Below are 124,238 nucleotides of genomic sequence, written 5' to 3'. Positions count from 1 at the left end.
GTATAGATGTAATTCTATCTATTAAAATGACATCCATATTTTAAGACAATATCATTTAGTATGTCAACTGTTAACATCTATGGTCTACTCCCTCCGTCCCAAAAACAAACCCACTTCTTCTATATTCAAACCCAGAAATGGGTGTCCACATCCAAACTCAAAAGTTGGTCTTATAATGAATATGGTGAGATAGGGCTTCTTTTAGTATTCTTTTTATAAACAGTAAATAAATTGCCCGCACATGTGTGCGGGCTTTCTTCCTAATTATATATATAAATGGTATAACAAGCTTATTAAGAAGCTTCTAAATAGTTCATCAATAATGAGTTGTTTAAATTGTTTAGAGGAGTACAATACCTAGCACCGTTACACGGGCTAAAACTTTTATACTACCTCTGTCCCAAGATAACTATAATTATATGTTGTTTAGCATATATTAAGGTTTGAGAAGAAAGACTATGGTGCCCCTCATTAAATAGTGTTTATGTGAGAGTGGAAAGATGGTTGAGGGTATAATAGAGATAAATTTAAATGAGATGATTGATGGGGCAATTAGTACTCTAGAATTACAATTATTTTGGGACAAAGTTTGAATCATAGAAATACAATTATTTTGGGACGGAGGTAGTACAAAATACTTACTACCATAATGCTTAACCATTCAATTTACTCATAAATATTGTTTGGAATTTCTCTGCGTATATTTTTTTCTTTTTAGAGATTGTTTGTTTTATTTTCATAATTAATAGACCGTTACAATTTTTATAATTTGCATTAACATTACTATAAAAAAATCGATGAAAGATTAGACTCGAAGGAAAACGAAGAGTAGGAGAAACCTCTTCGTTAAGAAAAGAAAACCACCGACGAGTCCATTCGTTTTCATCTTCTTCTTGTTCTTGTACTAACTACTCCTAACTCCCACCACCTCCGCCTCCGCGTCGCCCCGCCGCGCGCCTCCTCCCCGCCTCGCCGCCGGCGCGCACCTCCTCGCGGATCGCGATGCACAAGACGGCGCAGGCCTGGTTCACCGGCGGCCCCGCCGCCCCCGCCGCCTCCGCCGGCGAGTCGCAGCCGTCCCTCCTCGCCGACTGGAACTCCTACGCCGCCTCCCGCCCCGACGCCTCCTCCTCCTCCCCTCTCCCTTTCGACATCGAGGCCGCCGTCCGCTCCGCCAACGACACCGTCTCCGGCACCTTCAGCGTGTAACCCCACCCACCCCTCTCCTTTCCTCTCCTCCTCCTCGCGCCGCCAGATCTGATCGAGATCTCAAGCGATCGCCCCTCTCCGATGCAGGGTGACCAAGGGCGTGCGGGAGCTGCCGGGGAGCTTCCAGAGCGCGACGAGCAGCTTCCCGTCGGGGAAGGCGCTCATGTACTTCGGACTCTTCCTCGCCACCGGCATCTTCTTCGTCTTCATCGCGTTCGCGCTCTTCCTCCCCGTCATGGTGATCATGCCGCAGAAGTTCGCCATCTGCTTCACGCTCGGCTGCGGGCTCATCATCGCATCCATCTTCGCGCTCAAAGGACCCGCCAGCCAGTTCGCCCACATGACCTCCATGGAGGTACAGCTGCTATTATTATTATTCTTCTCGCTGTAAATTGTTTTGGTGATTGTTAAATTGTTCTGTAGTGCTATATCTCAATTTTGGGAGTAGAGACAATCCAACACCCAATTTGACACCGCAAATTTGGTCGAATTGGCTTAGGGCCTCTTTGTTTAGGCTTAGGCTTTTAACTCAGCTTTTTAACTTATATGATTTATAAGCCAATGGATAGAAAGTCGTAAGTTTAATGTTGGAGTCATACCTCTACCTCACAAAAGCCAAAAAAAGCTTCTCAACTCAGCTTTTGGCTTAATAGTGTAGAGTGGCTTATGGTTTTCAAAAAGCCAAATGAAAAACTGCCTATTTGTTTATGCTTAGACTTTTTTGGCTCATAAGCTGGCTTATAAGCCTAAACAAAGAGGGCCTTAACGTTTTGGAGCTGCAATATTTGCTCACAAATTTTGCTGTTAACTCTCAAGCACAATGAGTGTTCTGTGTATATAGCCAAAGGTTGTCATTCGCATTATTATCAAACAACATTGGAGGTAAATACTAAACAGTAATATAAATATTCTTGCCACCAGCCATAGAAAAAGAGAAGAAAAACCCCACCACCACCCGCACCTCAGCCCAGCTGTAGATCATCTATCTTCCATGCATCTAAAGAGTTCTTTTAGCACAAACAACTACTCTGTGCATAACTTACTACCTGTATGGTGTTTTAAATTTTCTCTGCTAGATTAGAGAAACACTGTAGGTTTGTTTGGATGGGGTTGTCCGTAATTAATTCCATGTATACGATGAAGTGTAGGAACTAAAGCAATGTTTAGACAGAACAGTATGGATTCTAACGGCCAAATGTACTTACGAGTTAAAACAGTGCAACTTGAAAAAAAAAGAGACAGAAGGCAAAACCTGGATGAATTGACTAGAAAAAGACAATACTGCTGCTCTTTTTTCTTAGTTCCTCTTGGATGGTTGTAATCCAGATTCCATATATGAATTGATTTGTCTATGATCCTTTCCAAAATAGGACCTTGTAAACTTATGAAAGGAAAAAATATATTGTGCATACTAGCTTTTCTTTATGGAACAAGAGGCACCTACGAAACGTCCCTTTCATGAGGTTCTTTTTAATCCCTCGGTAATCATCAGACCATCATTTACTCCTCAGAATAGGACCCCAAAAACGAAGCTATTTTTTCCTTATCATCAAGGGACCTACATGCTTTAAGTCTGTATTCCTTCCATCATGGGGTGCACTTCTTTTGGATTTTGTACTTGGATGGAATTTTCGTGTGGAGGTAGCGGTTATAAATTCCCTTTTTATTCTCCTGTTCTCCATATGGGTTGCATGAGTACTCTAGCCTATGAATGCAGAAAAAAATCACAGATTAGAAAGCATAGAAATGGACCTTTAGCTCTTCTTCTGGTTCTTGGTTCACCTCTTGAATGTTTACTCATTGACCTCAACAACGTTTCTAACTCATTGACCTTTTGGCACCTGCACCTCCAGATGTTTTATTCTTTTGTCTCCTGAACTATACTCAGCAAGCAACACAGAAATTTTCTTTAGAAGCCATTTAAAAATACTCCAATATCCATGTAGCATCAAGCATTCAAGCCTAGATTTTCTAACTATCACAAGTCTTTAATGCAAGAATCCGAGTACCCTAAGACCCAAAAGAAGGAAAAAAGGGAAGAAAACATCTAGCAAAATGAAGAATCTGTATGGTGTACGCTACTAATTTGAGCACGTCCAAAAGAAATGTGAACAGTATTAGTTGAGAACATTGTCATGGCAGAGAGTGATCCTTGATCTTTCGAGTGAGTGCTCACTGCCTCATTGGCACTTGAGCTGAACAACATGCAAGAATATGATGTTAACTTGGCTGCTTCTGCTTAGCCTCTTCTGTTCGTTTGGCTTTTCCAATCAGGTGCAACTGAAGAAGACATGTTGTCATCCTTTTTACTTCATATGAATGAGACAATATATTGGCTCAATCTAAAAGGAAAACTTGATATGGAACCTGTGAAGGAATATATTTTGGCTCAAATTTAAAATGATTTCTAAACTTCCATGCATCTTAATAAGCTGGATAGAACTAGAAGTCTTTTTCCCTAAAAGGTTTCTGATTTCAATGAGTTAAATGTAAGGTTTTTGCTTATACCAGTTCTACTAAAACGTTAGCCACTTAGCCAGAATACAGTGGATGGAAGTGCTAGAGGCAGCACCTTATTCTGCATCCCCAACAAAACGGGAAAAACTTTTATGAATAATTCAACAGTTCTTTTTCCTGTCCATGGCCAGTTAGTATTGCTGTGGTTGCTACATTTTTTTGACATAGTCAGGTTCTTCCTCCACTCCACCATGAATTTGCAGCTACCTCATGACTAATGCGCCCTTTGTCAGTCCACTCACTTTTCCCCCTCTCCCTTTAGTCGGAGGCCTTGGCTCATAGCCTCATAGTCACAGGGTGCTACTTCTGCTGCCTCTTGCATAAGCTGTGTGGATCAGGTGCTCAGGTTAGGGGTGGTAGCGGCAGCAATGTTAATCAGGATATTGTGCTCTGCAGTTTGTTATCAAATATAACTGGTTTCTCACCATCTTTTGGCTTGCAAACAATTGAGACAGATGCGTACAGTTTGACTTAAGTGCAATTCCCTGATTAGATTGTTTAGCACATTCACACAACTGCAAAGCCCATAAGAACATTTCTTTTTCTTGATAGATGCTTCGAACATGCCATATATGCAATGAAGTATATAATTCTTATATCTCCAAGTCATCAAGGAGAGTTGTTGTAGGTATTGTTTTTTTTTACCTGTACTACAAATTTACATATCCTCATCTAGATGAAAAACTCCAAATCTCGCATGTAGGCCTGTAAACATTATGCAAGGGTCATCAATGCAAAATTGTGGATAAAATAGAAATCTTATGACGATTCAAGAACTATTTATCTTATTGTTTTAATATTTTTGAATGGCTGCTTCTCCTGGCTCAAACTTGTTAAATAGTTTGCAGGGTGATATCTTTGTGCTCCTGTGTTTTTAAAATTAATCGTATAGTTGATTTAATAAAATAATCTGCCTGTTCTCTTCAGAGGCTACCATTTACAGGGGCACTTATTGGATGCATGGTTGGTACCATTTATGTGTCAATGTTTCTTCACAGCTATTTCCTCTCAGTGATATTCTCTGTCCTTCAGGTGCGTCCTTCCTCTGAATAAATCTTTTTGACTTGTCTTTATCTTTAAATTTTATAGTTATTCTAGTCTAGGGGATAGTAAGCATACTTCTGTGTCTCTAAGAACAGGCTACTAGTGGAAATCATGCTTTAAATGGATAATATTTTCTCCATTTCTTCAATACTTTAAATGTTTGAGTTGGATGGGGTGATCTATAGTTCTTTGATAGTATGATGCCCATCCCTCCTACCTCATCCCTTCACATAAACAATGCCATGAAGCATATAGGCCATATCTTCGTGAGTAACCTTCATCTCCTTCTGTTACAGGTTCTATCTCTTGCTTACTACACCATATCCTACTTTCCTGGGGGTTCCAGTGGATTGAAATTTATCTCCTCGAGTCTCTTGTCATCAGTAACGAGCTGTTTTGGCCGGTAACCTGAGTAGGATGACAACTACTTGATCATATATCCTTCATTTTTCTTGCAATATTTTTGTATGTAGCACTGATCAACGATAGAGAGATTGTGACACCCCTCCTACTCATGCTTGTTGCTGTTTAGACTAAGATCAATACGGGGTGAAAAGGTTTGTCGTACTTATGTATCTGAAGGTCATATTGTGGAAATAAAGCTGTCCTTTCCTTGTGTATGATGTTTTTTTTCTTAATACGTTGGTGAAAATGAAACCGCTCTTCTGCTAGCACCTTAGTGTAAACTCTCCAACTACTACCTCCATTTTAATAATTATGTCGTCTACCTTTAGATAAACGTTAATCATTCATCTTATTAAAAAACTTTGCAAGTATTAAAGGTGTTTTGAGCATGACTTACATTTTTACATATTTACACTAAACAGAGGGAGTAGTATCTTTAGCACTTCAGACCTCTTCTTTTTTCTACTAATTTTCGTCTCTTTAGTGGGGTATGTGTATTAAGAGAGCATGAAGCACACCCGCAGGTTTGCTGGTGTGTAGTGGTGTCCGTTTGTGTGTCTTCTATATACAGAGTAATGAAAAACATAAGCTTGTCTTAAGTTTTGCTCATCCCTTCCCTTCTCTATATGTGTAAAAAAATTACTTACCTTCAGCGATTCTTTAAGTGACGAGGGAATGTAACTTGAAGCGTTTTTTTTTTTATCAAGGTGCATATTCGGTCATGCATTAGCACGACTTTTCATTTTGGACTATGTTTTCTTACGCTTTGGACTAAATTGGTTATCCTAGTGGCATGTGCATTATGGAAGCACCGTAATGATTTCAACAGTGCCTCCCCAAGCATTTCTGCTATTTTGCATGCTGTGGCTAGAAAGGGTTCTGTTTGGTGTATTGCTAGAGCTTAAGTCACTCCGTGTCATGTTGTGTGATGTTCTTTTGTTTTGGTGATTCTAGAGGGGCCCTTTGATGACTCAGCTGTACATTGTCTCTTCTTCTTAATGAAATGAAGCGTAACTGTATTGTGTTTTCGAGAAAAAAAATCCCATCACTTTAGACAGATTGCTAGTTTTGGTAACAAATCCTACATAAAAGTGAAAAATATAAGTGTTGGTCCAATATACTGCTAGGGCAATAAAATCTGGTCTAAATTGCAATTCATTTTTGAAAGAAGTCCTACGTCACAAATAATAAACCTTCCAAAATTATCTTTATCGTGAATCATTAAAGTTTAAGTATGAACCCACCCCCTATGCTTCACTCCTTGAATCTCAAATCTCCTCTCATCTCTCGAGAAACGGGGGCGTCTAGTCTAGTACGCGGACGTTCGCGGGCCACTTTTTCTACTGCCATCAAATTTAGAAAATCCAGAAAAAAAATAAAAACAAAGAAATACAAATAACACGGGTCACTTTTTAAAAATATGTGTATATTTTTGGCCCTTATACTTTGCTTGAAGTCCATTTTTCACCATGAAGCAAAAAAAAAAAGGGGTCATTTTTCATCTGGAACTTTTTAGGACCGGACATATGCAAGATCCTGTAACTCATTTCATGGTGATTTTGATTGCTATGCCAATGTATTTCACCAACATGAACTTCAAAAACATATGGTTTATGGTTATGGACCTAATTAATGTGACATCTGCATCAACAGAAAACACACAATAAGAGTATCAACCAGGAAAACACCTCTGTTTTAAACAAAACAATTACCGATGTTTTGCTTTGGACCACCTTTTATTACCGATGTTTCGCTTTGGACCACCTTAGGACTAATGTTTTCACTTTGGACTGGGTATTTTTTCCTTTATTTCACTTTGGACCACCCTTGCTCTTTTATCCATCTACATCCAACTTGTAATATGTCGAAGAAATAGTCTTACATATAGCTGTGGCAGTTCATTGACGAGTAGGAGACGATGTAATCGAGATCGTTCATATGCTTGAGAAGAGAGTCGGGTGGTCCAAAGTAAAACAAAGGCAGGTTTACCCAGTCCAAAGTGAAAATATTGCTTAAAGGGTGGTCCAAAATGTAACATCGGTAATAAAAGGTGGCCCGAAGTGAAATTTACTATTAAAAATATGTCGTAGGTTGTTTCTGTTTGGTTTTGAAAGCTTAAGGTGAAAAATAACAACTTTCTAATCATAGAGTGAAAAACAGACTCCGAGTAAAGTTCATGGGCTAAAAATGGATTTTCGGCCTTTTGAACTTCAATAAAAAAATTAAAGTTGAGAAAGATTGGATTTTTTTCCTAGAAAAAATAATCTTGCCAAAAATTTAATATTTTTTAAATGAAATTGATCCATTGTTGTTGGTATTTTTGTTAATAATATATATATATATATATATATATATATATATATATATATATATATATATATATATATATATATATATATATATATATATATATATATATATATATATATATATATATATATATATATATATATATATATATATATATATATATATATATATATATATATATATATATATATATATATATATATATATTTCTTGATTTTTCTGTGAAAAATGGAGCATGTTTGTATAGTACAAGGTTAATACCTTGAGTGATCTTTTGTAAGAAAAAAAAGAAAACTTTTCCATTTTCTTTAGCTATGATATTTTTTTTGAGATTGTTCTTGATACATAAATTTATTAAAGCGTTTTACAAATTGTGCAAGCACAAAACCCTTCCGGTTGTGTTCGATAGTAGTGGATTAAGAGAAAGTCTCTTTTTTCACGCGCACATCACCGAACTACTAAACGGTATTTTTTTTAAAAAAAATATGTATGAAAGTTGCTTTAAAAAATTATATTAATCTTTTTAAGTATTAAAATAATTAATACTCAATTAATCATTAATTAATGGCTAATATCATTTTCCTTATATTTTCCATACTCTCATACACACCATAAATTCCAATCTAAATGAGAACTTTAGCATATGAAACATACGGTCATATATAGCATCATGCCACATCTAGATTTGAAAGGACAACAAGAACTAAATGGAAAGTGTTAAGCTCTCAAAGAGGTATGCGCCTTCATTCATTACAAGTTTTGTGTGGTGATAGATGATACTACAATCTACGTTATTCAGTTCCTTTTGATTTACTACAATATTTAGCATCAAATATATCACAAACCTACATATATAAATAAGCTATAATATTGCAAAACTACATGTTTAGTCGCAAATTTATCTTTAAAACAACATATTTTAGAGATGAAAAACAAAGCATATATCTTCAATGTTGTGGATTCAGTGAAAACCTGTAGTTTTGGTGTATTGGCACTCAAATCTATGCTTATGTGACAATTCTTTGAAAATACGGTAGTTCTGTCAAATTTAATTAAAAGAGTTTTTTTTCAGAAAAATAGATGTTATGGTTGAAGCTACAGAAACACCAGATATTTTGACTTGACATATAACCCCTGATGTTGAGGTCCCAACTTTTTTCTCTAAAATATCTTATATGTATTAATTTAAATTCCAAACAATACGGCATGCTGGTAGATATTTACTTAATCTTTCATGTCAATAAAGTGTATATGGAATTTTGAAGTAGATATTTACTTAAGGAACGGATTTATTAAAAAAATGTGAACGCCTGGTGTTGAAGCATCAACAACAGATATACAGTGACATCTGCTGCAACTGTCACTCACTCCCATATACTGTACAATTGGTTGGTTGTTAAAACTTAGACAGTTGCTGATGCACTAACAATGCATGATTATCACAACTCATAAGCGCATCATTGTACACATATACAGATGGAAGTTTTGGCTTGACTGCACTCGCAGAAAACAACTACGATTAATAAGCTAAATAAAGGAAACAATTAAGAGCGAGCTGGTTAATTGCTCTCCAACATTATGGCCATGCCGATATGGCTCATCCTGCTGGCCTCCCTCGGCGCCGTCCATGTCGCCGCCGACGTCCTCCGACTCGTCGCCACCCTCACGTTCGGCCTGCGCGCCCGTCCCAGGGGGGACCTCCGCCGCCGGTACGGCTCGTGGGCCGTCGTCACCGGGCCGACGTCAGGCATCGGCCGTGCCATGGCGCTGGAGCTCGCGGGGCGCGGCCTCAACGTCGTCCTCGTCGGCCGTGACCCCGCCAAGCTCCGCGACGTCGCCGGCGCCATCGCCCGGTCCCACTCCCACCACGGCGTGCGCACCAAGACCGTGGTCTTCGACTTCTCCCTCGTCTCCACCGTGCAAGGTTGATGGGTTACACACTTGTTTTTTTCCAGCAAAATTTCAGAAATCTCTGTAATTTTTTTGTCCAAAATTATTTGAAAATTTAACAAATTTTTAATGAATTTAAATAAAATTTGACCAAATTTACAATAATTTGAAAAACACCGAAAATTTCGGATATGTACTTGCCAGTAGGGGGCGAAATTTTGAAAAATTTGTTTCGAAGTAGGGGCAGATATAGCTAGGTAGGAGAGGTGGGGGGCCAGGTTGCTCAGTAACCCGGTCAAGAAATTTTTTTTAGCTATAGTTCATCTATTTTTATCATATGTGTACCCTCAATCCAAACTCAGACACTCGTATCAGTCAAAATTTGGTCTAAAGTAGAGTAAAGCAAGCGAGTGGCACCTCTCTCCATTTCGTTTTAGCTCCACCCTTGTTTCAAAGTATAACATAAGTTAATATTTGTGGTTGCGTTCATGGTGTGTCATAGACTCATGGTTCATGAGATCCATCGTCTTCTCCATATCCGGTGCGCAGGTGAGAAGGCGATGGCGGCGCTAAGGGAGACGGTGGAGGGGCTGGACGTTGGGGTGGTGGTGAACAATGCCGGCGTGGCAAAGCCCGGCGCGATGTTCCTGCATGAGGTGGAGGTGGAGCCATTAATGAGGATGATACGGGTGAACATGCTAGCCCTAACGAAGGTGACGGCGGCGGTGCTGCCGGGGATGGTGATGAGGGGCAGGGGTGCTGTCGTCAACATCGGCTCGGCGTCAGCGGAGGCTCTCCCCTCCTTCCCGCTCTACTCCGTCTACGCCGGCACCAAAGCGTACGTACCCACACATGCATATTCGCGTTCTTTTCTTGTTAATTGATACTAAAGGATTGTTTGGTTCAATTCTTGTTGAATCAGATATGTTGGTGAGTTCTCAAGAGGCCTCTCCGTGGAGTACAAGAGAAAGGGAATCGATGTGCAATGCCAGGTTAGCATTAGGACATGGATTTTCATTTCTCGAGTGAATATTTTTTTCTCGCATGTCACATATCAATAGTCATCCTAGATCTTGTTTAATTTTACGCAATCTAACCAGCTGTGGCTACCTGAAAAAAAGTGCCTATATAAAGTGATACAACCTAAAGATCAATGAAACTAAATTAACTAAGCTAGACCCAATGAACAATACTATTATGACTTTTCTTCCCCTATCTCCTGCAGGTGCCATGCCTGGTGGAGACGAACATGATATCGAGAGCCATGAAGGATATCTTTCTGTCGCAGTTCGTGGTGACCCCGGAGGAGTACGCCCGTGCGGCGGTGCGGTCGATCGGCCACGGGCGGATGTGCGTGCCCAACATGGCGCACCGAGTGCAGCTCCTGGGGATGAGATCCACCCCGGATTTCGTGTTGAACTGGTACCGCCTGCGGCTCCACTTGCAGCAGCGAGCCATCTTTCGAAGCCGCAGGTGTCATCGGATCGCGCTCCTCTGACGTAAAGTCAGAGGGACGTGGGTCACTGACGTGTGGGCCCAACCTTTGTGGGTCCCACACGTCAGTGACAAAGTCCCTCTGACTTTACGTCAGAGGAGACTCATCCGGTGTCATCCGTACCCACTACAAGAAGGCTGACAATCCACCATCGTGGGATAGAGCTTAATTAACCAGCAGTCAGTTGCTGAACAACATCCTAAAATACGTGTAGTTAAATAATACTCGCTCCGACCTAAAATATAAGTATTTCTACATATGAATCTGGATATCGTAACTAAAAATTATTATATTTTGGGGCGGATGTAGTATATATTTTGCTTTTTTAAGAGGAAAATGTTAATTTTGATCACAGTTGTCACGGTCACATCAATCCGTCACTGTGCGGAGAGAAGTAAAGGGTAGAGCGGAAAGTGTTAGTCACGGGAGTTAAGAAATATTGTCTTACTACCTCTGTCTCAAAATATAAAAGAGATGTTTACTATGCATTTGTATCACTGAAATCCCTTATATTTTAGAACAGAGATAATAGATAATGTTCATTGCCATATGACATTTGTACATAATGTGAGATAGTCACTATATCGATTGCATGTTTATGTTTACATGGCCTCAATGAAAATGAGTGGAACATATAAAGGGCCCTGTCAAGATGCCAGTTCGATAGGGTTGATTGTTGGGCCTGTCGAGCAACCACAATTCGACAGGTCTTGCACACTACCAGATGTGGACCTTGTCAAACTGCTGCTGATTGACAGGGCCTGTCGAAAGCTTCCTCCCATCCCTCCTCCGCTGTTCAATAGGATCATGTCGAACTGCTATTCGGCAGGGTTCTATTTTGGCGAAAAAATTCCGGCCAGCCATCATTTCTGTGATTTTCATTAAAATAATATTATTTTAAAAAATAGGTACATGAGCCTTTCTTTTGCCTCTACATCCTTCCCAAGGCAGGTTCAGTGCACGCACGAACAAATGTGAATTGTGTGCAGTCTATAGCGATGGGCTCATGGGCACATGCCAATACACATGTTAGAAATTAGAAGTCGATCTTATATAATAATTTCATATAACGAAAACTTAAGCAAAAAGCATAGAGCCAATTATTGGCAAAACTAACTAATTCTATAGCATAAATAAATTCACAATTTTGACAATTATCAATTGCTTGTTTTATGAATATTTAAGATAATGAAAATGGTTTACATTCCTATTGTCTGCGCCGCTTGCCAGTGGCGGACAAGAAATTCCATATTGAGTGTGCCTACGAGAATTTGCAGGCTGATTCTAGCAGCCTACATCCACATAAATACATAGCAGGTCTAAATTTCTAAAGAATACTCTAAATAATTCGAGTGAAATAGATAGCAAGAATATCTCATGAGATATTTTCATAGCATAAAAACATGCGATTACATTATTGTTGCTCATTTTTCAACAAAATGGCTTGCTCGGTAAATATGACCAACCAATTATTGAATAATTGTTTGGACATTGATTAAAACTTTTGAATTTATTTGTTTTATATTTTGGTTATCAATTAGCAAACATGACTTCAATCTCATTGATTTCACATTCCAGTTCAAACAAAATCTCAGTGGTCCATGGAAAGCGGATAACAGATTTAAAGAAAATATAATGTAGAGGAGATGAAAGACTACCTGGTGAGTGAGCTGCTTGGTTTGTGAGCTGTGTGGAGTGGGAGGGAGTGGCTGATTGGGCTTATGGGCTTTGCTTTTTTTAATTGTGGATCTAGAAAGCAATGAAAATAGAGTATTTAGGCTAATGATTCCCTGAAAAATAGTGTTTTAGGCCAACTGATTACCGCAGCAGCGTACGTCCTAATTTTTTCGCGTATGTTTTGCAACTAATAATATTTTTAACTAAATGAAAAACATAGGGTGAAGTAACAAATCCATAGTGACCGGCGAAGAACCATGGAGATGGCGAGGTGCAGCCGTTGTGCTCCACGCAACCCGTGTTTGACCCTGGATATGCTCACCTTTTTCTTAATAATTTCGACATAGAGTCTTTCCAATTGTCTAACGTTTTATTTAAAACGCAAAATCGTAAAATTTTCAATAGGATCCAATGTTCCTCCAGAAATTCTTTATTTCAAAGGGGCTATGAGGTATGATAGTTATTGCCTTTTTATTTTTGAAAAAAAGTACGAATTACCCCCTGAACTATCGCGGTCGACCGAATTACCCCCTTAACCCAAAAACCATACATTGCTCACCCTTAACTTTTAATACCGGACGAATTACCCCCCCGATCTAATCTAGAGCGGTTTTATTCTACGTGAAATACGCGTGGCAATCCAGTCAGCATTTTATTTATTAAAAAAATTTAGGATACACTGGTCACACTACTCTTCCCCTCTTCCTCTCTCTCTTGCGTGCAGCGGCGGCACGGGGGCAGACGGTCGGCGCAGACGCTAGCGCTCATGGTGGCACGCACAGCGTGGTGGAGTGCATGGGATGGGGCTGTGGCAGGCCAGGCGGGGAGTGGCAGAAGGGGCGGTCGTGTGCACGTCGGCGGCCGTGGCGGAGGCGCGGGGAGGAGGCGGACCGAGTGGTCAGCAGCGGAGGCGGCGATCGCTTGCACGCACACCTGCCGCCCACCCTTCCCTGCCGCAACCTTCTCTTTCCGGACCACTGTTGACATCGCCGCCTTCTCCGCCTGGGCCGCCACCGCCTTCTCCACCCGGACAACCACCACCGACGCACTGCAGGAAATGGGAGGGAGTCGAAAGAGAAGGAGAGGGGCAAGGGAGGAGCAGCGGTGACGACCCTCCTCGTTGTCGTCCGCCTCCTGCGCAGCTCCATCTCGCGTGTCGCCGCCACGGATGCCGTCACCGACACCCGTGCTTCACGTTCGCAGTCGCCGCCCGCCTTCCCCGCGCGCCCGCCATGCTCCTCTATGGCAGAGAGAGAAAAGAGAGAGAGAGGGGGGGGGGTGAGGTAGGAGTACATGACAAGTGGGCCCATAGTTTTTTATTATTTTTTATGATTGGATTGCCACCTTGGTGCCACGTGTATGCCATGTAGGAGCAAAACCACTCCGGATTGAGTCAAGGGGGTAATTTGTCCAGTTTCAATAGTTTAGGGTATCAAATGTCTGTTTTTGTGGTTCGAGGGTAATTTGTACTGTCGTAATTATTCAGGGAGGTGGGGGATGATTCATACTTTTTTCTTTAATTTTTTTTACCCCACGAATCTAGCTGAAATTATTTAAGGTTCTGTTAGTCACAAATTTAGATCCAAGATTACTTGAAACTGGATATTTGTAGCTTCTTGGATCTATGAATTTGGATCCTCGATTATATTAATAACATTTGGAGAACCATTTTGACCCTATTTTGGATGAGATAAAAAAAATTAAACCAATATAATCTAACAAACAAACTTTGAATCCAGCGTGGATATGAGGCGTGGAGATGTGTTATTTGCTCGGTGTTAAAAAAATTAGGCTGTGTTATTTGCTTAGTGTTCCAACCCCTCTCCCTCATGTTCCGCGCGCACACTTTTCAAACTGCTAAACAGTGCGCTTTTTAAAAAAATTTCTATACGAAAGTTGCTTAAAAAAATCGTATTTTCCTATTTTTTTTAAAAAATAACTAATACTTAATTAATCACGCACTAACGGACCGCTCCGTTTTTCGTGCGGAAGATTACTTATTAGCAAGAGAGGGATAAGAGGCAAACATAAATCCACATAGTTGCAGTTGGATATATACATATTTTTTTAAAAAAATAGAGTTTGATGCCGAAACAGCTAAAAAAACCAAAATTTTCCTTTTCTCTTTGTTTTTTTAATAAAGAGGACACTATCTTTGTCTTGTACTATGTATTAATAGAGCATGATCATTTTTATCTTACAAACTTAGGCCTTGTTTAGTTGGGGAAAAGTTTTGAGTTTGATTGTCACATCGGATATACAGACATACATTTGAAGTATTAAACGTAGTGTAATAATAAAACAAATTACGGATTCCGTCAGGAAACTGCGAGACGAATTTATTAAGGCTAATTAATCTGTCATTAGCAAATATTTACTGTTACACCACATTATAAAATCATGACGCAATTAGGCTTAAAAGATTCGACTCACGATTTACACGCAAACTATATAATTGTTTTTTCCACATTAGTACTCTATACATATGTCAAACATTTAATGTGACGGGTGAAAAGTTTTTCTTTTGGGAACTAAAGAGGGCCTTAAACAAACTCAGCCGTCACCATTCGCTAACCCAATTATTGGAAAGGGATCCGGCTCCTCTAACTTTGCAAGCGAACGGCAGGGAATTACAGTAAAGCCCTTGTTTAGTTCCAAACTTTTTTTCAAACTTCCAACTTTTCCATCACATTAAAATTTTTCTACACACAAACTTTCAATTTTTTTTTGTCACATTGTTCCAATTTCAATCAAATTTTCAATTTTAACGCGAACTAGACACACCCAAAATGAGTCTGGTGCTACAGTGAAGAACAGTGTTTTTGCAGTTTTTCATTGTAGCCGCAGTATAGAAACAGTAAAAACCACCGTGCTAATTCACTATTCACTGGATAATGTAGCGTACTGTACTGATTAATCTCGCTCGTTCGCTCCAGCATATCCAGCTTTGCCTTTATATTGCCGTTGCTAACTACTCCAGCTTAGGCAGATCCAGCATCCAGGCGGCTACTCGATTCAATCCGCGGCGAGAGTGAGGATGGGTGGCAGCGCCGCCGCCGCCGCCGCCGACGCCGTCCTCCGGCAGCAGCAGCCGCCGTGGCCCTTCGTCGCGTTGGTCATCGTCGGCGCCATCCACGTCGCGGCACTCGCCTTCCGCCTCGCCTCCCACCTCTGCCTCTGCCTGCGCCGCCCGCGCGACCTCCGCCGCCGCTACGGCGCCTGGGCCGTCATCACGGGGCCAACGTCCGGCATCGGGCGCTCCGTGGCGCTGGAGCTCGCCCGCCGGGGCCTCAACCTCGTCCTCGTCGGCCGCGACCCGGCCAAGCTCCGCGACGTCTCGGAGGCCATCTCCAAGCTGGGCGACGGAGGCGTGGAGACCAGGAGCGTGGTGTTCGACCTGGCCCTGGCGTCCACCGCGGAGGGGGACGAGGCGGTGCGGCGGCTGCGGGAGGCGGTGGCGGGGCTGGACGTCGGGGTGGTGGTGAACAACGCGGGCGTGGCGCGGCCGTGCGCGGTGTACCTGCACGAGGCGGAGGCGGAGGCGTGGGTGAGGATGATACGGGTGAACCTGTGGGCGGTGACGGAGGTGACGGCGGCGGTGCTGCCGGGGATGGTGGCGCGGGGGAGGGGCGCCGTCGTCAACATCGGCTCCGGCTCCACGGAGGCCATCCCTTCCTTCCCACTCTACTCCGTCTACGCCGCCACTAAACGGTATACTAATTAATGCTAATTATCTTTGTTTGTGTCTTACTAATATTCCCCACAAAAATTACTTTTGTGCATTCTAATAGTATATATAAAAGCATATTAATCTCGGCAATTTTGAATAATAGCTAGCAGTTTGGGCAAATATATTTGTTTTGCCATCAGACTAATTGAACGGTGTTCTTGTGTTCTTCAGTATCTGAAGATGGTTAATGACTTCAGTATCTGCCCAATGCCATCAGACTAATTAATGTTGGATTTAAATCATTTGACGAGCAATGCATCATATCCTGATATATGGAGTACACTCGCTTAATAATGATGTATTAAATATAGTACTAGCTAGTACTACTCGATATAATTGGAGTGTCCAGTATACTGCTCTAATTGGATTCAATGTTCTGTATCCACAATTCCATATGCTAGCTGGTTTTAATTTTTTTTTTCTTCTTGTACTTTCACTTACGCTGCAGGTACGTTGCTGAGTTCTCGAGGAGCCTTTACGTGGAATACAAGAGCAAAGGAATCGACGTGCAATGTCAGGTATATATTGTACTCTTGTTTAAGTTTTTAGAAAACAATTTTTTCATGTATTGCTGGTGGTTTGACGAACGCTTTCATCTGTTCGCTTCTCAAAATGGGGATGACTAGAAATAACCGGTCGATCAAATTTAGGGCTACTTTAAAACGTATGATTTAAAAGCACACGAGAAAAATCATACGAATAGGATATCATGTCAATAAATCCTACATGAAATATATTTAATAGGATTTTGAATAATTATTGTTTGATAATACTCCTTTCGTTTTACAATGTAAGTCATTTTAGCATTTTCCATATTCATATTAATGTTAATAAATCTAGATATATATATCTATCTAGATTCATTAAGTGGGAAATGATAGAATGACTTACAATTTGAAATGGAGGAAGTACTAGAGGTGGGTACAATTACTTCTCGAAAACCGAGCACCGATCCAACCCGAACAGTCGGGTTTTCTCGGTCTTTCGTTTTCCTTTTTCCAAACTTGGCTGTGTTTAGTTTCTGAAATTGGAGAGAAATTTGAGGAAAGTTGGTAGTTTGGAAAAAAGTTAGGAGTTTATGTGTGTAGGAAAGTTTTGAATGTGATGAAAAATTGGGAGTTGGGGAAAAGTTTGGTGTGAACTAAACACACCCTTGTCGGTTTGATGTTGCTAGAAACCGATAAGCCCATAAAAACTGAACGCATCTGTATCTTCATGTAGGATTAATCAATTCAATCCCCAATTTAGGAATAATTACCTATTAGACACTCTTATAAATGGTAATTAAAGATTTATCACTGGAATCATATGTCATTAACACATGAGGACCCACATGTTATAGACAGCAAGTGGCAAATGCCTAATTGCCACATTTAAAAGTGGAAAAAATTTAAATGCCCCTTGGGTAAACCGAAAAGGCCAAACCGAAGTAGTTCGATTTGTTTTGCTCGGTTTTAGTTCCTTTTTTTTCTTAGCAAATTCGGTTCGTATTTCTTGAAAACCGAACTTTCAGCAAACTTAAGAAACCGAACCGAGAAAACCATATAAACTAAGTGCTAAGTGCCCAGCCCTAGATAATACCATAAGAAAAGTAAAGGAACTTTGAGTCATAAGGATGAGAAAACATGTGGTCAAGCCTTATGTTAGTTTTTTTTTCTAAAATTCCTTCAAAGTGAGCAATTTCATAGGAATTTCAAAGAATTTTAGAGAAGCAATTCCTATATTCCCTAAAAAAATTTGGATTTTGGAGAAGCAATTCCTATATTCCCTAAAAACCATGTAGGGAAATTTTTCAATGGATCCAAATCCTTTAGAATTCCTCTACTTTTCCTTAAGGGCATGTTTAGCTCCAAAAACATCACATCGAATCTTTAAACGTACGTATGGAGCATTAAATATTAGATAAAAAGAAAAACTAATTGCCAGTTTGCATGTAAATCGCGAGATGAATCTTTTGAGCATAATTAGTCCATGATTAGCCATAAGTGCTACAGTAACCCACATGTGCTAATGACGGATTAATTAGGTTCAAAAGATTCGTCTCTCGGTTTTCAGGCGAGTTATGAAATTAGTTTTTTCATTCGTGTCAAAAACCCCTTCTAATATCCGGTCAAATATCCGATGTGATTCCCAAAATTTTTTATTTTACCAACTAGCCTTAAGTTCCAACAATTAATTTGATGCACACCGTACCGTCAAATCCTTGCCAGCCCAACTGTCATTAATTAGTAGGGTCCATCCTCTGATCCACGCATGTGAAACTGCAGTATATTCACGTGGTGAGTGACAGTGTAACAGCGAAAGTAAACAAACAACCATGTGTTGATTTGGAAGTTGGAACTTGATTCAAGTCAAAAGGCGCCGATCCTATATATTTATATGAGTAAATTTTATAAAATCACGTATACTTTTATTAATTTATTGTAAAACTATCTATAAATCAGACGCTAATAGTTTTCTTATTTCACGTGTTCATACTTAATTTTTATCTTCAGTGAACTCAAACATGAGCTTAGTTTTGAAGTTATAAAGAACGACAGATTTAAGCCATACCTGATACTCCGAGATAAGCCATATCATCATAGTATAACTTTTTGTCACTTGATGATCGTTCAAGGTGCAGAATATGTATATAAAACATAATCTATTAATGAACAGTTTTGTTATACATATGTTGACAAATTTTATTTTAAAAATTTGACAGTTACAAATATAGAATAATTATATTGTAAGTTGTATATAAATACAATACAACTTGTATATTAAAATCTTGCAGTAATATGCTATTTTCACGAAGCGAGGTTATGGGACCAAATCTCTTTATGTGCACGTTGTGATTTTTTTCTTCTCCACTTACACAAATTTAAAGTAAATCTAACAGTTTTAAATTTATATAAAAAGTTATATATCATTTATATTGTAGTTATATGTAAGTTATAATATGAGTATATTATAATTGTACTAAATTTACGTTTGATAACCTTTTAGAAGAAAATTTATCGATAAATTTTTCAACTTTCTAAGTCGTGAGGAGGGTTGAAGTACCTGTGTCCATAAACCCTCTTTTATGTCATAACTGTGATAGTCCTATTAACTAATGGTACACACGAACGCGATGTACGCGCATGCTTGCAGGCTCCGCTGTTCGTGGCGACCAACATGACCTCCGGCGTCGCGAAGGCCGGCGGCGGCGGCGACGACGCCGCCGCCAAGGGGAGCAAGCGGCGGCAGCGGCGGTGGCTCTCGCCGCTGTTCGTGCCGACCGCGGACGCCTACGCGGCGGCGGCGGCGCGGTGGATCGGGCACGGCGCGGTGTGCATGCCCAACCTCTGCCACCGGCTGCAGTGGTGCGTGTCCCGCGCCGTGCCGGACGCCGTCCACGACCGTGTCCGCCTCCGGGAGAACCTCCGCCAGAGGGCCCTCTTCCAGCGGCTGCGTCGCCGGCCGCCACCTCCTGATGATCAACCAAAGGCAAAGATCGATGGTTGATTGGTCATTGGTTTAGTTAGCTCGTTAGCTAGCCTCGCGCGCTGCATATGTAGCTATAGCTATATAGCTAGCTCGTTGGGTGTTTCTGCCTGAGCTCTCTGATGAGTGATGACTGATTGAGCAGAGGTGTAAAACTAGCGTAATTATAAAAAAAATAAATAAGCCGAACATTAAAATTGGGCATGGAAACTCATGATTGAAACCGAAGTAGTAGGTTCTAATCTGTGAGTATTAATTAATTAGCCAAAATCATGTGTTCCGTTGCATGCATATATGCGAGTGGCCTCACGTCATTCATTCAAGCAACAATCATGTGCACGTGCTTTCAAATACAAGTGGGGTGTTTAGATAAAGGGGTGTAAAGTTTTGTCGTGCCATATTGGATATTATATAGGATGCCGCATGGGGTGTTTGGGTAACGGTCAAGCAACGGTCATGTGCACGTGCTTTCAAATACAAGTCTTTTTAGGGGGTGTTAAAGGGGTGTAACGTTTTGGCGTATTATATTGGATATTATATAGGATGTCACATGGGGTGTTTGGACACTAATAAAAAACTAATTACAGAATCCGTCAATAAACCACGAGACGAATTTATTAAGCCTAATTAATCCATCATTAGCAAATGTTTAATGTGGTGCTCAAATCATGGAGCTATTAGGCTCAAAAGATTCGTTTCGCAAAATAGTTGCAATCTGTGCAATTAGTTATTTTTTTAGACTATATTTAATACTTTATACATGTATTCAAACGTTTAATGTGAGAGGATGTAAAATTTTTGCGTGGAATCTAAACAGGGCCTTACTCTCCCATCTCTGTTCTAATCTGATATCTATGGAAGCAGCTCATATGACGTAAATTCAGAGGGACATGTGTCCCTTATGGGTGGGGCCCACCATCATGGCCCCACATGTCAGTGGCCCATGTCCTTCTAACGTACATAACATAAGAGAGCCTCATTCGATATATATATATAGAGCTATTTTTTATGTTTTGAGATCTTTATTGTAGTTGGGGCATCTCTTAAAAATAAGCAAGGTTATTAATTAGTATTGGGATCTGTATTTCAGTATTTTACGATAGTGCAATGACGAAACAAAATCGGTCCTATTTAGTATCAATTTTCATAGTATATCGATATTACTATTCATTTTCACATGATTCTATAAAATTTTAGTTATTATCCCGATTTTACGATCACTGCGATCCTGCTTAATAACATAAAATGGATTGAAAAATATTGTGATTAAATATGCTCAAGTTTTCATAAAAACCAATTAAATTTATCAACATTAATATTATATGGTTTAATTTATCTAATATAATATATATTTGATATAAAATATGTACATTCTAAAATCTTATAGTATACCGATTCCATGATACTACAAATAGAAAACGATTCTATATAGTATCTCGATAGTGGTTACCTTGTAAATAAGTGATCCATTTCTCCAACTCAATATAAATATAGGGCAATTAAGTCATGTTTGAGATTAGTTTATAGTTTGTACGCCCAAGTATAGTTTATAGAACGACGACTTACAGGTGCTCCACAGAGAGTATTTACAAGGCCCGTTCGGAAGTGATTTTGGCTATGTTAATTTTCTCATTTTCCATTAGCATGTTTCTTAGAACTGCTAAGCTCGTTAGGCTCGTTAATGCATTTATATCATTCTTATAATTTCAACTTTACCATTTTATCATATACAAATATAATAATAATCATTGACTAATAAATAACCTACTAAATATAAATAATTTGGATGTAATTAAATGACTAAACACTAAATAGGAAGCACAGCATACATATGAAGTGATCTCTTATACTTAATACTAATGAGCTAAACGAGTAGCTTGTAAGTTGGCTCATTAAGCTCGCAAGCTAAAGGCCTAGCTTGCTCCAAGCTGATCTGAGACATGAGCTTTTTTTTCTACCCCTTATAGAAGTTTCTTTAAGAAAATTAAATAAATCCATGTTTTATGTTTGTAGTAATTAGTACTCAATTAGTCATATGCTAATGAGTTATCTTGTTTTACATACTGCTAATATGCCAAGCTTTACAGCCTAGTCAAACAGAGCCTTCACAGGAGTTTCCAACCATCATATTAGTAGACATCTTTCTATTAGCCATTAGATAAGTGCTCTCTCGGATTTTTATTTTAAATTTTATCTATTAAAATATTTTAAAAATAACTTTTATTTTCAAAGTAGTACATATTTAAACCACCAACGCTCCTAAGAACAATTTTTTATGACTTTGACATATAATAGCGTATACTAACCGCCGCACAGAGTAAAACTAACCATTTAGTGAACACTCCTTACAACCATCCCAGAGGAGGACAAGGAGTAACCTGTAAAATGTCACCTATACCATTTGCAGGTGACCCCCTTGCAAAATAGTCAACCCTTCTTCATACAAACGTTAGCATTGATTAATAATTATATCCCGCATCATAAAAAACACTTCTCATAGTATAGTTCTTTTATAAAAAGTGCCCTCCCAAAAAATATTAGAGAAAGATTCTGTAATAATTTAAAAATAAAAAAAATTAAAATATTTTAATGAATAAAATAAAAATATCATATGCTTCAACCGCCCCCATGTCCGTTCCACTTCGGTTCCATTCGATTCACCTCGCTTGCCTACATTGATACCGTCGCCCGAGAAGTCTCCACGCTTCAAGAAACCGCCGGGGCATCTGAGTCGGCAGCGATGCATACTACCGTACGTACATGCTCATTAACATAATTAATCTGTATATATACTAGTAATATACATACAACTGTGCCTAATATTTCTGCAGGCCGCGCCTCACTTTGCCACCAGCTTTAATTTGGAGGGGTCGGTGCTAATAATGTCAAGATCAAGGCTGGTCCTGGGGCTGGCTATGTAACACCCTGAAAATTTCGGTTTTGATTTGTGAAATTAAAAATTCAGGATAATCAAAAATCTTTTTCAAAATCCGTCATGTTGGATTTTATCTCCCATTTTTCGGTTGCGCTTGGACCACGAGGACGGAAATCTAGGAACAAAATATATTTTGGATTCAAATCTTATTTATTAAAAGAACCATGATTATGAAATATATTAATTAAGAAAATATTTGCGAATACCATTTGTCTTTTTGAAAACCCTTTTCTATGAATTAGAAACCTATTTGAGATATTTGTTTTATAAATAAAAACAAATACTAAATATTTCGAAAACATACTTTGAGAGATATTTTCCCGAGAAAACTATTTTTACAAATAAGGGCTAATATTAGTTAACTTCTGAAAACCCTATTTTGAAATTATAAGTGTTTGGGAATTATTTACAAATAAAGACTAGAAGGAATTTACTAGCAAAACTCTATTTATAAACTAAAATCTTAAAAGAGTTTATTTCTAAAGAACTCACAGAAAAGTCTAGTTTTCCTCATTGAAAGGCCTAGCCGACCTGCATAATGGAATTTATGTTAATTGTGTGCATTTGTATTTTCATGCCAAGATCTCGATTTAATCCATCCCTGTGAATCCACCCTCTTGCCGTAATTCCTCAGGATTCGAATTTTGTAGTTCGATTCTCCCTCTCAATCGAACCCCTCTCGAAACAATTGTTCTAGTGTCTGGTATTATTCGAACTCTTAGTAGTTCTTGCAGAATTGCCTCTCAAGGTAAAATCCCTTCTCTATCCTCTCAACCCTCCTATACAATTACAATTCCCCGTCCCTCCCTTGAATCGTTGGATTACCTCAATTAAATCGTTCGGCCTAAAGGACATCCTCCGATCGACGTCTTCCCTTTTCGCTAAATGCTTCGATGCTAAGCGAATCGAAATCCCAAGATCCTTTCCTTTTTTCGCAATGTCGTTTCTTTCCCCGAACCCTTGGAACCTTGCGATCGGATCAAAACCTGCTTCGGCTATTCGACTCGGCTCTCCACGGATTCTTTCCCCCCTATCACTTTGACTCGAAATTACAGAGTAAGGCCTTTCGCTTGAAACTCTAAAATCATTCGACGGATTTAATTGCCGTACGTTGATTCATACATTATCGATTATACTTCTATCCTTGAAACCCTACCGCATCCAACGGATTTGTATGCCAAGCGTCACTTCTAGAACCCTCGGCATTGTTGTCTTTTCATTCGCTCGAGTGATCACAAAAAACCCCTAAGTTGAGCACTTAGGCGACTAAGCGGCCGAATTGAATCTGACCATTCCACCCAAACGATCCGAGTGCGGGCTAAACCAAAAGTCCATATTTGCAGTTCCAAACCCCAGTTCCAAATTTCGACCCAGAGCCAAATCAAAAGTCCAAATATACATCATTTACAGTTGTGCAATCCCCTTTACAAATTCCCTTTACAATTTCCATCTATAGTTATATACAAAACACATCTATTACAGTTACCCCAGCCGTGTGCCGCGCTGGTCGCAGGCACACCGCCGTGCACCGAAGCCATGCCCTGGCATCCCCTGTATAAGGACGTTCGTCTCTCTTCACCTCGAACTCCTTGAATTCCTGTGTGCACTAAATGCATTCTATAGTGGTGGCTTGCTGAGTACGGTTGGTACTCACCTTACTTAACTAAATCTTTTAGAAAGGAGTTGGAGTTAACTATATGAGAACTATGCTAATGAAGAGATGTCTAAGACGGTGGAGTCGGGACCTAGGTTCACCCGTCGATTCCTGTGGAGTACGTTGGACCACCGCTGCTTCACTTCCGCTATCTAATCTACTTCTTTTGGTATTTTGCAATGTACATGACCATGCTCGGTCTATTTGAGTCCCATTTGGGCTACCCTTGTATTGTTAATGTATAGTTCAACCTACATAACGATGTCAACACATTGGGTTTCTGGTGTATGTAAGGGTTAATGTATAGGTATGTTTGCACATGTGCACTTCTAAACATATAGCAATTTGTCATTTAGTCTATATGTATGTAAGGGTTATAATATATCTCTGTCCACAGTATGTCAAGAAAATAAAATACACATTTATATTAAAAGTACTAAACTAACTTATTTTTTCTTTTATTTTTTCCCAGGATTATTTATGGGCTAGAAAAAAAAACATTATGGAATGTGGACCAATACTTACACTTCTGGGCCTTTCTCTAGAGTTCATAATCGGGCCCGCTACCTATCATCTCGAAATTGGGGAAAAAATATGAACATGACGAATAGATCTGGAGTATCTATATATATCTATTTAGAACCGAGAATACTATTAGCGACAAAAAAATGAACATGACGAATGGATCCCGAGAATATAGATTTAGATACCATATCATCTCGAAATTGGTGAAAAAAAAATGTACAGAACAAACAGATCCCGAGAATATGTAATCTATCTAGATGGTATTGTATTAAATATACTCACTATATATAGAATTGATAGTATATATATAGTGAAGACTGATATCTCATCCTAATCTCCAAACTAAGCATCTAATTTTTTTAATGCTTTCTTTTCTAGTACACAGGTTGATAATGTTCTGTGCGGTAAAATGAGTGCACAATGTCATTCCAGATGCACTTTATGCCATAACTAAAGATTTCATGAACAAACTATTTGATGAGTATAATATAGATTACATTATCCATAGTGATGATCCTTGTCTGCTTCTATATGAGATACATATGCCCATGTTAACTAGTCATATTTCCTCCAAAATTATATATAGTCCGACCATTAATGGTAAAGACATTATAATGCACAAACCACCCTTTAAAAATAACAACGAAAAAAGATAATAGTTTTAAGACATATTATTGATTTGGTCATATATAATTAACTCTTATAATTAAGTCTACTAGGAATTGGCTGTTAAGAGATGGTTTTGTGGATATGGTTAAGTAAATTTGGTTAACTGTTGTTGATGGTAATACTCATTTAAAGCATTGGCAGGATAAGATTCGTAGACTAAGATAATTTTTAGGAGGATGGGCCAAATAGACTAGTGGTTTCTATAGAAAAAAGAAGAAGGTCTCGTTATCTTATTTTCTTGATAAAAAAACATAATCAACTTTGTTAACTCAAGAGGAGCTTGATTCAAGACTTTATTTGAGGAATAAGTTATCTTGTGTGCTAATAGAAGAGTAAATTAAGTGGTATCTGCGAGCTAATACTAAAGATATTTTGGAAAGGGACTCAAATACTAAATATTTTCATTTGGTAGCAAATGGTAAGCATAGGAAAACAAGGATTTATAAGCTACAGGATTGTGATTGGGTAATTTATGGTGATGCGAATTTAAAGGCGCATATCACCACTTATTATAAAGGTCTTTTTGGCTGTCTTGAAGTTTCTTCTTTAACGTTAGATGAAAGCCAAATAACTGATATTCCACAAGTTTCTCAATTAGAAAATAATGCTTTAGTACAAGATTTATTTTTTGAGAAGGAAATTAAAGATACGATTTTTCAAATGGAACATAATAAAGCTCTGAGTCCGGATGAATTCCTAGCTGAGTTTTATCAGGTTTTTTGGAATTTTATTAAGTCCGATTTGGTTGATTTATTTAATGATTTTCATAGTGGTAGTTTACCTCTTTAGTCTCTTAACTTTGGTTACTGCCCAAGTGCAAAGAGGCCTTGAAAATTCAAACATATAGGCCTATTTGTTTACTTAATGTCTTAATGTTAGTTTGAAAATTTTTACTACAGTTGCTACAAATAGAATTTCTGGAGTGGCTCAGAAGGTTATTAGTCCCACACAGACAGCTTTTATACAAGGGAGGAATATTAGGGAGGTGATTGTTATTCTTCATGAAACGATACATGAATTGCATCAGAAAAAAAAGAGTGGTGTACTTTTAAAAACTGATTTTGAGAAAGCTTATGATAAAGTAAAATGGTCTTTTGTTCAACAAACTTTGAAAATGAAGGGTTTCTCTCAAAAATGGTGTGATTGTATTGCTTTTTTTTATCCAAGGTGGACATGTTGGCATTAAAGTGAATGATCAAGTGGAACCAAAATTTCAAACCTATAAGGGATTTAGGCAACGGGACCCGTTATCTCCAATTCCTTTTAATATAGTTGTTGATATGTTAGCTATATTAATAGAGCAAAAGATGATGGTTAAATTTCTAGAGTGGTCCCACATCTGGTTGATGATGGTTTGTCTATCTTATAATATGCTGATGATACTATCATTTTTTTAGAGCATGATTTACAGAAAGCTAAAAATATGAAATTGATTTTAATTGCTTTTGAAAAATTATCTGGCCTGAAGACAAATTTTCACAAGAGTGAATTATCTTGCTTTGGCCGAGCAAAGAAATGTCATGAGCAATATTCAAATATTTCTGGATGCAAACTAGGAGGTTTTCTTGTTAGGTATCTTGTCATTCCTATGCATTTTAGAAAGCTTAATAATAAAGATTGGCTAACAATTGAACAAAGAATTGAGAGAAAACTTAGTAGTTGGAAGGGTAAACATATGTTTGTAGGTGGGAGATTGGTTTTGATTAACTTTGAGTTATCAAGTTTAGTTATGTTTATGATTTTGTTTTTTAAGATTCCTAAAGGGGTTCTTTAAAAAATTGATTATTATAGACCTCATTTCTTTTGGTAAGATGATGAACATAAAAATAAATATAGATTGACAAGATGGGATATTATTTGTCAGCCTAAAGATCAAGGGGGCCTTGGTGTTCATAATTTAGAGATCCAAAACCAGTGTTTATTAAGTAAGTGGTAGTTTAAATTAATAAATGAGCAATGTGTGTGGCAAAATCTTTTGAAAAGGAAATATCTTGGTATTAAATCTATAACTCAAGTTGACAGGAAACAAGGGGATTTCCATTTTTTGTCAGGTTTGATGAAGGTTAAAAGTTCTTTTCTAAATATGGGTTACTGGATTATTAATAATGGTGAACAAGTTAGATTCTGGGAGGATAAGTGGTTAGGTAATTCATCTTTAAAGGACAAATACCAATCGTTATCTTCTATACCAATCGTTATCTTCCACTTAATGTCCCTTTTAGGAGAGCATTAGTTGGTTTGAACTTAATTAGATCGCACAATTTGTGTGGTTCAAATGTGAATGCTAACTTAATAATGGAGCATGATATATTTAGATGGAATCTTCATCAAAGTGGTCAATTTTCAGTTTGATCTGGCTCCAATTAATTATGGGTATTGTTGATGGTCGTTATAGACCAATTTCGACCGTCAATATAACTAAAATAAAGGAGAATTAGCTATGCTTGCAATGCATATTTATTTGACAATAATGTAGTTCCACTTGTACCTGGAGTATTATTATTTTGCAGCGATTAATACATAAATGGACACTTCACTCCGAAGCAAGCTTAAGGGTAAGACGGGCCCACATGTCAGGTGTAACCGTCCCGGAAACCGCCATAACTGCCATAACCGCCCTAAGAATCCACCTGTCACCGACCCTGGAAAGTGCGGAGGCCTGTTGAGCCGGCCCAGGTTCGGCTGAGCCAAGGGTTCGGCCAAACCCTGGAAAGCTCCTCTCATCCCGGCCTTCCACGTGGATGCTCTTGATTGCTCCTCAATGATGGTTGCAGGGCAATTTGGACAATTCACATAGTGTAACCGTCATTACCTGCCTATAAAAGAAGGAGGCTTCATTCACTTCAACACACACTCAAGTAGGGATGAAAACGGTCGGAAACAATCAGAAAACAGCTTCAACCATTTCCATAACCATATTTTTCTCGGAAACAAAATCGAAAACGGTAAAGTCGGAAACGAAAACAATATCGGAAATATCGGAAAACCATAAACGGAATAATATGGACGGAAACATATCGGTACAGATCGGAAACCGGTAACAAATATGTAAATAATAAACTATAAAAACATATATTTAACTTTACATAAGTATGTTATATGTATAAATAAATTCAAGCTCATACTATATAAATTATAAGTTAATTTCATTTTAGCCATTCACTCAAATTAGGGATTTGATTGAAGAGTCGATCAATGTCTAAACTGTGGGTCAAGTAGAGATATGCCTTATAAATATCAACATATTTAGAAATACGGTAATTACCATATGATAAGAAACGGTAATTTCCACAAAAATATGGTAAATACGGAGACGATCGGTATAACAACAAAACCATTTACGTTTCCATTTCCATATTTTTTACCATTTCCATATTTTTTCAGTCTATTACCATTTCCATATGGTTCGGCCGGTACAAAGTTAGAAACGAACGCCGGTCGGCCGGTAATTACCATTACCGTTTTCACCCCTACAGTCAAGCAAGCTCAACATTTCTCTTTATACTTTAGTTTAGTATTCTATTGCTAAGTGGAGTAGAATAGAACAGCTCTCGGAGTCTTCGAAGGAATTCGGGTATGGCTCTAGTAGCTCTTCTTTATTCTTTTGGAAGACTTTCGGAATTAATGGAATATTATTCTTTATATACTCTCGGTACTTTAGTTTATCTGAGTATCGGCTTTACTTTATATCTGTATCGTTATAGTTGTGTAGCTAGCCTACCAGAGAGGTGCAATGTGTGGGTTTAATGTCCGATTATTCGGTTGCTCTATGTCATTCATAGGGATATAGAGTAGTATTTAATAATGTAGACGTGGTGTCTAGATTATTAAGTATCATTATCTGGGAATATATGCTGCGGGATAGTAGAGGTGGGTCACTGATGGTGACAGCTCAGTACGGGTATTCCTCCACGTTAGTAATTATTCCTAAGACAAATTCCTGGGGAGGGTACTCCTCCGTTAGTGGTACATAGAAGTCATGGGTGACTGTTGGTTCGATGCTTCGGGTGAAACCAATTCCCAGGGTGTGATGGGCGGTGTGTACAAGGCCCGGTACATATTCACCACGGCATGTTGATCCGCGATTACTAGCAATTTCAACTTCATGTTCCCGAGTTGCATAGAATAATTCGAACTGAGGCAATCTTTCCGGATTTGCTCTGCCTTACAGTCTTGCTTCCCATTGTCATTGCCATATGTCGCACGTGTGTGGCCCAGCCCATAAGTGCCATGCGGACTTGACGTCATCCCCGCCTTCCTCCAGTATCTCACTGGCAATCCCACATGAGTGCGGCGACAATATCCAGAAGTGCTCGTGCTGATGCCGCATCGAACCACACTACATCATGACAATATTACCAATAGACATCTTTCAATAAAAATAAACAATTACTGATAGACTCTCTGTTAGTAAAAGTTATTGGCAAACTATATGTCGGCAATACTAGGTAACAAGACATGCTATATGTTGGCAATTTTAGATATATTTTTAGTCAAAATATATGTCAGCGATATTAAGAGCAGAAACTAATTATATGTTAGCAAAACTTAGTCATCAATCATCTGTCAGCAATGTTTCGTACATCAACTCTTGATCCGACGGTTAGGACATGGGATGGCAAAACCTCAGGTGGCAAATGAAAAAGAAAAATATCAAAAAAATACTAGGGGTGAAAACGGTACGTAAATTTCCGAGATTTCCGGCTGCCGTTTTCAGTTTGTACCGACCGTTTCAGTCGGTATATGTAGCCGACGTTGGTGGAAATGGAAATGGTAATATCTTTCGGAAATGGTAGTGGACATGGGATGGAGGTTTTTCCGTCCGTTTTGTCGGTAACCGTATTTGTACGGTAATTTCTGTCAAAATTCCAAAAGTTCCCAGCGGCTCAGCCAGCCCAACACATTGGAAGCTCGTGAAGGAAGGAAGCATGGTAGACTTGCAGCCCACAAAAAATGGGAAGTGACCAGGGAAAATGTTGTTAATCCTATGACGTGGCATGTGGATTTTCCTGAACTTTGGTCTCCTCAACTAATCGATGTTGTAGTATTGTTGAACTTTGTTTATATTGTTCATTAAACTTATTATCATATAATTAATCATCATATAATAGTGTTATGTAGAGTGTGATGATGCAAAAATAAAGTTAAAAAAGTCATCTTCGTGCATAATTAAATGTGTGCTATGCCACACTCCACTTATTTCGACATGACTTTTCGACTTCCTACCAATATCGGTATATTCCGTTCCGACGTCCCGTTTCTGATGTACCGATATTACCGATATCGTTACCATTTTCAAGTCTACAATTCCGATTCTGTTTTCGAGAAGAAAAAAATATGAAAATGAAAATGGTAGGGTTTTTCTGACCGTTTTCATTCATAATTAAAATACCCGCGCAGAAAATACCCATGGCTCATTTTTGCAAATAAGTTTTTGCATGGCCTATTTTCTGAAATAAGTTTTCTAAAGGGGTCAATTTGTCAAATTTACGGTTCAGGTGACCGTCTGCTGCGTGATGTAGCAATGCAGCACCACACCTGCCCTGAACTTTGCTTATTAGCCATGGTATCATTCCATGTAACTTAAGTAGGTCATTTAATTTGCACATAACTGAGTGAATCCAACAGGCTCCAGGTAACCCCATTTCTTCCTCGAAATATATCAATTGATTTGGATTTGGATTTTTTTTTTTAGTTTTGAAGTAGAGGAACTTGAGTTGAATTGCACTTCCCCCTCCAAAAGGAATGAACAGTACTCTATTTATTATCTCTCACATTACATTAGGTGCTCTTATGCAGAGAATCTGCCGTTGTTGTCCTTTCTTCCCTTCAAAGAAAAACAATCTAAAAAAACTGTTTTATCCCCTTCTCAGAGTAACCGTCTCAAAAAATACCGTAAAACCTAACCCATTTAAGATCATGTTGCAACGTGTAACGACCCTAAAATTTTAAATTGCTTCACCACGCTGTTGGCAACCTAGTTATTGTAAACTCATTGTGTTGAGTTGAATGACTAGTCATGTCAAGCGTTTGGTTCGGATTTTTGTGTTAAATGATGTAACGTACCCGAATTATAGGGGTTTAAAATTTCTTGACAAAGTAGTTGGAAGATAACTTTTCCATTTTTGAGAGCTTAAAATTTTCATTTTAAACCTAGCTGAGGTCAATCTAAGTTTTGAATGTAAGGAATTTGAGGGCAAATTATATAAACTTTTTCCTCTCCAACCCAAAATGAAATTTTACAAACTTAGTGCGAGCAAGCATATGCATATCATGGCTAGGTTTGAGTCCTTGTGTACATGTTGGGTATGAAACTAAGCTTAAATAACACCATCTCAGAGCAAGAAGTGTTCAATTATAAATTTTATAAAATTGCTCAGATGCATTTCTATAAATGAAAACACATATAAAGGAATGACTAGATGAAATTCTAAAAATCTTTAGAACAAAATTCACATAAATACTATCCAGTGTGTATTCGCTGTAATTTTGGTCAAATATTATCACTTAAGTTAATAAGTCAAACCAGTAAAATACTAGATTAATTATAAACCCTAAGGGACCATTTGAATCACAGGATTGAAAAAACATATGAATAGAAAAAACGCAGGATTTTGATATGAATACAAGGGTAAAAATAGAGGATTGCAAAATACAGGAAAAACACATAAATGACTATTTGATTGGACCGCAGGAAAAATACAGGAATTACAGGAGAGATGAAGACCCATAGGAAAGTTTCCATGAGGTAGAACCTCATGCTAGATTTCTTCCGAAACTTGCATGGCATTAGGCATTCCATAGAAAATTTATAGGATTTCATAGGATTCATTCCTTTAATTGAAAGAGCTATATAGGAAATATTCATATAGGAATGAAATCCTTTAAAATTCCTATGAATTTCCTTTGAATCAAAGGGGGCCTAAATGTTTAAAATCTTACCTCACCAAAATGTGAATTAAAATGCATAAATAAGTATAAGGAAAATAATTTATTCAAATACTAGGTTAATTATCATAAATAAATATAATTTTTGCAGAATTTATTTCTTTAGTTTGATCCTCCTAAAAATTTAAACTAGATTCTACCGAGCCCTTTTCTTTATTTTTCTGAGAGCAAACTACACATAATTTTTGTGTGAAACCAAAGAAAATGGAATCTAGGTACCATCATCTATCTAAAAAACTCTAATTTATCCCACCCACAAATTAGGAGAATGACAGGGATCGGTCGACCGGGCGGGGGGAGCAAAAATCGGGTGCTGCCCCCGCCCCCCACCTCAAGTGCGCGTGCATGCCACCTGGGCCTCACCACAGTCCCTGCCCCCACCTGCCACGTGTCTCCAGCATATACTCCATTGCAACAAATCATCCATATATTTTGGAAACCCTCTATTTAAGGGAATTTGGTTTATTTTTTGTTACACCAAAAAAGTTTCATTTAGTGCACTCGCAATGTTTCACTATGTATAGATCTAATGTTGCAGTGAACTGAAATACTCCATTGCAACAAATCACCCAAATATTTTGGAAACCCTTTATTAAGGGAATTTGGTTTATTTTTTGTTCCACCAAAAGTGTTTCACCTAGTGTACTTATAATGTTTCACTATGTATGGATCAAATGTTGCAGTGAACTGAAACATTATTTCACTATTTGCTGAAACATTGTTTTTATATAAGGTGAAACAACGCCCGATTTAAATGATTGAAATATTTTCGATCTACTTAGTGAAACAATTCCGATATACCTGGTGGAACATCGTGCAACATTTAAAAAAATTCAGTAATAATCTAATTTTTTTTCGTCGGAATATATCCATGTGTGGTCTTGTTTTGAAGATTTAATTGCAACGAATTTAATGGTGTAATCGGATCATGATTTGGATAAATAATTTAAGAGAAAAATTAGTTTAAAGTGGTTTTTGCATATACCTGTTGTCATGCTAATATCAGCGCCCGATTTTTGGAGATTTGGATCGGGCGACCGATCCCTAGGCACCTCCCACAAATTAAACTATTGAATTTACAAAGTAAAGGGGAGAATTAATCATGACAATAACTGAAAATCGATTTTCACTCAATCCCCCACCCCATACCCCTTACTCTATCCTAGCCTATCATGCGCTGGACCCACCTAGCAGCCACGTAGACTTGCCCCTTCTCTGTGCATCATACTCCACTTTCCTCCATCACTGCTCAACATAGGGGACACGCGCGAGAGAGAAAAGCCGGGAGAACAAGGTGCTCGACGTGTGTCCGAGGATGTGGCCGTGGCTGATCTCGCCTCCAACTTCCCCCTACTCGGTTGCTTCTGCTCACACTTCATTCCAGAGCCGACCAAACTGAGGGAGGAGGCCCTCAGTCTCTCCGTCGCCCTCATCTCCATCGTCGGCCACCGAGAAGACGAAGGTTGCCAACACCATGGAGCCGCGGTCATTTCCTCTTCTTTTGCGTTCCTCTATCTACTCTCGATGCCGTGTCCGTTCCATCTAATTTTGTGCTATTCCATGCAGCGGTTAAACAGGAATGCAACCGCGCACTCGGACGCTCTGGAGCGCACTCCACCGCATCCCCATCACCGTTTCTGGCGGCCGTGGACAGTTGCAGGCCAAACCACCGCGCCATCTTCATCACCTCGACCTCCTTTCCGTTACCCCTCAATAGCCCCATCGGGAGATGCAAAGAATGGGGAGATCGTTCTCTTTCTTGTTGGAAATTTGGTTATAATTCGATATATTTTAATCTAAAATATTAAGACGATAAACATGACATACACAATGAGAAGCGATCTAGTGATAAGGCTAAACATAAACATGAGCATGTTTAAGGTAAAATAAGCATAGACATCGTTGACATTCACATAGGATTGAAATCCTATGGATAACATTGTGAACATGTAAATAACGAGAAGAAAATCGAATAAAATTAGAATCTTATATCCAGAGAATGGTGCAGAAGATGTTGAGGCATTCGTATTGCCTTCATTGATGTTGTCTCCTCCGTTCTCTCCAATAGAAGCCATGGTGAAGCAGAAGCAGAGGAAGATGCAACGTTGTCATCGAAGAACGAAGAACAGGAGCAGTCGCGCTTGAAGCACTACCCGTGCAAGTTTCTGCTCCCGTGCAAGCGCAGGCGCTACCCGTGCAAGTTCCTGCTCCCGTGCAAGCGCTACCTGTGCAAGTTCTCAAGCAGGAACTCGAAGTGCAAGAGTCGGAAGAACATCTCAATTCTCCGTGTTTATTACCGTCCGTTACAAAACGAGAGAGAGAACAGCAGTAGCAGCTTGCCTCGCCTCTCCCCGCCCTACCTGGCTGTCAGCGTACCATCTCAACTAATCAACATAGACTCTCCACTAGCTCCGTATTTAAGTTGAGATCTCTTCACTTAGATTTTCAAGGTGGGCCAATGGAATTTATTAGGATTTAATTGGGCCTAGCCCATTAATCTAACATTTCTTTCTCAACTTCGGCCACCGTCGCTGTTGTCGTTATCTTCTTCTCCGGTGAGCCACGATTCAACATTCGCATGTGTAGCTTCATAGGGACCTCTCTAATGTTGTGGACATGCATGCATGCCAGCCCTTCGGGGAGATTTTGCTGTGTCCATCTTTCCGAGCAGGAGCGCCGCCGCCGTCCAGACCCAGGCACCGCCACCGCCACCAAGCTATCTCGGATGAACCGGATAATTTTTGGTCAAAAGCCAGTGAATCAGAGGCTTCTGAACAGGTGGTCCCAACGAGCAGATGGTCCCGGCTAGAAAGAGACGCTGCCCACTAGGCCCCAAGTCATGCATGCGTCGAACCATGGTTGCCCACTAGGCCCCACTAGCTCACCAGTCACCACCTATGGGCTAAGGGTGTGTTTGGTTACCTACACTAGGGTTGGCTCACATCCACACGTGCAGTGGATGGGTGTTTGCAAAGCCACCACGGCTGACTCTATGCGTGCAAAATCGCTTCTCTAGCCAGGCCCGAGGGGAACGCTCGAATTGAGATTCACTTCTCGTCTAGGCCGAGGCCATGTTGGCGTAGGGACGAGCATGTATAGAGCGGGATGCGCGCGTGCAGTAGGCAAGAGGGGTCGCATATCCCCTTACCTCCCTCACCCCATTTGCATGCTTGACTCCTCCCAAGTCATCGACGCCTCCATCGTTGTTTTCTTCAGCAGGTGCTACGGGTGCCACCTCAGATCTGGCTGCTTCGTGAGTGGTGGGGGTGGAGTCTTGGAGGAGCAGCAATCGAAGGGAACAAGGAGGTAGGGCTGTGGTCATCACCGCTTGGGCCTACACCATCTTTCTCTACCTCAGATTCCTCTCTTCCTCACCTTTCTTCTTCCTCACTCCTACCACCCTCTCCTCCTTGGAAGCCAAAGGCACCAAATTGGATGGCCTGGAGGCTGGAGCAGGAGGCCACAGGATCCAATTACTACCGTGACGGCGGTGAGCGTAGGAGGCCCTGTCGGAGATGCCAGGTCAGAGGAGAGAGACCGGATGCGAGGCGAGTTGACGGCAATGACAACGAGGCACCACGTTCGATCCCATAGATGGTCGTAAGGCCCGCTCGGCCCAGCCCGGCCCGAGATGATCATGCCAGCACGGCACAGCCGGCACTTCGAGCCATGTCGTGCCGGCCCACAGGCTGCACCTCAGGCCCAGGCACAGCCCACCAGTAGTCTGGCCGTGCCATGCCGGCCCAAAGGCACGGGCGGCCTATCGTGCATTGTTTAAAATAAGTCTATTTCCTGTCCCTCATCTTTGGGCTTTGACATATATATAGCTAAAATAAGTCTATTGTACGTCCCTACTCTTTGGGCCATGCCATATAATATATCTATTTCTCCACTATATTCTTTGTACCGTGCCTTACATATGGTTGAAAATAAGTTTGTTTCACATCCCTAAACTTCATGCCGGGCCATGCTGGCCCAGCGTGCCGAGATAGCAGTCCAGGCACGGTACGGCACGGCTGTTAGGCCGGACCGGCACGGGCATGACCCGAGTCTTGCGGTGCCTGGGCCAGGCCAAATCACCGGGCCTTGGGCGTGCCCTCGGGCCATATGGCCATCTATAGACGATCCCCTTTATTTCTACCTCCCATCTTTTTCTTTTTTTTCTTTTTTATTTGTTTTTCTCAGGTAATAAATTACAGATTAGTTGACCGGTTCGTCTTATAAACTTGTTTTTGAAGAAGTCTATTTTTTACTACCAATTTCACTATGAAAATTGAAAAAAAAATCAATTATATGGAGAATCACTATTGCTATATAGTAGAGGTAATATAAACTTGTCATATGATATTGTAGAGGTAAGCTCACCCAACTAAATGAAGAGGTCTATGCTCAATGCCATACGACCAACAAAACAAAATCTCTTCCCAACAGTATCTATCATGCAAGTAATCAAACAAAATCTCATCCCAGCCAAACTAAACAGATGGAAACAACCAAACAGTATCTCCTCATCAAGGTTAAACTCTGATTCCATGAGAGAGATGGGCCAGGCTAAAGGAATGCAAGCAAACAAACTCACCCTAAGCCAATTAGGGACCACCCATGCACCTAATTAGTGAACAATATTCACACCAAATGAAGGCTCGGTTCTGTAGTCGAACTGCATGACCAGACGGTCAAACCAAGGGCTCGACCAATTCGATGGCCGGTCCGACTTTTTGCACTTTGTTCGGCTGTCAAGTAGGGAGAAACCAGAACTTGACATCTAATCTTCATTCATTATTCATTTTAAATTCAGTTTCAGATTTCAGATTTGAGAAATTAAAAAAATTAGAACTTAACAATTTCAGAACTTGACAACATTATATGACATGACAATTTTAGAACTTTACAACTTCTGATTTCAGTACTAGAGTATTTTGGTGACAATTCAACACTTCATGTTCACAAGTTCATATGACATAACTTGACAATTTTAGAAGTTATCAATTCTAGAACTTGACAACTTCAGATTTTAGATGTATAGCACATTTCAGTGACAATTCAGCACTCCATGCTTACAACATTAGATTGCATAACCTAACAATATCGGAACTTGTTGATTTCAGACCTTGGAAACATTAGATTTCTACGAGAGAGTATTTCAGTGGCAATTCAGTACTTCATCCAATCGATGAATTGCACAGCTTGATTGTATAGGTCTATAGGACACAACAAGCTTATGGGAAGATTACAGTGCATTTTCAATGTATTCTTCTTGATGTGCATGATGTTATAGCGTTACCCTCCATTATGCTTCATGATCTCCATCACGCAACCCTGCTGGGTTGGGAAAATCTGGTTGGCCCTTTCCAAAGGGTACTTGCGATATGCTTGATCAACCTTTGTTACAATTTGATCAATATTGTTAGGAGGGCTGTTCTAAAACAATGCCTAGATTGTTGTAAAAAAAGATATAGTGCATTAAGATCAGGTGAGTTCGGAGGTTGGCATGTTAGTCATATGTTCCACCCATCTATTTGAGGAATTTCTACAATTTTGGATCGTTTTACGTCAATGTGCGTCTTTTGTTGTCTTGTTGGAGTAATTTGGACATTCCTCTTCCTTTGGCTTTCCACTTTACCTGGATTGCAGGCAAAACCTTGTTGTCAAGGAATTATCGGCTAGTTTCCTTAGTAACGGACATCATCGTCTTTGTTATTAATAAGCTACCTCTGGTAGCAAAAATAATTTTAGCATAACTTGATCAATTAAGATCACAAATTTAAAATATACACGAATGTCATACTTTTAGGCCTATTGTCACGCCCGGAAATTCACTAATAATTTCCGAACTAATTTGTGCATAAAATCCTCGTCCAGGAATCAGCCGAGGTACATAAACTGACAATTTAATATACAAATCCATCATAATAATAACGTTACATACTTACAAAACAAAAGAAAAACAGCAGCGGAATTAACGGTCTAGCGATGGCTTCAGCTCCACTCCCACAGGCAACTCAACTGGGGTATAAGCCAAACGTCTTCTCCTTCTGGATCCTTTTTCTTCAACTGAGGTTGATTGATTATTGCAAGAATGAGCATATGACATACTCAACAAGCCACACAGCAAATATGCAAGTGCACAAGGATACCAAAGGATGGCATAATATAGGCTCATTTGCAAAAGCAGCATTTAGCAAACATTTAAGAGTAATAAAACAGTAGAGTAATTTAATCATTAATTTCAATCAACACTGAACAACACGCCCATGCTGCTCAGGCCCAACCATTCTGAACAACCATACCCGGCTGTACAGATCTAACTCTAAACCAGGAGCTAAACAAATTATTACCAGTTATAGCATCAATAATTATTGTGAGAGGCATGAGACTAATCACGAAAAACATTGCTCAACTCGCCCATAACCGCGGACACGGCTATTCGAATAGTTTTACTCTGGCCAGAGGTGTACCACTGTACCCACAAGACACAGCCTCAACATCATGTCTACCATGTGTCGCGATACTAGAAGGTACCCGAATAGAGGCTGTGACAATACCCTCTGTACAACACAACTCACCACAGTGCACCATTCCTGGATCATAATCACCCCCTTATAAAACAAGGCATGGACTCCCCAGCGACCCCCATGGGCTTATCTCCGCCACTTCTCAGTCTGGTGCTCCGCAATGAACCATGCTATACAAAAGGTAAAGCCGTTGCCCACGCTGGCTTGTGGTTGGCACGATTAATGTTTCACAACAACAGTAGCTCGTGAACCGGTCCTTAATTGCCATGAACACGACCTTCAAAACCATGTGCTCACAACCCACCATTAATCATATTTTAATTACCAATTAATTATCATAACACGATTAACCATCGTGAGCTACCATTAAATATATCCATAAATAATAATGTAGTATATATGATTCATCCTATTAGTGAGCTAATGTTTCTAAGCATGGCTAAGCAATTATATCTAACATCTAGTTGAACCAATATATATAAAGCTCAACTAGTCAAATTATAATATCCCAAGGTATCAAGGAATAGAGTAATCAATGCAAACAGGCCATAACAAAGGAATAGATTCACACCACCCAGTGACATTCGAAAATAAATACACACTTGAAATAAATAGGGAATTTAAATATAGGATCAACATGCTCAAAGGATTGTATTTAGGATCTGTGTGACTTGCCTTGCAATAATCGGTCTTCAATTAATCTTCTGAACACTCCCGACGCACTCACGAACCTTCGCAACGACGGAAACGACAAGCTAACACGCAAAACGAAGAAAAAGACTAATAAAAACCAAATAAACAGTACAAAAACAAGCATAAACAGTACATATAAAGTAAACAAACATGTAGATCATGATTTTAGATGAATTTAGCAACTTGAACCACTCAAAACCGAGTTACGATGATTTAGTTATGAATTTCCGAATATTTAATCTATTAGAAAAACAGGAAAAAGAAAAACGATGATGACGTCATGATGACCTCATCAATGGCCAAACCAAGATGGCGACCTCGCCGGAGATTGGATGGTCGGCTGCGACTTTGGAGGACATGTACACGTAGAAGACGACGAGACGAACCCAACGGTACTCACCCTCGAACCAAACGACGAACGACGACGGCCGGCGACGAGGTGGACGGCGGGGGCGGCTTCGGTCGGCGGTGGCGCCGGAGCTGCGGTGACCGGCGACAGCGGGGAGGGAGCGGCCGAGCTTGCCCACACCTCGGCGCACCTTACGGCGGTGACGGCGACCGGCGGCAACGGCGGAGGCGGCGGCGCGACACGGATGGAGCTCGGCCGGCGACGATGGCGGGGTGGAGCACGTGGCGGCGGCGCTACGAGGCACGGGAGATCACGGGAGAGGGGCAAACGAAAGAGGAGGACTAGGGGGTCCTATTTATAGCCTTGGATTGAAGAGATCGGACTCCTCCCGCAAGAAATCGATCCGGGAAATCAAAAACTCGGTTTTGGAGATAAACTCGAAAACGAGTTCGATTCGGATAAGATACTCAACGATTAGCTCCGATTTTTGGGGTAAAGATAGAGGAGGATAAGAGGAATATTTCCCCTCAACTAAATTGGAAAAAGGAGCAACGGGGAGGCGAGATTTGGAAGGAGGAGGCGGCGGCACTGTGCACGGCACGGCTGGCTCGGGCTCTGCCTGAGCTGGAAGATGAACAGTATATCAGGGAGGAAAAGTAGACTTCTTGCCGGGCTTTTCTTTTCTCAGCCTGATTAGAAGAGGGAGCTAAACCAGACTTTGGCTGAGAGAAGAAGAGAGGATGCAGGCTCGGGTTGGACCGGCGGAAGAGAGAGGAAGGAAAGGAATGGGCCGATTCAGCCTAAGGACAAGGGAGGAGAATTTTATTACTTTTCCAATTAAAATAATCACTTAAATGATCTTTGAATTGTTAAAAATACTTCCAATGCTCAAATAATTTCAAGAAAAATCCTGAAAATACTTGGACACTCAAAGTACTTAAAAAAAATTATAATTAGACCATTTAATAATTAATTTAATATGTGGGTAATTACTGAAATGCTCTTTGTAAGATTAAAATTAGGAATTGAGCTCCGAAAAAAATCCAAGAAAATTCCAGAGAGTATAATTAACCATGAAGAATTTAATAAAAATTAAATCCATCCATGCTTTATATTTAGGAAATTTTATTTCCCACATTTAGCTTCACTTGTAAATTAATGAACATTTAATATAAATTATAATAATAATTTATTAAATAATTTATAAATCCTGAAACAAAAATCAGGATGTGACACCTGTTTATGCTTGATCTGTTAGCTGGTTCTACATAAACGGAGAGCAACATACCAATTTTCCCATCAAATACATATTTACCTTGTTGTTAACACCAAAAATTGGTAAGATTCTTTAGCGGATTCGGCTAAGAAAAGAGCACATTTAGCCGATTGAAACTTCCCTAGAAGAGACCGAGTTTAAGAAAGAATCGTGAAGACTATGGCATGGCGGCATAATTCTATCTATTAATTAGGTAGGATTTAGTAGTTTCCTTTTATTTTTAGGAAAGTTTCTTTCTTGTCCAATAAGTATCTACCCATGGGTATAAATATGTACACATGGAGTCATTGTAAACTATCTTACATATCAATACAACTACTTTCGCCGCATCGCCACCCTCTTTTCCGAGGATTTTACTTATCATCCAGTGGAAGATGGCACCTGACGCGGGGCTGCATTAGCTTTTGATCTCCGGCGAAGGGGTAAGTCCTATGTTCCATCGGCCCAGACAATTGTATCGGCTACATTGGTGTGCTTCAAGGCTGCATCGCTTCGATCTCTTGGATCGCTTCGGTTCGGTTGATATATTTCCCTACATATTTATCATATATCTTAGCTAATCTAGTTTAGAATCTTAATTTGATCATATCAGCTGAGATTCATTTTAGGGTCTATGTTAGTATTGGCTAAATTATCTAGCTAGATTAAATTAACTAAGATATTCACCACCCTAAAAATTAGTCAAATGCTTGATTGTTTAGACTTTATGCTTCTTTGCATACTCCGCGATGCATCATTCCTAGCTGTGCTTAGAATCATAAAGGCTAACCTGTTTTTAATTATAGTAACGGTTTCATCGGGGTTTCAGCCGATAAGTTATATGGACGTTGCATCGGCTTACAAGGATTACATATAAGTCGGTTTGAGCCAATCGCAACAAAGGTTTTAATGTTTATCTAATCTTGTGGATTTTATGACATCAGACCTCCAGCCGATGTATGCTTTAACCTTTGGATCAGGTCGCTTATTCTATCATATCACTATTAGCTGATTGGTTTCTACCGGATTATATTGTTATTTTGTTACATTACCATCAGCCGATTGTCTTTATATCGTATCTACATTGGACATATAAATGATTGCTCAAAACCCTATTGGCATCGGCTAGTATCAGCATTGACTGGAACTACTCCGTCGGCTTGTCAGCCAATCAGCTATTTGATCTGTTGTTTACATATCTTGTCAGTTGTAGGATCAAACTGGCTGGCACACCCGTATCTTATCAATTTTTGGACCTACACTGGAGCAAAGCAGATCTCCTAGGCCGTTGCTGTTGTCGACTTAGTTCGTGCTAACACAGTTCCGGCACCATCGACCGAGCACGGATTTTTCGTCAATACTTGCTCGTCAAATTTGGGTCGAGTAACCACAACAATGAACATCAAGTATTTGCTCTTAACCTCTCTTTCCGTTCTTGGTTCGACATTATTGGTGAATAGTATTTCTAGTTCTGTCTTGTCCTGTAGAACTATTTTTTTTTATCTGTGTACACATTGCCGTGCATTGGATTGAATTTAAGTTAATTTCTAAAATCAATCCTATATTGTTAAAGGCAATGTTCAATACATGTTCAGATTTGAGAACAAGATGTGTAATACTCCATGTTACAGAACTAATCAAATCACAACAGTTTCGTCCTTAACAATATATGATTGATTTCTGAACTTAATTTAAATTCAAGCTAGTGCGTAACATTGTGTACATTGATGAGAAATAGTTCTATAGGACAATGCAGGACTAGAAATACTATTTCATCAACATTGAACCAAGACCGGAAAGAGGGGTTAAAAGCATATACTTCATAGAGAAGGTGATGTTTCTTGTTGCGGTTACTCGGCCCCGATTTGACAAGCATGGTAGTTGTGTATTTGATGGTGAAATTAGTACCTTTTCCATTGTCTTTTTAGAGCTAGCTAAGAGATCGAGTACAAATAAGGCCCAACGGTATGACATGTACGTGTAGTTTAAAGTTGCCATCTTAATTGATCAAGTTATGCTAAAATTGTTTTTATACTACCATAGGTACCTTGGCAAACCACCAAATGTTCAAAAATCATCCAGGAAAATAATAAGTGTCATCAAGCTTCACGGTTACAACAAGTTTAACACAGATTTTGTTACTCTAGCTCACATCATTAAACTAATAGCAGCAAACAAACAAGTCATCTTCTTCTCTGCAGTAGCAAGCTCGCTACCACTGTTGACTAGGGATGAAAACGGAGTGGATACGGATGGATAATGCTCATACCATATTTGTTTTCATTTTTTTTACCGGATACGAAAATGAATACGGATAGCTTGAATACGGAAACAAATACGGATTATCTTGAATGCAAATAAGAATCGAATATGATCGGACACGAATACGGAAATATTTTTTTCTCAGGACACAAATGCCAACTCAACTTCTAATAGAAACAAATATCAACATATATAATTAGCTCATTTTATATAAAAATGAAGTATAGTTTATAAATATTTTTTAAAATTGAAATAATACTAAAAGTATGGACTAGTGTTAAGAGATAAACTACTATTAAAATCTATAAAGGTATATTAAAGGTTATAGAGTTAGAAAGAAATAGGGTATGACTCATGGCTTCTGCGGATATCCGAATAGTACTGTTCACCGGATATCCGAATTATTATCCGTATCCGACAGAAACCCCAATAACATATCAGTATTCGTATCTGGGAGACAATATCCATATTTGTATAGCTATCCATATCCGAACTATCCGATCCGAAAGGTATCCGTATCAGTTTTTATCCGGAGCAGATGGAAATTATTCACTCCGTTTTCATCCCTACTGTTGATCCTCTTGCACTGGTAACACTTCCCTATCGGTAAATCTAATTGGAGAGGCCTCTCCAGTTAGTCTTAACTAGAGACACCCACGTGCTAGTATTTTAGGAGTTTTGATTGCTATTAATCCATTAAGCAAGTAGGGGAAATATTCATATCATCTATGCTTCAAATAAAATTTTCTCTTAAATTACTCATCCGATTTACAATCCGATTATACCGTTGTGTTCGTAATAATTAAATCTTTACAACAAGATCTCACATTATTATATTTTGATAAAAAATCACAAATTACTTTTATGATACGTCTAACTTACTTTTAGATTTCACTAAGTTACTTCTTAGACATATAAAAGTAAATTAAGTAAAGCCTAAAATTAATTTACATATATTATAGAAGTAACTTATAACAAAACAAAAGTAACTTTAATTAATGCCTTTTTTATTGAACAAATTATCATATATATATATATATATATATATATATATATATATATATATATATATATACGTATATATATATACGTATATATATATACGTATATATATATACGTATATATATATACGTATATATATATACGTATATATATATACGTATATATATATATATACGTATATATATATATATATACGTATATATATATATATACGTATATATATATATACACGTATATATATATATACACGTATATATATATATACACGTATATATATATATACACGTATATATATATATATATATACGTATATATATATATATATACGTATATACGTATATATATATACGTATATACGTATATATATATACGTATATACGTATATATATATATATATATATATATACGTATATATATATACGTATATATACGTATACGTATATATATATATACGTATATATACGTATATACGTATATATATACGTATATATATATATACGTGTATATATATATATAAGTTATTTTTAGATTTGATTAAAATACTTCCTATACATTCATAATGCTCTAAGGTGATTACTTTTATTATTTTTTTAGTTAATTCCATAATTTATGCTGATTAATTTAATTTCTAGATAGAGCCATGTTTTTATCTCTACAACGGATTTACTTCAAATGACATGCTAAAGTTACTTTCGTTTTGTTCTAAGTTACTTCTATAATATATGTAAATTACTTTTAGCGTGTGTTTGGTTCTGGGACTAGGTGGGATGGGATGAAACCATCCCTGATTTTAGGATTGGGATGATTCCATTCGGGTGTTTGGTTTGTAGAATAGGACGATTCCAGTTTTTTATTTGGTTGAAGGAGCAAGGGAGGGATGGGATGAGCGCCGTTTGCAACCACCGACAACGCCGTTTGCAACAACCATGGTCGACGCCGCCTCTGCTCACCTCCGGACGTGGTCGCCGCCGGCCTCCATGATGGCGTTGATGAGCTTGGTCTGGTCGGGGACATGGGTCGCGCGCACCGCGGAGATGATGGTGTCGGCATCGCAGATGAGCGGGCGGAGGAGCGCGACGACGACGGACGGGATGACCCAACCGAGCGCTGGCTGCGATGGTGTTGGCCTTCGCGCAGAGCAGCTGCGGCTCCGCGACGACGACGGCGACGAGGTCCGCGCGGGAGAGGGAGAGGGAGAGGCCGGTGGAGAGGAGGGCGAGCATGGCCACCATCGCGGTCAGGCGGGCGGAAAAGCGCGACGACGCACGGTCAGCCCGTCGCCGAGTTCCCCGCCGGATCCGTCGCCGCAACCCTCCTCATCGCCGGATCCGCCGCCGCCGCCTTCCCCACCACTGGATCCGCCGCCACCGAGCCCCCCGCCACCACCGTCGCCGAGCACCGCCGACGTCGCCCTAGCCCACCGCCGCCGCTGTCGCCCGAGCCGTCTACCGCCGCTGTCGCTGAGCCTCCCCGCCACCGCCATCGCCGAGCCCACCGCCTCCGGATCCATCACCGCAACCCTCCTCATCGCCGGATCCGCCGCCGCCGCCTTCCCCACCACTGGATCCGCCGCCACCGAGCCCCACGCCACCGCTGTCGCTGAGCCCACCGCCGCCGACGTCGCCCGAGCCCACTGCCGCCGCTGTCGCCCAAGCCGTCTACCGCCGCTGTCGCCGAGCCCACCACCGCCGCCATCGCTGGATCCACCGCCGTCTCTCGAGGATGAGCGCGCGAGCAGGGTAGCGAGCGTGCTAGCTCGTTCACGCCGTTCGCTCGTCCTACCTGGGACGAGTTCGTCCGCCAGTTTTGGCCAGATCGGTTGGTCCCGGATCTGAGAGGAATATTCCTCTCTAGGGACCAACCCATCCCACTCACCCCTAAACCAAACACCTCTAAAAATAGGTTCATCTCATCCCATTCCAGCAACCAAACACTACCTTAGGTTTTACTGAATTTGCTTTTATGAGAGCACGAGCTTTGTGTACGATACCACAATGAGAGCACGAGCGCAACACTCGTCACCGTGGACTTAACCACAACAATCGCACTCATGTGAGACGTCATCCGCTTTGTACTTGAGAATCCGGCACCTGAGTTTTGCTGGCCAGGAACTCCACCATAGCCAACATTGTCGAAATCTTCCACGACCACATTGACCCCATAACATTCGCTCCTAGTTCACATCACGAAGTAGACCATTGGCCATCCCACACAGGCGATGGTAGTAAATGAAGTTGAGTTGTAGAGAAGAAGGGAGAAGCCTTACATGTGTAAAAAAGGGGAGATGAGCATCCGTGATTTATTTATTCAGCCTCCTGACATGCGAACTGAATAACATCGACACTTTCCACATCAATGCATTAACCATGTATGCTGAACCGAGGTTCTACATACAAATCTGCATGCAAATCCCTCCTTGTTTTAGGGCACCTTATAATGATCTTTTAGATGAGCCACCATTAGCCATAAGGACTGGCTACGAGGAATAAAAAATAAAAAACCATTCTTCATCTCTCTCCATCGCAGATCCCTCTCCTACGAGTGCTATGCTGCTGCGGCCTCCTCCTCCTGTGAGCCCCGCTGCTTGCTCAGCCGCCCCCGCCGATGTAGCCTCCTCCCACGAGCTACCACACAGCCGTAGAGTTCCTCCCAAGGGCGCCATGGTCACTGCTTCCACCACCTCTTCCTTCCACGAGGCAACGTAACTATTGCTGGATATGAGCTCTTCCTGGTTGGGATGGTGGGGAAGAAAATACTCTCTCCATCCCAAAATATACGGCACAACCACGTTTCTCTTATGTCTCATAATATAAGGCGTGCATGCATGCATACATTAACTAGCACCTCTTGGTCTAATAAAATTGATCTGTTTTAAATCCTATACCATCAAACCTCCTAATCACATTGCTTACATGCATAAAGGTGATCCAGCCAAGAAGATGATTAAATTAATGTTTTCTTGATCTTTGTGTTATGAGTGGTTGAGCAAATGGAGTAAAGAGGACTAGAGGAGTCATTGGTTGGATGGTAAAAGGTGGGGCACAGCTAACTTAACACTCCCTTACTACTATATACATTGTAAAATACTCTAGATGGTATATAATAGTGGGGTCCACCTAGAACCCACGGTAAGATCCACTTGCACATTGCGCATGCTTGAATTTTTCATTTTGGGTTTTATGCTGACCATATCATATACTCCCTCAATCTCAAAATATAAGCATTTTGACCCTGACACGATCTCCGAGATGCTACTTTGACCATCAATATCTATAAAATTAAGATGTTTTCAATAAAAAGAGTTGCATATTATAATAGTTTGTTTAATGATAAATCTAGTAACATTAATTTTACATGGTTAATCTTTTTTTATTTTTTTGCTATTAATTATTAAAGTTAAAAATGTTTGACTTGACACTATGTTAAAAATGCTTATATTTTGGGACAGGGGAGTAGAAATTTCAATCTACAAAATCCCACTGCATTACCTGGTTTATTAACCGGTTAATGTAAAGAGAGGTTTTACAGTGTTTGCGAGGTACTTAGAGGTATTGAGAGGTGGAGTAATATGGACCGTTGATCAAGAGAGGGGCAAGGTATGGAATAAAATTATCATAACCAATGGCAATGAAGTAATTAACTAGTGAAATATTGCCATTATTGCCGAATTGAATACCTTACTTCGTTGATCGTTACGGTAAGATAGAGAAAATATAAATCTACCTAGGCATTGATTAGATCAACACAGAAAAAAATTAGGTTATGTTTTATTTCTCTTCTCCCACATCGTTTCGTTCTTACTAGGGTTTGAATTGGTTCACTAGAAAAAAAAGGAGGGAGAACTGTCAATATGGTTGAGGATTGAAGCGAGACAAGGTTAGCCGGTCAATGGCAAAGCGAAGCGCATCCGCAAGATTTCATTTACGCAGTTGATTTGTGATTTACATAGCTCACAATTTCATTCATATATAAGAGATTGGAATGAGTTCTCCTCCCCTGTTATTCTTCCAGATTTTGAATTGGTGCACTCGCAAGGAGACACAGTCGTCATGGTTGAGCATCTATGCAATCTACAACGAATATATATCAATGGATATTTGGCATGTGGTGTAGACGTTGTGGCATTGCAGGCCTTCTAAAGTGGCATGCAATCCATGGATGGCATGTATGCACATATATGTCCAATAAATGGACATGCAGGAGGTAGTTTCCATTTTATCAGATGTGAAGTAAATCAAGGAGATGGTTATTTTTAGGTAATATTAAAATCTAAGTGTGTGAATGGTATTATAAAATAAGTTATTTAATTCCATAAGATATATAATTTTTTTAATTAGTGAATTCTACAAAACATATAAATAACGTAACGTATGATTACCGTACGAATCTGTTATTAAGAAAAAAAACGTAAATCTCAAAAAGAACACGCAAACAACATCCTGAAGATAATGACTATACCGATGTGGTACCTATGTACTTATAATTATACCATTCTCTATCTCTTAGAAAATTATCTTTTTACCCTTACTATCTAAGTACATGTGCTAATATTTAAATACCTTTTAAGTGGCACTTTTTATTATGGAGTGTTGGATCATTATCTTTTTTAAATGTAAACACCGTAAAACCTCTCTAATGTAAATCATAGCGAAGCCAAATGGGCTACGGAGAGCAAAGCTACTACAGCGGTACAGATAACGTTTCACTGTGCCAGCGCCCAGCTTGGCACGAGGAGTACCATGCCGTGCCTGACCAAGTTACTTTTTTTTTTCCGGGTTTCTCTGTCTGTTTTTTCCTCAGTTTTTTTTTTTGGTTTTTCTGTTTTTCAGTTCAGTTTTTATACCTACATATACAAAGTTTTTATACATGTATATTTTTTATACATACATATACAAACTTTGTATTCGTGTTCTTTTTTGTTTTTTTATGTTTTGAATATGTACGCATACACATATAAAGTTTGTATACGTGTATATATACTTTTATACACCAAAAGTATAAAAAAATATAATATATATTGTATATATCGATATGCATACATATAAATATTATACTAGAGGAGGTGGGGTCCAAGAAACCCACAGCGCGGTGGGCACGCGACCACCCGCGTAATAGCGTCCTCCCTATTATGTGCACTAAGACCTGTTTAGTTCCAAAGTTTTTGTCCAAATTAACTTCCAATTTTCAACCACAACTTTTCTATCACATCGTATCAATTTCAACCAAACTTCAGCGTGACCTAAACACAACCTCAGATTTAAACTCGCCTTTTTTTTAAGTTCAACTGCGCTGCATGCAGCATGACCTGTATTATTGACTGCATTCATTTCGAGCAGGTACGTTGCTCAATTCTCCCGGGGCCTACATGTCGAGTATGCAGGTAAAGGAATCCATGTGCAATGCCAGGTAATTGACGACCGACCAATCTATAACCTTCTCCTCATTACTGACAGGATCGGATCCGATGAAATTTGCAGCCAAACACACACACACAAACTTGAATAACAATAACAAATTTACGCCAATTATCTTTTATACATGCGCAGGCGCCGTTCTTCGTGGCGACGAGGATGGTGGAAAACCTGGTGGAGGCGAGGCGCCTCTCGCCGTTCACGGCGACCCCGGGCGCCTACGCGCGCGCGGCGGTGGGGTGGATCGGCCGCGGCGGACCGCTCTGCACGCCGAGCGTCCGGCACCAGCTGCTGTGGTGCGCCGCCGCCGCCGCCGCGCCGGACTTCGTTCTCGACTGGATCCTCCTGCGCAGCCACCTGGAGCAGAGGACGTTGCTTTCGGCGGATCAGAGCATCGAGGGCGCCATCTCCGTCTTCGCAGCACAGAGTTGATTCCAGTGCAAAAGGGCACGTAGCCTGATGGGTTACAGTGACCCGAGTAATACTTCAAGATCCAAAATTCAAATTAAGTTCCCAATTAAAAAAACTATATTTATCCTGTTGGATATAAATGTTGAGTAAAATTAAAAAAACAAATTGAGATGAGTGACGACCATCTTACGCTGTACTACATTAAGGTGTGTTTGAGGAGGAGGGGATTGAGGAGATTGGGGAGATTGGAAAGATACGTAAAACGGAGATTGGGGAGATTGGAAAGATACGCAAAACGAGGTGAGCTATTAGCTTATGATTAGTTGAGTATTAACTATTTTAAATTTTAAAAATGGATTAATATGATTTTTTTAAAACAACTTTCCTATAGAGTTTTTTTTGCAAAAAACGTACCGTTTAATAGTTTAGGAAGCGTGCACGCGGAAAACGAGATGTTTTCTCTCTCAATCTCCTGTATCACCCGGGAACGAACGAAGCCTAAGTCTATAAAAGCGAGTCAGCACTCAGCAGTTGCATTGTACTATATATATACACAGTACTAAGCGTACATATCACCTATATTTATATTTACTGTACTTCCTTAATATCAAAATATAATGATTTTTAAGAGTTTTACATGATGATAAAAAAATAGGTGAAATTAAATGAGGAATGTTTGTGATCGGTTAAGATTAGCTACGAGGTGGAAAAATAAACACGGAAGATGATTATGTATTTGTGATTGGCTATAACAAGAGAGTAAGGTGGTGTTTAGATCAGAGACTTAACTTTAGTCCCTGTCTTTAGACACTAATTTAGAGTATTAAATATAGACTACTTACAAAACTAATTACATAAATAAAAGCTAATTCACGAGACAAATTTTTTAAGCCTAATTAATCTATAATTAGAGAATGTTTACTGTAGCATCACATAGGCTAATCATGGATTAATTAGGCTCATTAGATTCGTCTCGCAAATTAGTTCAAGATTATGGATGGGTTTTATTAATAGTCTACGTTTAATATTTATAATTAATTTTCAAACATCCGATGTGATAGGGACTTAAAAGTTTTAGTCCCATCTAAACAGGGCCTAAGTAAAGAGGGGGATAGTTTTACCGTCCTTCTGAAGTACGGCAATTATTTACTACCTCCAGCAAGTACTAGGTAAGTTGAGGTACCAAAATATTTAATGTTTGGTATACTTTCTCCAGTAAAGAAATTGATATTTTGGGATAAATTTTTAACACTAGAAGTTGCTACTCGCTAGCATTTATTTTTTCATGGGGTAATTGCATCCATGCTCCTACTTTCAAAGCCAATTGTTGTTTTATCCCTATTTTTTAGGGTTTACACTTTTACCCTCATTTTTTAATCTGAAGCAGCCATGTACCCCCTCTAACAGTCACAACTAACAAACGACATATATATATACCCTTGGTGGTTATTGCAGTTTTGCCCCCATTTTTTCAGTCTTTTTGTGATTTTGCCCCATTTTTTTTCAGCTTGTGTGAGTGTTATAATGTGAGGCTTTGACCGGCCAAAGCTCGTGCATTCACTCTGAACCCCTAAACTACAGGTCAACGCCTGTCAGTTAATCGAGACTACGATGTTAGTATGCACAATTGATACCACATTTAGTAGTACATAGATAATACAACAGGGTTGTTCTTATTAAAAAAATACAACACGGTTGTGAATTGTTCCAAAATAAAAAAGGTAGTAGCCTCAACCACGCCGGCTGGCCCTCGACGCGACCGCGCGGCCGCCGCCGCCTCGACCACGCCTGCGGCCGCCATTGCCTCGCGCACAGTAGCTGGCACGCGCCCGCCCACGGCCGGCGCCGCTGCCTCGTGCCCGCCGCCTCCGGCTCGCGCGCGCCCAGGGCCGCCGCCTCCGCACCGCGCGCACGCCGCCACCGCCGCCGGTTCGTACCCGCCGCCTCCGCCCCCTCGATCCGCAGCCTCCGCGCCGCGCGTACGCTGCCGCCGCCGCCACCTGGTCTCAATCGGCGCTACGGTTCCAGGAAACCGACGCACGGTGGTGGGAGGAGACTCACTCATCCTATCCATTCCTTTAGGGGTATAAACGTAATATCATATTTCCTAAAACATTTTTTTATTTCCTTTTGTATTTTTTAACACAACATCGTGGGACCCACCAAACGGCTGTTACAACTGAGGGTAGATGGCTGCTTGAAATTCAAAAAGTGAGGGTAAAAGTGCAAACCCTAAAAAGTAGGGGTAAAACAGCAATTGGCTTCGAAAGTGGGGGCATATATGCAATTGTCCCTTTTTTTATTAGCATTTTTTTAAAAATTTGATGAAGTTTATAGAAAAATTTAGCAACATGTACTACACCAAATTTGTTTCATTAAAACTAACATTTAATATATTTTGATAATATATTTATTTTGTATTGAGAATGTTTTTATATTTTAGTACAAACTTGATAAACTTGAAAAAAAAGAGTTAGTACAACTTATAATATAACACGAAGTATAATTTTTAAGCCAACAGAGTAATATTTTTAATATGTGTATTTTAACAGTTTACTTCGGATTTTACCGGGAAACAATGATAGTAAATTTTGTTAAACATGATAAATAATATTTTCACCCTATGTATTACTAAATTGAACATTGGAATCAAAACAACCATGTGCACGGACGACACACACTCTGCTATGTACCTATCTATCCTCTTCTGCCTAATTATCCCTTAAATTTACTCGTGCAATTTGCGGGTAGCTGCTGCGTGCCAATCGGCAGGTAACCGTTCCATGTCCATGTCCATGCCAGACGGCTGATGCGCTAGCCTGCCAGCTCAACGACGAACCGAACGGCCTATGCGCCCGGGCGTCAGCCTAGTGCTCGTTATAAGCATCAACAACAGTCCTTTTATACTACTCCCTTGGTTCTATTTTAAGTATAGCCATGGTTTTCCGCGACCAACTTTAATCATCCGTCTTATTTAATCTTTTTTTAAAAAAAAATTAAAAACATAAGTCACGAGTAAAGTGCTATTCATGTTTTATAATCTCATAACAACAAAAATAGTAATTATAAAAAATTTTCAAATAAGATGGACGATTAAAGTTGGACACGTAAACTCATGGTTGCAGTTAAAATGGGACCGAGGGAGTATCATCGATCCTAATTTTTTAGAATTTTGGTGAAAAAAAATCCTATCTTGATACTATTTTTCTTTTTTGAAAACTCCATCTCCATATTCTTCGCTCTTCATTTGAGGGAGAGCGACCCAAATCCCTATTTTCCGTGAGGTTTTTCTCTTTGTACACGGGGAGAGAAGATCGCGCACTTGGAGAAGCGATATTTTTTTTACACGGGTCAGTGGAAAAACAAATATTTGGTTGGTTGTTCAATAAGAGGGTCCATTTTTAGTTTTTAAGGATTAAATTTAGGCTTTCACTTATAGAAAGAAGTTTTTCTCTTTCTATTTTCAATTTAGAAAACCCAATGATATAATTTTGGGATAGATTATACACATTCCGTTGATGATGCTCTTAATTACATTCAGCTCGACGCTGTCCATTAATCTCCGGAAAATCTTCAGCTTCCGGCACGATCCGTGGTGACCTCGCGATGACAGCGTACAGTAAGTCGTACAGACCAAGCCCGTGGACCGTGGTGTTTGGGGTGGCTCAAGCAGGAGGCCTTGCAGCTGGCTGGGCGTCAAGTTTTAACTAAGGACTCATTCGGAACAAATTAAGGTTTTGGGAGGATTTAAATACGATGGGTGGAATTACTACGAGGTAGGCCTCTCACTAGAGAGGGTACGAGTAACCTATATCTGTACCTAATTTTACTCATAACCATTTCATAATTAGCTTATTCATATCCAATGGGTATGTAAAATCCATGTGGCCCCACATTATTAGAAATGGCTCAAAAACTTGCACAAAGTTGCTTCTCTGTATAATATTTTATTCCTACGAAATTCAACCAAATTTGATAAGCTTTTATAGTGTAAACGCAAGTCTTAAAATTTTGAGACTGAGTTCTACATATATAAAATGGGTATGGATAAAGTGAGTACTACTACCTCCGTTTTACAATGTAAGTCATTCTAGCATTTTTCACATTCATATAGATATATGTCTAGATTCATTAACATCCATATAAATGTGGGAAATGCTAAAATGACTTACATTGTGAAACGAAGGAAGTAATGGGTATTACCCTTCCCTACCCAAAACTAAAATCCTTTCTACCCATACCCTCCCTAAATATATAGTGTGGATAAGAGATCTTTTACAGTGCTTGAAAGGTAACTGAGGTGCCTCCTTAATCAATTAATATCCACCGATAATTCATAAAGCGTCAGTGCTCGGCAACTACCTCAGCACGCTACTCATCAGTCATCGTCACCGCCATATCCACCAGGGGCAGCGGCCTCGGATGGATCCCCGACAACCTCAACCGCGGCCATCTCGACTACTTCTTCTGGCTGCTCACCGTTCTCAATGCTGTCAACTTCGTCGTCTACCTCTGGATTGCCAACTAGTACAGGTGCAAGAGAATCACCACCACTGAAACTGAAACTCAAGCAGCCGCCCAGACTTGAGGGGAGATTACAATCAGAATCAACCGGGAACGTATCGGGGAGGAGCGCTCAAAAGCGGCAACGGCGGGTGCGGCCGCCGTGAGCTCGTGGTCGTCGACGCCTCAGCCTCAGCCACCTCCACCGATGCCTGGAAGTGGAACGGATCGGGAGTTCAGAACGGATCGTACATAAATATACATATATTGAAAAAAAAGAAAATATGCATTTGCCCTTAACCTCATAAATCAATTATGAAACTCAATCTTTTAACCTTCCACTTTTCATATCTGGCCCACCCTTTTAATACCTTTTCCCTTGTACCTTCTCTTTTGGTGCGTTAGATCATTAGAGATCAACCCTACTATGAGGCTGTTGGGAAGAAAGTATTCTCCTTGGACTTCCTTTAAAAGTGTAATTTTATCATCTTAAGAAAATACCATAAGATATCATATTTTCGATATTTTCAAATACACTTGTAAGATTTTGGTCTTATAAGTGCTTTCTCCGTAACAATAAAATTTCTCCCTTTGAAAACCCTAAGCCATTCATTTGGAATTTTGGGGAAAAAGAACAAACACGAGATATTACATATATACTAAAATGAAAGTAAAAAATGACGCCTTATATTTTTAGCAAAACAACCATACAATATATTTACAGCCAGTTGTTGACCCTCTTTACGAACGAATCCAACGTATGAGCCAGAGAGCTCAATGCTCAAACCCTTCTATCCCAGTGGAATCCCATGAAGAGAAGGAGATATGAAAGGTGGAAAAGGACTAGAGGGCTGGAGTAGGAAGAAGATGATAAGCCTCCTCCTCACTAATCCTAGATCCGGCCTGGCCCCTATTTATGCCATCCACCTGCCCTTGTGACAGTGTACCAGTGCGAGTGATCGATCCCAAGTTTCAGTGGTCCGCGTCCTGCCGGTTTTATTTCATTTCAATTCACTGTGACATTAACACACACTACTGCTTCCTACCGTGCCTAATCACACCGCCAAATTATTACTCGTGTGCATTAGTCCGTGCCGCATGCGTTCCGTCATATATTTCCACACTATATATCGCATATATCTGGCCTGTTTGGTGATATAGTTTTGGCGACTCGGCGAGTAACCGTTCCAAATCGCTCTCAACCGCGCCATGGCCGGCTAGACTGCATGCTAATGCTACACATTTATATTGTACAACCCCGCCGGTGGGGAGGAAGAGAGAGCGAGAGAGCGAATCATCATGGCTAGTCATGTCTTCATGATCCGGCAAGAGACGGCGCCGGCGCAGTGGTGGTTCCTCTCGCTGGCTTTCGTCGGCGCCGCCTACGCCGCCACCGTCACGCTCCGTTTCGTCGCCTACCTCGCGCTCTGCCGGTGTCACCGGCCGAAGGACGACCTCCGCCGCCGGTACGGCGAATGGGCCGTCGTCACCGGGCCAACGTCCGGCATCGGCCGTGCCATGGCGCTGGAGCTCGCGCGCCACGGCCTCAACCTCGTGCTCGTCGGCCGTGACCCAGCCATCCTCCGGGAGATCTCCGGCACGGTCAGGTCTCTCCACAAAGTGAAGACCAAGACCGTGGTGTTTGACCTGTCCCTCGTCTGGACCCCCGATGGTGATGAGCCGCTGCGGCGGCTGCGGGAGGCGGTGGAGGGGCTGGACGTCGGGGTGGTGGTGAACAACGCCGGCGTGGCGAAGCCCGGCGCCGTCTACCTGCACGAGGCGGACGTGGAGGCGTGGGTGAGGATGGTGCGGGTGAACATGTCGGCAGTGACGGAGGTGACGGCGGTGGTGCTACCTGGGATGGTGTCGCGGGGTAGGGGCGCCATCGTCAACATCGGCTCGGCTGGGTCGGAGTACATCCCGACCTTACCTCTCTACACCATGTACGCCGCCACCAAACGGTTCGTACACACGTAAAGTGACATGTGTCATAACTTAAAAACACCATACTTTAGATCAGTGGTATTATACTCTTGTGTACATATGAATAGACCATGAGAGTGACCGGCCTGTTCATTTCGATGGAGCAGGTACGTGGCTCAGTTCTCCCGGAGCCTTCACGTCGAGTATGCAAGTAAAGGGATCCATGTGCAGTGCCAGGTAAGTTAATTTATCAGAAATCTGTAAAGAGGCCCTGTTTAGATCTTACTTTAAAATTTTTTATCATGTTACATCGAACGTTTGAACACCTACATGAAATATTAAATATAGGCTAAAAAATAATTAATTATAAAGATTGCGACTAATTCGCGAGACGAATCTTTTAAATCTAATTGCTACATGATTTGACAATGTGGTACTACAGTAAACATTTGCTAATAACGGATTAATTAGACTTAATAATTCATCTCGCGGTTTACTGACGGATTCTGTAATTAGTTTTTATTAGTGCCCGAATACCTTATGCGACACCCTATATAATTAATATCTGATGTGACATATCAAAACTTTACAGCCTTAGATCTAATTAAACACCCCCCATGCATAATTTGTAACTTCCATTTGAGTTTACTCATTGACAGATTATGATGAAATCTGGAAAGCATAAGGGAATCAAATAGCTAGGAGTATGTATGATGCTATGTATGTGCATGCGCGCAGGCGCCGTTCTTCGTGGATACGAGGCTGATGTTCAGGTTCGAGGAGGCGGCGGGCGGCGTATCGCTGTTCACGGTGACCCCTGACGCGTACGCGCGCGCGGCGGTGGCGTGGATCGGCCGCGGCGGCGCGCTGTGCACGCCGGCCGTCCGGCACCAGCTGCTACGGCGCATGGCCGCCGCCGCGCCGGACTCCGTCCACGACTGGATCCTCCTGCGCTTAGCCACCTGGAACAGAAAACGTTGTTTCAGCGGATCTGAGTGACAGATGACAGATTATGTGATGCTAAAGAATTGCCAACAAATAAATAATGTGTCTTCGAAAAGTGCAATTGCCGAGAAATTGTTTGTTGCCCATTTTATGCATATTTGCATACACATAATCGGTTCCGAGATCTAGTATTTTCCCAATTAACTTCTGTTGACAAAATTGGACCATGGTGTAGCGCTGGCGATTGGCGTTTGGTATTGATTTAGTAGTATCAACGAACATAACAACGAGTACTTGCAGAGGAGTCTTAATTATCCCAAATAGTATATATGGGGAGTGTTTGAGAGGAGAGGAAAAGAGAAGATTAAGAAACGAGGTGAGTCATTAACGTATGATTAGTTGAGTATTAACTATTTTAAATTTTAAAAATTGATTAATATGATTTTTTAAAGCAACTTTCCTATGGAAAATTATTGCAAAAAAATACACCGTTCAGTAGTTTGAAAAGCTTGCGCACGGAAAACGACGTGTTTTCTCTCTCAATCTCCCAGGATCGGAAGGTAGTGATCAAGGGGATCGTTTCACTTATCGCGTGATTATCGCGCTTACCGCGCGGGTACGGTAGGGAAACCGGCGATATGGTTTGGAAGAATTTTCACCAAATTCAAAATTCCGGAAAAAAAATTAAAAAAAATTGAAAAAAATCATGGATGTACTTCTTAATTTGTAATTGCCAATGGTAAAGAAATTTTTTGAAATAGAGAAAGCTAGATTCAAATTTGTGGACAAAACCGAAAATAGTTTACAAATTAAAAAAATGAAGAAAATATTGGGCGTTAAGTATCCTACGTATTCTTCCAATTATTCTCAATTTCTAGTTTTCTACACATATTCAACCATAATTTTGATTTTTTTCCCTATTTATTTTTTATTTACATGATTTCAGCTACACAGCTCGTGATAACCGTACGGATATCGCTGTTATCGCGGTAAACCGTGCAATTATCGCGGTGAAACAGCGAAACTGACGAGTTTTGAATTCGAATTTTTGGATGTGATTTTTGTGTGATTTTAGGCGATTATCATGGTTATCGTCCTACCGCGGGGTGGTGGTAACCCTGGTCCAAACGATAAGGTAAACCCTGGGGATCACACATCATGTCCAAGAATTACGGTTCAATGTTCGTTGTGAAAGATCTACATATACCAACATCGGCATAACTTATCAATGAACTATTGGTCGATTTCCAGTGACAACACCGAGTTACGCGTGTGTGATCGACACACGAGGTGTGTGTTTAAGAAAACAGGCACCGTCACGTTCGTGGTGTTTTGTACCGGTGCATCGTTCTTTGAAATTCATGCATACGACGATACTCAGTAATGTGATTTGTCGGAGTGCCGCATATTCACATGGTTTGTGTATCTTTTTTCTGCTACATACTACTACATAATTAGTTTTTATAGGTGGCTGAATTTCCTTTCTAAAGGCGGTTAATAAAACGCCAGTGAAAAAATGAAAATACAAAAGATTCCCGCATGGAGCTGCTATCTGCATATCACAGTCCACACACCACATTGTCCCATTTCCATAGAGAATTAGGATGAAATCACCATAAAACCGTGGAGGATAGGGGTGAAAAATGAGCGGATTCGGACGGATAATAGCTATACCATATCCTAAACCATATTTTTTAAGCGGATGCGGAGCGGGTGCGGATGACGTGCGGATGCGGATGCGGAGCGGATTATTTCGAACGTCGGATTCAGTGCGGAGTCGGTGCGGACTCGGTTCGGAAACGGACAAAAAGTTATCGGATGTTAAGTTTGTATTCAATCCATACAACAAGAGGGCGGCAATACATTTAGCCCCAATACGATGGCAAAACATTATTAGTTCATTGCGTTCAGTTCAATAGTAATAGTATAACAATAAGTAATAAGTGTTCGGTTCAATAGTTCACTAGTAAAAATAATCCAAGATACATCCATGATCCATCAAAAACATAATATAAGTGTTCAGTTCAATAGTTCACCGGTCACTACGTTAAAATGTAAAAATAAAAGTCATCGGCATGAGGCAAGCCATACAGGCATACAACAACAGCAAGCATAGAGCAGTAGAGCACCCCTATGCAGTGGTGCTACACGCAGCATACTGCATACAGGCATACAGCAGTAGTAGTACAGGCGTACAGCACAAAACACACAGCAGTGAGCAGCTAGCAGCCTCCTGCAGCCGGCGGCGGCGCTAGCAGCCTGCAGCCAGCGGCGGCGGCACTAGCCGAGGAGGAGTGGTTGGCGCGTGTTGGGGAGGAAGATCGGCCTGGCGCGTGTTGGGGAGGAGCGGCCACCGCGCAGGGTCGCCGTCACGCCGTGCCACCGCGCTACTCTCTCCGACTCCTCGACTGACAGCTGAGGGACGGCACAGAGAGAGAGCTAGAGACGGATCTGGGGGATGAGGAGAGGATTAGGTTAGGCCAGGTTGGGCTATTGGGCTAGCTAGGTGGGCCTGAAAGTTGTTGTGTGGCCTGAAATTTGCGGATTATCCGCCAAACAGTACATCGGATAATCCGATTAAAATATCGGATAATCCGCATCCGTCGGATATCGTTCATGTCAAAGATAGCATAGTATCTTCTATATTTGGTGATTGAGACACGTATAGAAAGTCCTCTATCACCTTCCTTTTTATGTAATTACATTCCATTCATGTAATCCTGGAATATATTTAATTGAAGATAGCCAGCACGATTGTGCTTGAACTGTGCCAAATCCTCTCCCTGTTTGCTTGGTATCAGAGCAGGTATTCTGCTTCTTCCACCCCAAACTTCCCGATCCCTTCTTCCGCTGCCTCTCCATGGATCATCAGCTCCGTCCCAACAACGAGGCCGCTGCAGCCGCGGGCGCTGCCGCCGGTGCCCCTGCTGGTGGTGCCATCGTCATTCCCGCTGCGGGTGCCGCTGCCGGTGCTGCCGCCGGTGGTGCCGTCGTCGTTCCCCACGGACCTGCAGCAGCAGCACTCACCATCGCTAGTGTCAGGACGCATGTGCCTGTAACCCTAGAGATGAAAAACCACAACTACACCAAGTGGCGTACCTTCTTCGTGGCATTCCTCGGCAAGTTCGCTCTTCTCCTACACATCGTCGGCCCGATCCCCCCCATTCACGATGCCGCCTGGGCCCAAGACGACTTCGCCGTCCTCACCGCCCTCTACTACTCCATCGCCGACGACGTCCTGGACATCATCATGGAGCCCGAGCAGAGCGCTCACGCTCTGTGGCTTGCTGCGGAGGACCTTTTCCGAGACAACAAGGAGACTCGCATCATCTACCTCGAGACCGAATTTCGCAGTCTCAATCAAGGCGACATGACGGTGACGGAGTACTGCCGTCGCCTCAAGACTCTCGCCGACTCCCTCCGCGACCTCGGCGAGCCCGTCACCGACCGCGCACTCGTCCTCAACCTCATCCGTGGTCTCAGTCCCCGCTTCTCCACCCAGGCGGACCTCCTTCCCCTGCAGACGTCGTTCCCCACCTTCGCCCGTGCCCGCTCGGCGCTGCTGCTGGCAGAAATGCGCCACACCGCTGACAGCATCACCACCAACACCACTGCCCTCGTCGCCACCTCCGACTCCTCGTCCGGCGGCCGTTCTTTCTCCAACAATGGGGGTGGAGGAGGAAAAGGGCGCGGGAACGGCAAGGGGAAGCGAACCGGTGGCGGTGGCGGTGGGAGCGGAGGAAGCAGTGGTGGCAACGGCGGATCCGGAGGCCGCAACTCCAACGGCAGTGGCGGTGTTCCTGCCTCGTCTGGCAACCGCGCAGGGGGTGGCGGCGGTGGGGGCGACCAGACCGGGTCTGGTAACCCTCGCCCACCCACTGGACCGTGGGTTGTTTACCCACAGTGGGCCGCCGCTTCGTGGCCCACCGCACCACCGCAGCCCTGGTTCGCTTCCTGGTGCCCAGTTGGTGGACCGGGCCTCCTCGGACCTCGGCCCAACTATCTGCCATAGCAGCAGCAGGCCTTCGTCACCAACGACTCCATGGGCCAGCCGGCCTAGGACCAGTCTGGTTTGATCTCTGCGATTAATAACATGTCGTTGCAGGGACCTTATAACAGTGGCTGGGTTGTTGACTCCGGTGCTTCCTCCCACATGGCCTCCTCTGATGGTATACTCCATTCCTCTCAAAACCCCTCCCACCCCACCACAGTCACAGTTGGAAATGGCTCGTCTGTACCTGTTACTCGTGTTGGGCGCACCTCTCTACACTCCTTTAAACTAGATAATATTCTTGTTGTTCCTTCCATTGTTACAAATTTACTCTCTGTTCGTCGCTTTACTCGTGACAACTTTGTCTCCATCAAGTTTGACCCTTTTGGTTTCTCTATTAAGGACCTATGGACGGGGACCGTGAGACTTCGCTTCAATAGCTCCGGCGATCTCTACACCATTCCTCCTGCCGTCGCCACTCGATTCCATCCCAACGTCGTCCCCACCAGTCCACGTGCCCTCCTCGCCACCGCCCCTTCAGTCGACCTTTGGCATCGTCGCTTGGGCCACCCTGGACGCGATGTTCTTCAGCACCTGCAGAAGCGTTCTTTTATTTCCTACAATAAAAATAGTACACATTCTTGTCATGCGTGTCAGCTAGGCAAACATGTTCGGCTTCCGTTTGGTTGTTCTCGTACTATTACAACTGCTCCCTTTCAAATACTACATTGTGATTTGTGGACATCACCTTTATTAAGTAATTCTGGTTTCCGTTACTATCTTATTATTGTTGATGACTACTCTCACTTTTACTGGACGTTTCCTTTGAAGCAAAAGTCTGACGTTTTTCCCATTTTTCAGTCTTTTGTCTCGTATGTCCATACTCAATTTCATCTCCCACTGCAGTGTTTTCAGACCGACAACGGCCGTGAGTTTCTCAACTCCGCCATTTTGTCCTTCTTCGACAGCCATGGCATCATTCTCCGCACCACCTGTCCCTACACCTCCCAACAGAATGGTAAGGCTGAACGTTCTATCCGTTCTACCAATGACATCATTCGCTGTCTTCTGTTTCAGGCCCATATGCCCGGCTCCTATTGGGCCGAGGCTCTCTCCGCTGCAACCTACCTTCTCAATCGTCGTCCATGTCAACCCATTCAGTTCGCCACACCCTTTGAGCGCCTGTTCGGTATTTCACCCTCCCTAGACCATCTTAGAGTCTTTTGTTGCTTGTGTTACCCTAACTTATCCGCCACAGCACCACACAAACTTGCCCCTCGCTCCACATCTTGTGTTTTTCTCGGGTATCCTCATTCCCAAAAGGGGTACCGGTGTCTCGACCTCACCACAAAAAGGGTTCTTGTTTCACGACATGTTTATTTCGATGAAACGATTTTTCCTTTCTCTACTGCTGCAGCACCATCGAAGTCTTCTTCACTAGACATGGACTTGTCCTTCCAGGATGATGCACCTGGACAAGGTGTTGGGCCAGCTGCAGCCCACGGACAGGGTGCCCCTGCTGGAGGGCCACCCTCCCCACGCCCGGGTCCTGGTGCACGTGCTCCTGACCACGGGCCGGCCTCGCCACCATCGACTCCACGGCCTGCTTCACCATCCGCTGGGCTGGCCTCGCCACCGACTCCACGGCCCGCTGGGCCGACGCTGCCTGGCTCGCCTCCAGATGGGCCATTCTCGTCCACTGGGCCGGTTGGTGCGACCTCTCCATCAGCTGGGCGGATCGCTGCCGCCAGTCCACCACCAGCGGGCGATGACGCGCCATCGTCGTCCGCATCTACGTGCCATCCTCCAGGGGCGCCGTCCGAGAGCGGCGCTCTCCCACGGCCTGCTCCTGGCCCTCATCCGATGGTGACTCGTGCGAAGGTGGGGGTGGTCAAACCAATTGACTGCCTCAATCTCTCGACCGTCCACAAAGACGCCGCTCCGCTCCCGAAGACGTACCGCACCGCCTTGCAAGCTCCATGCAATGCGTGACGAATATGAGGCGCTGGTTCACAACAACACATGGACCCTGGTTCCTCGTCTCCCTGGGGTCAATATCGTCACCGGTAAATGGGTCTTCAAACACAAATTTCATGCAGATGGCTCCCTCGCTCAGCACAAGGCGCGTTGGGTGGTTCGCGGGTACTCGCAGCAGCCCGGCATCGACTATGATGAGACTTTTAGTCCTGTCGTCAAGCTGGCTACAATCCGAGTCGTCCTCAGCCTCGCCATCTCCCGCGGGTGGCCCATTCACCAACTCGACGTGAAGAATGCCTTCCTCCATGGCAATTTGGAGGAGACGGTCTACTGTCAACAACCGTCTGGCTTCATCGACCCCGTCCACCCCGACTACGTCTGCCACCTCCACAAGTCATTGTACGGCCTCAAGCAGGCCCCTCGTGCGTGGTATCAACGCTTCGCCAGCTACATTCGCACACTTGGCTTCACTCCATCGGCCTCGGACACATCCCTATTCATCTACATGAACGGGGCTGACATGGCGTATCTCCTCCTCTACGTCGACGACATCATCCTCACTGCCTCCTCGACACGGCTACTTCACCACCTCACTGGTCGTCTCCATGACGAGTTCGCCATGATGGATCTTGGGGATCTCTACCACTTCCTCGGCATCTCCGTCCAGCGCACCCCCAACGGCCTTCATCTGTCTCAGCGACAGTACGCCGTCGACCTTCTCCAGCGGGCTGGCATGGCCGAGTGCCATCCCACGGCCACCCCGGTGGATACCCAAGGCCAAGCTCTCGGCTTCTGATGGAGAACCTCTCCGTGATCCAACGGAGTACCGAAGCCTCGCCGGGGCTTTGCAGTACCTCACTCTCACCCGGCCCGACCTCGCCTACGCCGTCCAGCAAGTGTGCCTACACATGCACTCTCCGCGTGACGCTCACTTGGCCTTGGTCAAGCGCATCTTGCGCTATGTCAAGGGGTCACTGGATCAAGGGCTCTTTCTCCATGCTACCACGGCATCGACGCTCACAGCCTACAGCGACGCCGATTGGGCTGGTTGCCCTGACTCGCGCCGCTCAACATCAGGTTATTGTGTCTTCCTCGGTGATAATCTTGTCTCTTGGTCCTCCAAGCGGCAAGCCATGGTCTCCTGCTCCAGTGCCGAAGCGGAGTATCGTGCTGTCGCTCATGCTGTCGCTGAGTGTTGTTGGCTTCGCAAGCTTTTGGATGAACTCTGCACCCCTCTCCGCTCTGCGACAGTGGTCTTCTGCGACAACGTCAGTGCCGTCTATCTCTCCGCCAACCCTGTTCAACATAAACGTACGAAGCACATTGAGATCGACATCCACTTTGTTCGTGAGAAAGTTGCTCTTGGCCTTGTTCGTGTCCTTCATATGCCGTCGTCTCATCAGTTCGCCGACATCATGACAAAGGGACTACCAGTTCAGCTTTTTCAGGATTTTCGGTCCAGTCTCTGCGTACGGGAACCTCACGTCTCGACTGCGGGGGGTGTCAAAGATAGCATAGTATCTTCTATATTTGGTGATTGAGACACGTATAGAAAGTCCTCTATCACCTTCCTTTTTATGTAATTACATTCCATTCATGTAATCCTGGAATATATTTAATTGAAGATAGCCAGCATGATTGTGCTTGAGTTGTGCCAAATCCTCTCCCTGTTTGCTGTTCATACCACATCCGCATGACAAAATCCGCATCCGCATCCGGCCGGATATCTAAAAACCCTTGCCAAATCCTCACATCGGACGGATTCGGAGCGGATCGGATCGGATAACATCCGCTCCGTTTTCACCCCTAGTGGAGGAGGATAAATTGTCTAGTTTCATCAGATGATGACACCTCTATATCGGTTAGCTCGTAACTCCTGGTTTTGGACAGCCTAGCCTAGTAAGGTAGCCAACCGTAATCTAACACACCGACGGATGCAGATGCAGCACCACGAAGCAACACCCAGCTCCTCCTCTCGACATCGTCGGCTCAGGCTTCAAACCCATGATACTTGTCCCCTCTCCTCTCGACTTTCCAAGGGTACGCCGCAGGCCCAGCATCGCCGCGTCCACGGCACGATGCACCGGTGGCGCTCCCTTTCCCTCTTCACCGCTGCCATCCTGTAGCTGGCCACCTGCTCGGTGCACGCGATGTACGACCAGCGTCCAACACCTTGTGCGATCACGCTCAGTTCCTCCTCGGCTCTCATTTCACTTGCTTCTTGGCTCCTCGCCTCGTTGGCTTGATATATATTTCCCGAGATATTGAGTTGCTGTATGGTACCAATCTGATGCTGAGTAGACAGTGAGAGGAGGGATGCAGACCGCCAGGGAAGGAATGCGCCGGAGTGAAGTTCGCCAGATCGCTTGGCAGTGGCTGGGTCAAAGGGATTGATGTGTGGCACTGTGGCTATGGAAGGGGAGGGATGGATTAGCCGTGAGGATATGGTTGGCTTCAAAATTACGTTTTTCAAAATAAATCTCACCTCATATAATACATATTTGGGCATATAAACTATCTTAAATTTAAATGTTGTCAGTTTTAAAGTTATAGATCTCATACATTCATATAGGCTATCTTAGATTGTTTAAAAATTTCAAAAATTTAAATTTTTCCTTATCCGTGGCGGTTCGTAACAACAATCATTCACAGATAACATTATTTGTGATGGGTGGTAATTAAGACCCATCACGGATGAGTGCTCTCATTTTTTACGAATCATCTCACTACACCCGTTACGGATGACTTGTTATACATGACGGAGCATGGTTGTGACCCATCAAATGTTATCCGAGACGTGTTAGACTAGGATCCAACAAAGTTGACATTCTATCAGTGATGGGTCATCTGCTGTAGTCATTAATCCGACATGGATAGTTCATCAGGAATAATGTGTAGATCTGTACTAGGGAGGTAAGTTGTTGGCCCTGTTTATTCCATCACGTGTTGTGTGACAGTGCACCAGTGCGAGTGCCGACTGCATCCCCAAGTTTCGGTGGTCCGCGTCATGCGCCGTTCCGGCCAAACACCGCAGAGCAGCACGTTTAATCTAATTAATTTCACTGTCACATTAACGATCTACAGCAGCTTCCTTGGTGCCTAATCACGCCGCGAAATTATTACTTCCTGTGCATTATAGATTCTCCCATGCTTTAATTTGCATCCCGCCAGTTTTTGTTGGTTAGCAACTCGGCGAGTAACCGTTCCAAGTCGCTCTCCACAGTGCTGCGCCATTTACTGTTACACACATATTTATATCGTGCAAACGCGGCGCCCTGTACAGTGGCGAAGAAGAGCCCGGAATCATCATGGCTAGTCACGTCTTGTTGATCCGGCAAGACATCGCGACGCCGTGGTGGTTCATCTTGCGGGCCTTCGTCGGCGCCGCCTACGTCGGCTTCGTCGCGCTCCGTCTCCTGGCCTACCTCTGGCTCTGCCTCCCCCGCATGCCCAAGGGCGACCTCCGCCGCCGGTACGGCGAGTGGGCCGTCGTCACCGGGCCAACGTCCGGTATCGGCCGTGCCATGGCGCTGGAGCTCGCGCGTCACGGCCTCAATCTCGTGCTCGTCGGCCGTGACCCGGCCATCCTCCGGCAGATCTCCGACACGATCGCGTCTCTGTCGGAGTTGATCGTGGTGAACAATGCAGGCGTGGCGGAGCCCGGCGCGGTGTACCTGCACGAGGCGGACGTGGAGGCGTGGGCGAGGATGGTGCGGGTGAATGTGTCAGCAGTGACAGAGGTGACGGCAGCGGTGTTGCCGGGGATGGTGGCGCGGGGCAGGGGAGGCGCTGTCGTCAACATCGGCTCAGCGGCGTCAGAGTCCATCCCGTCCTTACCCCTATACACCATGTACTCCTCCACCAAACGGTACGTACCCACGACAACAGCTTCTAAAATAAACAACATAGTACGAGATATAACAAATTTTATATTATACAAATTTATTGTTTTATTAGTACTATGTTGAGTAATTTTAGAACAAAGTGAGTAGTAAACAAAGTGACATGAAACAACTTACGACACCATATTTATATCAGTACACACAACGTCATACATATGCATGAGAATGCACCACTACAAAAATGTTCATAAGGATCGGCCATATAGGTAAAAATCGGCACCTATACTGTATTTCCCACCAACCTCTACAAGAACCGATACCTATAAAACTATATAGACATCGAACCGATGTCTATAAGATCGTATAGATATTCTGTAGACCGGCTTATTTTTTTACAGTATTATAGGTGCCCGTTATAATCTAAAAACCGACACCTTCGTAAATTAAGGTGTCGGTTATAAACACAAAACCGACACCTATGAAGTATTATAGGTGTTGGTTTTGGTACAGAATCGGCACCTATATGCTTGCGAGGGCAGCACTTTCTCTATTATAGGTGCCGATTCTTTATCGAAACCGGCACCTACAATATCACATAGGCGCCAGTTTGGAAACCGATACCACCGACTTTGATCATTAGTGTTGACTAATAGGTGCCGGCATCAAAACCATTACCTATTAGGTCTTCCCAACCGTTACATATATGGTTTTCTGTACTAGTGGTGACCGGCTGGTTCGTTTCTAGCAGGTACGTGGCTCAGTTCTCCCGGAGCCTTCACGTCGAGTATGCAAGTAAAGGGATCCATGTGCAATGCCAGGTAACTTAATTCATCAGAAATATAATTCGTAACTTTCAGTTGAATCATTTACTCATTGACAGATTCTGATAAAATCTGGAAAGTATGTGCATGCAAATAGGGAATCAAATAGGAGTATGTATGGCTCTTATGTATGTGCATGCATGCAGGCACCGTTCCTCGTGGACACGAGGCTGATGTTCAGGTTCGAGGAGGCGGCGGGCGGCGTGTCGCTGTTCACGGTGACCCCGGACGCGTACGCGCGCGCGGCGGTGGCGTGGATCGGCCGCGGCGGCGCGCTCTGCACGCCGGGCGTCCGGCACCAGCTGCTGCGGCGCATGGCCGCCGCCGTTCCGGACTCCGTCCACGACTGGATCCTCCTGCACTTAACCACCTGGAACAGAAAGCGTCGTTTCAGCGGATCAGAGTGACAAGTTCTATCGACAGATTATGCGATGCTAAAGAATTGCCAACAAATAAATGTGTCTTCGAAAAGTACACTTGCCGATATATTGTTTGTTGCCCATTTTATTCACACTAGGAAGGTGGCCCGCGCGCATACGCGGGCACTTATATTATTGCAAGCTAAGATTATTGTTTGTTCAAAATTTTCATCTAATAGATTAAGGGCAAACTAAAGTTTGGATAATGTTATTTCATAATAATTTAAGGGTTCTATTTTGCTTAAGATATCTTAGAAAACCATTCACAAAATTTTGAGTAGGAGATACATTAAGTACTTACGACTTTTGAATCATGTTTTTTTTCGAGTAAATAAAAAACTATTGTGACTTTTGAATCATGTTTAACTCAAAATTCTTGTGATTAAATCGTCTCATGAAGACGCATGATATAGTTAGAAAGGGAGGGAAGCGTATGTATGGAAAAAAAAGAAGAAAGGGAAAAATGAAAAAAGGGAGGGAAAGCGCACGTACCCACGTATGTAGGTGCGTACCTATGCCGCGTATGTAGGTGCGTACCCACGTAGGACCTCGTAGTATTTAGTTTGTTCCAAGATCAATTTAATCTAATAGTTTATAATATTGAACGTACCGATTTAAGTGAAAATTAAATAATAGATACTTTGCTTTTTTTTTTAGAATTTATAGTACTTTCTCTAATTTATTAGAGCACCATGTGGTAGCTTGAGAGCATTTTAAGAAAATTTAAAGGACTTAACACATGTAATTAGAATATTAACCATGTAATATATATGTATGGGGCATATGGTAATATTTGTCCAGCTTCGTCCATGTTTATATAAATAATTAACTATGTGTCTAATTAATAGTAATTAATTTTGACACCTATTTACAATTGTTCATAGTAGCTCTTACATATTCATCTTACGACTTTGATTATCGGTTGATCCCCAATTTACTGATCACCATGACTCGCATGAAAAAAAAGTGCTACTTAGGTTTTAGGACAGCTGAAATTGATGAATTATCTTATTTGCGTGGTAGCTATTTGAGGGTATAAACGAATGAATTGGCTTCTAAAAAGTTAAATTGTCGTTTAAAAAGACACCATTTATAAACTTGGAAAGTGTGCAAACTAAAATCCAAACTATAGAATCGGGAAAAAAGAGAATCTTAAACTCCCTTATAACACCCTTGTCTTAGTAAGAGTTCTATTGTTATTCGTTAATATTGTGCTCACATTTATAACATAATAATTTCTTTCACCTATACGAACAAATAGTACAAAATCCAAATACGACATAACACAATACATTATAATTATTCTATAACCAACTCTCGTTTTTAGCTTAAACAGAGCTAAGTGTTGGAAAAAACATAACCCACGGTGCTTAATTCTTCTCTCGTTGCATCACACCTTTAATTTTCTTTTTATGTTATTAACAAAATTAATCATCTCCATATATGATTTGATATGTGGCAAAGCAATAGCGTTGCAGCGGTCGTGATCACCTTAGATGCCTCACACACAACGCTTGTCACGTGTGCGAAAGGCAAAGGTGCAGACGTGCATTGTGCAGCGGGCCAAAAAGAGAACTTCGGACACTTTATTTATTTGCAAATAATAGATCCGATGATTTAAATGATGGGTCATCGGTTCTAGTATAAGTGTAAATTAGTTAATATAGATTTTAAATTACTAATTTAACAGGTACACAATATAATGGTGTAGACTTTATTTTGAAACAGTGTATTATTTGAGAATAAGAGTCCAATGTAATAAAAAATAGATACGATGTTTTAAATAATGGGTCCATCGGTTTAAGTGCACGTATATAGATTTTAAATTGTTTATTTGATAGGTGCACAATATAATTGTGTAAACTTTATTTTAAAATAGTGTATTATTTTAAAATAATAGTACAAAGTAAGTAATGAGTACACCGGTTTAAGTGGAAATGTTGGCAAAAGTGGGTCATGATTTAGTGGACGACGTCTGCATAGGATCACACCAACACCAGTCTGCCGCCGTGAACCGTTTGGGCCGAGAGCTATACTACTATAGAATGGATTTTTCTGTACAAGAGCGCCTATAGGTTTCAGACGGATGGTAACTTAGTCTTGCCTGCAATAATCACTTTTTCAATTGCAGTTAAAAACAGCATGCGAAAATGCATTTTAACTGATGGACCCCTTAACATATCTGCACGTGAAAATTGATAACTCTCTATTGTGCATTAATTTGCTCAGTACTTTTATTATATCTCATTAGTATATGGCCTATAGGTGGTTTTAGCCATCGTTGTCAAACTAACGTACCGATTAATTAACTAGCTTTCAGCTTGGTTAATGGTTTGATACTTTGAAGAACCGAAATCTATTTTATGGTTAGTATTGTTGGCAATTTTTTATGATAAGTCGACAAGCACGATCGTAGCACCTAAACGCCTTGCGGTGATATAGAGTCGCCAACCACCTTGATCTAGCCAAAAGGCCAAATCAAGATGGGTTTTGTAGAAAAAACAACTAAACCGGCTAGCGGAGCCGATTTAGAGTAGGCTGATTTTGATCGATAAGAGGATAACTACCCGTCTCGTGGGTAAAACGGAAGGTTTTCAGGACAAACCTACATAAAGGTGTCGCACTCTCGCAGCAGCGGCGGACGATTTACGGTGCAAATCGACAAAGATGGGCTAAAACTATGGTAAAATAGAAAACATTGCTGAAAAGTAAAGATAAAAGAAAAATAGAAAACTGCGGTCAGACCGGCCCTACTAGTCGGCCAGACCGCCCACATACCTGTGGTCTGACCGGCCCTGTGAAGGAAACCCGGCACTTTCCAAACTTTGACAATTTTCCCCTATTTCGTCCATAGATGCCAAATTTGGGTGTAAACAAGTATTTCCAAGAAAACTAACGAAATGAACTGATAATCACCATTGGCTACTCCATCCAGTTCAAAATATAAGACATATTTATGTTTAGTTATGACACTCTTGATAATTGCTACACTGGAATATTATTAGTTATGTAATATAAAGTGAGTATATAAGAAATTATCGCAAGTTTTTTTAGTGCAAAACTATTAGATATAACTATAGTATAATTACATTGTAACTGTATTGTAAATACATTTTAATTATGATATAACTTATATAAAACTTATATTTAAGTATGGTTTGGTTGGCTCGCATCGGGATTTTACGCGTGTTATGTGTGAAAATTTCTTTCTAGTAATCTTTTCCCTTTATGCACAAATCTCAAGGCGATCCTATGACCACAAATCTAAAACTTTTAGAGAAAAAACTTGCGAAATTTTTTTAAGCAATTCCGAATATAAAAGCATATTCATAAGGAAGTAGTTTTGAATATGAATCTAATAAATGAAACTTTAAAACTATACTTTTCTGTGATCAAAGCCTCTGTTCTTGCTAACAACTTAGTTTTTGAGCCCTCCGCGACTGTTAGCTAGTTGTTGCCACATTATTGTTGCAACTTGGAACTAATTAGTTGGCGGGTAACCATTCCAAATCAACACATTTACACATATATCGCCCATATACGTCCACGTCAACACATTTACACATTAACGAACAAAACCTAGCTCTACCCACAGATACGCGCGCACAACTATGTGCAAATGACGCCGAAGAGAGCTGTGCATTGCGGTCGGATCAAATGATGGCTAGCCATTTCTACGGCATGTTCCGGCAAGACGACCCAGCGCCGGCGCCGGCGTGGTGGTTCCAGTCGCTGGCCTTCCTCGGCGCCGCCTACGTCGCCGGCGTCACGCTGCGCCTCCTCGCCTACGTCGCGATCTGCCTCGGCGGGCCCAAGGACCTCCGCCGGTACGGCGCGTGGGCCGTCATCACCGGGCCGACGTCCGGCATCGGCTGCGCCATGGCGCTGGAGCTCGCGCGCCGCGGCCTCAACCTCGTGCTCGTCGGCCGTGACCCCGCCAGGCTCCGGGAGATCTCCGGCACGATCCGCTCCCGCCACGGCCGGGTGCAGACCAAGGCCGTGGTGTTCGACCTGTCCCTCGCCTCGACCCCGGACGGCGACCAGCCGCTGCGGCGGCTGCGGGAGGCCGTGGCGGGGCTGGACGTCGGGGTGGTGGTGAACAACGCCAGCGAGGGGAGGCCCGGCGCGGTGTACCTCCACGAGGCGGACGTGGAGGAGTGGGTGAGGATGGCGCGGGTGAACGTGTCGGCGGTGACAGAGGTGACGGCGGCGGTGCTGCCCGGGATGGTGGAGCGGGGCAGGGGCGGCGCCGTCGTCAACCTCGGCTCAGCGGCGTCGGAGGCCATCCCGTCCTTCCCCCTCTACACCATGTACGCCTCCACCAAACGGTAAATACATGTCGTACATTCACCAAACACAAAATGACATATTACAACATGTACAATTCATGTTATATATACATGTGCGTGAGATGCAGGTACGTGGCTCAGTTCTCCCGGAGCCTTCACGTCGAGTATGCGAACAAAGGGATCCATGTGCAATGCCAGGTAACCAATTAAGTTTGAGTTTAGTGATCATTGTACACACAGATTCTGATGAAATCTGAAGAGAGAAAAAACAAATGTTACGGCCTGCTCGCGGCGACGTGTGTGCGATGTGCTTTAATTGTAGACGCCGTTCTTCGTGGAGACGACGATGTTGGCGAAGTTGGAGGAGGAGGTGGGGCTTAGCGTGTCGCCGTTGAAGGTGAGCACGGACACCTACGCGCGCGCGGCGGTGGCGTGGATCGGACGCGGCGGGCCGCTCTGCACGCCGGGTGGACTGCTGCACCAGCTGATGTGGTGCATCACCGCCGCCGTGCCGGAGTCCGTCCTCGACTGGATCGTCCTGCGCTTCACCACCTGGAACAGAGGACGGTAGCTGTTGCAGCCAGCGGAGCAGAGTGTCAAGGACGAGGGGCATGCAAGTTCAGAGAGCTGTGGTGGCTCGCTAAGTTACCATCCTGGCCGCTGTCGTTCGATTACCCTAACGGCGATCAGCCGTACGTCGTGACCACAAGTCGCGCCCGATGTGTGTATCTCGAGCGAGTCAGGGGTGGAGATTAGGTTTGTAAAAACTATGTCAAAATGTAATTTTACTTTCAAGTATTGATATGGAGTTATGGACAGTATGTAATCAACAACTTAATTAGCACTATTTAATCTATCGTGATAGATATGGAATTCAATGCAAGATACGCACTTTCATCAGTAGAATAGGAAGGGGCGATTTGGTAGCATCACGGTCGGGATGAGGAGGATTAAGCAGTGACGATTGGAAGAGATAGGAAGAGGCAGTGAGGTCTCTTCTTCCTTAGGGCAAGTTTTATAGTAGATGTGACTATTACATCTAATTTTATGTATAACATACATAATTATTGAGAGGTGATATGTATAATAGGTCACATCTACCACACAATCCCCAATATCTTTAACACTCTCATATGTTTATTGAAGTTTATGTAGGGGTTGCCCCTTGCATGAGAGGTGACTATTTCTCTCTCATCCTTCTTCTCTCCTCCACCTCACTATTTAGTCCTATGTGACATCTTGGGATTTGTGCTTGGATGCCCATAGTACTTGCCACTACTAGAAAACTTATTTTCGGCGTCGTAGGGGATCGATTTTCGCAGGCAGGCATGTAATTCGGAGCCAAAACCCCGCCGGCAAAAAAGATACCCGGGGTGGAGGGGGCGGTCCGCCTGCGAAGATTGATCTTTGCAGGCGGACCATATAAGCGTCGCCTGCGAAGATCGATCTTCGCAAGCGGCAGACGTCGTGCGCCTGCGAAGATCGATCTTCGCACGCGACGTTTATATGGTCCGCCTGCGAAGATCAATCTTCGCAGGCGCCGCTTATATGGCCCGCCTGAAAAGATGCCCCTATATAGTCTTCTTCCTCCTCGAGCTCTGTTCATTCTCCCCGAAGTTTCTCTCTCCTAAAGTGACTTAAATATAGGAGGGAGGTTTTGAACTTCAAATCTTCGGGGGATTTTTCTACGGTACTTAGATCTACTTATTTCCACACTAGGTATGCAATTTTTTAAGCTTTTAGACCTTAATTTGTGATGGATTTATGCATGCAAAATTGTGAAGGAAGAGTTCCATGTTTTTTAATTTTATTTCTTTTGATATGTTGATATTAGATGTATGTCTAATACATGATGCCTCTTGTTGTAGTGGTTTAATGTGGTAACATAAATTCTCAATTTTTTTTATTTTTGCTATCACATCTACCTCCTTGTTCTAGATCTAGATTTAGATCTTGTCATATATAGAGAGAATAAAATTTTTAATGTCTATTTATTCGGTGCAATCAAAAAATAGTTATAGTATTTTGTAATATGCCAATGATATGATTTTGTTAGATTTTCCTAATGTACTAATTTGTCATGTCTGTGTAAAAAAAATTGAAATAAACTTTGATTTTTTATTAATTTACACTTAACCTTTAGTTAATTAGTTTTGAATAGCGATAAGTTTTTTCAATAAACCCTACAAATTTGGTATTAATTGTGCAAATATTTTACGTGTATTTTTTTAGAGATATGGAAAGTCGGGAATGGATGTATCATTGGCCGAGGTTTTTGTCTCCATATAGAAACGAAGTGTCTAAATTTATTGGTATTACCAAGGCACACGCTGAGAAGAACAATATGAGGAAGATAATTTGTCCATGTGCTGACTGTAAGAATGAAATAGCCTGGGACTTTGACGATGCTTTTAAAGTGAAGGAGCACTTGGTAACTCGTGGATTTATGGACAAGTACGAAATATGGACACGTCATGGCGAAGAACAAGTGGACGGGCCTTAAAATGTAGTTCTGACACAAGTTGAAGACATGGTGCATGACGATGGTTCTGTTGAGGACAAAATCGACCTAGAGGAAATGTTACGTCATGCAGAACCCGAGGTGCTGATGGGGTCGGCTAAAGGGTTAAATAACTTTGAAGCTTTACAAAAGGCAGCAAAGGAAGTTTTGTACGATGAGTCGAAGGGTTGTGACAGTGAGTTCACAACACTCCGGTCAGTTCTTGAACTTATGAGGTTAAAAGTGAGACATGGATGGTCTGATACCAGTTTCGACAGTCTGTTAGAACTTCTGCAGAAAATGCTCCCGAGGCCTAACTCACTACCATCGAGCACATATCAAGCAAAGAAACTCATATGCCCCCTTTCACTTGGTGTGGAAAAGATTCATGCGTGCGTAAATCACTGCATACTGTACAGGAAAGAGTACGCTTCTTTAGATGAATGTCCAACATGCAGTGCAAGCCGGTACAAGTCGAATAGCAATACTGGCCTAGAACCCTCTGAAGCAACTGAGGGACGACAGAGAAAAATCCCGCAGCTTGTGATGTGGTACCTTCCTGTCAAAGACCGCATTAAACAGATATACTCAAACCCGCGAGATGTAGAACTAATGTGCTGGCATGAAGAAGGGCACAAGAAGGATGGGATGATTTGACACCCGGCAGATGCTCGTTAGTGGATAAATTTTGATGCTCAGTATAGAGAGTTTGCTAAAGACCCATGGAACATTAGATTTGCCCTGAGTACCGATGGAGTTAATCCTTTTAGAGACGTGAGCAGCTCACATAGTACTTGGCCAGTGCTTCTCACCATGTATAATCTTCCTACCTGGCTTTGTAGAAAGAGAAAATACGTACTACTCTGTATCCTCATACAGGGACCCCGTCAGCCTGGTATTGATATTGACGTATTTCTTGAACCATTGTTGGAAGATATGGCTGATTTATGGAAAGAGGGATTGAAAGTGTGGGACGAGTACTTAAGGGAATACTTCACAGTGAAGGCCATCATCTTCGTGACCATTAACGATTATCCAGCAATGTTTTCAGTTTCAGGTCAAATTAAAGGTAAAACAGGATGTGTGATCTGCTTGAATGGAACGTACTATAGGTATCTCCCGGGTTCCAACAAGCTTGTGTACATGTGGCACCGGCGGTTCCTACGCATAAATCACAAGTACCGCAAGATGAAGGCGGAGTTCGATGGTACTGAAGAGACTGATCCTGCACCAAAACCTACATCGGGAGAAAAGGTGTGTGCAATAACAGAGAAAATTGTTTGCGAGTTTGGAAAAATGACTAAGAAACCATCAAAGGGGACAAAGCGCAAGAAACCCGAGAAGAATACAAAACAAGGGGATAGTAAGAAGCAAGATGATAGTTCGAAGCCAGATGATAAACTCCCTCCCCCATTCAAGAAGCATTCCATATTTTTTAAGTACCTCCCGTACTGGAAAGATCTGAAGGTTCGGCATGCCATAGACGTCATGCATCTAGAGAAGAATGTGTTTGACAACATAGTTGGAACATTGTTGGACATGCCGAAAAAGACTAAAGATGGTCTGCAATCAAGGATAGACCTAGTCAAGATGGGAATCAGGGAAGAGTTACACCCTCAAGAAGGAGAAAAGAATGGCGAAGTATATCTTCCACCAGCCTGTTTCACACTGACACCTGAGGAGAAGAAGTCATTTTGCAACTCACTCCGTGATGTCAGAGTGCCCATAGGTTTCTCATCAAACATCAGTCGACTAGTTTCAATGAAAAATTTGTCGGTATCTGGTTATAATTCACACGACTGCCATGTCTTGCTCATCGTGTTTCTTGCAATTGCAATAAGGGCCATAAAACCGGAGCTTTTAAAGGTTGCTATCACAAGGTTGTGCTACTTTTTCAACGCAGTGTCACAGAAGGTCATTAGTCTCGAAGAGTTAGGAAATCTACGTACATTCGCACATGAGACACAATACCAACTTGAGATGTGTTTCTCTCCGTCATTTTTTGATATGATGGAGCACCTCATTGTTCACATAGTGCCGCAGATGGTTGCGCTTGGCCCATTGTACCTCCATCAAATGTGGTCATACGAGCGTTACATGGCGGTTCTAAAGGGTTACGTCCGAAATCGTGCACATCCAGAGGGATCAATGGTTGAGGGTTATAGTACTGAAGAGGTTGTCGAGTGTTGTATCGATTACCTCAAAGATGGATATGCAATTGGAGTACCTGTGCCCCAACACGAGGGCAGGTTGAGTGGCAGGGGAACGATAGGAAAGAAGAGATTCGTCACCCATGATCACAAATCATTCCAAGAAGCTCACTTCAGCGTGCTTCATCAGTTTGCTATCGTTGAGCCGTACATCAATCAACATATCGAACTAATACAAGCTAACAATAAGGGTCGCACCACCGAGTGGATAATGAAAGAACACAAGCGTCTCTTCATAGATTGGTTGCGAGACCTAGACTTACCTGAGGGACAAACTACCGATGAAATAACTATGAAGCGGTTGGCTTGTGATCCATCAACTACAGTAAATTCTTGGCAGGGATATGACATTAATGGATACTCGTTTAGCACAAGAGCCCAAGATAATAAGACCTGTACGCAAAACAGCGGTGTCCGTGTTTTCGCAATTGATGAAGCCGGGGAAAAACAATCATACTTCGGGTTTATTGAAGAAATATGGGAAATCGACTATGGGCACACAATGCAAATCCCTATATTTAAGTGCCAGTGGGTAAAATACCCGAACGGGGTCAATGTTGATAAGTTCGGTCTTACTGTTGTTGACCTGGCGAGTGTGGGTCACAAGGATGACCCTTGGGTACTCGCCAATCGCGTGGAACAAGTGTTTAATGTGAAGGACCCTTCAAATTTGAAGAAAGATATAGTGCTACCAGGGAAACAAAAGATATTGGGAGTGGATGGGGTTGAAGATGTCGAAGATTACAACCAATACGATAGTATGCCACTTTATAGTCAGTTTGTACAGAAGATTAAGAATGTCGAGACATCTACTCAAAAGACCGTGAAGCCTTACATACGCACGGACGGTGTGGGCAAAAATGTTAAAGGGTAATGATTGTTGAGTGGCATGTAAGCATCTAAGAAGTTAGTAGTTATATAATGGTGGTATGTAAGGTGATGTGTGATCATATCGCAAATTGACGAATAATTGTACTCAACATTTTGGTGGTATGTAATTAGTTTGTACTAATTTTTATGTGTAATTACCATTTGTAGTGTAAAAAATTTGTTAAAAAATTTAAATTAGTAATATTTGAAAAGTGTAATTATTTTTATGTGCAATTACAATTTTTACCATTTGTAGTGTAAAAAATTTGTTAAAAAATTTAAATTAGTAATATTTTTATGTGCAATAACCATTTATACATTTGAAAAGTAATAATACTAAGGTTTGTATATTTTGTAATAATATTAAGGTTTGTATATTTTGGAATAAATATATTCAACTCTGTACCAATTTTCGCAGGCGGGCGGTCCGCCTGCGAAAATTGTTGTACAAAGTAGGGTTTACATCTTCGCAGTCGGACGGCACGCTTGCGAAGATAGTAAAAACGATCTTCGCAGGCGGACCGCCCGCTTGCGAAGATCGTTGCCCTATATAAGGGCAAGCCCGCGGCGCCAAAATTTCTAAGTCTAAAAGGGAGAAAGATGTGCTAAGTACGGCGCTGGGTACTACTAAGCATGGGGGAAGGGTTCGAGGTGTGTCGAGCAAGATGAGTTGGAAGGAAGGGTTCAAAAATGACCCAAACAAGAAGCGTGAAGTGTACAAGGATAAACTTAGAGACGAAGGGGCTGCGGAGTTTGAAAGGCAAATGATGGATTTCTGCGTCAAGCACATGCTTTTGCCTCGCCCCGAAACCAAAGAACCTGAGCCAGATTACCCCTTCGATGACCTCAAGGAGAATACACCCTGCAGATTGCACGTTCCCATTGGACGCTCCGGGAAAACTCTTGAGGCCGCTACAGCCATTACTATCCCTAGGAGAACATACAATGAAGAGTTCATACCTGATGCGTATGCCAAGGTGCAGCCGCAAGTGGTCCACGAAGGGTTTGAGTCCTACGACATTGACTTCCCGACTGCAGATGGTGTATCCGTACTTGGGGATGCGGTCGATCTTGTAATTCTCTGGCACAAGAATGACATATCCTTTGGATTGGGCACCGACGCCACGCAAAAACCTGTGGTGCCTAAACCGGGGTTGGGAAAACCTCCGAGACCTTCTAAGAGGAAGGTGACTGATAAGGCAGAGGAACCCGAGATGCAAAGGGAAAATCCAGTGCCGGAAGTGCCACCGGAGATTGCATTGCCAGAGGCAGCCATGGAGATTGCACCGCCGGAGGCAGCCATGGAGATTCCAGTGCCGGATGTGCCCATAGAGATTACAGTGGCAGAACCAGAGGTGCAATTTGTGGCATCAGTCGGGTCAGAAATAGAAGAAGTACCAGGATTGGAATGGGACGGTACAGAGCCAGAAATATTTGAAGACCCTTCTCCTGCGAAAGACCCCGAGGTTCAAGAGACCACGGTCCCTGAGAAGGCCACTACCAGTTCTGAGGTGCCACGAGTGCTTAGGAGCCACGACTCCAAGTCCAAAGATGAGAACAAGGAGAAGTTCATGGTAACCGTCTTTAGAGGGGGTAAGGAACGTGCCAAGCTCAAAGATGACGACCCCCAGAAGGCTGCTGAACTAGCCGGGCCAACATATTTCGCAACCGATGATTGCCCGGAAAAGTACGAACATGGGAAAGCATTCTTGCCGGAATGGGCACTGAAAGAAGGACCATGAGAGATGAGAAGGTTACATACCTTCTACATGGAGGCCAGCAAGAAAGGCTTGGGCAATATAACAGCTCGATCCCCGGCTAATTGTTTTGGCGAAGAGGGTTACGTATGGCTAGATTTCTCAGATCTCCACGCCATATATCGTCGGGATAAGATGGACGTCAACTACGTCGGTGTTTGGTGCATGTGAGTATGAGTTTTAATTAATTAGATGAAAAATATGTACAATACAAATCCATGTGATTGTTACTAACAAACTTCTTCTGTAGGATGCAATACATGGATGCTAAGAAGAAAAAAGAACCCATCGGCTTCTTGGATCTAACTCAGATCTGCCAAACACAGCATACGGTGAGGCTAGCACCAGGGTCTGACCAGCTGAAGGGCAAGAATCCAAAAGAGATAGCAGAATACAAGAAGGGCTTGCACAAGGATAAATTGATTACTGTCGCACAGTACATTGGACGAGCCTTCTTGCACTTTCAAAATAAGAGAGTCGTCATGGCCGCTTATAATTTTAAGTAAGTCTGGTACATTTATCTTGTACACATATGTCTTATTTTAGCTGGTACTAACTAACTATACTGTTGTTAATATGTAGCGATCATTATATCTGTTTACTCATCCACCCTAAAGACGGAATCGTGGTAGTCTTGGACCCTCTCGATTACAGTCACAAGCAATACAAAGAATTTCTAACAATCTTACAGTAGTAAGTGAGTATGACTCTTGCATTTGTATATGAATGTATTATAAATAAATATCCTCCTTATTGTGAAACGGTACGACATCCATACAGTGCATACCAATACTACAAGTTCAAGGGTGGAGAATAGACCCGAACACGGGAGAAGCTGCTAGTACGTACCTATTGGCCGGTAATACTCCACTCACTTAATGTATTCCAATTGTTTCACTAATTGCAAATTTTAACTAATTTTTTCTATGATATGTACTGAAGTGTCACAAGCAACCGCGAGGAACGGTCCTTTGCGGGTATTATGCGTGCGAATTCCTTAGGGTTAATGGACGGTACAGGACTAACGCAGAGGATGTAAGTCTCTATACTATGTACTAGACAGCTTCACATATTTATGATACTAATATATGGATTAACTTCAATGCATGCAGTTGCCAAGATTACAATGTCGAACAAGCTTTAACGATACAGGTACCACAAATGTCCAGCGTGATCTGTGCCACTTCATCCACCATGAGTGTTGTCATGTGAAAGGAGATTTCTTCGACCCAGAGGGTGCCCTAGCGGCAAGTGATGAATTTAAGGATCTTCGGGAGTGGAACACTGCTATGCCATAATGTAACTAGATGACGTTATTTGAAGTGACAAGGTAAAAAAATATTGTAATATATATATTTTGGCAACACTTTTGAGTTATGCAATATATGTAGATTTCTCAGTACCAAATGTTTGATAATCTTCCAATATATGTATATAATAATCTACCTGCAATAATTTCTATTAAATAATTTAAAAGTAATTTACGGGCAAATTATTATTAAATTTCAATATTTTCTACCTATCTTCGCAGGCGGAAGTTTTTTTTTTTGCAGGCGGCCGATTCCTATTTTCGCAGGCGGACCGGACTAGCCAACGTCCACCTGCGAAAATTATCTTCGCAGGTGGACGGCCGCCCCGCCTGCGAAGATCGGCGATTTTCATAGTCGTTGGCATACAGGCGGACGGTCGCCCCGCCTGCAAAGACCCTTTTCGGCCGCTTGCGATAATGCTTTTCCTAGTAGTGTGCCCTTATCCACCTCTTTTTCCGATGGCAGCATCACCCCATGCCCGACGACGTGGGTGGCTCCCTTATGCCATTCCTAACCCAATGACTAGAATGATATCCATAGCATTAAATAAGCGGTCACCTAGAATTAAAAATGATATGGCAAAGAAATAAATAAGGAAAGAGAGGAGACCATGTCTTGCATGAGACATGGTTTCTATACAACATTCAAGACATCATATGAAATAAGTAGCATTAAATTTAAGTATGGAATAGTGGTGTTTGCATTGGAAGAGTAGTGTCTAGTACTAGTGTTAGACTATTCTCAACCCAATGATTAGAATGGTGTCCATAGCATTAAATAAGCTACCACCTAGGATGAAAGATGATGTAGCAAGTGAATAAATTAGGAAAGAGAAGGAAACCAGGTCTTGTATGAAACATGGTTTATACACAACTTCCAATACATCATGTGAGATAAGTAGCATTAAATTTAAGTATGGAAAAATGGTGTTTGCATTGAAAGAGTAGTGCTAGTACTAGTTTCTTGATGATGAGGACAAAACGGCAGGGTGGTGAAAAGGAGATCGGCGGTGGCGGTGGGGAGGGCAGAGGAGGCAGCAACGGACAAGCCATGCATTTGCATCGTTTGTTGCATACGTTTGAACCAAATTGTTTCATCTAGCGATCTGACCATGTTATACTTTTTTTTTAGAATTAAAACATTCTTTCGCTATTTGTTGAAACATTGTTTTTATATAGGTGAAATAACGTCTGATTTTTTGGAAACCGTTGTTTCATACGTTGTAGCAAAATGTTTCATGAGGTGATTTGGTTGTGTTTTAGTTTTTTTAAGCGATTGAAACATTTTCAATCTACTTAGTGAAACATTTTCGATCTACTTGGTGGAACAGCGCCCGATTTTGTAAAAAAAAAAAAGAAAAATCAGGCGCCCGATTTGTAGGAGCCTTGGTTTCTCTAGGCAGGGACGTGGAAGGATGTTTTTTAAAAAAAGTTTCTCGAAGGTTTCGGAAGAGGTTTTTCGTATTTGAGTTGCGAGGTATGGATGAAAAATCAGACGAACCATGTTTACGTGACATGGCGTTATAATTTTGGAAGAAAGGATTCTTCTTTCATGTATTTAAATTAAATACGCTACATGTGTTTATATAAGTTTATACGTGCTGAATATTTCTTACCCGGAGGTACTCATGGTGTTTTCTGTAGTAAGTCCATCTCTCTTCATCAGGATGCTTAGTTATTTCAAGCATGGGATGATGTCCCACGCTTTGCTGTGGAATATATGTTAGATATTAATGAAATGATTTGGATTGAAATATTATAAAAATGATTTAAAAATAATGATTTAGCATGTGTATGTATAGTTTTATAATAAAATAAATTGTAGATATAGTTACTATATACTTGCACGTTAAGCTTTGTATGAATGCGTTGACGTGGCATGCTTGCATATAGATTTTAGAAGTGCTAATAAATATTATACTTGCATGATAACCTTTAGATGTTTAGTACACATTAGCTCAATAAAAAGAAGAAATTTGCGACCTATATATAGCTCTCACCCTTGGTTAGAAAACGGAAATTTAATTTAGATTGAGTATGGGTGAAATTTAAGGCACTGCAAGAATCTCAAAGTACAATTAACGGTTTTGATATGGGTGAAGTTTACAACGGTTACCTTAAAATCGTGACTCATAAGTTGTTGGAAATTAATTGCTGCAGTGCGCGAGCATATACAGTACTACATCCATTCCAAAACAAGTGCAGTCATATATATCGGTGTCCAACGTTTAACCGTCCATCTTATTTAAAAAATTTATTAAAACTTTTTTAAAAAACTATTCACATATAAAGTACTATTTATATTTTATCATCTAATAATAATAAAATTACTAATCATAAAATTCTTTCAAATAAGACGAGCGGTCAAATGTTGGACTTGAACAGTGTGAGGAAGTACAACCAACAGTGCAAGGTTCTCAGTATCCTAATCCGTATCCTAATATCTTACAATATTACGATCCTACCAAGCGAAACGATCACGATACCGATCATAGTCTTACCTAGTATCCTAAATGTCATAATATCTCGATTCTACTATTCATTACCATACATTTTACGAAATCTTAGGTAGTATCCCGATTATATAATAAGATGGTTTGAAAATATGTAAATAATATGCTGAAGTTTATATAAAAATCGGTTAAATATATCAAAACTAATGTGGTTTCTCTTGATAAATATCCCTATTTGCATGGTATATATTATTACTATATTTTTTATATAGAATAGCTATATGTAATTAATACAAATATTAATTAAACTTAAAAAAATCTCATAGTATTCGATCATACGATACGATACTACTTTGAACAAAACGATACTACTTAGCATCCCGATATTGATAACCTTCCTATAGGGTCGCACCATTTCTCTAAGCAACTATGTGTCCGTGTGCACACGCGGCCACGCGCTGCGCACCTAATGCTACTGTTTTGTTAGTATTTATTTAATTTAGTACTGATTTTTTTTCTCATCAATACAATCACTACTTATTTTAAGTTATCTTTAACCAAGTAAATCTATTTAATTTAGTACTGATTTTTTTCTCATCAACACAATCACTACTTATTTTAAGTTATCTTTAACCAAGTAAATCTAGAACGTACGAATTATCTCTTTTTAAAAAAGATCAATAGTGTACGTGAAACTATTGCAATTACATCGATCAAAGGTGTGGCCCATTGCATATTTTCATTGGTGGCAGCTGGCAGCTAGGCCACCACAGTCCACCCGTTTCACTGTGTGTGTGTGTGTGACGTTAACACGCTACTATTCCCTTCTGCCTAATCACCCCACTAATTTTATTATTGTGCATATATAATATAATATATGCACTAATTTTATTATTGTGCATATATAATATAATATATGCGCGTGCTGCGTGTCGTACAGCGCATATATAATACTCCCTCCGTCCCTAAAAATTTGACATCGTTTATTTTTTAAAACATGTTTAACCGTCATCTTATTAAATTTTTTTGTGAATATTATTCAAAAACTTAAGTAGTAGTATATTTAACAATGAATCAAATGATATGAAAAGAATTAATAATTACTTAATAAAATGAACAATTAAATATGTTTAAAAAAGTCAACAGTATTAAATATTCAGGGTACAATTTTCCCATTTTATTGCATCTGTTTCACTGTGTTGCTCGGCCAAACGTACACACAGTTCGTTATATATCGTGCAACACCGGTGCATGGCGAGGAAACCATACATATAGAGAGAGAGAGAGAGCCCGTGAGGTGTGGCTGGAATCGTCATGGCTGGTCATGTCTTCATGATTCGGCAAGAATCGGCGCCGCCGGCGCCACCGTGGTGGTTCCTCTCTCTGGTCTTCCTCGGCGCTGCCTATGTCGCCACCGTCACCCTCCGCCTCCTCGCCTACCTCGCGTTCTCCCTGCACCGTCAGCCCAAGGACCTCCGCAGCCGGTACGGTGCGTGGGCGGTCATTACTGGGCCGACATCCGGCATGGGCCGGGCTATGGCGCTAGAGCTCGCTCGCCGCGGCCTCAACCTCGTGCTCGTCGGCCGTGACCCCGCCAACCTCGAGGAGATCTCCAACACGGTCAGGTCTCTCCACGGGGTGGAGACCAAGACCGTGGTGTTCGACCTCTCACTCGTGGCGACTCCCCACGGCGACGAGCCGCTGCGGCAGCTCAGGGAGACGGTGGAGGGGCTGGATGTCGGGGTGTTAATGAACAACGCCGGTGTGGGGGAGCCGGCTATGGCGTACCTACACGAGGCGGACGTGGAGGCGTGGGTGAGAATGATGCGGGTGAACCTGTGGGCAGTGACGGAGGTGACGGCGGCGGTGCTGCCAGGGATGGTGGAGCGGGGCAGGGGCGCTGTTGTTAACATCGGCTCGGCATCATCGCAGGCCATCCCTTCCTTCCCCCTCTGCACCATTTACTCCGCCACCAAACGGCACGTACATGCAACAAACACACGTAACATGTTACTACACTTTTTTATAGTAAAGGTTACTTACTCTCACTGTCTCTCTCTCTCTCTCTCTTCGTAAGTATTTTAATATTTAATTTTTGTTTATAAGGATTTATGTAATGCTTGTTCCATCAATCACCTTTCTTCCCGTGTTGCTCTTAACCACCATCACACTCCCAACCATCCGTGACAAATCCAAAATGTAAATTGACGGAGTGCTACCGTGCTAGTGTAAAAACATAGTAGTATGACTGAAGCAGAGATATATTAATTAATATGCGCATATGATCGAAAAAAAAAACTTTCTCCATTTTAATTTATGGCTGTGTTAAATATCCACAAATATCTGTTATAGTATACCTAGAGTAAGTTCTGTATTCTGCAAGTTCAGGCCCTGAAAAAAAGAAGTAGAAACAGCGAGACAGCTGCATCGGTGCCGTCCGAACAGTTTCTTTACTGGTGGCTAATTAGACTTATTAATGATTAATTAGGGGTAGGGATTATGGCTGTTCGTTTGTACCGGTTAGAAGTCTATCCCTCCAGCACAGAAAAAGAAACAGCTTATTGTTGCATAATTAATTAAGTGTTAGCTAAAACTAACTTGAAAAATGGATTAATATGATATTTTTAAGTAATTTTTTTATATATTTTTTAAAAAATACACCGTTTAGTAGTTTGAAAAGTGTACGCGTGGAAAACGATATAGATTAGTTGGGAACAAGCACAAAAGAACAGTGATCGGCCACTGCCAACCATCCACCATTCAATGAGCGTTATCAAAGTCATTTTTTCCTCAACCTTCTTCTTACAAACCTAAAAATTGTTTATATTTGTCGTCTTAATTACACATGGTTGTATATATGTGGGCATAGAGATTTATAATCCTTTCATATGAGTTGTATATATGTGTGATTGTCAGCACAACCTGATATAATTAGTGACTACGTTCATTAATTTCAAGATGCAGGTACGTGGCTCATTTCTCCCGGAGCCTTCACCTCGAGTACGCAAGTGAAGGGATCCATGTGCAATGCCAGGTAACCCTGATCTGACGAGAGCAATCTGACGAAATTTTGCAACCAAAAAAACCAAGTGAAGAAACACACAACAAATTTACGCGATGCATCCATCCGATCATCTTATCTGCATGCAGGCGCCGTTCTTCGTGGCGACGAGGATGGTGGAGAACCTGGCGGAGGCGAGGCGCCTCTCGCCGTTCACGGTCACCCCGGGCGCCTACGCGCGCGCGCGGCGGTGGGGTGGATCGGCCGCGGCGGCCCGCTTTGCACGCCGAACGTCCGGCACCGGCTGCTGTGGTGCGCCGCCGCCGCCGCGCCGGACTCCGTGCTCGACTGGTTCCTCCTGCGCAGCCACCTGGAGCAGAGGACGACGTTGTCTCAGCAAATCAGAGCGTCGGGGGCGCCGGCGCCGTCGTGACAGCAGGAAGTTCATTCTTGGCGCTTCGTCTTGCGTTCATGAACAATAATAGTGGGCAGTAGCATTGTGATATACTGCTACATCCCCGTTTTATATACTATAAGTTGTTTTAATTTTTTTATCTAAGTTGAACTTCTTTATATTATTTGATCAAATTTATAGAAAATATAATAATATATTTTCAACACAAAGTAAAGAAAAACTATCAAAATATGTTCAATGTTAGATGTAATAAAACTAATTAATTTCGTGCTATAAGTGTTGTTATATTTTTCTATAAGTTTGATTAAAATTTCAAATAAAAAATAAAAAAATCAATTCGATTTATAATATATACGGAAAGATTGCGTGCGTATGTCCGGATGCTGGTCCATAGGGAAAAACCTGGTTACATGACTATTCTCGTAGTGTAAAAACGTGCATATATACAACATAACGATCACACACTTGTGGACTGCCCGTTTGCTAGATTATTTTGGATCTCATTGAATGAAGCGTTTGGATCCGGGCCTAGCCTTGCCTAGCAAGACCAGTCATTTGGAATCGTAACAAAATCCTAGCTCCTCAGGGCGAGCTACCCCATAGGGGTGAGAAAAGGCTAGCTCACGAGGAAGAGCCAAATAGGTACGCCTCCAACGGTAAAATGCACGTAAGAAAAAATTGTTGATAAGGCCGAAGCGATTTACTCCAAAACCTACTACCTTCTTCAACAACTAGTCCCCCAATTTCATTGTTCTCTTCCTCCACTCTTGGCCAAAGAATTGGCCTCGCAAATCTCTAGTTCTCTTTGTCCACCCTTGGCTGGACTATCGGGCTCACATATCCGGTCAATTGGCAATCATCCTCCTCTTCGCCTTGTCGAACTCTCAGGTATGCTCATCATCTCCGGCGCACATATATAAATGCAGTAGAGCCCATACGTAGTAAATCAGAGGGCTTCGGCAAGGCCAACTTTATTTGAGGATAAAAGATAAGAATCAAGTTGGTTGGGTATGTTGCTAGGAGGAGCATATCTAATACTAATTATGCATACACCTAGTAGTATTGATCATGTTAATCGTATTATAACCTAGAAGTACAGATGTTGGGTACGGAGGATTCATACCACCGTTTCACCAAACCCGATACCATTTGCATGAATGGATAGGCTATAAACCCAAGACAGCAAACGAATGACTATTCAACTTAAGACACTCTTCTCTCCGCACTACTGTTGAGAGAGCGTCTGTCTTACTTAAACTCTTATACTATACTTACTTAAACTCTTATACTATCACTACATGACGTGTCATGTTGTGAATATATAAACTCTATAACTTTCAACTACTTACATTAAACGGCTAAGATCATTGTTTGTAATAGTTTTGTAAAGGAAAATTAGTACGTGGAGCGGTGCTCATCTCAAATTAAAAGAAGAAAAGGAATCCCAGGCATGAGGCATCAGTGTTCAGTCAGTCAGGCACCTCGACGGCGAGACGGCGCGGCGCTTGGCGTGGTGATGATGGTGTGATCGCCGGTTAATTCGTCCACCCGAATATAATGCCGCCGTAGTGGAGTACTGGAGGAGGCACGTCCAAACGAACGAACCATTATTATTCCTTTAACCGCTCACGTGCGCGCGCAACCCCTTCGTTTCCCCACGCGTGGCGCTGATACGTAACCGGCCTCGGCGCCACTATATATCTGACGACGTCATCCTCCATTCTCCAAGCGGCGCTCGATCGCCACTCGCCTTCGATCTGCTTCGGTTTTCCACTCCACCACTCGATCGCCACCATGGAGCCGGTTGTCTCGGTCTCGCGCGTGCGGCGCCGGTCGCCGTCGTGGTTCACGGTGGACGGCGGCGTGGCGGAGGAGCCGCTGCTCCTGCTCGGGGCACCGGCGGACGGCGACGACGGCGGCGACCAGGCGCGGGCGGCGCTCCTGCGCGTGGAGGAGCTCGAGCACCTCCTCGGCGACGTGGCGCGGAGGCTGTCGCGGCTGGACGCCAAGCGCGGCAGGCTCGAGGGCCAGATCGCCGCGGCGTCCCGCGGCCGCAGGGGTGGCGGCGCTCATCATCGCCGTCACGGGAGCGCTGGAGGAATATCGGAGTCGGAGGGCGAGGGCTACACGCGGAAGGGCGCGGGCGCCGTCCGCAAGATTCTCAGGGCGGCGGCCGGCGACGTGAAGAAGGCGCGGGAGTGGCTGGAGGCGGTGGCGGGGAGGCTGGAGGCGGCGCTCGTCGACGCCCGCGAGCGCCTCGCGCTGCAGCAGATGCTGGCAGCCGGAGCGTAGTTCCAGCAACCGCGGCTATATATTAGTACTTACTTATCGAATGATACTGCATTAGCGTATGTGTAATCCCAGCTCTGTGCTTCTTTTAATTAGTTTTCTGTTTCATAGACTCTTCGTCGTGCATGCATATTCATCGACATTGTTGCATTGTCACTGTGACCTCTATGGCTCTATGTAATTAATGTTATTGGTTCCTCGTTTTTTAACTTGTTCTGCTCCCGTTCCGAGAGTTACTTGTTGTAGTATTATGCAATGTCAAATTGGTATATTGTATATGTCAATATAGGAAGGTGTTTGGTTCAAGAGAAAACCAAGGAGAAAACAAAGGAAAATTTTCTATTGGAAAATCTACTGTTTATGCGCTTGGAAGAAAGGAATATATGTCAATATAGGATGTTTTGTGGGTATAAAAAAATTGGTCTTCGATTGTGCGACCGGAGAGCAAGCTATTGTCTGTAATGGAGTTACATGCTTGAAATGGTAGCCAAAAATCTCTTGTTTCTCTTCGGATGGCATAGTTTCGCTTAGGCTTATTGATGAATTTAGGTAAAATTGGTTCTATAACATCAAAAGTTTTCATTTGTTGGTTTTGCAAAACCATAGTTTCGCTTAGGCTTGTTGATGATAAAATTGGTTCTATAACATCAAAAGTTTTCATTTTGGTTTTACAATACGAAATGTACTGAGCAATTTAATAGCACCAAAGTTGCATCCCGATCATGATTTTAGTTTCTCTTTCTAGAGAAAGGTATTTTTACCCGGGCTTTACATCCAACAGGATATATACAACCTTTTTAAAATTAGAAACTTAGTATTTCAAACAGGAACTTAGCCCTCAAATTAATAACCCAATCTGAAATTCGCTCCTACGAAGATTTGAACTAAGGATCTTAGGGTGCTACTCAGGTCGCTGTAACTTAGTCCTGATTTTAGTTTTGTGGCCGGTGCCGATGAAAAAAGTATACTTCTTACTACTACTATTACTATTCTAGCGTGTATGACAGACTAGTTCCTCTAAGGCTGGATGGATTCAGTATGTTGTTTGTCTCAGTTTTTGCATGTTGGGATTGTCCAACACCTATTTTTATTCCTACTGTACTCTTGGCTAGATGTGCTACAACACAGACAGACAGGAGAAGTATTACTCATCTTCCATTGTCTAAGAAAAAGGAACGGAGGGATGCAAAATATAGTGGGATTATTCCTATAAAGTACTTTTGCGCACAAAAACATCCGTTAGAAGCCAGTGTTTTCTCTTCTTACGCTAAAGAGTGAGATGAGAGAGAAAATTCCTACACTATAGATCTTTTGGAAAACATGATTTTGAAAATGTAGGAACAAGAAAAACATTTTCCACGAATATGATGGAAGTGAATCCATGGGATAGATTTTGAAAAAAAAAAACTCGTCGTTCGGTAGCACTATAGGAAAAACATATGAAGTTTGAGAGACGGAGAGAAAACATTATAGGTCTTGTCTCTTCGTAATTTTTCTTCAAGATTCATATGAAATGAGCAATTCCATAGGAATTTCAAAAGATCGTGTGAAGGTATTAGTCCACTTTACACCCTTCAACTATTACATTTGTCTAAAATACACCATCAAACTTCAAAATTAAACCGGGTATCTAATACCCCTCAATTATTAAAACCATTAGACTTACCCCCCCCCCCCTCGTTCCAAACCAGGCAATTTTGGTTTACGTGGCATCTGACGTGGCAGTCCAGTTAGCGAAAAAATATAAAAAAACTATAGGGGCCCATCTGTCAGTTGCTAAAATATCTCTCTTTCTCCTCTTCCTCTCTCTCTCTCAATCTCATATTTCCCCTCTTGATCCCGTTTCTCGAGTGACGACACACAACGGCACAGAAGCGCCGAGCGCCACCGCCGCTGCCAGAGTCCTCCCTCTGGACCACCGCCACCGAGATCCTCCGCGAGACTGCCGCCACCGATCGATGTCCTCCTGAGTCCCGAGGTACACCACCCGATTTCGACCAGCAACAGAGACCAACGAGAAGAGGACGGATGCCGCTGGATTTTGTCCTGCTCCTCCCTGCATCAAGTATGAGACCCGCCACCCCTGAGAACCTCCACCGATCCATCGCCTCTAGGTGCCGCTGCTCCACCCCTACACTGCCGCGGTGCTACCTCACGAATCTACTCGAGGCTTGGCTGGCAACGATTCCTCATCCTTGAGTAAACGGCGATGGCAGGGGAGTGGCTTGGCCCTCTCCGTCTCAACCTCCTCCTTCGAGCTCGCGGTGAAAGGGGATTTTGGACTTTATGCCATCTTCCCAACGCCTCATTCCCAAATGCCATCCTCCTGAACGTCCTCGCTAATTTGCCACTAGGCCCCATAAAATTGTTGATTCTATGCCATTTTCTTCCCATTTTGATGCCACATCAGCAGCGGACGTGGAATCTCGATGGCGAATTGGCCGTCTTGCCCCTGGTGTGTGTGGACAAAAAAAAAAGCGAGCAGCAGCCGTCTCCAAATAAGCCACAGCAAACAAATAAGATTCTCAGCGAAGAAATAAAGCAGGGATTTTGGATCTTGCCACGATGGGCACTCAGACAGAACCATGGCTTCAACAAACCCTAGACCATCAGATCTAAAAAAAACAAGTGAATCCGGAGAAAAAAGTGAGGGAAACAGATGCCAAACTAAACCAAAAGAGGGGAAGATGGTGGATCTATCGATCTCATGTATGTGATTGGTGTCACGGTTTGGCCGCCGTCGCCAGTCGGTGGATTCATCAGCTGCTACTCGCGTTTTTTTAGGGTGGCGGAATGAGACGACGAGAAACGACACGTTTTTCTGTTCACGCGTGCCAAGGGGTACCGGTGAGGTGGAGTCAAAATTAGAGGATAATGGCATAGAATCAACAATTTTGTGGGGCCTAGTGGCATATTAGCGAGGACGTTCAGGAGGGTGGCATTTGGGAATGAGGCGTTGGGGAAGATGGCATAAAGTCCAAAATCCCCAGTGAAAGTAGCTCGGCTAACTGCGAGCCCGCCAAGGAAGTGGCGTAGGTGGCATCAACCTAGCGGTGGAGGCGGTATAGGCGACGTCAAGATGGCGGTGGAGGAGGCGCAAGTGACAGCAAGCTGGCTGTGGAAGCATGCGAGCGACAGCAAAGATTGCGCTGGAGACCCAAGGTAGCACGTGCAAAGTATATAGGGAGGGTTGAAGATGGCAAACTAGGGGATAGCTGACATGTAAAAAAAAATGTTGCCATGAAAACCTCCTGGTTTTGATAATTGAGGGGTGTTCGATACCTGGTTTTGAAGTTTGAGGTTTGAAGGGTATTTAGATAAATGTAATAGTTGAGAGGTGTAAAATGGACTTGTACGTTTTGTGAACCTCATTATTTTGTTCCAAGGGATTCTAATTTTCCTTCTAATTGCTATGTTATCTTCCAAGCCTTCTAAACAAGGTCCTAGGAATGTTGTATGGGCCTAAAAATAGGCCCACGGATACTAAACATCATGCTCCCCTAAAAAGCCCACCAAATGAGTAGTCTCCCATTCTGACCCTTCCTCCCGTCGCCGACGCCCTAAACCCCGCAAGAAACACCACACCTCGCCGCCGGCGACCCACCGGAGAGCGGGCAAGCCAGCCTCCCGCGCCGCCCACCCCATGGCGTCCCGCCGGTCGCTCCATCTCCTCACTGCCTCCCGCGGCATCTTCTCCACCCCGCACCTCGCCTCCCTCGGCTGGTTCGACAAGATCAAGAGCACCTTCACCGGCAAGAAGCCCGACGAGGCCACCGACCCCTCCGCCAACTTCACCCTACTCCGTGAGTGAGCTCTCCGGACGCATATGCCCTGTTCTCTTCTCTTCTCTTCTCTTGGTGGCGGCGTGGGTGATGGCCCTCCTGATTCGGCTTCTTGTTTGGTTTTTTGGGGGGAGATTCTTGCAGAGTTCGCGGATTCGATGGAGAAGGCGAGGAAGCTGGGGACGTTCAAGAACTTCGTGATGGGGCGGTGCAGCGAGGCCACCGTCGTCAACGCCTTCGAGAAGCACTCCGCCGTCCTCCGCTACCTCGGCACCATCGACCCCACCGGCGAGGTAGGCAAGGATCGATTGCATTCGATTTTTTGCGTTGCGTTGCGTGGTGGTTGTGTTGATTGTGTTGCTTTGCAGAAACTCAAGAACAGCGACAAGATCGGTGCCACCAAGCACTGCAACTGCACGATTGCGGATGTGGAGCACATACTGGCCAAGTACACATGGGCTAAGGAGGCTCAGAAGAAGATAGTAAAGCTCAAAGAAGAAGGGAAGCCGTTGCCGAAGAACTTCAATGAGGTAATTCCTGGTCTTGAAAGACCAAAGGTGTTATTAATCTAGTTGTTCACTACACATTTTAGAGATGCCTGTTATGACCGTTGAAAGGAACATAATTGGGAACAGATAGGAATTGGGAAGAAATATAATAGATTGAGAAAATTTGATGTATTTGTCTATTTGAGAAATATAAACCTAAAAGCATAAGGTATTAAAGTCAATATCATGGCCCACATATGATGGTACTACTGCGCTCTGTGATTTTTTTCAATGGCACTAAGCAAATTGGCCCCCTAGGATTTCTGTATGCCAAAATATGAATGAGGTCAGTGCAGAGATATCATTTTCTCTAGTGTTTACCATGTATCTGTGTAGAATCCTAATTTGTGATCAAAGTGGCAAAAGCTACTTTCAATTGTTGTAAATGATTTTCTGAACAATATTTAAGGAGAGAGTAAAAAATGTGGTATGTGTTTCGATTAAAAGACATGATAGAAGTTAGTGATTCATATTACTTCTTACATATATTAGATATCGGTATTACAGGATGCTCGATTTTGAATGTTGGATTTCAGCTTGTCCAAATTATTGTCATCTTGAATGCGACATTATGCCATATAATCTTTCAGTCATATTGAATCATTTTAATCATATCATGCGTGTAGGTGAAAAACCTAATGGGTTCTACACCACTGGACGTTGGCAGATCTAATCTGGAAAAGAGTGGACAGATAAGTAGAAATGCTATGTGCCCCTGTGGTTCTAAGAAACGATATAAAAAGTAAGATGCTTCTGAGCTTGATTCTGTTGGTAACAGTGTTTGCATTGTGGTGCTGCTATTCTTTGATTGGCTATATTTCCCCGGTTCCTTGATTGGCTATATTTCCTCATTGCTCTGACTGCAATAGTATCTTTTACAATTATAATGAGGACAATTGTTCTATTTAGTATACACATGGCTCTTGCTATTTGGAGTATTTAGCAAAAGATAGATCAAGATTAATGGATTTAAACTTTCCAATATGTGCATTGTCCTGTAAATTTTAACCTATTGCCAATCTTGAATAGAAAGATACATGTCTCAATCCTATATGCTACAAAATTGGAAGCTACCACAATGTTTGTGCATTTCATCTAAATGGGTTGTTGCACTATTTATCTATTAAGGAAATAAAAACTAAGAATGTAATAACTCTAATGGTGCAAACCAGATTTAGTTTTATATATTTATAGTGTATAGTGTATTTCTCGCCCATATTGTTTTGACATTTCCCTTTTGCTGCCTTGAATTTGAAGGTGCTGTGGAGCTTCTTGAAGTGAAGACCATGTTTTCCTTTGTGCTGACCACATGAAATATTTTGATTAGCCATGATCAAGAAGAGCATTCCTCTCTTTTTTTTTCACTTCAGCAGCAATGCAGATCATCCTGCCACAAACCTGACATTGAAATATGTAAAGCACCATAACTGAGGTTTGCATGACTGAGTTTTTTTTTTGCCAAAATTGCATTACATCTAAGCCGGCTTTGTTGTTAAATTTGCTTGTTTATATAAGAAGTCATGGAAATATCCATCACATTCTGCGTAGAAAGCCTGAACTTTGTTCAAGCAACGCCCGTAGATCAATTTTTTTTTTGGTTTATGGGTACATTACTAAGTCGAGAGATGCACTATACATGATGTATCCTGAAGCTGGTCATTCCGTTTGTTTGGGAAAGTAGCATGTGAATACTGATGCAATTCAGGACCCTTCATTGACATTCCTAAGTCCTATAGAATATGGAAAAATTTTGAAAATATATTTTTTTTCATTGGTGTTACATCAATATACACGTTTAAAAGAAATTTATGAAAGTATACCGTTGTTGCAAGGCGGTGCCACGAGATCGCAAGATTCGCCATGGTCTCGCAGATTGAGGGCATCAGACCGCGCGACCGCTCGACCTTGCGCGGTAAGTGCGCTAGACCGCGATAGAGAATTCAAACTAGCGCGATTAATACATTACTCATTAGCAATTAATTAATTAATATCATTTCTATAATTAGCATTATTAGTTATAAATAATTGCTAATTAGGATAATTAGTTACTAATCATTCTAAAGCGGTGTCGCTGTTTGCCCCTTCGAGACTTGGGTGGTGGTTGGATCCAGGTACTCACATACGATGACGGTATATTTGTGCTAGAAAAATTACATCCCGGATATTCTGAAAAAATAAATGAACAGTATATTTTCAAATTTAATTTCTATAGAATATTGCAGCTCTACGATAGCAGACAGAAAAGACAATGCCCCACAGAAATTTTAATCATGCAAAACTTTTCTTTGCTCCAAGGTAATTTTAAACATACAAAACTTATCTTCTCTCAAAATATGCCAGCTACAGTGTCATTCGCTCCTTAGGGGGGAGAGGATATCTAGTTATCTAGATAGGGGAATCACTGAATTGGCAGTTGACCCAACCAGAAACCGCAAAACATGTTCTAGACTTCCTAGTCCTATCTTCACTTGGTAGGCCGATCCCATGTCGTCTCTGATGTGAGGCTGTTCCCGTAGTACACCTGCTTTGTAGATTCATCCAGGTATGCCTGCCAACAATGGAAAAGTCAGCACTTCCATTTTAACGAACGTAAATGTTAAATAAGCAAGGCTATCATGGCACGATACTGGAGCAGAGAATACGTGAACTTGGTCCTCAAGACTTTCTTTTAGTGTGTATTTGAATTGTCATCAGAAAATCAAGTTGCATGCTGGATTTTATTCTAGACGTATCTCTAGTCATTGGAAGGACACTGGGATCTGAAGGAAGGTTGTTACCACGAATATGCTCCAGAGGTTGGAGCTCGGTGCTTTACCCATGCTACTAACAAGCCAGTCTTTGTGCAACTGAACTTCAACTGTAATCACATCTCTGGTGAAGAGATTGATGAGGTGAAGGATGTTCTGAGTGGTAAAAACTCGAATTAGCTTGTTAGATTAACTAGCTCCTATCTTGTTCTCGAATTAGCTTCAAAATGTTTCGCTTGCCAGGTTGAATTTTCTTCAATTTACTCCATTTAATATAGGTTGAGCTCAACTAGTCACAATAGAAACAGCAGTAAAAATTGTACTAACCTGCCATCCAGAAGGAAGACCCTTGCAGAGCTCTGCAAGATCAGGTTGTCCTTTATGCAGATCGGTGACACTCACTGGTGCAGAAATAGTCTCGCTATTTGCCTCCTTTTTTGCTTCCGCTCTCCTGCGTTTCACACGATCACGCCTGCACAAAATATTTGCTCAAACTGAAAAACCCGCAATATATGCAACGGAAAAACCCACGTACTCCCTCAAAACATTGGTAGTTGGGTTCCCAATTCCCAGTTAGTCAACAGTTTTCCATTGCATACCTAAATCTATAGCATTTTGTTGTAGAAAACTTAAAACTTGCCATATTATAAACTAAACAGTTCACCAAAAAAAAAGCATAAAGGACATGTAATCTTAATTTGTACAATGGTGGCATGATTCAAGGTCTACCCACAACTTATGTCAAGGCAAATCAACAACTATTTTTAGACATCCCATCTAAATAGTTGAAAAGATATCGGAATCCAAAAAGCTTTTAAAGTTCGAATTGAGACATGTCCAATCATTTCTCCAATACCAGAGTATAAGATATATAGGCATATGGCCAAGTTCCAGAAACCAGCTGGAGGTCTAATTGGGCATCTCCGAGATGGTTTCCAGCTGTTTCAACAAAACACTCCATATTGAATCCAACAAACTCCAAAGGAAACTAACTAGCCCAAAGCAGAAGTTCAGTTTTTTGGCAGTCATCAAACCAGCTATCACTGGTAGCAACCACAGAACATTGCTCAACTGGCAGAGGTTTGGCCGCACGAATCAGACATTACCTATACCTATTTCAAGTTGGAATAAAATCCTTATTTGTTGTGTTTGGTTCAGGAGGTGAGTTGGGTTGCACTCATCCATGTTTTTGGAATGGGATGCCCCCATCCATCCATCCATCCCAAACAGAGGCAAAGCATGTGTTTTGATTGAAGTGATGGGATGGGTCGGGTCGTGAATCCACTTGTCAGGGTGTTTGGTTTGGGGACAGGTGAGATGGGATGATTCCTGAAAGGGAATATTCCCTCTAGATCTAGGTCAGCTTCATACCTCGAAAACTGCTACACCGTCCAATAGTCCAATTTCTCAAAAAAATAGGATCATTCCATCCCTTGTGCCAAACACATGGATGGGACCATCCCATCCCATAAAAACAGGGATGGGTCTAATCCATGCCACCTCATCCCCAAACCAAAACATTAAGCATGTGTTTGGTTCCAGGGATGGAGTGGGTTGGGTTGGGTTGGGTCGAACCCATTTTTCAAGGTGTTTGGTTTGAGGATAGGTGGGATAGGATGATCCCTAAAAAGAAATATTCTCCTAAGATCCGGGTTGGATTGGTCCCTCAAAAATTGGCGGACCAATCCATCCCACTTTTCTGTCTCATTGACATGTGGGTCATCCCCGAAAACTAGGATCATTTTCCATCCCTCATGCCAAACGAATAGATGGAATGATCCCGTCCTAAAAAGAAGGATGAGTCCAACCCATGACCCATCCCACCTCATCCCCAAACCAAACACATCCCAAGGGATGGCCTATCAATGAGAAAAATGGGTTGGATTGGTCTGCCCTTTTTAAGGGACAAGGGCAACCCGGATCTCAAGGGAATATTCTCTTTTAGGGATCATCCCATCCCACCTGTCCTCAAACCAAACACCCTGAAAAATGGGTTCAACCCAACCTGACCCATCCCATCACTTCAACCAATTATTTGCCCCTAACTGTCACATGACATGGATGGATCCAATGAAACATCAAGGGCAAATAAGAGATCACATGAAGTTGACAGGGGCAAATAAGGTCATCCTTTACATCATCTATTTACTAATCTAATTACATTAGTTTGCTATACCTCCAAAAAATGTTCATACATAACTTTTTTTGTAGTCATACACATGCAACCAAAGTGAAGTACCAAACCCTCAAAAGCAGGCAGCTAAAACATATTAAGCTAGTGTACATTACAAAGAACAAATGATTATCATATGAAAAATACAAACAGATATCAGATATGGTAATACTGCAAACACAAGATAAAACAAAATAGCCATGACAGCAGTCAGAAGTAATATGTGGTAGGTCTTAACTAGTATTCTGGTAAGTTAATGAAGGTATTAAAATCAAACTATCATATAGTAAGGAAACAATACCAGTCACCACCAAGGGGAACAAAATTGGCATTTTCCTGAGCTTCTCCGCTGGCTATCTGTTGCTTGCGCCACTCCTGAAACAAATGGAAGGAACATAAATGAATTGGCAACTTCAAAGATATTTCATGTATGTGATGTCAGGCGAAAGAGAAGTTTACATCAATATCCTTTTGACGCTTTCTTTCTAATGCGTCCAAAGCACTTTCTGGCTCTTCATCCTCCTCATCACGAAGCTCCTCCTTAGCAGCTTTCCACTATTATAAGAAAATACACAAGCAGTTGTGTTAGCAAAGTGAAATTGGTGGAGGAATAAGTATATGCACATCAATACTCACCTCATTTTATGCCTTACCATGTAAACAGATTGATCTGCCTTTAAACTAAGAAATGGTGAAATGAGAAAAATAAATCAGGTAGCACATAGTTAATATGTTTTCAGAATCTTTTTCAGCATAACCTCTATTTGACAGAAGGAAATAAACAAGTTTAAGCTGCTCTAGTTCTTTGTTGGAAGAGGCAGTTGAGGACTTCACAATCTCCATACACTTCATCAGGTATATATACATAAACAATTAGCAATTACACATGTTGTGAACAGATATGATGCTTGGAAACAGTTATAGGAGGCTCATCGTAGAGAGCTACCTTATCCACCAGACTTGAAACCTTCTTATTAGACCTCAGTGATGTTGCAACAGAAACAGCTCGCTTCTTGCTACGAACAACTGCAAAACACAGCAAAAGGTTAAACAATGTTTTCCATGTAGGAACCATAAACAAGATAGTATATTAGTTTTTTTATGAGGAATAACAGAATTACCTTTGCTCTGACTTGTGGTACTTGTAGAAGCCTGTGCAGAACTTCCCTGTATGGATGCTGATGCTGATGTTGCTCCCACAGGTTGGCTCAAAGATGCAAGTTTTGCCTCCTTGGATATGATGTTGTCAGACTCCCTGGAATGCAAACTACTATTCGCAGGAGCAAGATTGGAAGAGCTTGTTGTGTTATCTAATACACTGCTAGAAGTGGCAGAGACTGATGCCGCGTAGTATCCAGAAGGCTCAGCTGCTTCTCCAGTGGCAGCCATAGTGACTGAAGGATAGCTATAGTAAGAAACAGGTACTGGAGCAATAGATGTGGCATCAACAGGAATAGATATGCCACTTGCAGATACTGGTGCATAGTAACCATTCTGGTGTGCTTGAACGACATGAGGCTCACTCGTTTGCATATAATAGCTGGCATGTGTACCTTCTGTACCTGCAGCAGCATAGTACTCCATTCCAGGAACTGTATAGACCAAGTTTGCTTGATCGACATAGGACTGTGGAATTGTTTCAGTAGAAACAGATGACACAGCAGGTTCTTCAGGAGGAGGTGGAGGAGCTGGTTCATTCTCAGGTGGTGGAGGTGGAATCCATTCATCTTCTGGTGGTGGTGGAGGAATGTCGCTATCCTCTAGGGGTGCAGCTGAACCGTCCAACAATAACAAAGCCGGTGACTGAACTTGCTCTGATGGAGGATATTCCTTAATAGGCGTGGAATTCGAGTGCTTATGCTCTTCAACATTGTCATCGTCAACCTCCATATCCACATCCATATCTTCATCATTGTCGGATTCAATTTTTGATGGGACTGTTGTGGTATCATTTTCTTCTGATTTCTGAATGGATGATGTTGAAAATGGCTCCTCATTTTTAACATTTCCATCCATCATAACGTCAGTGCTCACCTCAGATTTCAAACCCTCACCATTGGAGGGTGGCATCATCACTTCAGCTTCATTAGGTGTTTTGTGTTCTGTGTCTGCTTTCTCTGGATGTCTAGGTTCAGTGGTAGAGTAACTAGTTTCCAATTTGGAAACTGAGAATTCTAGTTGCTTAAGGTGTACCTCAGCATGCAACCACAATGGAAGCAAAGAAGATCCATACGATGAAAGTGCATTGCAGTCTGATATTCGTATCTCAATTTCTCTTTTTAGCAATTCAACATTGTAAATGGAACCATGCAACCTACAACAGAAGCATGACAAAAGTTTAGTTATACAGTTCAAGGTGTGGAAAAATGCTTGAAAGAGGAAGTAAATGGCAGAAAAATAATAACAAGCACCTTTCTAGCGGCTTCAATCTTTGCAGCAATTCCTCGCCATATCTTGCAAGCTGCAAAGGATCAATGTCCATCGATTCATGACTAGTGACAGCTCCAGCATAAGCATAAGCATCATGAGTAGGCTGTCCCATTCCCAAAGTAGCATAAGCCACTGAGCCATTTAGCACAGATATATCACTTGGATAAGCTTCCACGGCATTGTGGGTAAGGGCATGTGCTTGGGCCTCCATAGAGTAGTCTACATGAGTAGGAGCAGATGCAGAAGTGACACTGTCAGCTGCAATTTCAGAAGCTAATACATTAGGAATCTCCCAAGAGGTTTCTCCAGTAACTGTGTTCCAATAGTAACACTGGTTGCTCTGCTCATGCATTATAGTCTTCCAATTCCCACCAATGTCACCAACAATTTGCATCCCAGATGAGTCAGGAATAGCTTCAGTTGCTGTTGCAGTCCCATCTTCCAGAGTTGGCTTTATGGCAACAACATTTTCTTCAGCAATATTTCCAGTGCACTTCTTATCATCAGCTTCAGTTAACTCTTGTTGGACATTAGCAGAACCAGCCAGATCACTTTGTGCATCACCTTCATTCCTAGTCAAGTCCCCACGTTCATGAGTAATCTGAAACAAGCAAAGTAGTGTTACCATGAGGCCAGGTGTGTTCAAACTCTTCAATAATAAAATCAATTCTCAAGCCAAAGAGATATAGTTGACAACATTGCTTCCTATAGTGGCTAGTGTACAGGAAAACAATATTGCTAAGAATAGGCCAAGGGCCTGTTTGGCATGGCTTCTCCTGGATTCTTGCGGAAAATAGAGTTTGCAAACTGAACAATGTAATTTAATCATCCAACGGTAGACTCAAATGTGTGAACAAAATGTCTCGCCCTAACAGCATTTGGGCCCAGCTCCAACTCCAAGATTTGTTGGAGCTAGAGATATCGAACTCCAAGTCTCCAACAATACTAGAGAGTAGCTGTACCAAACAGGGCGGCTTGTTGGCCAAGCAAGCCCCCCCCCCCCCCAACAACACACACACACAACAAAAGCTAGCTTATTATAAGCCATTTCATAGGCTCCAGCTTATTTGTTGCTTTATATAGTACAAAACTAGCATAAGCTTAAGTTCAAGAGCCCATAAGATAAACCAAAGCTGTAGATCGACCCAAAGAAATGGATAAAGAGAAGCCAAAATGAAAGGTAGAATTACCTTATCACCTGCATCTGCAGGATTAGCCTCTGTTTCATCATTGGGTTGATCTGCTGCTTCCTCTTCCTCTTCATCATCACTATATTGCCCAAGCAACGCTAGAGGATTCTCCTTCTTATCTGGAAATAAGAATGGATCAGTAAAATTGCAATAGCTTGCATGTGGCAATCTGCATTGCACTTTATTCTGAAGTATATATGAAGATACACAGTATTCGAGTATAATAGAAGTCAAACAAGTGGTATATATAGGTTAAAACTATGTTACATGCAGTATATCAGCCTGGCAATAATATAACAACCAGGTTAGGAGATGAATTATAGAGAAAGAGACATACGAACCGAGGAGGCAACAATCACATTCTGATCCGCACGCTTAGAGGCTGCCAAAAGAGAAATTACCCATAGGCATTTACTCAATTTTGACAGTAGCAGCCCGGTTTGAAGAATTTACTCAATGTTCCTTGCAGGCCGGAACCCTACATGTGCCTCAACCATATATGTGGAGCATATATATGCTTGTACAAAAATTCCAAATTTCCACCAAATTTAGGTTCCACAGGCATGTCTTCTTTACAAATCCCTTGGAAGGAAACTGATGAAACCCACCTGAAGAAGATGGTGAAGTGGGAACCCCAGTTTGTTGGTCATGGTTTTCCCCTCGCTCTCCCTCTTTCGAAGGTGTTCCCCCTGCAAAATACCGTAGCAGCAGTCAGCTTTTCATCAAAAATATCTATCCCAAAATATATCAGAATGCCTCTGGAGGCATGCTAATTTAATATCTCTTACATATTAGGTCGCTATACTGTTACTACTTACAAGCACGTATTGCTACCCTAATTACCCCTTTCATCGTTAAAAAACTAGGAAGAGTATCCAAGAACTACACCTCTACTATATAAACGTTGATTTAATTTGTTTATCGACCTTCCTTCCCTTAACCAAACCTAAACTTTTATTTGCTCTGACTGCTATATGAGGTTTCTGCCCCCTCCCATTTCACATGTTCAAAATTTGGTTAGTTCAATATAAATTCACCTCTGCCTTCACCACCGAACCTTTTCATTGCCCAAGCTATCGCCGCAACCCAACCCTATTTATTCTTTTTTAAGGCAAAAACATCAGAAGCACCATTTAAGTTATATTTATGTGTTTATGTGCAGCTTTTATACATGATTTTGTGTTATCTAGGTTCAGTGCAGTTTCACTTGTCCCCGTCCAACGTATTTATTGTCGTTCCTTGGATGTTGACACTTATCTTCTCTTCTCTTCCTAGTGTTTAAACATGATGATAATCCATATTTTTGTTTCAGATTTGGCCAGTTCAGAAGATGTGCTGGATATATTTATTTCCAAATGTGGCGAACAATTGTGCCCTTTGGTATTATTAAACCTTATTAGTCAACACTTTGGATAACTGCTTAGATACTGCTGACTCAAAGCCTAACAGGCTGACCATTTGTCAGTTAGGCACTTCATCCTCCTTTCAAATCCATATCGTGTGCTACCTCCAGATCATACATACTAGAAACAACCAAACAACATATTCCAAACCCATCCGCACGGATCAGACAGCCCTCAGGTTGAGTTCAGGATTAGCTTCGAGCAGTGGGGGATGGACCGATCCACGCACCAAACGATAATAAGTAACCACAAGACAAAAAACAATCTCGTGCTGCCCGAATCAATCAAGCTCGATCGAAAAGCGTAGCCCGCCTACAAATCTAGCACTAGTCACGAATCAACCGCTCTCAACCATCAGCTATTCCCTAAAATCAATCAGGCGAGCGAGAGACTAATCACGAACGCACGCCGCGATCGATCAGAAAGCGAACGAGATCGCCCCCCCCCCCCCCAGATTTTTCGAGAGGCCGTAGGACGACTCACCGGGGGAGGGATCGAGGAAGAGGTCGAGCTTCACCCTGCGGCCGCCCGCGGCCGCCTTGGCCGCAAGGCGGCGCTCCTTCCTCCTCCCCATCGCGCGGCGCAGCGGGCGGGCGAGCGAGTTTTCTCTCTCCTGTTTTCTTTTTCCTCCTCCCCTAGGGTTAGGGTTTCGGAGGCCGTGAGATGGGGAGGAGGCGAAGACGAAGAACGAAAGGGAGGGGTCTCGTGCTCTCTCGTGTTTGGAAAGGAGAGGAAAGCGAAGCGGGGTAGGGCGGCGAGGCGGTTTCGATGTGCGCGAATCGTAAAGCATGGGGTATATATATGGGCTTCAGAGTCCAGAAGAACTCGCTTATCGTTGGGCCTAGTAGTAGGGAATAAGTTCACTTGACGTCCCTCGACTTCATGTCGAGTCTGTCTAAAGTCCCTAATCGCAATACCAGAAATTTCTACCCCTCAATTATTACAAACTGTGCAAAAAAAAAAAAAGTCCCAAGGCAGTATTGACCCAATTTTTCCAGGTTTCGCTGACATGGCATACAGTGGGCACCACATGTCTGTGTCATCTCTTCTCTTCTCTTTCTTTTCTTTTTCTTTTTTCTTCTTCTCTTTTCTATCATCTTTCCTTTCGTCTCCTCTATTCTCTTCTTCAGCGAGACTGAGAGGCTAGCAGACGAAGCAGGCAGGGGTCGGCGCAGGCAATGACTACGAGTGCAAAAGAAACATCAGTAACTTTAATAATCCTCAAGTTTCTAAATGATAATCAAATTCATAGTTAAGCCGTTGTTGTGTTGCTCTTCTCTCTCGCGCATTTCATCGAGCATCTCTCTGGCCAACGGCAAGATCTTGGCCTTCCACTCCCGGAAGTCCGCCTCGAAGCCCAACCGCTCCATTCCCATCACCATCACCATGTACATGTACTTGTCCACCTTGCAGCCTCCCATCCTCACCGCCACCTCGTACACACTCCGCCCCGCGCGCGTCTTCGCCCTCACCACCAGCGTGCGCACCAGTTGTACATGTCCTCCTCCCCCCTCCACGACCCCGTTGCCTTGCTCCTTCTCCTCTAGGAACGCCTCCACAAGCGCATCCACGGCAGCGGTGGTGCCGTCCTCGGTGACCGGCGAGGAGGACACAAACGTGGCATAGAGGGTCAGGTTGGGGCGTTACCAAGGCTCGGCGCGGGCAACGTGGAGCGTGGAGAGGGCGAAGGACCAGTAGCCCTGACATTGGAGCTCGGCCATGGCGGTGAGGAGGTCTCTCTTGAGGAGGAGGCCGTGAGAGGTTGAGGCGGCGGCGACGGCCGGGGAGCGGTTAGAGTAGGTGAGTCACTTGAGGGATTGCACGGCGAGGATGGCCTCCATAGATAGGGAGCAGTCGCGCTGAAGCGGGCCACAGTTGATGCGCCCCGCCCCTGTCTACTTCGCCTCCCACCCGCTCTCGCGCTCGCCCACCATCGTCCTGCCCGCCGGCTCCTAGTCTCGCTGAAGAAGAGAAGAGAGGAGACGAAAGGAAAGAGGAGAGAAAAGAGAAGAAGAAAAGCGAAAAAGAAGATAAGAGAAGGGAGAACGCTGACATGTGGGGCCCACCATATGCTACGTCAACAAAACCAGGAAAATTGGGTCAATATTGCCTCAGTGTCTTTTTTTGCATGGTTTGTGATAGTTGAGGGGTAGAGATTTCTGGTATTGCGGATTGAGGACCTCAAATGGTAGCAATTACTATTCTAGCCCATTTAAAATCCCACGCAAGCATGTCACATCTTCACTCACTAGCAATTACGCATCATTTACAATATTATATTATAGAGATCAATAAAATTATTAGAAGTTAAAGCTCACATGCAAGTATACCACATCATCACCCACTAGCAATTATTATTCTCGTCCATTTAAAATCCCATGCAAGCATGTCACATCTTCACTCACTAGCAATTACAAATCATTTACAATATTATTGTCAACGTTTAATGTCGCGGCGATTCCGGTATTTGCATAGTATGGGGATCGTTGGTACCAGATATATGCGAGACTTAGGTAAAAGAGATGGGGACGAGGATTTTTATACAAGTTCGGGCCCCTGAATTGTTAGGTAATAGCCCTACATCCTGTTGGCCGAAGCCGGTCATTGCTCTTATTCACCATAATCACACCAGTACAATATTTGGGGTAGCTTATCTAACCGTCATCGACTTGGCGGCCGGATCACCAACACTAGTCGACGACGGGGTAGTCTTCCTCCTCGAATCAGCATTCAGCGAGGTCAGAGATAGCGCTAGATTCCTCTCTTTGGTTCCTGTAGGTACCATATGGGGTTTTCCTAGGCTTATCTCTGATGTCGATATCTGGCAGCTTGTCTTGGCGTATGTTGGCTTGTATGTTGATCTTGTGTCTTGATCTATTGTTCCGTGTCCCCTCTCCTCCTAGGGGGCCTTGTATTTATACACATAGGTGTCCACTTGTCCAAGTAGAACTAGGAAAACCAATATAGATACGATCCGAGTAGTACTTGTCGTTTCCATGTAGAACTCTATTCATCCTTCCTTATGCGGAACTCCTCCTATATCCGAAAGTTGTTTCCGTATAAGACATGGTATGTGGTGGGTCCTACCGAGATTTAGTCAACTACTATTAGGTATGTGGTATCCATAACCCTGACAATTATATTATAGAGATCGACAAGTATGTGTCAAATCATCTTCCTCACATTATTTTCTCAATATTTCAACTTTCACTATTTCGATAATATTTAACCTATACTTATTCATGAATTCCGCAGCAAAGCACGGGGTATCACCTAGTTCTATATGTGAACACAACAAAACATTAGAGACAATTAGCTATTTTATTTATTGCTGACTAAAAACAATAGTTCAGCCACCTAGGAGAATAGGAGAACAACCACCAAAGCACAACGGTTGCGTACCAAACAAGTTATGAAGCTCACATCTATACTATCTATATAGTTGATGCCCACTAACTTCTAAAACATAATATGTAAGTGTGACACATCATTACTCACTAGCAACACTTAGAGTATTTTAAATATCATGCAAACATGACATATTGTTTACAATTTTGTTATATTTTTAGAACTCAATATGCAAACAATGTTAAACGATTAACTCCACATCATTTTTTATTATTTAAACATGAACATTTACCATTTTTATAATGTATAACATGTATTTACCACATATCCCGCAACAAAGCGTGGGGTATCACCTATTCCTCTAATGATGGGATTCTTCTTAGAGCATGAACAATGCACCGACACGGTGAGTGGTTTTAGCTCGCCAAAAACGGAGCGACTGCTCCACGTTGTCCTCTGGCGTGCACTCTGGAGCTACACGTGTCCTCGACAAAGGATTTTAGTCATTCTCAGTTTGTTGATTTCACAAATTAATTAAATGTCATGTTGGAGGGCTGAGAATATAGCATTTTATCCCTAGCCCCAATTCCCGCATAAATTAAACTTTTTTAATGTTCACTCCATAATGTTAGAGCAAGTTTAAGGCCATTCCCAACGCAATAACTAGGATGGTGTTTATAGCATTAAATAAGATGCCAACTAGGATGAAAAATGATGTGGCAAGTGAATAAATAAGGAAAGAGAAGGAAATCATGTCTTGCATGAGACATAGTTTCTACACGACATCCAAGATATCATGTGAGATAAGTAGCATTAAAATTAAGTATGGAATAGTGGTATTTGCATTGGAAGAGTAGTTTCTTGATGATGTGGAGTTTATGGAAACTATATCTAGTATCTTGGGTTGGGAATGGCCTAATAGTATAACCAACTACTAGCTGCAAAATAACTATAGCCAACTTAATAGCCAATTCATACAAAAATTACCTATAAACATACACTTACATGGTCCCACCCATCATACACGTATTCTGTCTTGGAGTCCGTGTTGCAGCTGCCTACAAATCTGTAACCTGCTGCTCTTCTCTCTCCTCTTTTATCTTCTCGGTATGTGGTTATAGTTGGCTTATATTCTGCTATTGTACCTGCTCTTACAACGACTACCGGTTGTGCTATTTCCCCTTCTTTTCTAACTCACCACTCTTTTTCCGCATGCACCCTTTTTTAAAATTGTTAAATGGTGTTTTTTTTAAAAAGTTTTCTACATGAAAGTTGCTTTAAAAAATAATATTAACCTATTTTTTAAAACAAATATTCAATACTTAATTAGTCATTTTTTCAGTTCAATGTGCGTGGGAGATGAGTTCCCAACTCATTGAGAATAACACAGCCTCCGGAATTAATAAGTTTTGGCACGTGGTACTGTTGCACGCTGCAGTTTTAGCAAGGAATCAAATCTTTCACCAAATCATGTTGTTGAACAACCATGGTGAATGGTCCAATCACTTTCTAGTGTTGTACTACCATTTTAGTCACGTGTTGCGTGTGATAAAATGGAATGCATAAATGTTTTTCAACTAAAAGGACTATTCAAGCTAGTCCGTCAATTTTAGTTTACGACTTTTCCTAGCACCCTTGTAAATAGCCACCCTTTTATGCAGGGACATATTCTTAGGGAATTTGTTTCGCCTTAAGCTTTCATTGTCTGCTTAGGGTGTGTTTAGTTCTTTGGGTGTAAAGTTTTTAAAATATACGGACACACATTTGAAATATTAAACGTATAGTAATAACAAAAACAAATTACAGATTCTGCCTGTAAACTGCGAGACAAATTTATTAAGCCTAATTAAACAGTCATTAGCAAATGTTTACTGTATCATCACATTATCAAATCATGACGTAATTAGGCTTAAAAGATTCGTCTCGCAATTTACATGCAAACTGTGCAATTAATTTTTTTTCCCACATTTAATGCTCAATGCATATGTTCAAACATTTGATGTGACGTTTTTTGCCAAAAATTTTTGGGATCTAAACAAGGCCTTAGTTACCTATTAGCTATAAGCAAAACTTGAATTCTAGTTACCTATTAGCTATAAGCAAAACTTGAATTCGAATCTTAGTTTTGTAGTTGATTTTAGGGTTTTTTATAGTTTATTTTTTACATGGGGTTTTAAATCGTAAAACGTATAGATAGATATAACCTTTTTATCCATACATAATATGGTTGATTTTTTTCAAGGCTTCTCAATCTTAACTCTACGGATAAGTCATAATTTGCCGCATACGGCAACACATTGAGGCGGACTTCTACCTAATTAAAAACCATCGCTCTCAAGATGGTAAAATTCGAGACAATTTCTCCCAAAGCGGGAAGATGCTTGGACCTAAACCAAACCCTCTCCATAAATTCGTCAAACAGATAGACAAGCAAGATCCCGGCGGGGCCCACCAGGTTAGGAAGCGGGAGCCAATCAGAGAAGAATGGTCTACCGAGGTTGGTGGGCCCACCAGTCATACACAGCAGCAGCAGATGAAAGTGATGCTTGGCCCTGTTTAGTTCCCAAATTTTTTTTTCTCAAAAACATAAATGAATCTTTAAATATATACATGGAGCATTAAATATAAATAAAAATAAAAACAAATTACACAGTTATGGAAGAAATCGCGAGACGAATCTTTTGAGCCTAATTAGTCCATGATTAGCCATAAGTGCTACAGTAACCCACATGTGCTAATGACGGCTAAATTAGGCTCAAAAGATTCATCTCGCGGTTTTCAGACGAGTTATGAAATTATTTTTTTTATTCGTGCCAAAAACCTTTTCTGACATCTGGTCAAACATCCGATGTGACACCTAAAAATTTTTATTTCGCGAAATAAACAGAGCCCGTGTGTCGCGCGTTTGAGGGCATGTACAACGGTGTTTATTAGTGGTCTCTCTATTGCCATGCAAGTAAATTTGATGACATGGAAGAAAGAGAAAGAACTATGGTTGTTATGCATGACAACAGCTCAGAGTCGACTCTTAGCATTTATTAGAGCAAATTTTGTTGCATGGTTGTGAAACAAAGGAAAGAAAAGTAAGAAAAAGTATTTTGATACATTAATGATTAGAGACCATATTGTCTCTAACTATTATAAGATGCTAATCTTTAGATAACGTAGAGCTTATATCTGACTCTACCTTTGTATATGCCCTGATGATGATCTCCAACTGGATCCGGGGTTCCAGAAGGGACACCGTACCAAACAAATCCAGCAAGAGCCCTTTTCTCACTTGAAAACTTGAAATGACGGCTTTCCCGTTTTCGATTTATCAAAACCGATTCATAAATTATTTGTTAAGATATAGGAGTATAATAAACTCCTAATGAGGTGTTTTTTTAGCTTAATTTTTTTGTTAAATGCCAATAGACGTTCGATTTTGAACAGATTTTTTATTTGGCGACATGTTATTGCTCGTCCTCTGTGTGTTTCGTCAAAAGGGGTTGACACACAAGGAACATCCGGTGCACAATATTTTCCCATTTGAGATCATGACCTAAATGATTTTCAAAGTTAACGTAATCAAAGATTAAACTAGCTTTTAAAAAACATTACTTAAAATAAAAGAACAAAGTACCAGACACCTTTTTGATGTCCACATCTACAATGATGGCCATTTTAACTCTCTGGAAAGAGACTTTCATGTGTTCATCCCGTAATCTCTCCGTCAAAAAAAAACAAACCCTGCGTTTCCGTGTCTAATTTTAACTATCTGTCTTATATGAAACTTTTTATAATTTATATTTTCATTGTTGTTAGATGATAAGACATAATTAATATTTTATGCGTGACTTGTCTTTTTAATTTTTTTCATAATTTTTTTAAATAAGACGGACGGTCAAATATTGGACACGGAAATTAAGGTTTGTCTTTTTTTTTTTGACGGAGGGAGGACAGCTCATGACACGATCGGATCGACGGATGCTACAGCTACATACTTCTTATCTACTCAAGCGGGTAGCAGTGCAATATTTGATGCCTCAGTTTTCCCATTGCTCCAATGGATAAATATGTGTGGTGCCTAAATTGCGCATCAAATTCTCCTTTTAGTCCCTGCAATTCGGTGAGCTCGATTTTTTTAATCCATTTTTCTTTATATTAATTGTCCTTTTGTTTTTTCTTTTGAAAACAAACCTTTTCCCAATTGACAAGGAAATGTTGTACCCTCACAAAAGTTTTATTTCTCAGGTATTACAGGTGGATGATCAGATCTTTGATTAAAAGTAAGATTATTTGAGAGTTTTATTTTGTTATATTACAAAAGTATATAGAATAAAACCATTGTCATTGCTCGGACGTACCGTGCAAACAAATTTATACTTTTTGAATTGTAAATTTTCTTTTCGCTACCCATATACATATACGCAGGATGAGCTCTTTTCCGTAACTCAAATAAATTCTTTTCTAAAATTTATAATAAATCATACTCTAATGATCCGTACCATTTTCCTGGTCACGAATAGCTCTAGCCCAACTACACATTCGAACTGGGCCTTTAAGTCGAGTCATAATAGTTTGGTTTATTTCAGTTTTGATATTTTTTATATCTTAACAAACTTATACATATCAAATAATTAGTTTTGAGCCCTTAGACTAAGAATCAGCACGACACAAATTTACAGGTATTTCGGTGGTGTTTAAATCTCCTAAAGATGAAGATAAAGATTAAGTGTTTCATGTAAAATAAGGTGGTAATAATGTGTGATTAATTGAGTTTTAATTATTACACACTTGAAAAATAGATTAATATGATATTTTAGAACAACTTTCATATAAGTTTTCGTACGAAACACGCCGTTTAGCCGTTTGAAAAGCGTGCCACGAGTATCTAAAAGTTTATCTAAAACTTTTAATAGAGAAAAGAACATGGCATTCATGTACCAAAGATGGAGTTATTTTTCCACAGAGAGGGTAACAAACAAACATTCTCCATCAAACCAACGCTCTACTCAAACTTCGGCAATATCCATATACAAAGGCTGCTTTTAGTTCATGCCAAAATTGAAAATTTGATTGAAATTGAAATGATGTGACCGAAAAGTTGGAAGTTTATGTGAGTAGGAAAATTTGATGTGATGGAAAAAGTCGGAAGAAAAAATTGGATCTGAACACGGTGAAAGTCTTCTCTTTTCTGCCATGAAAGTTTGTACGCACCATAATTTTTTTTGATAGGATCGCAATACAAACCAACCCATCTTAACGTTATGCTTATTTTCACTATATTATTTTCTAAAAAAGGAATTATATAGTTAATCTATTACTTTAAACCATCAAAATCAGATAATCTATAATCCGCTTAAAGCAATTAGATGGGCTTACATATTTTATCTTTTTATCGTCTTGGTCTTTGGTTTCTAAAATTCACACAAATACTACTTCTTTATATAATAAGTTCATCTTTTCCTTTTTGATTGTCTCAAAATAAATTTATTTTTAATCAACATTTGTATCAGAGTATATAAAAGTACAAAATAAAATAAGAAACAATTATTTAAAACGAACGGATTACTTCACTGCACTCAAGCTTCAACTAAGCCTCATCAGCAAATGGCATATTTATAAACGAAAAATAATTTGTAAATAAAATTTTATATATATATGTTTTTAGCTATTTAAAAGTAAAGACTAAAAATAAACTTTGATAAAAAGTACCTTAAAATCAACTTTAAATATAAAGTTAAAAATATTTGTATTTTGGTTGATAAAAAGTATAATCGAAAAGATGACGTGTGGACGTGGCAGGCTGAGGGCGGAAGGAAATATGCCGTTGGCGGGGCCAGCTAGTGCGGCGGTGGCCACGCCAACCGGAAACGGGCGATCCACAACCACCACCTAAAATTACCAAAATAGGCAGAGCGCGGATGATGTCGCTGTCTGTCGGTTCCCTCTGGGCCCCACCCGTCAGCGACTCCACGGCACGCGCGGACAAAAGTCAGATTGGGCCAGTCGCGGGGCACCTCCAACTTTTCGCGCAGCAGTGCCGCCAGCAGCAGTAGCAGCAGCAAACCCACGTCTACCCAGCCTCACTCTACCCAACACCCACAGACACGTGGGACCCACGCGTATGAACGGCCCACTCGTCAGCCTCCTCCGAGCCCGCCAGGCCAGCGCTTTGCCGAAACGGAGCAACCAAACCTGAGGGCGGGGGCGGGAGTGGGGGGCCTGCACACGTGGCGTTCCAGTCCAGGTGGGGTCCACCCGCGCCTTATCCTCAGCCACGACGCGAATTGACGGTGCTGCCCTGCCCCCCTCCTCCTCCGGGGCCTGAAAAGCGCAAAAAAGCGCGGCGCGCTTTTGGGCGTGGGGCCACCACCACAAGCCCACGCAGGCAGGTGGGCCCCCACCACCTCATCCTCTCTCTCCTCCCGCCTCTACTCCACGCTACCGCTGCTGCTGCTGCTACTACTACTACTCTCTCTCTCCTCCGGCTATAGGCTGCGTGTTCCCTCTCTCTCTCCTCTTATCCTTCTCTTCTCCGTTTGCTTCGCTGCTGCTGCTGCTGTTCTACGCGCGCGACACGGAAGAGAGAAAAGTGGTTTTTTATTGGGTTCCTAAGCCCTTTTTGTTTCCAGAGGCTTCTGGATTGATCGGTTGATCTCTCTCCCTTCCCCTCTAGGGTTTCCTGGGGGTGGATCTGAGGAGCGGCGGCGCTCCTTCGTCCCGGTGCGTGATCTCTCTCTCTCTCAATCTCCGTTGAGGCGTTGGTTTCCCCGCTTGGATTCTGCGAGGTTGGTAGTGTTTGCGTCCGCGGGGGTTTGCGCTCTGGTTTGGATTTGGACCGAGTTCGAGTACTTCGGAGCCCTTTCCTCTGTTGGGATTCGTTGGCTTTGGGGTGTTCTGCATGCATCGGTCCTTTTACGGAGGATTTGGGGGGTTTTGTTCTGTTTCTGGCTGGCTTCGATTTTTTACTGGCTGAGTGATTGCTGCTTCGTGTGTACTACGGCGTTGTTCGTGTGGTTGGATTTGATATGGGTTAATTTTGGTTTGGATTTCGTCCGGGGTCATGTAAGTGAGATTTCGGGTTAAGTTTGTGACGACAGCTCTGAAGTTTCTTACAAGATGTTTTTTTTAACAGTAATCGACTTTTCTACGATTGGCTATTTTTTTCCCCTTTGTTTCAATCAGAAAATAAATCTTTTCCCCTTTAACAAATGGGCGAAGCATGTTTTTGAATTGAATTTGTGGGACTGTTTTTTTATTCGATGAACTAAAAAAAGTTATGGATCTTAGGATTGTTTTTCTTTTTTTTATTCTTCGTATGTTGTCACTAAATAAAAAAATTTCAGCTTTTTTCTATTGTGAAATATATTGTCAATATGTTCTTGCTTTTTTTTTCGTACTATGGTCTAAGAAACTGGAGTTAAAATGAAAGAGAACTCGGTCTTTGACTAATTCTACAATTTTTTAATGGGACATCTTTTCTACATCTTAAATTCCATCGTTTTCATAAAATTTTCTTTCGTGCAGCTTTTTTTTTCTTGCTTGCCATAGCTATTAAAATCTTTAGTTCCTTTTTTTTAATCTTTATCCAGACATAGCTTGCCTAGATGCAAAAGTTGTGTGTTTTGCTATGCCCGCCTAAAATAACATTTATTTTGCCATGTCATCAAACATTTTTCTTTCTGCCAATCCTGCATGTCCATGAAAACATTTCTTAATAGGCTTCCTTACCCTACTTTTTACTGGAGTACTAGTACTCAAGACTGCAATTTTTTCTTCACCTTTTCGTTTACCTTTATAAGGCTTTTTTTCTCCCCTGATGCTATGATTTTATCCTGCAAATTGACCCTTCTTTTGGTTTTATAAAAAAGACTAGGATAGCTCCGTCTTTCTTTGCTTATATCGTTATTTCAGCCTCTTCTGTTAGATATATTTCCCCCCTATTTCGAGTGTTCAACTAATGCGGCTTGTCGTTCGTTGCTTGGAGAAATTGTGATAAAATATACTATTTTCATAATGAAACCGATAATTGTCGTTGACTCGTAATGTAGTTATTTTGGTTCTTGTGATAATTTTCTACATCTCTCTTTTTCCCTTGCAAACTTAGTACCTATGGGAATGGGAATATATGCTAGAAGCAATGAGTGAGGTGCTGGAATTATATAATATGTGCCAAGAGCAGGAGATTCCAAAGACTAGTTGCTGATACTTTTGTAGTGGGATTTCGATTTTTTATGCTTCGGTTGGCAAATGGGGGCGGAGTCCACAGATTAATGAGTCCGTTGAAACCTAAAGTAGATGGCGGTAATATGTCCTAATTAGGAAATATATCTACATTATCCTTTAGATTATATTATTGATAGCTGATGCAAGACGACGCTGAGTGGAACATACTTGTTGCTACCTGTTTTGAACATTTCTCTTGGTTTGAATGAAAACTGAAAAGGATGGCTACCTAGGGTCCTAGGTCATAGCAACTGAAACAGTAAAAAATATAAAATCTATGTTCTCATGTAGGTGGATGCCCATAAATGTATGAATATTCATTTATGAATACTCTACGGTTTTCCAATAGTATGTGGGAATATTTTTTTATGTGCTGGTACTAATGTTTTCTAATAACTGTTTGTTGATACTGTACAGGTTTATGTAAATCTGATCGATCCAGAAAGTTTGTGAAAAAAGAGTGTGGCACATACCTAAAGCTGGCTTAAAGTTTGCCCATAGCTAATATCATGGGCGCTCTTTGTGATTTCTGCGGGGAGCAGAGGTCTATGGTTTATTGCCGATCAGATGCAGCATCCTTGTGCTTATCGTGTGACCGTAATGTGCATTCAGCTAATGCTCTTTCTCGGCGCCATACAAGGACACTTCTGTGTGATAGATGTGCTTCACAGCCTGCCATGGTCCGCTGCCTTGTAGAAAATGCCTCGCTTTGCCAAAATTGTGATTGGAATGGGCATAGTGCTGGGTCTTCAGCTGCTGGTCATAAGAGGCAGACCATAAACTGCTACTCAGGGTGCCCATCATCTTCAGAACTTTCAAAAATCTGGACATTTGTTTCGGATATTCCTAATGTAGCTCCTGAGCCGAATTGCGAGCAAGGGATAAGCATGATGAGCATCAGCGACAGTGGTGTCAGTAATCAAGACAATGCTGCAGGGGACAGCAGTTTGTTAGATATTGCTAGTGCAACCCTTATGAGTGATCTTGGCACTGCTGGCAAGCCAAAGTCTTTGATAGGCTCCTCATCTGAAGCTGGCGTGAACCTTCTTCCACTTGCTACTGATCAGATGGCTGGATCCGTGGATTCGACATCAGCTAAGGTGCTATAAGGCTTTCACACATTCCTCCATACATAGATTTACTAATTCGCCTCAATTCACCTCTGCCGCTGCATATACTACCCATATCCCATGGATGTAAGATAATCGACTGTTTTCCTCCCTACAGTTGGCCATTATCATTTGTTTACTCTACCATATATGCCATGATTTTCTTTTTCTGTGTGTACTCTATTTTGAATGCATATTGTAAGTGAGTTCACTTAAATTTCTATACAAGAAAAAGAAATAATCTAACTGTTAATGATGCATAAGCATAAGCTTGTCAATGATTACTTTACCATATGTCATGGATTTTTTCTGTGTACTCCGTTTTGAATGGATATTGCAAGTGAGTTCAGTTAAATGTCTATACCAAAAAAAACTGTTAATTGTGCATAAGCATAAGCTTATCGGGGTAGTGGATGGTGCATGGAGGTTCAATAGGCTAGCAGAAGTTGCTGAAACTGTATACATGCATGTGCAATGAGATATGAACATTATGATGTGTATGGACTACAATCTGGATCCACTCAGCAGATATGAATAGATGAAACAGGGTAATAACAGAATATGGAGTATAGAAAATGTCTATATTACAGAAATAGTTATAGGACTATCGAGAGGTTTAGACAGGTGGATAACTATGGTGCTTATGTTCTTATGTCAAGTCTTGTCTTCCAAGTGTTCTGTGACCTCATGCAGATCTACAAATGCATATTCTCACAACATTAAAATTTGGTACAAGTAATCTTTTAAAATTATTCCTTCACAATTTCTTTGGAAAATGTTAAGAACACTGCTTTGTATTATTTGGATGATGTAGCATTTCACATTTTAGTCTATCTCGTATTCTAATTTATCTTACTGGACCATAGATTCCCATGACAGGTTATTTGTGTGGAGAACTTTAAAGATTCTATACAGAGAGAATTTACTTTCGTCTTTCTTCAAATCACTTTCTCTGTACAGCATTTGCAAATTTTCAGGCCGTTTTACTTCAATCTTCCACTACACCATGTTTCTTTTTTAGAGAGCATAAGACACACACACACACACACACAAACACATTCTTCCACATACATTCACACCGTGTGTGCGTGTAAGCACCCTATGCACACACAAGGCTTCACCCAGGACATGCTTTCTCTCTTAATCCACACGTGTGCATGCTCCATGCTTCTTCAAAATTAGTTTGTCACTAATCTGTGTTTATGGTCTCCTTATGCAGGTGCCCTATACGGCAGACCAAGATATGTTCAGCAAAGACAGTATATATGAAGATTTCTGTGTGGACGATGTTGATCTTAGTTTCGAAAATTATGAGGAACTATTTGGCACCTCCCATATTCAAACAGAGCAACTGTTTGATGATGCTGGGATCGACAGTTACTTTGAATCGAAGGAAATACCTTCTGGAAACTCTGATGAGGTTTGTAGTTTACTCTTAATGGTTCCTTTTTAAGAAGTAAGCTTCAATTCCACAGTAACATTCATTTGTAGGTTTTCTCGCAACTCCTGATCTTCTTTGTTTCACCAATTCAACTTGCCCTGCACATCTTTATTGCTTGCAGGCTTTTCTCTTGGTTCGATTTCTCAGATATATGTTATTTATTTGACCTGGTTTGAGTCAAATTTATCTTTCATTAAAGATAAATTATTAGGTGTTAAATCTCTGTACAAGAGGAGTCAGCATTTGGATTAATAATTAAATTACTCTCGTCTCTCCCAAGTTTATCATTTCAGTCCATGGTCTCATCCTTCTCTTAGATCCCTCCCCTTTAGTTGTTCCTTCCCTGCTCTCCTTGGAACTGATATATTCGCAGCTCCCATGTTCAAGAAGCAAAAGATGGAAGTTCTTAATTAGTGTTTCTGGTCTTTGTGTTTATGAAACAAACAAAACTATGACTGAAAATGGTAATCAGTATACATTCTCAAATGCAGCAGTTCATTTGTAATCCATTTGTTTGGAAATTCATGTTGTATTTAGTTTTGTCTGGGGCTTATTGGAGTTAACTTTCAGCATTTATATTCATTATTATCTTTTCAGCAGCCCAAGCTGATGCAGCCAGTGACCAGCAATGCAGTATCTGCTGATTCAGGGATGTCGATCCCAGGAGCCAAAGGTGATTCCAGTCTTTGTATACCTGTGAGGCAAGCTAGGTCCAGTATCTCTCTTTCATTTTCTGGTTTGACTGGTGAGAGCAGTGCTGGAGATTACCAAGATTGTGGGGTATCACCAGTGCTCCTTATGGGTGAGCCTCCTTGGCATCCTCCTGGCCCTGAGGGGTCATTTGCTGGAGCTACCAGAGACGATGCTATCACACGATACAAGGAGAAGAAGAAGAGAAGAAAGTAAGTGCATTTCTTACTAATTTCGCTACTCATTTGCTTAAACATTTATGCTGTATAACCACGTAAGAATTCTATAATAAATTTGTGGCTGCAAAAGAACTCAAAGAGAAATTGTAGCTTGTAAACTTTTCGGCACAACCTCTACTTTACACATTTGGTAAAGAGTGCTTGTATCGTTGAGTTTCATGAAAGAAGACACATGGAAGTAGTTTTCATGGAAGTTAAATTTTGAGTTTTTGGAAACATCAGTTTTTGTTACCCTAGTTTTACAGTAGGTAGAAGTAAAATTACCTTAACTCTGTATCTTTTTACTTACACCAAAAATGTTTTTGGTAGGTAACTGCATCACATAAAAACATGCTGAAGATTTTCTGCTTGAAGATAACTTATTGCTACCTTTTCATTCAGAGAGCTAATAACTTCTTGTTTCTTGCCTTCTCTTCTAATATGTCAGTCCACTGATGCTAACATGCTATATTTCTAGCATACCAATTGCCTCCTTTTTGACAGCTAGCTGATTATCTTTTCTCATGGCTTCTCTTGACAGATTTGACAAGAAAATCAGGTATGCATCTCGCAAGGCTAGGGCAGATGTGAGAAAAAGAGTCAAGGGCCGGTTTGTTAAGGCTGGTGAAGCATACGACTACGATCCACTCTGTGAAACGAGGAGCTACTGAACACAATAAAACATTATCCAAGTGTTAGGTTAGCAAGCATCAACCAATGCTTGTTGTGGCTGGCAGGAAGGCACTCATACTACAAACAATGTGGCAGGCCTGCCTCTAAAAACAACAAAAAAAACAGAGCAATCAAGGGGACAAAAAGGACAAAAAGATTTGAATTTGGGAAATTTTTCAGATGCTACCCCCTCCTTTTTCTTCTGTACAGTGGAGGGAATTTGCATCTTTCTGTTGCTTTCGGGAGGAGCGATTTGAGTCGCTGCCCACCTTTTGTGAATTAATCTTGATACAGCTGAACAAACTTCACTTGCATTTTTATCTCCTTTCTACTAACCAGAGCATCCACCTACCCTTGCTGTGGTGTTTTTGGTGGTATGCTTCCAGATTGGACTATTAGCAAGACAAGGATGGATGTAGTCGTGAAATCTTCTGCTGCTCTATTTATTGTTATGTAAAATCTGCTGTAATCCGGAGTTTATTCTGCAACTCTGCATGTGTAAATACCAGATCAGAATAAACTGGTAGATGTAAAGTTTTCTTTATTTTCTCAAGTCGATGACATTGGAACCCATGTAACCGGCCACCAACTTTTTTGTTTCACTATGCTCAAATATTCGAAAACTTCAGACTGGCTTAATGCTATTATTTGTACTAAGCATATGCTTGAATATGCGGTCCTTTTTGTTACAAGTAATATTCTTTTTGTGGTTGATTTGACCTTTTACATTGTACAGATGGTATTGGTTCTTTTCCATCTCTGAAAGCAGAATCTTGTTGGGGCCAGACAATCCTGGACATCTGATTTGCTGTAAAGCTCTCTGAAAAGCTCTGGCTGGATCCTTTGCTAGATGCCATCAGATGTGTCAGCTTGGTGCCGCATATCACTTGGAGAAAGAGCATCTACAACAGCATGGCTATTTTTGCCTTTCTATTCATCCATTTGGCCAACTTGCCAAAAAGATTCCTCTCCATATCTCCTACACGATCCAACAGACTGTCCATTCCACACTCTCCATTTTTACTTGGGCCCCACCTGCCAATGTCTTGGCACTCTTCTCCCTTTCATTTCTTTTCTTTCCCCACCTCCCCGTGGCATGGCAGCAATAGATGGGCAGCGGCGTCGGATTGCTAGGGGTGGGGGCGGATGGCGGCAGCGGATGGCCGACGGTGGCTGTGTGGCGGCGCGGGGAGGCTTAGAGGAGCGGCGGCGCGGGGAGGCTGAGAGGGGCGGCAGTGGATGGCGGTTGGGCGGCGGTGCGGGGAGGCTGAGGGGCGGCGCCGGCGTTAGGAGGCGGGGAGGAGCCACGCCGGAATCCTCTCCTCGAGGAGGTGCGATGCCGGCGTCCCATTGTCATTGATCTTGAGCGCGGGCGAGCCATCGACGGCGAGCTCGGGCGGAGGATGCGAGCGAGCGACAACACTCCTCCTTCCCATGGCAGCGGCAGGCACGAGCGGAGGGAGAAAGGGCGCAGCGGTGATAGGCGGAGGGACTTGGGCTCGTCACCGCCATCCACCGCAGCTCGGGCTCCGTCCCCATCCGCCGCCATCATCCGCTACCGCCGCCGCCACTCGGGTTCGTCGCCGCCATCCGGGCTCGTCGCCGCCACTCGGGCTTGTCGCCGCCATCCTCTGTCGCTTGGGCTCCGTCCCCATTCGTCGCAGCTGTTGCCGGCGGTAGCTGCAGCCGGCTCGAGCAGAGCAGGTAGTACGGGGCGAGAGAAAAGCATCTCCAACGTGGGGCCCACGAATGGCAAGGCAATTTGGGCTGGCCAAAATTGGCCATTGAGGGAGGAGTTTTGCCAGTCATTTGGCTTAGCCCTTCTAGTAGAGAGGCTGTTGGAGTGAGATTTTTTTTTGCTAAAATGGCTAAATTTTAACTTGGAAAGTCTATTAGAGAGTCTGTTGGAGATGCTCTGAAATTTGGGGGATAAGAGAGAGATCGAGGTAGAAACAGGTTCTAAACACCCTTGAAATTTCAAGGAAAAGGAATCAAATCATATTTGAATAAGTTGATGGTCTTATTGTGGCTATCTAGATTTGATTTGTTGTATTAATATTCTATTATATGATAGGTTGGTCTATTTTGGAACGAAGGAAGCACACTTTTTACGTTGGCAGAGAAGTTGTGGATGCCAACGTAAGTTCATTTAAATTGAAGTCGGGGGCTACTGTCAGAGTTATGGATAAGGCATATCTTATATCCTACGATTTACCGAATATATCGGATTAGCATACCTCATATCCTACGATATGTTTCCGTATGCGATAAGGAAACACACAAGATATTATGGAAAATATCCTCACGGGCTGAAGATTATCAGAGTCCTACTCGGAGAGGATATGGATTATTCTATATCATGCGGGGTTCGTTGTCTCCGAGTTCTACTTGGAGACTAAGGTAACTTATGATATGAAGGGCACACCCCCTGAGGTGCTCAGATCATTGAATCATAACGCCAACACACCAACTAAAGTTTACGAAGCCGAAGGACTCAAGCCGAAGCCATTGGGAGATCTCGTCGATCAATCTTGACAAGGATCTCATCGGTATCATCGGATTCATCTGTTCTCATTGTACTTTGTGATTTTCCATATCAATCTTATATAAACTGGATTAGAGCTATTATCTCACGAGGGGTCTGAACCAGTATAACTCTTGTCTTCTGTTTGCTTTGATATCGTATCGTGTAAATTCTCGTACCAACGTACCCCAATACCTTATTTATCTGGTCTACGTGTATCCCCGTCAACACCGGTGACGACCTAAAGCTCATCACTATCATCGGCGTCGTCTTCTTCAAGCTCGTCACCTCACTGACAGCATTCATACACACATACCACTGCCGGTGTCCCCAGACTTCTGATGAGTATTTGTAAATGACGTCGTCGTGCATCTGCCAATGATGATCTCAAGTTTGGTGCCACCGCAACAAGCTTCATCCATACACCCGCCGACGTGTTTTGGTGGCTACCGTCGCCAATGGCATGTTTGTCTCCACTACAATCACAATCTTTACCTCCACCGATGTGGCCTTTAAGATTGCTATCTTTACATCAACATCATCACATCTACATCATACATTGGAGAACATAAAGCGAAGACCAACGATGACGACCATCGTACCTTAATCGGAGGTGTCTCGTGAGTTTAACTCGCAAGAGTATTTAACCGGGTGTCTTCCGAGACCCCGGGAACCAGGAGAGCACAATCGCCAAGTTAGATCCACCATGTCGATGGGCTGTGGTGCGTATTTGTTCAAGTATTTTGTATTTTTGTAATTCTTAAGAATTATAATAAAGTGCACTTTCCATCGTCTATTTTATTTTTTGTACTTAGTACACTGGCACGCCCGCACATTTTATTTTATTTTATTTCCCTGGGCAGAGAGACGAAAAATTAATTTTCTCTCCAAACACACGTGGTTTCTCTCTCCTCTTCAATCGAAAATATCATTTTAATGGGTGCGATGTCCCGTGGCAAATATTCAATTTCTGAGAGTGTCTTCCCCAAAGTGGCTTCGCGTGGTATCCTATAGCTAAAATTACAAAGTCACGACGTTGTGTAGGCTGTAGCAAAAATTGCCAATTTTCTTCTGTAGTATTGGAGAATATTAAGGTGGTGATTAGATCCGGAGACTAAACTTTAGCACATATCACATCGGATATTTGAGTAATTATACAAATAAGAGCTAATTCACGTGACAATTTTTTTTAAGCCTAGGCGCGCAGAAAGGCCGAGCGCTCGCGCGTGGCACGTCAGAACACTGTTTGTAGTACGCGAGGTGTAAATGTTTTGAAAAAGTCCTTATATTGTTTGCAATTAGATATAGACCCCTCACGAACAAATAGTACTCCCTCTATTACATGATATAAGTAGACCCCTCACGAACAAATAGTACTCCCTCTATTACATGATATAAGTAGACCCCTCACGAACAAATAGTACTCCCTCTATTCCATAATATAAGGACATTCCCAACCCAATGACTAGAATGGTGTCCATAACATTAAATAAGTTGCCACCTATGAAAAAAAATAATGTGACAAGTGAATAAATGAGGAAAGAAAAGGAAACCATGTCTTGCATGAGACATGGTTTCTACACAACATCCAAGACATCATGTGAGATAAGTAGCATTAAATTAAAGTATGGAATAGTGGTGTTTACATTGGAAGAGTAGTGTCTTGTACTAGTTTCTTGATGATGTGGAGTTTATGGAAACCATGTCTAGTGTTATGGGTTGGGACTGCCTTAAGGCACAACTACTATTTTTAGATGTTCCATAATATAAAGCATACATGCATGCATACAATTAATTAGGACATATTCTCCATTAAATTATTACTTTTTAAAATCCTCCACCCTTAAGATCTCTAATTCT

General features: G+C 41.9%; 11 protein-coding genes, 1 long non-coding RNA gene, 1 other non-coding gene and 2 pseudogenes across 24 annotated transcripts; 12 read left to right on the top strand and 3 right to left on the bottom strand.

Annotated features, from left to right (window-relative positions):
• Positions 1–878: 878 nt before the first annotated feature.
• On the top strand, positions 879–5,390 carry LOC4340821 (uncharacterized). Its single transcript, XM_015785460.3, has 4 exons — positions 879–1,205; positions 1,297–1,564; positions 4,654–4,758; positions 5,067–5,390. Exons 1-4 carry the CDS (start codon positions 1,003–1,005, stop codon positions 5,175–5,177), a joined length of 687 nt encoding a protein of 228 aa, XP_015640946.1. The 5' UTR covers positions 879–1,002; the 3' UTR covers positions 5,178–5,390.
• Positions 5,391–8,995: 3,605 nt separating this feature from the next.
• LOC107276302 (very-long-chain 3-oxoacyl-CoA reductase 1) lies at positions 8,996–11,448 on the top strand. The gene is made up of 4 exons (XM_015787285.3): positions 8,996–9,409; positions 9,925–10,213; positions 10,298–10,367; positions 10,601–11,448. Exons 1-4 carry the CDS (start codon positions 9,064–9,066, stop codon positions 10,871–10,873), a joined length of 978 nt encoding a protein of 325 aa, XP_015642771.1. The 5' UTR covers positions 8,996–9,063; the 3' UTR covers positions 10,874–11,448.
• Positions 11,449–15,413: 3,965 nt separating this feature from the next.
• On the top strand, positions 15,414–19,955 carry LOC4340820 (very-long-chain 3-oxoacyl-CoA reductase 1). Its single transcript, XM_015786115.3, has 3 exons — positions 15,414–16,258; positions 16,726–16,795; positions 19,413–19,955. The coding sequence occupies exons 1-3, from the start codon at positions 15,585–15,587 to the stop codon at positions 19,764–19,766; spliced, it is 1,098 nt and encodes a 365-aa protein (XP_015641601.1). The 5' UTR covers positions 15,414–15,584; the 3' UTR covers positions 19,767–19,955.
• Positions 19,956–38,169: 18,214 nt separating this feature from the next.
• On the bottom strand, positions 38,170–40,679 carry LOC136356813 (uncharacterized). Its single transcript, XR_010741819.1, has 3 exons — positions 40,085–40,679; positions 39,667–39,746; positions 38,170–38,530 (listed from the first exon to the last, which is right to left on the bottom strand). It is a non-coding gene; the product is annotated as an uncharacterized lncRNA (long non-coding RNA).
• Positions 40,680–49,832: 9,153 nt separating this feature from the next.
• On the top strand, positions 49,833–50,232 carry LOC107277109 (uncharacterized). The gene is made up of 2 exons (XR_010742143.1): positions 49,833–49,959; positions 50,100–50,232. It is a non-coding gene; the product is annotated as an uncharacterized protein (transcript).
• Positions 50,233–56,018: 5,786 nt separating this feature from the next.
• LOC4340818 (very-long-chain 3-oxoacyl-CoA reductase 1) lies at positions 56,019–57,934 on the top strand. Of its 2 annotated transcripts, none has more exons than XM_015787267.3 (3): positions 56,019–56,839; positions 56,969–57,038; positions 57,540–57,934. In XM_015787267.3, the coding sequence occupies exons 1-3, from the start codon at positions 56,178–56,180 to the stop codon at positions 57,798–57,800; spliced, it is 993 nt and encodes a 330-aa protein (XP_015642753.1). In that variant the 5' UTR covers positions 56,019–56,177; the 3' UTR covers positions 57,801–57,934. The 2 variants fall into 2 exon arrangements, with proteins under 2 accessions (XP_015642753.1, XP_025881883.1); XM_026026098.2 differs by having other exon boundaries at positions 56,031–56,839; positions 57,461–57,934.
• Positions 57,935–60,492: 2,558 nt separating this feature from the next.
• On the top strand, positions 60,493–62,516 carry LOC136357066 (uncharacterized). The gene is made up of 2 exons (XM_066311814.1): positions 60,493–61,915; positions 62,140–62,516. Exon 1 carries the CDS (start codon positions 60,607–60,609, stop codon positions 61,756–61,758), a length of 1,152 nt encoding a protein of 383 aa, XP_066167911.1. The 5' UTR covers positions 60,493–60,606; the 3' UTR covers positions 61,759–61,915; positions 62,140–62,516.
• Positions 62,517–66,959: 4,443 nt separating this feature from the next.
• LOC4340817 (very-long-chain 3-oxoacyl-CoA reductase 1) lies at positions 66,960–69,041 on the top strand. Of its 2 annotated transcripts, none has more exons than XM_015787111.3 (3): positions 66,960–67,582; positions 68,302–68,374; positions 68,524–69,041. In XM_015787111.3, exons 1-3 carry the CDS (start codon positions 67,023–67,025, stop codon positions 68,782–68,784), a joined length of 894 nt encoding a protein of 297 aa, XP_015642597.1. In that variant the 5' UTR covers positions 66,960–67,022; the 3' UTR covers positions 68,785–69,041. The 2 variants fall into 2 exon arrangements, with proteins under 2 accessions (XP_015642597.1, XP_015642598.1); XM_015787112.3 differs by having other exon boundaries at positions 66,963–67,582; positions 68,305–68,374.
• A 3,327-nt stretch (positions 69,042–72,368) lies between these two features.
• LOC4340816 (very-long-chain 3-oxoacyl-CoA reductase 1) lies at positions 72,369–73,918 on the top strand. The gene is made up of 3 exons (XM_015787052.3): positions 72,369–73,124; positions 73,214–73,283; positions 73,408–73,918. The coding sequence occupies exons 1-3, from the start codon at positions 72,454–72,456 to the stop codon at positions 73,654–73,656; spliced, it is 990 nt and encodes a 329-aa protein (XP_015642538.1). The 5' UTR covers positions 72,369–72,453; the 3' UTR covers positions 73,657–73,918.
• A 2,603-nt stretch (positions 73,919–76,521) lies between these two features.
• On the top strand, positions 76,522–78,669 carry LOC136356979 (uncharacterized). The gene is made up of 2 exons (XM_066311703.1): positions 76,522–77,226; positions 78,136–78,669. The coding sequence occupies exons 1-2, from the start codon at positions 76,522–76,524 to the stop codon at positions 78,667–78,669; spliced, it is 1,239 nt and encodes a 412-aa protein (XP_066167800.1).
• A 6,772-nt stretch (positions 78,670–85,441) lies between these two features.
• Positions 85,442–87,758, top strand: LOC4340815 (very-long-chain 3-oxoacyl-CoA reductase 1-like; annotated as a pseudogene).
• A 5,661-nt stretch (positions 87,759–93,419) lies between these two features.
• On the top strand, positions 93,420–95,683 carry LOC4340814 (uncharacterized). Its single transcript, XM_015786214.3, has 5 exons — positions 93,420–93,692; positions 93,816–93,964; positions 94,040–94,201; positions 94,846–94,961; positions 95,477–95,683. The coding sequence occupies exons 1-5, from the start codon at positions 93,533–93,535 to the stop codon at positions 95,493–95,495; spliced, it is 606 nt and encodes a 201-aa protein (XP_015641700.1). The 5' UTR covers positions 93,420–93,532; the 3' UTR covers positions 95,496–95,683.
• A 798-nt stretch (positions 95,684–96,481) lies between these two features.
• Positions 96,482–104,851, bottom strand: LOC4340813 (uncharacterized). 7 transcript variants are annotated; one of them, XR_010741996.1, is made up of 12 exons: positions 104,646–104,851; positions 103,368–103,448; positions 102,760–102,878; positions 101,551–102,170; positions 100,261–101,453; positions 100,086–100,165; positions 99,776–99,820; positions 99,599–99,694; positions 99,441–99,514; positions 97,294–97,438; positions 96,997–97,122; positions 96,482–96,767 (listed from the first exon to the last, which is right to left on the bottom strand). XR_010741996.1 is itself a non-coding variant. In XM_015787933.3 (11 exons), the coding sequence occupies exons 4-11, from the start codon at positions 101,961–101,963 to the stop codon at positions 96,684–96,686; spliced, it is 2,211 nt and encodes a 736-aa protein (XP_015643419.1). In that variant the 5' UTR covers positions 101,964–102,170; positions 102,760–102,878; positions 103,101–103,448; positions 104,646–104,851; the 3' UTR covers positions 96,482–96,683. The 7 variants fall into 7 exon arrangements, 3 of the variants coding, with proteins under 3 accessions (XP_015643419.1, XP_015643417.1, XP_015643418.1); XR_010741995.1 differs by having other exon boundaries at positions 99,599–99,820; XR_010741994.1 differs by lacking the exon at positions 96,997–97,122.
• An 82-nt stretch (positions 104,852–104,933) lies between these two features.
• LOC112939356 (protein THYLAKOID ASSEMBLY 8, chloroplastic-like) lies at positions 104,934–106,947 on the bottom strand (annotated as a pseudogene).
• Positions 106,948–114,020: 7,073 nt separating this feature from the next.
• On the top strand, positions 114,021–120,546 carry LOC4340812 (zinc finger protein CONSTANS-LIKE 9). Of its 4 annotated transcripts, none has more exons than XM_066311687.1 (6): positions 114,021–114,221; positions 116,142–116,824; positions 118,053–118,253; positions 118,875–118,947; positions 119,030–119,176; positions 119,724–120,546. In XM_066311687.1, exons 2-6 carry the CDS (start codon positions 116,234–116,236, stop codon positions 119,771–119,773), a joined length of 1,062 nt encoding a protein of 353 aa, XP_066167784.1. In that variant the 5' UTR covers positions 114,021–114,221; positions 116,142–116,233; the 3' UTR covers positions 119,774–120,546. The 4 variants fall into 4 exon arrangements, with proteins under 4 accessions (XP_066167784.1, XP_066167783.1, XP_015644313.1 ...); XM_066311686.1 differs by having other exon boundaries at positions 118,872–118,947; XM_015788827.3 differs by having other exon boundaries at positions 118,875–119,176.
• Positions 120,547–124,238: the final 3,692 nt, after the last annotated feature.

This window comes from Oryza sativa, chromosome 6, assembly GCF_034140825.1.
Source record: "Oryza sativa Japonica Group chromosome 6, ASM3414082v1".
In the NCBI taxonomy this organism is placed as follows: Eukaryota; Viridiplantae; Streptophyta; class Magnoliopsida; order Poales; family Poaceae; genus Oryza; species Oryza sativa.
This window is presented reverse-complemented; position numbering and strand designations above follow the sequence as displayed.

What these genes read in the sequence shown, in the direction of transcription:
- LOC4340821 (XM_015785460.3), top strand. Translation starts at nt 1,003, where the DNA reads ATGCACAAGACGGCGCAGGCCTGGTTCACCGGCGGCCCCGCCGCCCCC. An exon ending in GTCTCCGGCACCTTCAGCGT is followed by an intron (nt 1,206 to 1,296) that starts GTAACCCCACCC and finishes TCTCCGATGCAG; the next exon opens with GGTGACCAAGGGCGTGCGGG. An exon ending in CCCACATGACCTCCATGGAG is followed by an intron (nt 1,565 to 4,653) that starts GTACAGCTGCTA and finishes TGTTCTCTTCAG; the next exon opens with AGGCTACCATTTACAGGGGC.
- LOC107276302 (XM_015787285.3), top strand. Translation starts at nt 9,064, where the DNA reads ATGGCCATGCCGATATGGCTCATCCTGCTGGCCTCCCTCGGCGCCGTC. An exon ending in GTCTACGCCGGCACCAAAGC is followed by an intron (nt 10,214 to 10,297) that starts GTACGTACCCAC and finishes TTGTTGAATCAG; the next exon opens with ATATGTTGGTGAGTTCTCAA. An exon ending in GAATCGATGTGCAATGCCAG is followed by an intron (nt 10,368 to 10,600) that starts GTTAGCATTAGG and finishes TATCTCCTGCAG; the next exon opens with GTGCCATGCCTGGTGGAGAC.
- LOC4340820 (XM_015786115.3), top strand. Translation starts at nt 15,585, where the DNA reads ATGGGTGGCAGCGCCGCCGCCGCCGCCGCCGACGCCGTCCTCCGGCAG. An exon ending in GTCTACGCCGCCACTAAACG is followed by an intron (nt 16,259 to 16,725) that starts GTATACTAATTA and finishes CTTACGCTGCAG; the next exon opens with GTACGTTGCTGAGTTCTCGA. An exon ending in GAATCGACGTGCAATGTCAG is followed by an intron (nt 16,796 to 19,412) that starts GTATATATTGTA and finishes GCATGCTTGCAG; the next exon opens with GCTCCGCTGTTCGTGGCGAC.
- LOC4340818 (XM_015787267.3), top strand. Translation starts at nt 56,178, where the DNA reads ATGGCTAGTCATGTCTTCATGATCCGGCAAGAGACGGCGCCGGCGCAG. An exon ending in ATGTACGCCGCCACCAAACG is followed by an intron (nt 56,840 to 56,968) that starts GTTCGTACACAC and finishes TCGATGGAGCAG; the next exon opens with GTACGTGGCTCAGTTCTCCC. An exon ending in GGATCCATGTGCAGTGCCAG is followed by an intron (nt 57,039 to 57,539) that starts GTAAGTTAATTT and finishes GCATGCGCGCAG; the next exon opens with GCGCCGTTCTTCGTGGATAC.
- LOC136357066 (XM_066311814.1), top strand. Translation starts at nt 60,607, where the DNA reads ATGGATCATCAGCTCCGTCCCAACAACGAGGCCGCTGCAGCCGCGGGC.
- LOC4340817 (XM_015787111.3), top strand. Translation starts at nt 67,023, where the DNA reads ATGGCTAGTCACGTCTTGTTGATCCGGCAAGACATCGCGACGCCGTGG. An exon ending in ATGTACTCCTCCACCAAACG is followed by an intron (nt 67,583 to 68,301) that starts GTACGTACCCAC and finishes GTTCGTTTCTAG; the next exon opens with CAGGTACGTGGCTCAGTTCT. An exon ending in GGATCCATGTGCAATGCCAG is followed by an intron (nt 68,375 to 68,523) that starts GTAACTTAATTC and finishes GCATGCATGCAG; the next exon opens with GCACCGTTCCTCGTGGACAC.
- LOC4340816 (XM_015787052.3), top strand. Translation starts at nt 72,454, where the DNA reads ATGATGGCTAGCCATTTCTACGGCATGTTCCGGCAAGACGACCCAGCG. An exon ending in ATGTACGCCTCCACCAAACG is followed by an intron (nt 73,125 to 73,213) that starts GTAAATACATGT and finishes CGTGAGATGCAG; the next exon opens with GTACGTGGCTCAGTTCTCCC. An exon ending in GGATCCATGTGCAATGCCAG is followed by an intron (nt 73,284 to 73,407) that starts GTAACCAATTAA and finishes CTTTAATTGTAG; the next exon opens with ACGCCGTTCTTCGTGGAGAC.
- LOC136356979 (XM_066311703.1), top strand. Translation starts at nt 76,522, where the DNA reads ATGGCTGATTTATGGAAAGAGGGATTGAAAGTGTGGGACGAGTACTTA. An exon ending in AAGGAGAAAAGAATGGCGAA is followed by an intron (nt 77,227 to 78,135) that starts GTATATCTTCCA and finishes AATTCTTGGCAG; the next exon opens with GGATATGACATTAATGGATA.
- LOC4340814 (XM_015786214.3), top strand. Translation starts at nt 93,533, where the DNA reads ATGGCGTCCCGCCGGTCGCTCCATCTCCTCACTGCCTCCCGCGGCATC. An exon ending in CCATCGACCCCACCGGCGAG is followed by an intron (nt 93,965 to 94,039) that starts GTAGGCAAGGAT and finishes GTTGCTTTGCAG; the next exon opens with AAACTCAAGAACAGCGACAA. An exon ending in TGCCGAAGAACTTCAATGAG is followed by an intron (nt 94,202 to 94,845) that starts GTAATTCCTGGT and finishes TCATGCGTGTAG; the next exon opens with GTGAAAAACCTAATGGGTTC.
- LOC4340813 (XM_015787931.3), bottom strand. Translation starts at nt 104,736, where the DNA reads ATGGGGAGGAGGAAGGAGCGCCGCCTTGCGGCCAAGGCGGCCGCGGGC. An exon ending in CTTCCTCGATCCCTCCCCCG is followed by an intron (nt 103,449 to 104,645) that starts GTGAGTCGTCCT and finishes GGTATTTTGCAG; the next exon opens with GGGGAACACCTTCGAAAGAG. An exon ending in GTTCCCCTTGGTGGTGACTG is followed by an intron (nt 97,439 to 99,440) that starts GTATTGTTTCCT and finishes TATTTTGTGCAG; the next exon opens with GCGTGATCGTGTGAAACGCA.
- LOC4340812 (XM_015788825.3), top strand. Translation starts at nt 116,234, where the DNA reads ATGGGCGCTCTTTGTGATTTCTGCGGGGAGCAGAGGTCTATGGTTTAT. An exon ending in TGGATTCGACATCAGCTAAG is followed by an intron (nt 116,825 to 118,052) that starts GTGCTATAAGGC and finishes CTCCTTATGCAG; the next exon opens with GTGCCCTATACGGCAGACCA. An exon ending in GAGAAGAAGAAGAGAAGAAA is followed by an intron (nt 119,177 to 119,723) that starts GTAAGTGCATTT and finishes TTCTCTTGACAG; the next exon opens with ATTTGACAAGAAAATCAGGT.